The 144,179-nt window shown below is 40.2% G+C and overlaps 1 protein-coding gene across 2 annotated transcripts; it reads right to left on the bottom strand.

Moving 5' to 3' along the window:
• Positions 1-78,031: 78,031 nt before the first annotated feature.
• zbbx (zinc finger, B-box domain containing) lies at positions 78,032-143,592 on the bottom strand. 2 transcript variants are annotated; one of them, XM_044203757.1, is made up of 21 exons: positions 143,391-143,592; positions 141,942-142,075; positions 141,353-141,466; positions 132,970-133,072; positions 131,850-131,901; positions 131,013-131,128; positions 127,451-127,546; positions 122,470-122,658; positions 119,678-119,903; positions 116,820-116,979; positions 112,193-112,287; positions 109,691-109,812; positions 109,492-109,550; positions 97,306-97,514; positions 93,414-94,235; positions 91,467-91,666; positions 88,828-88,996; positions 85,924-86,088; positions 83,178-83,432; positions 82,717-82,795; positions 78,032-78,370 (listed from the first exon to the last, which is right to left on the bottom strand). In XM_044203757.1, the coding sequence occupies exons 2-21, from the start codon at positions 142,004-142,006 to the stop codon at positions 78,292-78,294; spliced, it is 3,375 nt and encodes a 1,124-aa protein (XP_044059692.1). In that variant the 5' UTR covers positions 142,007-142,075; positions 143,391-143,592; the 3' UTR covers positions 78,032-78,291. The 2 variants fall into 2 exon arrangements, with proteins under 2 accessions (XP_044059692.1, XP_044059693.1); XM_044203758.1 differs by lacking the exon at positions 127,451-127,546.
• Positions 143,593-144,179: the final 587 nt, after the last annotated feature.

Raw genomic sequence — 144,179 nt, 5'->3', positions numbered from 1 at the left:
GTTCCAGTTATTGAGCAAAGCAAAACATTGCTTGAAATGTCACTAGATGATCAGTAATATTTTTCATTTCCCAAACTGAATAAAGTAATTACATTGGGCTCCAATCAGGGGAAGTGGTGGAACACTGGAGAGCTGTCAGATTGCTATCTGTTTGACAGAGACAAGTCAACAACACCTCTCTCGTCACTCACATTTCCCCTGATACAACAACACTTTATCTCTTCATTACTAACTGATAGTAGATGGGGGCATGACAGTTAATTGCATCTCTGGAATGTGTGTGTATGCGTGTCTGTGTGTGTTTGTGTATGGGTCATTCTTCTTAATAGTTTTGGCATGTACCTGTGTGTACACCTAGTGTATATGTGTTTACACGCACATGTTTTAGGCTGGGATGTGCATGTGCTGCATGTGAAAGATTTCTGTTTTGCATTTTGGTTCTCGCCAATGCTACTCGCCAGAGCTACCTGTATCCGCCCCTCCCATTTTCCTTTATCTGTCCTCTCCCTCCCCTCGTTATATCTTTTCCACACCTTTCCCCTCCCCTACAGTCCCTTTCGTCACCACTGTCATCACCTGCGGGTGGGTGTCTGTGTCCCACGATGCATTGCAATCCGCCCGCTCCCCTGGCTGGTGGTGGAACTGCAGTGACATCTACTGAGAGAGAAGAGGTGAGGAGAGGAGAGGGTGAAGGAGAATTAAGGGAAAAAGAGGGAGAAGATGACTCACTACAGTTTCGGAAATGCAATAAGGGATTGGAGGGAAAAAGGGGAATGCAAAAAACAAGTCACACCTTGAATCTTTATTGTTACATATTCAGCTCAGTCCTTTAATATTAGCACAAATGAGCCAACCTTTTTTTTTAAACAAATGACAATATTTCCCCCTTTGCAGTAGAAGTTACCTTGCTTTCCTGTGTCTAGTATTGCGTGCAGATAATTGTTTCTCTTTAGTAGCAACAGCTCTAAAATGATTTTTATGCTAGTCAGCAGGCTTTGATACAGGCTGTCTGTGTGTTTGTAATTATTGTCTTAGCCACTGGCTGTCAAACCCTATTACGTGAGGTCAAGCCCAAATGACTCTCATGAGCTGATGACAATAATTTGACGACAGACACACATGCATTAGTCAATCATGCACTTACCCAAGCACGCACACAGACACATTTACGCACGGGAAAACACACTGACCAAGCTTACACTAAATCATACGCACACACACACACACACACACAAACAAACATACTCATGCATGCACATGAACACAAACGAACACACAGAAGGATTTAGCCTTTGACAGGCATCTATACCATGAATAATTCAGGAGCTAGCTTACATACACCATCCATTCAGTTATACATGAACAGTTGTATGTGCAGGAAGCAATCATCATGTTATGATATGTTATGGTAAAGCTGGGATGCTATGCATATTCAGATATTACTTTTCGGAATTCTAGTGTAATTCACATCCCTTTTCTGGCAATTACATCCCATTTCATAGGTATTTTGCAATTTAAGACACTTAAAAAAATGTCTTTTCTGTGTTACTCCTCTAACACAGAGATGTGTTGCGTTAGAGTTTTAACTGTTCTAACTCTTGTGTGACACTTGTAACTTAACAGCAGTAGCAGACACTGCAATGGTGAGTCATATTAAATTGAATGCAGGTCAACGGCATTTGTTGGCTAGAAAAAGGTCTGGCAATCAGCACCTTGATATGAGACTTTTCAAAGCAACATGAGACACCTCATATCCAAATCATCACAAACTGCAGGTGCAGTGGTCAAAAAAATGTGACAGTTGGGATAGTTTTGGTTTAATACAACTTTAGTCTCATTTTCCAACTCTGTCTCCTAGAAACTACATCTATATGTAGGGCTGTAACTAATGAAAATGTTCATTATCTATTAATCTGTCGACTGTTTTCTTGGGGCGACTGTGGCTTAGAGGTAAAGTGGGTCGTCCACTAATCAGAAGATTTTAAGTTACTCATTTTAAGTTATGTACATAAGTTACGTAACCTACGTAAGTTAAGTCACGTCATATCATATCATACGAACCGTTGTATGAGGATACACTGGATTGTTGGAACAGTGGAAAGACTAACAGAGACAGTTTTGATAAGTTTTATTTTGTTTCTGTCCAGATTGAATGAAGTGTGTTTTACAACAATCTGCCAGGTAAAATTACTGTTTTTCTCAATGGAGTCTGGTGGGTGTCTGCTTGTTTTGGTCTGAGATGCTGGTGCTCTTGTGCGACATTTAGTGGCAGTGAATGTTGCATACAGTACCTTTAGCCAAGTGCTTTGAATGCCTAAACATAACCATATAAAACATCAATCATTCTTTAATTACTACAAGTGGATGTTGTTTGCAAGAGCAGATAGTGTGCGAAAACAAATGAAATATGCTCTCAGTAAACGTTTGTTGATACGTTCTGAATAAACAATTTGGAACTTGGCAGATACATTCATTACAAATGTTTGCGCATTAAGTTGATAAAAACAAAAAAAACGTTTCAGGTGGCAATGTGTTTCTCTCAAATGATATTTACTGTTGCAAATTAGTAGTATATAAACATAATATCTAGGAGACAGGGTTGTATTTAATGGTGAGATCTGGGAAAACCGACAATATATCGACAATGCAGTCCAACATGGCATGAAACAAGCAGTCAGACAATCAGGCAGATTATAAACAAGCTAAAAGTTTAGCTAGATTATCTAAACCGCTGTGAAAGGAGCCAGTTGAGGTGGTTCGGGCATCTGATCAGGATGCCTCCTGGGCCTTCCTTTGGAGGTTTTCCGAGAATGTCCAACTGGTATGAGACCCCAGGGTGATAGTACTGTAGCTCCTTCCTTTTTCATGATGTGTTTGCTCAGTTTTAGGTTTACCATAATTTTAACAGAATATGTTTGGTATACATACCACCTCCATTCAGCTTCACATTCACCTGTAGATTTTTATTCACACACATCTTCTATGTAAGACTGTGGCTTTTTAAGTTTTTTCCTCCATATACAGCTTGAAGTCTTTTCAGAGTGCATCTTTCAGCACATACTGTACTGCATGTGTGCACATGTAGAGATTATGGCAGGCAATACCATCATCTATCTGATTTATATATTTTTATTATTTCCATCCTGAGGGGCCTGTTCATTTTACAAAGTGCCCATGGTGGGTGTAGCCCTGTCTATCAGAGGCCAATGACACAGGGACACATGTCATATAAAACTATATTACCTCTGATTGATTGACAGGGTTATGAGACGCTGAGCAGAGATGGACAGTCATGTCAGAGGTGGAATACAGAGAGGGAGGTAGAGAGAAACATGTTTGTGTTGCAAGGAGCAGAGAAATGAAAAGAGATGGCAAAAGAGGGGTAAACAGAAACAACGACAGTTGTAAAAGGAGAAAAAATGAATTAAAAATGAATGCTGACAGATAAAAGTGGAGGAAAAGGCTGAGGTGGAATGAGAGGGGAGAAATGATTAAATGGATGAGACAGATAAAAAAAACTTGGACAGGAGATAGTGTGAGAAAAACACAAAGGTGGTAGAAGAGGTCTGCCTCTTTCTCAGATGAACAGAGGATAGTTCAAACAGTGGGCAGTAGCTATCAGACCCTTAGTGTCCCCATATTATTCAAATAAACCACACACACACACTCACACTGGAATACCCTGAGACCTGACCAGCGTCGCTCTGCACACAACAGCTCGTGTCTCCAGCGAGAGTCTGAGAACAAGATCGAGAGACTTAGACAGGCACAGTAAGTTGTAACTGACTCTCATGCACACATAGAGAACACACTCCCTCACACATACACATGCATAAGCACAGGTTTGTAGGCTTTATACTAATCACTAATCAGTTTATTTATTTATTTCATTTTTATTTAAAATTTACTTAAGAGCATATGGCATTATCAAAAATAAGACTGTGGTCCAGCGGTATTTGCAGCAAAATGAGTGCCTGTCATAACCTGCCTGTAAGTCAGTGCTGTATAAATATCCATGATTGACAGCTTATCTAAATTGTCTTGATGTGACTGATGTAAACTCCAGAAATCTAGTGCTTCCAGCAGCCTAAAACAAAACTGGATTTCAGTACACACCAATTGCACCAGGATAGAAGTCTGCAAGTATGTTTTGGGATGGACAATAAGACAGACCATCATCATATAAACATGTAAGAATGTATCACTGGAACATTAGGCACATGCCTTATGCAAATTTCAACATACAAAATAAACCTTATTTTCACATTTTTTATTCGGGTGGCTTGGGAAAAAATGAGTCTCCATGGGGCTCAAAGAAAGAATGCATTGTAACCATTCGCTTTGTACTGTAAAAAGCTAATTGTAGCCTGCTGACAGACTCATTCATATAAAAAATCTCTTGGCTATTGTGACCCCATTTAGCCTACACATTGATTTTCTCCTTCCCAAGAGGAGATTATACCTGGATTTATTCACTGCACCTCAAATAACAGAAAAGAAAACTGTATTATGAATATCTTAAGAGGTCATATGCATAAAAACTAAGAATGTATTATCTCTATAGCATGTACATTTTATTAATTCACCAAGCCTTGCCCCTTGCAGTGATTGAGGTGTTTACTCCAGTGCATATGTTTTATAAGTCAGCAGAGGGAGAGCACCTGCTCAGTGTCCCATTTTTCCTTATTATGCTTGGCAGGGTGATGGAGCACATAACAATTTATCAATATTCACCCTCACACACCACCACGCACCCACACACAGAAATAAAATGCACATAAACATTAATAAACATGCACACGTAAACACACAAACATTTGCATGAGGGGTTGCGCCTGTTAGCCCATTTTCCAGGTTATGAGATGATTAGCATCCCATTAACAACGGTTTTCCTGCCCTGCACACCTCCTCTTTATGCCATAGGTGCTGTGGGATGATGAAGCATTGTTATCAGGGGCCATGAATCATCCTCTTCCTCAAATTAAACATGTTACGTCATAAACACATTATGCCAAACCTGCAGTTCAGGGTAGAAGTATGTACAGAAATATGTGTGAATGTGTGTGAGTGTGTTTGACTGAGTGCCTAGTGTCCCAGTTAAGTGTAATAAAGCACACGGCTAAAATAATGTGATGAGTTTAATGAGCAGACCATCCATGCATTCAACTCCCTCAATACCCCACCCTCCATCCTCCATCTCCCTCTGTCTCTGGCTCGCAGGTCCTCTCCCTCTCTCTCTCTCTCTATCCATCCCCTGTGTGTGTGTGTGTGTGTGTGTGTGTGTGTGTGTGTGTGTGTGTGTGTGTGTGTGTGTGTGTGTGTGTGTGTGTATGTGTGTGTGTATGGGGAGTTTGGAGTTGGGCTGGGAGGTAATGTGATTCGACTGGAACGATTAATCTTGTTCAGGTGAGAGTGCATTGGGAGAAACAGGGAGGGCAACAGGAAGAAGAGAGATGGGTAGGGAAGGGAGTTTAAATGTAAGTGGGGAAAGAAAAGAAAAGAATGGGAGAGAGAGAAGCGGATGACGTATGGCTGGTGATTTCTCTTCTCTCACTCCTGTCTCGATCTCTCTTCATAAGCTTACTCTTCTTTTTTCGCACTCTGATCCAATCATTTCATTTATTGCATCACCTTTTTTTCTCTCCCTCACACTCTCCCACCTTAACCATTCTTCTTTTTAATGATTTCCTCTTTCCTGCAGTCTCTATTCTATCCCTCCCTTCATCCTTTTATTCCCTAATACTTTCTCTCTTCTTTTGTTCAAAGGTCTGCAGTAATGTGTGGAACAACCAAATGCCAGAGCCAAAATCATTTCACCTGCAGGATCTGCATACTTTCCATATGGAGGCTTATGCAAATACTGTACATGCATGTATAACCACACTTTATTTGGGCATTAGAGTTCTACAAACAATCTATATCAAGGTCTGCAATGGGCTTAATAGTGAGAAAAATGAGAAACCCATGTAATCAGACTGTAACGCTTGAATCAAAGACAAGTATTTATTGCATGTCTGATTTTGTTTTTAAGGACCATTTTCAATTTTGTGTGCTTTAAACTCATTATTATAAGCATTAAATGTGTCTTGAGGACTTTCTTTGAAATTAAAGCAGTTACTCAGTGCAGGATTGTAAGGATTCAGCCACCCTGCATCGCTCCTGCATTAGTGATGCAGGATTTCCCAAACAATTGGCCTTTGAGGTGGAGCAGGAGAACATGAGCTAGGGAACAAAAAGCGAGACACACTGGCCCACTTAGTGTTTAACAAGATTCTGAAGGTACAAATGCATTTTACTATTTAATCAAAAGTATGCTTACAGTTGGCAAGGTAAAGGTAATCCATATGCATCAGCATCCAAACAGTATCACTAAGCTTAGCTGATGGAATCTATGGCGAAATCTAAACTAAGAACTAATAGTATTACTGGCTGGGGTACAGTGTTGGATCTGTGCTAATTTCTTAATTTGATTTCCCTCCTCAAATAGAGCGAGTAATTTGTTTAGGGGACCAGAATTTGCCCAATTTAGCTGGTAAGCTCCTTGGCAGCAGTAATGGGGATAAACAGCTAGCAGAAACTGCAGCCTAATCATACTGCGTCTGTCGAACTCTTACACACATACACACACAATGTCTTTTTCTTGTCCCTGCCCCGTCTCTACATTCCACCATAATTATCTAGTTTAAAATTTCAGCTTCATGAGGCTAAGTAGCTTGCCAACTAACCTGTTAGCCAAGTCAATTTGTACACACACCCTCACACCAAGGATTCATTAGCTTTCTAGCTTATGAATACCAATATAGTTATAGTTAATATCAGTTTAATTGTAATGAACTAATGTTGTATTGCTCCATCATGCAGACACATTTCAATAAATGGATAGGTGTTTTATTTCTTCCCAAAGAAGACTTTAGGTGAATACAGGTTGGCCAACAGCTTTTAGTTTAGTATGTCATGTATGTATCATGAATAAACTACTTTAACAGAGCCCATGTACATAGATCACAAACACAGTGCCAATATCTGAGCAAAAGACCCTGAGATTGAGAGATAAAATGTATAAAGGAATAAAATGAGAAAGGGCATACAAAAGAAAGAGATTAAGGCCCTGGCAAAATGAAATCGAGGGGATCTAAGACACACACAAACAAACATAAACATACTCATACGCAGTTTGTATATGACTTGTTTATACTCCTAAGAGGGTCCCAAATATATGTAGCTATGTGTACAGACAGATTTGTGCCAGTGTAAAAAGTTTGCTTCGTTCCAAATTTTCCACACAGTTTCACGGAGGGTCTCTAATTGGTCACTCTGGCCCTACAAAGTACACACACACACACACACACACACACACACACATAGAGACACACTACTGTACAACAGAGTGCTATTGAAAATGTTTCTCAGGACAGAGATTTCCTATTACAGAGATACAGCTCAAATCTACTTTTAAGAACATACGCATACACATACACACACTCCAACTTGCCCCACATGCACACATTTTTGAAAACTTCAACCACTCCCTGCATCCAGTGTGTGTTATAGATTTTCAGTATTGAGACTGTGTGTGACTGATAAATTTGTTCCCCATTATGAGATGGTATATCTGAATGTGTGTTAATAGTCTCTCTGCTGTGTGAGTGTTATGTGTGTTTGTTTCCCTATGGAAAGGCCAACCCTCTTTCTCTCTATTGTCTTCTGTATCTATTACTGAACTACTACACACAGAGAGATAACACAGCAGAGGATTTCTGTTTATCAACTAACTGATTCACCTTCACCTATACGAGACAATTTCACATACAGATGCAGCGCTCTGTGTTTCTCATCTCATAGAAAAGAAATGTGGGCAGAATGAATGGCATAGGTTTGATGGGCACATAGCATAAAGACAGAATAAGCCAAAGCATATTTTCATCCTACATAGACCACTCTCAATGTCCCGCTTTTAATCTCCACGCTCGCTCTTTCACTCACTACTTTCAACAAATAATGAACTATTTTCACCACTTGCAGGGTTTTTCTCTCAACCGTCTGTTATGCATAGCCTTTTGTTATCTGACTGGCTCTCATTTACTCTCATTCATGCTCTTGCTCTACAAGTACCTTTCCTCCCCTCTTTTTGCCTCATCCCCCTCTCCCTGCTTTCCCTCCTACGCCAGGTTCACGACCGTACTGTTCTTCTTGAACGTTCAATCTATTCATCATTGCAACAAATAATGGGTAAGCTGTGAGTTATACAGGCCTCAGTAGTACAATTCAAAGCACGCAGGGTTGAGTGACAGTGTGTTGCCACTATTTGTGACATTCAGTCATGCAAGCAGTTGATAACTAGTTGCCTACCCCTTTATTTAACTGGGCATGGCTGAATGGGAAGAGGGGTCTTATTTTCGCAGCAGTGATGCCAAGCAGAGTTGTGGAGGAGGGAAGGTACACACACACACACACACACACAAATGCATGCATGAACAGAAACTCCCTTTCTCAACAAACACACGCACACACACACACACACATCTGGGAAGTAATGCTGCCACAGTCTTCTACTGACTCTATTAGGGCACAGTAGCTCAAAGTAAAGAGGTGAGATTGCAGCGGAAAAGAACGTAACTAAATAGAGCTGGGATTTTAACAGCATCACTCTTGTCTGAACTCCCTGAAGAAACCGCTGGCTCTTTTTGACATGGATTTCGCTTGGAGCGAGAAGTCAGGCCTGTTTGAACTCTAGTTGAACTTTGTAATGGTGTTTCCCTTCACTACGGTAACCCCAAAGGTAGGGGAAATAGCTCTGTGTTGCTGAATTGTCATAAATATTCAATGAGAATTTTCTTTCATCTGCAGATCTCAGACTTTCATGTGACTTGTAGCATCTACCTTTGTGTATTGAATAATGTGGAGTATTCAAATCTAAGCCAGAAATCATGTGCATTAGTGTAGAGGCAGATCAGCACCATGGACAGCTCTACATCAGCAAACAACTACAAGTACTTAAAAATTCTTCAGCACCTATGACTCTTATCCGAAAGCTGAATATGGGGTTATTATTGTGGCAAACTTTAATTATTTATTCTTAACTTAGATTACTTATTCCATTTTGTTATTTTTTTTAAATATAGTTTTAGTGACACTTTAAGACTCTAAAATATGTTTGTGCTGATACACAATCCTCTGCGTATTTCTTTCACTTCCACCAATGCAAACACATCCATGTACCCACATGCCCACCCAACACACACAATATGATTTTAAAAAGTAATGTTACATCCAGTCATTGTTGATTTCAGTCCACAGCTTGTTGCCACCTGATTCACTGAGCAGCTGATGTGCCTGTGTGTGTGTGTGTGTGTGTGTGTGTGTGTGTGTGTGTGTGTGTGTGTGTGTGTGTGTGTGTGTGTGAATGACTAAGCACTTTCAATCTGATTTACGACAAAGGAGAAACCTGAGTCTTCCCTGATTTGTTTACCTATAAACGTGCTGGGCCTGCCAAAACACACACAACACACCCACGCCTACAGACAGACATGCATGCAAATGAACACTGCCACTGGTAGTCCTTTCAGAAATAAGATTGATGCTCAAGTAAACTCATACTGAGCCTCACACTAAATACTCTCACTAAACATTTCAGTCACTCTGGAAGGAAACACAATGTATGTCTCCTTTCTAAATACTACAAGCACACACACATGCACACACACACACACACACACCATCCATGTTCTCTATAATGGTGTGTCATATGTAATATAATGTGGCCTGTCACTCTATGACCCCTACTCCATCTTCCTTCATCTTTTGACCTTTAACCCTTCAACTTTTGATCTCGGCCACAGATCTGATTAGACTCAGGCCTTGTCACTTTTATGAATACACACATCTCAGCATGAGTCATGTCGAAGGTGGCAGGCCTGCAGCGAAAACATACTAAGACGGTGAGTAAAAAAGAGCACCAGAGAGGAAAAACATGCGATACACACACACACACACACACACAGCAAGATGTCATGTTTAAAGCCATCTGTTACAGCCAGCAGGATGCAGAAGGCTCTCCTGTGTTTGCTATCAAAGACATTCTATCTTTTCACAAGATGTGTATGTCATCACACCATACATGCACTGCATGTATTGTGGTTTCAGGCTATTTTTGAACCTGGCAATCACAGTTACTATTGACACCTGGCTTGTACCACAGGTTCCCTTCTAATTTGTCTCTACGATTCTGACTGTGCTCGTAGGCTCATATTACCACCTCGGAGTGGGGTAGAAGGCCTGGAGGATCTAAAAATAGGAAAAGAAGAAGACTTTTGCTGGAATCGAAGAAATATGAATGACGAAGAGAAGGAAGGACAGCAGTGTTGAAGGGTAGAGGGGGATTTCAGGTATTTATTTATGTGATTTTTAGAAAGTGAAAGAGAGAGCAGCTCAGATACTGGGAGGGCAGTCAATCCAAAACTTTGCAGAGTCACTCTTACACATCTACTAAAACAAAACCTGTACATTTACAATGGATATATTAAACACTAGAGCTGTCTTTAGATTATTGAGATGAGAAAACATTACACTTTGTCCTTCTTTCAAGGATGGAAAAGAGAGAAAAGCCACAATCCATAGGATTTAATGTTGTAATCCTTTGCACAATCATCCAAGGACAGCATTCATATACAGAATCCAAATTCAGATGTCCAACGAAGGATGTTCTAGCTGGTGTCTACAGATGACATCATGCAAAACAATAATAAATCCACAGGACCACCAGAAAGGCAGCACCATTCACCACAGACACCTTATCTGAATGTCACAGTATTGAGTGTGCGAGTCACAAACTCAAGCTCTTGCACGCCGGGTTTATCAAGTTGGCACCTCCCTTCACAGATGTTTCGTTGAATTAGACCCATGACACCTCCAGAAGGCTCAGCAGTGATTTCTAGCATCCCAGACCTACACTTAGACTTTAAAGGACAAAAGCTGGTCTGGGTATTTCAGGAAGATAAAATATTATTTCACTTCATTTCACTCAGAGTTTGTCAGTCTTAAAATTTTATGTGTCTAAATTCAGGTCCACTTGTAATGATTACAACATCATGGACTAATTTCATGTGATTGCTTAAAGATGGTAAAACTTGGGAATACGACCTACCTGATTGGGTTTTAAAGTAAGCCGCAGTAAAAGATCTGAAGATGATTATGGCAGTGGCAATATCTTAGAATAAATCCATCTGGGAAGGAGAACAGATTTACTGTGTTGCTCAGCCTCCTTCTGTCCTGTTCTGATCTGTGATCAGATTTATCTTACATGTGCAATGAGTCCAACAGCACCGCTTGTTACTAGACCTACAGCCAGTACCAGCGGCATGTTATTGATACTGAGGAGGAGTGTTCTGTAGGACCTGCAGTTTGGAGTTTTTTGTGAGATTTTCCTCAAAGGGCTTTACAATCTGTACAGCATACGGCACCCTCTATCCTTATACTTTGTTTCAGATGAGAAAAATCCCCAAAAAAACATTAAGAGGGAAAAAAGAGACACTCCTCCCAAGAACAACAATAGCATCAGTTGTTTTAGCAAGTGCCCCAAAATGATATATATTTACGTTCAAGTGACAAAGCCCTCTAGTGGCCATAGCAATTATGACAGGAGCAAAGGAAGAAGTAAGGTGACGTTGTTACAGACAGGCAGTCTGCATAGTGAGGAGGTCGGATTGGATGGATGATTCAACAAAACATTGAACTTTAACACAGGAGGCTGCTGTTAGTTTTCTGTTTCAAACCAGCAGTCAACGTTATTTTAAGCATGACCATGATCGTTACAAAAGAGTTATAAAAAGTTGCAAAAGAACTCTGCTCATATTCTCAAATGAAAGCTCATGTGATGCAAAATGCTTGTCACAGTCAGCAATATTTGAACACAATGAACACACCTGGCGTCATTCATTACACACAACGACTCAAAATTGAAGACACTTGTTGCTAATGCTGTGACCACATGTATAAAAGCAAGTTCAGAGTGCACAGTTTGCTGAAGATTCCAAACAAACACAATGGATGAAGGCAGAGTCAGGGGAAGAGGAATTCGAGTCAGAGGAGGGAGAAGAGCTGGCCAGGGAAGAAGAGGAGCAGGCCAATGAGGAAGAGGAGTTCAAATCAGAGGAGGAAGAGGAGCTTTCTTTGTCACAATACAATTTTACAAGCCTGTGAAAGTAGTCTATTGGTTTCAAATCAGTTGTTTTGTAAAACATGTCAATTGACAACACATGTTTCTTTCTTTAGAGTTGAAAGAATGCCACATAGAGGTAGGAGGGTTGCCATATTTACAGCGGCACAAGAAACCCTCATTGTGGATATGGTTCGTGAGAACAACCTCATCAGACTCCGGGAGATCAGAGACAAAGTCATTGCCGATAATGTCAACTTTGAGAGCATTGATGATGTCAGCTTGGCCACAATAGACTGAGTTCTCCGGCGCCAAAAGATGCTGATGAAACAGGTCTATAGGGTTCCCTTTGATCGCAACTCTGCGCGACACAAAGACCTACGTTACGAGTATGTGCAAGCAAGTATAGATCCATGTTCACAGTACAGTTAGTGGACATACTGTGTTGCTCAGTGGCCTACATTACTTCTGGACAATACTGTGCTACGTGATTGACTGTTGTTCTGAACCCAACGTCTCCTCACCTTCCTAGAGGAGCTAAAAGACATCCTCCAGGACCGCCAACAACACCATCCTGGGCCCGCACATCACATTTATGTGATCATTTGGGACAATGTACGCTTCCACAAAACAAACCAAATCAGAGAGTGGTTCACCACCAACAGGAACCACTTTTTAAATGTCTGTCTGCCACCCTACTCCCCTTTCCTGAACCCTATAGAGGAGTTCTTCTCATCGTGGAGATGGAAGGTTTATGACAGACAACCATACACTAGAGAGAACCTCCTAAGGGCAATGGAGCTGGCCTGTGTTGACATCCCAGTGGAGGCCTTCCAAGGATGGATTCGCCATTCCAGGGCGTTTTTCCCGCGGTGCCTGGCAAGAGACAATATAGCCTGCGATGTGATTGAGGTGATGTGGCCCGATGCAGCTCAGCGACATGATGCCGCACAGTGATTGTGGTGTGTGTGTGGTGTGAATAAAGTAAATAAAAAAACTTCACACCCTGATCATGTTTTCAAGAGTACTGTTGTGTGCAATAGATTCTGTTTTTGCATTGAGTTGTGTTACAGTAGTGTACATGCAGAATTTACTATAGATTTATACTCTTCATATGAAACTCACAAATCTAAATGCCTAATCCTCTGCAGAGATCTAAGAACATCCATTACTGTAAAGTTTCTAAAAATATGCATTGGCAGTTATGAAACAAAGAACCTTCTCACAAATTGAGCATTGTGTTTTCAATTGTTTTGCTGTAGTGTGTAATGATGTGTACAGTGTTTACATTTTTGAAAGCTTCGAGCTGCTCTTTTGGTGTGAAAGTTTGAGTTTTGAAGTGAGAAGGTGTGGTTGTGTTTATGTAGCTTTAGAAAAGGGTGTTGTGTTTAGACATTGGGGAACATGGAGGAAACGTTTATGAAATGTGTTTTAGCATTTGAGAAAAACTGTAATATCGTTACCATGACGAAGGTCCCCTAACCTTAGTAGTCATTTTAAGCCAAACCACAATGTTTTCCTATCCTTAACTTCAAGTATAGTAAACCATGATCTTTCCCTAAACCTAACCAAGTCGTTTCTGTGCCTAACCAAACGTTAACCACAGACAAATTATCAAATGTCATCCTGGCAATAGGGTCGTCTGATCAGAAAATGTTTCTATGTGTCGTTCTAGAGGGTAATGGACAAATGGAATATTTTGTTTAATTTGGAGGGGAAAAAAGGAAGAAACCTCAAGAAGTGCAACGGAGGGGGGATCCCTCTTCCATGACAGACAGATATGCAATAGATGCTGTGTGTACAGAAGTGAAATTACAATGAGGAGAAATACAATGACAATATCAGGTATATAGATTGCAAACATATAAATATGGATCAGGCAAGGGCCACATGACCTCCTCTCTACCACAAAGACCTGGAAAGAGGACAGACTACACATACACAAGAGAGGCAAAACTCAAGGATACCATTCGTACAGAGAAGAGACAAGAAACTCCTAGAGGACATAGATCCAGATCCGAGATGTCTGGAATGAGACATCTCACTGGATCTCTCTATGAGACAGATCCAATCACAGAGCCCAGGGACCTGAAAGTTAATGTTTTCTGGCATAAAAAGTCACACTGAAAATGCAAGTGCAATCCTGGCCTATGCCTTGGAGAGAGAAAAATGAAGCAGAGGGTAAAAATTGGGAAAGAAAATGAGAGAGCCTGGTAGGCAGGTGGGTTGCAAAAAATCTGAAAATCACAGTGAGGGAAAGAAAATAGAAAAAGACATATACCTGGAAGAGAAATAACAAAAAGGGAGGAGGAGAGAGTCAGAAAAGAGAGAGACAGAACTCACTGGATTACCACTAGAGGAACAGCACATTAGTTGGGCAGACAGTGTGGAGTGTGAATTTTAGCTTCACTTAAGAGACAGATTTAAATTGAAATCCTTTGACAATAATATATGTTTATTAATTTAGAGCCTTTACCTTAGTCAACTCTTGACTCTTGACTAAGGTAAAGCTTGTAATCATTGGGGGAATATGGATGGACATTTCTCCTCCAATTATTGTTTCGCTGGTATACAAGCTGGTAGACGGTTTTGACAATTACGGAGGCGGATGCGCCACAAAGCACTGGCCGTTTCCTTTCAGCGCCCATGTTAACCAATTGGGCTGTTCAGAGAGAGCGCAGGCTCGCACTCAGCAGTGATAATAAAATCTATTATAAACAATATAAATTGATATTATAAATGATCTGATTCTGATAAATAATATCCCATGCTTGCCAGCCCTTTTGATTTCTCTGCCCCTCTCCATCCTGTTCTCCTGGAGTGATCCCCCCCTCCCCCGATGAAATATCAAGATCTGCCCATCCACTATATATATTAGAAATAGTATCACTGCTGTTTGTGATTGTAATTTTTAAATTATGTACTTATTCCACATATTTGTCAGTTGTCTCTAAACAAAGAGTGAGAGAGATGAGCAGACACACACAGGCCTGTGTGTGTGTGTGTGTGTGTGTGTGTGTGTGTGTGTGTGTGGCGATCCTTTTAACTTGTTGCAGAAGAAGCGATGCCCCGCAGAAACACATACAACGCTTTAAGTTATAAATTCATGATGTTATTATAAAGATAAGCTCTTTATTGTGATTAGAAAAGAGCAGAGGAGCAGAAACAGCGCAGAGAAATGCGCTTCTGGTCTGAACAGCCAGGCTACTGCTCACAGGAGAAATTACCTAGCGTGGTGCTTCGCAGCCCTTCCGCCTCCTGTGTGCCGCCGGGGGTATACTGCATGCACATGAAGCAAGTCATTTCCAAGACATTAATGGTTTTCTATGACAGTGTGCCAGATGACGTGACCAAGATTAACCATGACGAACCCTCACAGTCAATTCTAAACCTTGCGTCTCTGTCTTATGTAAACCTACCATCGGCCAAATCCATTTGAAATCAATGTAAATCGGGATTTATGCATATTGCTATACACTGACACAGTTTAGTTCAACTTGATTTTGGCTTAGCAGAAACCTTTCCCCCACCATTTCCTAAAATAGGACTGTGACTGCTATCATCCCCAAGAGACCAGTGAAACCTATCAAAACACATCAGAGTTAAAATGCTTCAATTGTCCAAACTGTTTAATATCTAGGCAGGGCGTCAGTAGGCCATGCCAAAGGTGCCTCTCAGTCAGAGCCAGAATGGTGGAGATGAGAGATGGTGCACGGCTGCAGTTTCACTAAATGATTGAATTTTGAAGGCAGAGTGGTGACACTGTGGAGAGGGATGGCAAAGGCACAGCATCAGTCACAGTGCAGATGACAGAGTGGATGCTTGGTAAACAGCTAGACTAGGGAGAGGAGTGGGGGGCATATTGTAGGAGGTGCAAAGGAGAGAGGAAGGTGTGGAGTGAAGTAGAGATGGGTGATGGATAGTAGGTAGAAAGGAAGGACATAATAAGAAAATCAGGAAAGAAGGAAGTAAGGAAATATGGAACGATTGAAGAGATACAGGGAGAAACTAGTGAATGAGGAGAGTTTAATGAAAGAAACAATGAAAAAAGTCAACAAAAGAAATAAATTAAATGAAGACAATTGGTTCAGAGGATAGGAAAGAGAGTAAAGAGTAAGAACACATTTGGGCATAACATTTGTTACAATCTCAGTCGTCACAATCTCACTCCAGTATGAATGTAACTGTGGCTTGAGTGGAATGGGAGTAGAAACAAGCTGCACAGCTTGTCCTTAAAGTTGTAGCTGAGGCAAATGTAATATTGATGCACTCAGGCCATCTGGGCACAACTGACACAGCTAACTCTGGGAAAGAGGAAGTGGAAAGAGTAAGAAAAATTCAACTACTGTATAAGTACTGTTACTTGACAGTTAATTTTTTAAATGTTGGGGAGGATTTTTTAAGGTTGATATGTGATATAAGGATCATTTAACAATTTATTTTTTTCTAATTAAAGAACACTTTCCTGTACAAAATCAACTGCATTAACAAAGAACACAAATGATCACATTTAAAGTTGATGAGTGAGAGACATTCATCTATGATGCCTGTACAGTATGTCCTTTATTCAATTGAATTCAATTCAATTCAATTTTATTTATATAGCGCCAATTCATAACAGAAGTTATCTTTTCTTGCACTTTTCCTATAGAGCAGGTCTAGACCGTACTCTTTATAATAATAATTACAGAGACCCAACAAATCCCACCATGAGCAAGCATTTGGCGACAGTGGCAAGGAAAAACTTCCTTTAAGAGGGCAGAAACCTTGGACAGAACCAGACTCAATGGTGGGCAGCCATCCGCCACTGCCATGTTAGGTTTTGAGAGAGACAAAGAGAGAGGTGGGGGCTTGAGAGAGGCACAATGCAAAGACCACGTAGATTTTTTTTTTTTTATGATTGTAATTCCACTTATCTTCAAATAATTAAAGACTTCCCTTTCTTGTCAAATTAGTCTCCTTAAATTAAGTAATTCAGCTTAAAGCAAATGGCATTAGGGAGAAAAACGAAAAAAGTTTACCTTAAGTTATACATGATGGTATTGGATAAACAAGACAAGATAATTAATAGAAAACCCATTATGAATATGCAACTCTGTCTCCTAAAAAATACATATATATGTTACTAAATTGTTTTGCCAGTTATGTTTATTAAGAACTGTAATTACTGCCTTTATTATGTTCAGTGGCGACGTATTCTTCATGTGTCACGTTGTTGTTCTGCACAGAGAGAGGTGGCCGGGGTGGAAGGCAGGTGTGCAAAGAGCAATACTTTGACTGATCTTGTTTCCCACATATGGTTTGGTTTAGGCTTTTAAAATTCTTTTTATATACACAGGGCTGGAGAGAGAATTGAATATTATGTAAAAGTCCTGTTACTTTAAAGAAATTTTATTCAAGTTACAGTAAAAGTATTTTTGTAAAAATGTACTTAGATAAAAGTAAAAAGTAGGTCAGTTAAAATGTACTGCGTTAATTTTTTTTACATTTAACATTTGATACAATTACACATAATGCCCAACAATAAATAAAAAATGCTGCAGGTGCAACAAGTATTATTAAGCCACATAACTTAAATAGCCTGACACTTCAGAAATAACAGTAGTATAGAACATCACCAAAGCAGACAACACGGAGATGTATAAACAATATAAACTCTACATCAGCTGCAGCCCACAGACACACACATTAAAGCAAAGGAGAGACTGCACAGTTTTTACACACCACATAGCGCGCACACACACACCAGCACAGGAATTTCACCGGCGGCCACGACCGCCAAGGCCATCGTTGCCCCTCTGTCTGGCCTTGATGAGGCCTCCTGAAAATCATATACCCATCGGCCACTGTGGCCTTGGGGGCCTGCTCTCTACCCGTTTTGTTTTTTTCTTTCCCCGTCCTGCCTCTCTGCCCTCTCCTGTCAAGTCCGCCCAGCAACAGAATGTTAGTACATGTTCTTGATTATAACAGTAATATGTGTGGTGTGACTAATAAAGATGCAAGCATGAAAGAGCTCTCGTTTGAAGCTGTTGTTTCAGAATTTTATTGATTAAATCTTATTAATGTTATTAATTAACGTTACTGACTATTTCTCCATAGGGGACAATCCCATACATATATTTGATATATGACAAAATATGTAAACTACATACAGTGAATATGTCTGTCTCACACATACAGTGGTGTGCAAAAGTCCTGACCTGAATCCTATTGAGATGCTGTGGCATGACCCTAAAAAGGCAGTTCATGCTCGAAAACCCTCCAATGTGGCTGAATTACAACAATTTTGCAAAGATGAGTAGGCCAAAATTCCACAGCACTGTAAAAGACTCATTGCAAGTTATTGCAAACGCTTGATTGCAGTTGTTGCTGCTAAGGGTGGCCCAGACAGTTATTAGGTTTAGGGGGCAATCACTTTTTCACACAGGGCCATGTAGGTTTGGATTTTGTTTTTTAGCAACTGTGTTTTTATTTCTTTTTTGTGTTTAGGCATTAATGCTTTTAGAAATGTATTTGTCTATTTAAGTGAATCAAAATCACTTTTTTTAACTTATGGCCTTGATGCCCTGGCATATGGCCTTTGTGCAATCAAAAAAATTGCCCCGCTGCAAGCCAAGTGGCCTTGCACCTAAAATTACAAAATTCCAGGCCTGACACACACACAAACAAAACGCTATGTTGCTAGGCAACTGTGGTTGTTGACTTTGTTGACGTTGAGTTACATTTGTTCATGTGGGTGTTGTACTCACCTGTGTGAATGACATTCTCGGGGCTTTGTGCAGCTCGAGGTCCACCTCAGTGCTCTAGGTTCCACTTCTCTGCTCGTCAAAATATAATATATCAAAATATAACCAGTCCACTCAGCCTCTCTGTCACACTGCGCTCCTTAAATGGTTTTCAAAAACTCTGACTGAATGAGGCTCGGCAGTCACATCAGGGAAAAGATAAGGCCTTGCGCACCTCACTGAAGGTAAAAGTTCCTAAGCAATGTAGAAGTCACCGCTTGAGGATCCACCATGAGCATTGAGCATTTAGCATGTGAGCCAGACCCATACACACACCAGAACATCGTGTTTGATTTGTGTCACTTAGCGTGCTCGCCGTGTGGTGCATTAAGTCAGTGAATTAAAGTAGATGCAACCTTTTTCTTAACTTTGCCAAGGTACAATGATGCTAACTTTAACCTATAATGATGGCCTCCTTAATTTCATTGCATTGTTGTGCATTTTTCTGCTGTTCAGTACCTGCTAGTGAACCGCACCCCCCACAGTGAAGGTACACTTTGAACATGTATCTTTTACTGATTGTCAGCTGAGTGTTGACTGTGACCTCTCTAGACAAGGAGCTCTGTCTTCTTGAAATGTAGCGAAGTACAATACTTGTGATGAAAAGTACTTTTTAAAAAAAGTTAAATAAAAATGATAGATTTTTAAAAATACCCAAACAAGTACAAGTACACAAAAATGATTTTGTTATAGTAATGAGAGTAAATGTAATTCTTTACTGTAATTCGTTACTTCCAACGCAGTATATATATGCACAGTATATGTAAGTGGACCTTGCTGATTAGGTCAAGAATGGGATACTAGATGTGGGTGATTACACAAAATTTGGTTTTTGATAAGGGTATCAACTAATACCAGGTCCAGAATCACAGATATCAGTTAAAAGCAGCTAATGTACAATCATGCAACAGAAAGAAATTCATGAGTTATGAAATGAATGCAATCAGTGATAAGTTTCTTCAGGATATATTTGGATATATTTACTGAATATAATTACTGCCAAATAATTCACCAAGCATTAAGCATTTCTATTCACTTTTGTCTTTTGATGACTGCTATGTTTGAATTCTCCGAACTAACGCTGTATGATCACAGCCGCAGGAAAGCAGAGAGTGTATGCTCTAAGAAAAGTATTCATGTGCAAATAACGTGATGCAACATGAGATGATCAATTTCTTTGGTATTGATGCTATTGACACCAGGATCGAGACTCAACACAAGACTTGCAAGTATCTGTATTATAGATACTTTGGGTATCAGTCCACCCAACCATAGAATTAACTGTCATGATCAACTTTCAGACATGGAGGAGAGGACCAGGGTGCTCAGAAACATGTAAAGTTCTACATTTCCATGGCAACTGAGCAAACTCAATCTGCTGATGAGGACCTTGTGATATGGTTGAAAGCTCAAGAATGAGTGAATGGAACTTGAGTTTGAGAAAGTAGATGTTTCACCTGTTAAATCAGTTTACCAGTTAACTTAAAATTGATGTTTTGTTACTTTCCATCCTTTTTTCCATTTACTCTTCCTTCTTTCCTACATTTCCATCAGACAATGTTTCCTTTCTCTGTATCTGTTTTTTTAGTTGTTGCTGCTCTGATTATTTCTGATCATTCCTCCTCCTTCTCTTGTTTTCCTCTTTAGCCCCACTTCTCAGCATGTACCTATTGTCAAGTCCGCACTGTACAACAGCCTGACATCGCTTATACACAGTCATCCAAGCAGAGAAAATCCTATTGCCTCCTCAAGCGCTTGTCCCACAGCGCTCCGTACTGTAGATAGCGGCAAACACAGATAGCAGCAAACTGCTGAAAGCCCTGCGTTCCCCCTCCACCTCTCTAATCCACAATCTGTCAATAATACGTTGATGTCTGACAAGATGTGGTGGAGAGAAATAGGAAGCCCATTGAAATGTTACAAAGGTTTGATGTGCGATGTCAGCTACTCCCCTCCTTAAACATGACACTCTTCAAGCTCAGACTGCTGAACGGAGAAATTCAATCTCTTATCTTGTCAGTCTCATTGCTGGGGGGGGGGATATAAGTAAGGTGTACTGTGAGAGGAGAAAGATGGGAAGGTATGGCGAGAGCGGGAGAGATGGAGCAGAGAAGATGGAGGGTGGAGGAAGTGAAGAGGAGTTTTATAGCAAATGTCAGGAGCCGTAATCCCATTCTACACAGTTCTGAGTGAAAATCTAGTACTGGAACAGAGAGAGAAGGAAGGAGGGAAAGATGATACATAAAATAGAAGAAGGAGAGGATGTGCAGGTTTAAGAGAGGGAGGTGAAAGCATTGAACGAAGGGTGATATGAACTGAAATGGGGAGGAATGGCGGAGGAGAAAGCGAGAGCTCTATATACACAGATTTTTCCTCTCCGGCTATCTGGTAGCGAGAGCTTCTCATCACAGACGAGACCAAGCCTGCATCGTATAAAAAAAAAGAAAGATAACACAGCGAATTTAATCCCAAATTGTACTGCATCTCATAATTCATAAAGTGCCACACTTTCAGCCAGTATCAGAGCAGGCCTGGCTGCTGCCGCTGCTGCTCCAGGTCTAGATCCAAAATGGGAAACAGGCAAGAAAAGCAATGTTTTAATGAACCCAGGTACCACAGAGAGAGTATAAATTTATCTGAGTCTGAAAATATATACGAACCTGTGCTAGCAGCCCTCGCATGACACTTGTATTACATGGAGGCCTCAAAATTAACATGCTAAGCAAATACACACACACACACACACACACACATCCCATGTTATTTCCCGCACAGTATTTCCATGGTGGGAAGCTGAGCTAACTGCAGCGTGAACATAAAGCCCTTGGCAGGAAGCTCAGAATGATGTACGGCCTTGTAATGAATTTGATTTCATCCTGCCATTTCAGGCAATAAACATACAAGCTTAAGATGCATGGGGTTGTAAATTTTAACCGAGGAACTCTTTTCAGCTGGGTGTTTGAATATTGGTTAGTGAGTGGTGTGACACAGGAGAAAGGTATTGTGTACTGTGTTTTTGTGTGTTGGGTGGCTAAGTAATGCGGTTTTGCTGCAGCACGTCTTTCAAGGATACACACATTTTACTGTATATCAATACAAGGCAATACATATTTATTAATATAAACATTGCTAAGATTGGTAACTATACACCATATGTACATTTTCTAAAAAATATCAAAAACAAGTTTAACTGCATTGGGAACAGAATTTTCTATTAGACTTAAGCACTTAAGGTAGAAGGTTTATGCAGTGATGCTGAAATTAATTTCCTTATGAATAGAAGGTTGGTACGTAGCGATGTTAGTAAAGTGAAAAGGAGGATAAAAGACAATGAAGTGGAGGAGAAGAGGGGTAAAGTGCGAAGAAAATTGGATTAACGGTGTCACTCATTGGAACAGATTTTGAAGGTAGAGGAATGAGGTGTGTCTGTGTGTGTGTGTGTGGAGGTCCCCAACATATTGAGCAGTGCTACCAAGGCTGTCATAAATTATGAAATCAGCAGCTATCCTTTGTACTCAAACAGTTGACGGGAAGATTTTCCAATCAAATTCAAGCTGCTTTGTCAAATAAAAAAAGACTTTTTTATGCAGTATTTTAAATCGGTGGAAACTCCAGCATCCATAAATAATTCACATGGAGCAGTTGCACCAAGCCAGACTGTTATGACTCCAATTCAAATGAACTGCACATTAGTCTCACTGCACTGCACACATTTCTTTCTATTATGGTGAATAGCCGTAAAACAAAAGCCCAACCTCAATTGCTGCTGATCTCTGGTCTTGTTTCACTATCCAGAATTTGAAATCATTTAGCACATCTATTATAGCCAGTATTACATAAAAGCCCAGATGCTGTATTATATCTTTTACTGATTTAGATGAGAGTAAACATGAGCAAAATACTAACCAGAAATTAGTAGGATATATCAAAAACAAGCCAAAACATGATGCTGTGGTATGTGCACATATCTACCTACAAACTCCAAAATGATGTGTAGACATAAGTACTGTTAATACACACATTTAGGACAGTGTGTGCATGTGTATTTACTGAACAGAATACCTCATCTAAACTGCACTCACTTATTGTACTTGTACCAGTTGGTTGCCAGCCAACCAACACACACGAGTTGGTGTTTTGAAGTACTAAGATTAGGCTTTCTTTAGCTCTACCTCTAAGCATCACTGTAAGCTGGTCTAGCGCCTTTAACTGTCTGGAACACTGAGTTCAATGAAACAGAAGGTAATGTGTGTGTGTGTGTGTGTATTTTCCTCAGAAACAAATGTATGTGTCTTTATCTCCTTATAATTGTCAATAAGTAGAAATGTGCATGTGGATTTGTAAGGCTCTCTGTGCAGCTATAAAAGTGCGTGTTCTTGTGTGTGTTCTTCTAGTCCTTTGCTATGTTGCTACTCCACTCGATGTGTTTTAATTTGCAGCCTGAGGGTCCTTCCTGTCTGCTTTAAATGGTTGTCTTTTAATGCCTCGCTTTGTGTTCCTTTAAACAAATGCACTTACATACAATCACACACGCATACATACAAAGCTAGCTTTCACTGACTGCTTAATCAAATCTGTATGAAAGCACTAAAACATAAACAAATTGGCCATCACACATCAGCATGCAACCTCGTATATACGGATTCCCATGCACAAACGCACCAACACACACCTATACATTCAAAATAACAAATCACCCACGAGACAGAGCAAGCTAAACCCAAAAGGAACTTGACTATGTAATTTTAGCTGAATAGCAGCAAGCCTCTGTGTTATAATGGCCACAATCCGGCTGAAGGCTGTTTCATTTCAGTATCAAAGTGGCTGTAATGAAGGCTGAATGACACTGGGGAAGGGCACAATAGCTCAGATATTGCTTCTAATTAATGTAGCTGATGTTAAAAACATGAATTAGATCTTTCTGAGCTGAGCAATAGATGTAATTAAGTCCATTCACTCCTACATACTCTTTTTTTTAACTATTCTCTTTTGCATATTTTGGGTTTGTGTCGTCATGCATACACATATAACTATCTGTCTGTCTTGTTGTGAAGATTTTAATATTCCACTCGTTTTTCCTCTCTAGTTCAGTCTGTGCCTTTGTCTGACTGTCTGCATGCCTCTCTAATGATGAGCCTAACTATCTACCTGTCTCCCTGTCTGTGCACCTAGTGAGGATGTCAGTCTGTCTGTCTCTCCCTCTCACCCTTAGAAAATAAAAGCTGAGCCTGTTTGACACCAACAGGATTACCTGAGCAGACGTGATTCTCTCACCTTTGTTCTCCGCAGTGCCAACACTCTGCATTAACATTCCAAAGGAAGCCCACTGATTGGTGAACTGGGGTTTTCGTAAAACAACTGAATGGCCAACACAAATTAATCATGTCTGATCGGACTACGATTCAATACAGAGAACAACTGTGGTCAGGAGGCTTGTCCACATTACTGCCTATGAATGCAATATGTGTGTGTGTGTGTGTGTGTGTGTGTGTGTGTGTAACTGTCTAACTGTCATTTGTTATCGATATAGAAGCAAATGGTAATGGTAAATTACATAACCTGTCACTCACACACACAACGATGACGGCAGAGCTGCCATGAGAAGCGTTGACCTGCTCACTGGGAGTAATTCAAGGTTCAGTGTCTTGCTAAGGAAACTTCGACATGTGGATTGAACTACAGTAACAGCCCTACAATTTACAACCTGCTCAACCACCTGAGCTACAGCTGCCCTAAGAAAGTGATATGCTTTTTATGTACATTGTACAACAACAACCCTTATTTCAGCAGCAATGTATAATCACAAAACACCACCACCACATTAACTTTTACCTAAGGCATTGTTCTGAGAAAGTGATGTGCTTGTCTCTATAAAATGTTGTTCAACTGTCTTGCAGATGGCTCACTGGACAGTAGCAACAACAGCTAACTAGGGGTTAGGTTGGGAATACTTAGTTAAAGGAATAGTTTGACATCTTGAGACATCCGCTTTCTTGCTGAGAGGTAGATGGGAAAATCGATACCACTCTCATGTGTTATTGACGCTCATCTTTTTATATTACATATAGGCTGATCAAGGTAAAATAAAATTATTAATCAACTAAATAGTTCAAAGGCTAAAGATATATTTGGATTAGAAGATTATTTCATTAAAAACATAAGGTCATTGGCACATCTGGTAAATGAATCTATTAAAAAGGGTAAGTTTCGACAAAAACAGCTGACAAAACACCATTTTTTAGTCTGGAGCACCTGATGAGGCATGTAACTTTAGCCCCATTTCAATTATACAAACAATTATCTTGAAAAATTAGTTGCTGAACAATTATTGAATTATCTGGAAAGAAATCAGCTTTTAAACCAAAAACAATTTGTAGTTCACTCAAATTATTCAACAGAAATGGCTGTATGTTATTTTGCAGAAACCATTAAAAGTAGTTTAAATGAAGGTAGTATATTAGACTTTTAAAAAGACTTTGATACTGTGAACCATGAAGTACTTAAATACACTGACACAACTTAATGTTTCTCAACAAGCTGTAAGCTGGTTTACATCATATTTGCAATGTAGATAGCAATGTGTTAAAATCAATTGCGTGAAATCACCACTTCAAATTTGCAAATCGGATATACCACAAGGTTCAATATTAGGCCCTTTGCTCTTCTGCTTATATATAAATGATCTACCTGAAAGAGATCGGGTGCCACATGGATGTAGATGATATAATCATTTATGTAACAGCAGAAACTCCTCATCAGGCTGCAGAGTTGTTAATATTAGAATACTGTCCAAAACTATCAAAACAAATATAAACTGGTTTCGTTTGTCAAAGCAGCTCAAATGTATACGCATGCCATGATTTTATCACATAGCCATGATCACCTGGGGGCAAGCCTCTATGGAGATAGATTTGTCTCAATATTATTTGTGTGAACAGAGCGACAATCTGTGTGTAAATGTGTAATCTGTAAATAGAAAACACCTTTCACAGACACAAAAAAAAAGATTGGTAAACTGACAAAAATATTTTACAAATAAAAAACGGATCTGCAAATACACAAACTCCACAAATAAAAAAAATATCTGTAAATACATTAAATTCATTTACAATTAAATGAAAATCAGTTGTGAATATCTTCCTAACATTTACGACTTTCAAACAGGCATTTGTGAATCCAGTTTTTATTTGTGAATCAAAAAGGCATTTGTGGATCTCAATGTAGATTTGCATTTTACACACAGTTTTGAGACAAACTTTCTGTCAGTCCGAATGAAAATCCACTTGTATCACTCGGCCATTTTCGGATAGCACATGATCGCCCGATAGTAACGTGTATGAATGTATTGGTTGGGTAATGAGCATATCTATGACACGGTGCACTAAAGTAAACAATATAGGGTTTTTACACAGTAGGGCAAGAAAAGTCATTTGGTGCTGTTGAATCACATCATATCCTATCATAACTACATCATTAATACAGTTTATACCTTTAATTACTTGTTTACTGCCATGGATGTTAGTTTGTATGTACAGTATATTGCAGCAGGGCTAAGAAATAAAGTCATACACTCCTGTGAAAACCAATTCAATATTTTATTAAGCAATTGTGTGTGTCGCTTGTGTTTTATGCATGAGCAGAGCTTGTTCTGAAATCACATCCTGCTTAGTAAAAGAGCCGCTGGCTCCCAGGTGTCCTCCCACTTTTCCACCACCATAGAAAAAGTCAGGCTTGAGGTCATTTTGATAGATTGCATAAATAATTTCCTTGATTAAAACATAAGCTTTATATTCATTCACCTAGCAAGAGATGACATGCACAATCACAACAACAATGTTCTGACAACAGACAGCATAAACACCAGATTGTTCAAATCAGATCATAAAATATGACAGCCTTACTTTGCAACAGTGACTGTGAAAATATGGAGAATACATGCATTTCTATTAAAGTTGGGGTATGTGATTCTGGAGAAATCCAGAAATACCATGATATAGAGCAAACAATGACACAGCAAGTAATGTAACTAACGTTAGCTAGGTTGTGGGTTAGCAAACTGTCGCTACAGTTGCTGCTGCGAAGCTAACAGAGAGGACAAGACGGTTTCCCAGAGCCAGCTCAGGACAGTGATAATCACAACTCTCCTGCTGCTATAGCTAACATCACAACAACAGTGTATCTTGGCAAACTAGAAAGTAAGCTGAATGTCATTTAACGTTACCTGACACACAAATACACGCGCCGTTTGGCTCGGCCTGAGCCAATTTCTATATTTCCCATTTACAGAGCCAGGGCTGTGTATAAACACCTGATTTTTTTCAGTGCACACGCAGAACGGACAGTGAGGAGATATTCGCTGAATTTGACAAAAAGATGTGTATTGGATTAGAATCGCATACCCCACCTTTAAACCAGCAGATAAATGAAACACACCGCTGACCCACAGATTATGTCTATGAATCATCACAAGACTGTTAAAGCTAAATATCTCACATCAAATTGAATCTCACTGGCACCATTTACACAACACTGTAATACAGATTTTACAAATAAATCATAAACAGACAAGTTTGTAAAACAGTACAGCAATAAGACAACACACAAAAAAGAGATAAGACTTTGTAGACAACTGAGTAGAAATGACATTTCTATTATTTAGATAAAGAGGACAAAACTAATTGTGGGCACTACATAGAATATATGTACCAACTGATTAAAGGCAATACTCCTACAACTCACTCCAACTGGGTTCGAAACATGATGCAAAAATATGGAATTTCAACATCTCCCCTCATTTTCTTGTTCTTACAAAACTCTGCACTATTCATATACAGAAATATAGCCTGATGTCTTTACCGGCAGAAACAATGATTTGTTTCTATGTTTTCTTCAAAGCCTCCACCCACTTGCTGTTCTGTAGACCTGCCTGTTTCTGATTGAAGTATTTTAATCTGTAGGAAGCACATGCGCCCATTGCTACTTTACTGGTTAGGGGACAAACAAAAAAGGTACATGTACAAACCAAATCAAACTATGTATTATCATGGGGTGACCACCATACCAATTTGCAAGCTAAGAAATAACCATGAAAGTAGTGTGTGCAATTTTTACTTGATTAGGTCAGTGTTTGTCATCACATCATGGCTTGCCAAAAAACTTACTATGCAAGTTCAAATTGTCAATAAAAAGTCAAAACAACAGTAAAAAGTGTTACAGCAATATTTCAGTATATTGCGAAATGTGATATACACTTTAAAGGTGGGGTATGCGATTCTGGAGAAATCCAAAACCATGACAAATACCATGATATAGAGCGAACAACGACACAGCAAGTAATGTAACTAACGTTAGCTAAGTTGTGGGTTAGTAAACTGACGCTACAGTTGCTGCTGCAAAGCTAACAGAGAGGACGAGACGGTTTCCCAGAGCTAGCATACCAGCTCCAGACAGCAATACTCACAACTCTCCTGCTACTATAGCTAACATCACAACAGCAGTGCATCTTGGCAAACTAGAAAGTAAGCTGAATGTCCATGGGCAAGTAATTTAACGTTACCTGACACACAAATCATGGAATAGTGTTGTGTGGCCCAGCCCGAGCCACTTTGTTTATTTCCCATTTACAGAGCCAGGGTTGTGTACAAACACTGGAGTATTTTTTTAGCGCACACACAGAATGGACAGCTAGCGGACCGTGAAGAGATCTATAAGCTGAATTTGACAAAAAGACTTGTATTGGATTAGAACCTTTAATTCAAACACTAACTACAGTTGCAATGCAGGGATGATGAAACTGTGCAGTCAGACATCTGAAGGTGATATCAGACCTAATCCAACATTTGTAAAATGAAGGAGAAGGGGGTGCTATTAACTTGAGAAAACATGCTGATTGGATATGTGAGGGGAGGGAGAACTAGTCACCATGTTACAGTTAAGTAATTTACAAGTAACGTAATTTACTAGTAAGTTAATGACACAACAGATTATATTAAATATTATTTTTGATAGGCTTAGAGAAAGTTCCAGGTTGCTGGTCCCAAACTGGTTGGGTATTACATAAGCTACAGAGGAAGGCAAGCTGGCAAATTTAAATACATACAAAAACATACAGTGTAAATCCGCCAAGTGACTTAGCCAGTGCCTTAGACAGCATGCTCTTTGTGGACTACCAGGGCCAGATTTTCATTTACGGAGCCATAAACCACCTACACACATCTTTTACACGTGTGTTGAAATGCAGCATGTGGTTTTCTCCAAGCGTAGAAGCACTGGTGTATGGTGTCATGGGATGCGCTTCTTTCATACAGACAGATACAGATACAGTACAAGCATTCATGCAAATATAAATAAGTGAAAGTTCACACAGGTCCTTTACAGAAACACAACAACACAAGGTGACCTTAGAAAAGTGGATGTCACATCCAGACCTACAGCAGGGAATAGGCAATCATCAGGACCACAGCAAAGAATTATGGGATAGAAAATGCTAGCCCTAAGGGAGGTATGTTAGGCTGATGGATACAGAGGGAGAGGGAGACAGGCCGACTTGCGGCACCGTCGTCAGTAAAGTGTGAATGACACTGCAGACAGCTGTGAAGAGCCAGATAAGAAAGAAGCGAGGGAATGAGAACGGATGGAAACTGACGGAGAGAGAAAGAAAGTGACAGAGTTTGATAGAAAGTAGTGTATCATAAAGAAGTAGATAGAGTGAGATGAGAAAATACGAGAAAAGACGAGTGATGAGGAGAAAGACAATAGGGGCCGTAAAAGGGGTGTGTATGTGTGTGTTATAAGGACAAGATGTCTTCACAAGCATTAGAAAGATAAAGAAATTACCAAAGCAAGAACAGTTTGTCAACCCTGACTGCTTTAAGGGACTATGTTGGGTAGTTATACAATATATAGGTATATTACTGCACACAGGTGGGGTGTAAGAGTTTGTTTATTGTCTCTTTGTCTGATTATACAAGTGGAGTTTCAGTGTGTGTCCATGTATTTGTCTCTAAATGAATATTTTATACATATTTATATATATTTATACATTTCTCCACATATTTTCTTGCACACACAGCCTCATTTTCAGTTTTCATATAAAACAATATGATTTTTAAACCAACATCCTTAAAATCAGTAAACTACATGAACCTTTTCAATTTGATTTATACCTGTCCATTCTTCTAATTCAGCCATTATTGTGCTTAATTTATAATGTGAATTCATCTTCTATCAGCTTGATAAGACAGACATGATGATGAATCATTGAGGATTACTCAGATGTGAAATATAAGTCACTTTCGTGCTGGTAAATGGGGGGTAAAGAGGAACACTTTCCGTTTTTATTATGCAGGCAGGGGGCTAAGCCATCAGAAGTAAGAGAGAGGAGTGTTGAAAGAAAGAATGAAATGGACTGAGTGGAAAGATAACTGCAGAGAGATAGAGGTTACTCTTTTTAATCTTCTCTCCCCCCATTTCATGGTGTTGGCTTCCTCTTTCTCTGTCTGCCTTGGCTTTGCAATAAAATGGTTTCCAGTCTTGCTGGGGGGAGTGTCAGTCTTTCTCAACAGTGTAGTGAGTGACAATGAGATCTATTCATTAAAGGCATGTAGAAACAGATTTGAACTTTGTATACAAATAAATTAGGAACTTGGGATTCAAAAGTATTTTCTTATTTCCAAAATGTTTGCAGGTGAAAACAAAGTGGTCTGGAGCATCTGTAAACTCACACACAAAGCCGTTATTATTATTATTGGTCTAAGTTTCCACGGGTCAGTGGTTTGCACTGAAAATTGCTGACACATCAAAGACCCATCCTAATTCACCAAGATTTTTGATGTTTTTAAAAAATACATTTAAAAAAGAATACTTGTATATTTAGCTGGGCATATTTCTGAATTAGGCTGAATGAGAGAGAAAGAGGAAGAGACAGCATGATATGTCAAAGAGGGCAAAAGGTGTGTGTGTGTGTGTGAGAGAGAGAGAGAGAGTAGAAGTGAGTAATAACAAAACTGGTAGACAAGTCATCTTTCAGAGGCAGTATTTACTCTTTAATGTGAAGAGGCGTGTGATCTATGACTAATGCAATGATCACGGTTATACTTCCTTCCCACACATATAGTACAGACAAATATGGGAAATCCTGCAGAAAAATAAAATGAGATCTGTATGTGTGTGTGTGTGTGTGTGTGTGTGTGTGTGTGTGGTGCTTCTTGACAGCTTGAGCTGCGTCTGGCCTTTTGGCTGCCCACTGCAGCTGACCTCAGTGGCAGTTAATCAAAGTCATATGTAAGCTACCATTCATCATGGCTTACACACACACAAACACACACACATACAGTACATGCATTATTCCACGTGGATTACATCTGCCACACCACACGCATGCACACACAGAAACAGAGATATACATAATATATCCATACATAATACATAAAAACGGACGCACCCTGAGTCAGACACTAACAGCAAAGGCCAACCCACGTGTCAAGGAGATATGTGAGGCGGCATATCTATGTGTGAGTGTCCATGCTTTTGTTGTTGAGTCGTTGCAATGTAATTTACACACATGTATAGGGCAATATAGTAGTAATATTTTTACAGGAATAGGAGGACAGACAGAACATGACAGAGAGAGTGACATAAGGATAAATAGCTCGAAGGGACAGTTGAAGATTGATTTTGTTTTAGATTACAACTGTGTGTAATTGTAGTTGTCTACTTGCACAGACATCATTGTCTTCTAAAATATGTGCCAGCCCAGGATGGCTGTGTCCTTGTTTGTGGTTGGAGGGTGGAGCTGAGAGCATGTTAATGAAGCTGCACCTGAGTAGGCGGGGCTCAGGACACTACTTGCAAAATCCTCACACTTTCTTCCTGTCTGCCAATTGAAATGATTCTCTCTTTATTGCTCTTTTGTTTCACATCCACAACACTCACATACTTCATTCCACTCACACAGGCACGGCTGACATTAAAGATTTGCCTACAGTCACACCTCATTTGTAATTTTGTATTACATTTATTTAATAAAAACACTTGTGTTTATTTAGGTTTATGTGTGTAGGTTTACTCCTTTGTTACACTTTTGAGCCAGGTTGTACTCCAGCAATGTAATTTTGCACTTCCACAAAGTTGAGGGACTTTCAAGAGACAGATTTTCTTTTTTTAAATAGTCAAAATCGATGCAGCAGAGGCCAAGATTTCCTGACTTTAGCCAAGCTTCAAAAACACTGAATCCTACATTTCTCATAATGCAACTCTACACACCATCGCCACAGAAGAAATGAAAGTACTGAGTAGCTTCATAGTAACTATACTGACTTTACTTCATGTAAAATTGGTGGAGTACCCAACCCATGCACATGTAATTGCATAATTGAAGCCCACCCCAACTCCACCTGCTGTTACTGTATCCTTCTTATTAACAATACTGTACAATCATCATGCTTCAGCCTCTTTCCAGTTTGTGCAATGCTGTGCCAGGTTGAAGCTTAAGCCTCTGGTCATCAAAATTGCAAAAATTGGTTGGTCACACCCACTAAGCTTGCAATTCAGGTTTGTGCTTGCATCCAGTTTCATTACATACTTGCAGACACACTCTCACACACACACACACACATTTACTTGCTCTCTATAATCAGTGCTAAGATATATTAGCACAGTACCAGCTTTTCTTGCCTTAGGGCGCACTCTCTCTATTGACTGTCTCTAATTTAGACAGAAACCCCTAGTGTCTTTTAAACAACTTGTGGTAAAAGAGAGTGTGAAGCAGAGAGAATGAGACAAGTGAAACAGAAAGAGAGGGTGAAAAGCTGCAGATAAAAAGGGAGAGAGAGGGAATAAAGAGCTGGATGATAAAGAGGAAGAAGAAGAAGGAGTTAATGATGCTTTCATTTTGTTTAAATGTTATTAGGAGATTGAATTCACAACTAAATCTAGTAAAATGAAGTGGCAAGTTATGCCGCTGCTGAATTGTACTTGCAGAGATGGGAAGCATTTATATTAAAAAGGTCAAAAGAGATACAAAAAATTAAACAATGAATCATTTAACAGAACTGAAAACAATCCAGAGATTTTATCACATTTGTTGCTGATGTTATTTTTAACCCAAGTTTTGGTTTTAGCTGAAATGGTGTTTAGGGTCATTTTTGAGTCGAGCCGATGAACCCTCACAAAAACCAGTGCATCAAAAACAAAATGCACCGCATTCATTATGTCATTTCTGCTCCTCATATCATTTTCTCTTGTTATTTGTTTTTGGGGTAGAAGATAGAACTTGAGCTTGAAACATTGAACACACCAAAGCACAGAGAAAGCAGCTACACAATGCAGACATCACCTGAGGAACCAACATCGGTACCAGAGAATTTTTATGTTGGGATTTTTGAGACCAGACAAAGTGTTTCAATTCAGAGTTACGCAGCAGGAAGAGAAAGCACAATATGAAAATTGAACAGCATTCTACAGTGGTGGTTACTTCTGCAAAAAAAAAATTGACTCAACCCTCTTATAGTCAAGTCCCGGCTATGCTGGGCTGAAAGCCCAGTGTAGTTTCCCATAGACTGTAAAACATTTACTGTCTTGACAGTGGGGTTTTCCCATTTGTATGCTTCATATTTTCTCCTTTATTTCCCTCCTCTTTATTCTTTCACCAGCCTTTTTCTCACTTTTTATGCATGCCCTACATGCACCCTCTCCCCTTACTATCTTTTTCATTTTCCCTTTTTCTCCCTCTCTCTGTCTAAATGTTTTGGAGAGTTGTTGTCCGCTGATAAATGTATTAGATTTCGCCCATCCCCATTTCTTCCTCTCTCGCTGTCTCTGTTTCTCTCTCTCAGCAGGAGAAGAGGGGTACTCTTCTTAATCAAAGCGCCTGCCCCAGAGCTAACCCAGCGCACTACAAAGTCTCATCATCATCATCATCCATGGGAACCGATCAATAATTCAGCATGCTGCCCAATGCATCATCATGCATAGAGATATTTCTGCTCACTCTACAGTCGGAGAGCTCTCATACATGGGAAATGGAGCTATTCACTGAAGACCAATAACAAGGAGAAAATGGCAAATACAAGCCTATAATCCCCAGTTAGTGTGCAATAGTTCTCGCCCTAAGGCTTTAGGGCTTGCAGAAGTAGTGTACTTTGTAGAGCGGCATTTGAAATGCAGACATAGTAATCGAGGGGATTTAAAAGAGCAGTGGAGCAATCACAAAGGTTTTCCCCCATGGGGCACTAAGGACAATATGGGGGACAATATACTCAAAATACTGTGAAGTGTTTCCTTCCTCTTGTTTTTTTTTTTGCTTTTGTTCCTGTTTTTCTTTTCTGGTCAGTGAAAGCCTCATATCTCCAAAAGACAATTTATGTTCTACTTTTACGCAGGCTTTGCTCTCTAGCGGAGCTGTTAAGTCTTGAGCACTCAACGTTGAACCTCCAAACAATGAAATTTGCATTTACATACTCAGTCAATCAGGATGAGCCCATTTATCTCTATGGGCACAGGTCCTGTATGGGCTGTGCTAATCCTACACTTCATCCACTTTTCCTCAGCAAAGAAACACAACAGAAAACTGGAAGAGCTTTACCTTGAGACTTCGTCGGACTCTGCCTCTCTCGCAATGGCTTGATCATTACCAACAGTCAAGGTCCACTGCTTCTCACTTCTCTGATGATGATGATGAGGAAGACATGCTGCTGGGAAGGGACCAGAAGGCTTTGTAATGTATTTAGCTCTGTCATCTTCCTCTGTTTCTTCTCCTGTCCTCCTAGTTGTTGAGGCAGAACGTCCTGAGGTTATAAGGGAGTGAAATGCTCTGCTGCTAGACCTACAGTATACTTTGTCTTATGGGACACCTTGACGTCAGCAGTGGCTTCTTACAAAAGGAGCACCTTTTGACCCATGCCACTGTTGAGGGCTGCAGAAAAAACTTGGTGATGGGCCATGAGGAGTCTCTGCGCCTGAAAAAAGCAGTTGACATGTCCAGCGGGGGGCTGCCAGCAGACATGAAGTATCCAGTCAAAGTCAAATCTGGCCTCAATTCAAAAAAGTAGAAGTGGGTCTGTTCGCCTCAAGGCAGGACACCCACTGTTCACTCTATCAACCAACAGATCCACCGTGGAGAGTTGATGCAGTGATTTGCATCCACAGGCCATATCCCCAACTGTTGGGGAGTGCTGTCACAAGTTAAGAACACGACAAGAGCAAAGACCAGCCTGGAGCAGCCTCTTAAGGCTCAACTCTCATGAGGGGAAGTGAGCCAGTCTACTGTTGACCTCAGGCATCCTTTATTCCTAAGTATGTCAAGAGATTTCAAGGTCTGGTTTAGCTGATTACCTTTTGTGCTTCTTGCCTCAGGGATGCAAGGGAAGAGAAGTTGCCTTGTTTGTACCGTGTTCAATTGTAACATGTAGCTGAAAGTCAAAAATATAAGACAAAATGTTTTTTAAAGCTGATATGCTATCATAAAGTAGAGCTAAGTTATCCCTGCAGAGAGCCATCTCTGCACTGGAGAGGAGTCAAGATTTTTTTTGTCAAAGGCAGTTGCATATGCCACGGTAACTATAGTGCACCGCATAAATACTCAACTCAAAAGGCACAACCTGGCAGACATATCACTTATGTGTAGAGGAAGGACTTGATTCTTAAATCGACCAACTTTGAAGAGTCTCCTTGTTATAAGCATGTCTCCTGACACTTGGCACTAATGAAATGTGGTGGCAATGTCACCAACTTCTCATAGTAGATATTTTCAATGTAAGACAAGAGAGAGAGGATCAACAGTGAGTGCATGAAAGAGTGCATTCAGGAAAGAGGTGTTAATCCACTGAGCTACCCAAACCAGCTCAGTGCTTTCTGTCCTGCAACTTCAACTGGGAAAAAGACACTTTTAAAGTAGCGTGTCCCACATCTCAGTCCTATCTACAGGCTATAAAGATCATCTGAAGTCTCTCCCGTTTTGTGCCATACCTTATATGATGTTGGGTGTGGATGTTGTATTCAGCATTCACAAGAGAATGGCAATAACAAAAATCTATGACTATGTGCTTTTGTTTGAGCAAAATTTAGTTTTAAGGAGTTCATTAAGCTCTAACCAAAATATTTTTGTACTATCTAATTTGTATTTTTCTACAATCCTCAAGTGTCATCAGGATTATTGGGGTCACACTGCCCCCCACAGGCTGGGGATGAAGCTACATGTGACAGACTGGAGAAAAGGAAACTACTTTTTGAACCTTTTGGGTATGATACAGAGGAATTTTTTCAAGAGCATGGACTGTCCTTCAACTCTCTCTTTGCTATGTCTCCCACTGCCTGTGTCTCAAAGATACATACACACACACAGGCCAAATTACTGTGCAACACGCATAGCCATGCTCAAAAATACTCCACACACACAAAAGAAGACACAAACACACTTAAACTCTCAGTTCAGCAGGGACACATACCTCTGATATGATAAATGGAGTATGTGTTCCTCATCAACGTCACAAGCACAAGGATACTCACGCACACCCTCACAGCTGGACAGTATGGAAAATGTCAGGGGACCTAATTACGAACGGGAATGAGGGAGAGTACGAGGTGTAACAAGAGGGTGAGGGAAGGGACAGCAGAGAAGTTGATGAAGTCAAAGGATGAATACAAAGGAAGTGCTTCTCAGAAGAGATGTCATTTAAAATGTCTTAACTCACCAATTGTCCATTTTTAATGGGATGTCTACACACAACATCACCTATTAGGTAGGTTAAGCTGTGAGCCAGTGTCTGCTGTATAGATAGATACAGCAGTAAAATAGGGGAATTGCATGTGTGTGATGCCTACAGCCTGTCACTGCTCATGTATTGTCCGTTTTGGGCAAGTTACTTGTCAGCAAATTACTCATTACATATTACTCATTAAAAAATAAATTACGTTACTTTATTATTTCTCCATTCCGACACGTGACATATTCTGTATTGTATAGTAGTGTATACTGTAGAAATAAAATACGAGACATGATGGTTTAAAAAGCAGCCAGTCTGGGTTTTGAAAGTATTTACTTACCATAAACAGCTAGCTTAACGTTAGCCCCGGTGACACGCAGCACTACAGAAGTCTTGTCCTCACTGTGAAGCCACAGTCTTTACAACTTTGAAGTTACTGGGGGGTATTATTCTGCTCTTGCGGTAGAAGCTAACCGAGCCCCCACCCCCCTGCCCCACCTTCAGCTCTTGTGCTAAGCTAACACATAGCCTACTTGACCAGTCTGTCCACTGAACACAGAGACCAGATCATAGATATCAATCATCCATCAGTGTCTCAGTAAGACAGCAAACAAGCTATCCCCCAAACTGTGTGAGTAATGGAGCCTTACTGGGATTAATAACTGTAATGTAATTACTGAATTTCAAATTATAATCTCTTACAGTACTCGTTACTGAAAAAAGTAATGACATTACTGTTACTGCCCAACACCGATGCCTAAAATAGTATGTATCCAAATGCAACCTCAGCTCAGCTTTGGCGACAGATGGACATAACAATGTCTACAGTTAACAAAAAACAGTCATCATTTATAACATGATCACTGCAAAGTCTTGGGGCTCTGTGGGCTTCAAATTCAAACACAATAATGGTGTCTAGTTCTTTTGTATTTTTTTTCCCCCAACAACAGCCCTTGTAATTGCACAACATCCACAAATCAGAAGGAATATGATTAAATTTAACTCTCTGTTTAGTACCTTTTCACAGAGTATGTCGTGGCATAGTGGACAATTTCCAAAATAAGACTATCTCTCATGAAAAAGCTACCTCAGCAATCAGTGTGAAAGCTAAGTCTTAGCCCATCTCCTCATCTCATCCGCTTCATCTACAGATCACTTTTTACTGGATTTGGTAAGTGTTGTCCATAACATTTCATAACATTTCTCTCACCTGAATTCCCTGGCCAGTCTACTTCATGGAGAGCAGATGTTCCTACATGGCTATTTTTCTTGCACCCACTGTGTATTTATCAGTATCTGAGATGCTGTATGCAGACTTATTATTCCAAACAAACCAACTCAGGTGAGCTTGCCTCCCACACCACCACAGGCTCTAGCACTGCTGATGCACACACACACACACACACACACACAGACTCACTACCTCAAACAAATAGACCGTAATGCTGTTACCGCAGGCCCAAATATTGCCAGCTCACACAGCTGATGAAATATTCTGTTTACTCTCCTCCAAATGTCCTGCTAAATCCTGCGTGTGTGTAGAAAGTGGATCCTGAAATAACACAACGTAGCGAAGGCCACTACCCAGGGCAGAACAACATTTAGACTAACTCATACACAAACACAAACAAACACACACAGAGGGGAGACCATAACATGATTAATATGTTCTTCCATACTATTGGCTATTCCCTGTAAATACAAAACCAAGGACGCACAGCCTCGTTGAAACCCAGGCTTGACTGATATTTTATGTTATTCCAGAATAATGCATCAAGGATAGCATCTCCTTCAAGTTTAGTTCTTTTGCCAAGCACATCAGGTCCAATCCAAATCAGAAACCTTTTTGTAAAATTCTCTTTGAAAGATGTAAAGGTCTACCAATATGTCTTTTGAGAAACACAATGTTCGTGTTACATTATGGCAACTGCAATTCCTCTATATAACACTGGAAAAGAAAGCTATAGCAGCTGTTCTGTAAAAACTACCATTTTTAAAAATGAACTGTAGTATCAGTTTTCTGTGATTAATTTATCTTGTCTGGCACAATGGTACCAGTCAGATTATCCCCCAAAACCAAGCCAGCCAACCTTGCAGACAAGCTAAAACAGGCAATCAATGTGATTGAAGGGACATGAATACATCAGGGAGGCGGCCTTAGATGCAAATTTCAGAAACTGGGTCTCATGCTGAGACTGTGACTAGAGTCTCATTTTTAGCTTTTATTGCTGTTCTATACATAAGCTATCTCTATACTAGAGCTTGCTATATTAAAAAATCAAATAAGAACCTCTGATTTATGGTTATATATTAAGTAATATTATTTCTTGATGTCTGAGGACACATTACAGTTTATGAACTTGCTTCAATTAGAGGCCTAACCAAGAGAGGAAAGGCCAGAAACCACAGGAGTGATTTACTGAAATGATAATGACACTCTTGACAGATTAAGACAAACCTAAAAGAGATGGTGATTAAGTGCTGAGTTCAGCTTTTTGAACATTGTCTGAAGATGCAGCAGTCCTAAAGGAGGCAGAGTCCTGTCTTGAATGATATCAGGTAACTACTTGCTGAAAGGAGCTGTCAGTGTTGGCAAACAAAGTGTGTTGACATCCAGTGGTTGTGGTATACAGAACAAGACAGCAGTCTACAGCCGTGCAAATAGCTCTTCACTTTGAGCTAAATGCTAACATCAGCATGCTAACATGTTCACAACTACAATGCTAACATGCGGATATTTAGCAGGTATAATACTTACTATTGTTCTTAGTTTAGCATGTTAGCATACTAACATTTGCTAATTAGCACTAAACACAAAGTACAGCTGAGACTAATGGGAATGTCATTAGCTTTGCAGATATTTGTGCATAAAACAAAGTATTGGACAAAGTTTGACCTGATGGTGGCAGAGGATCACCAAGTCAGTAGGATACAGCGTCAGGGAACCATGAATGTCTGTACAAAATTCCATGGCAATCCATTTAATTGTTGGGATATTTCAGTCTGGACCAAAGTGGTAGATTGACCAGCTGGCGTCATTGCCATCCCACGCGCTAACGTGGCTAAGAATAGCAAAGAACCCATTTTTCCCATGCTTGTTAATGGCAAGTGACAATTATCAACCTACAACAATTATCAATGACTTACAGTGAAGAAACTGACTGTGTACATCATCAGTATTGCACCACATTACTATGAATGCGGGGCTATTAGAAATGTTGGATGCCTCAGAGGAAAAAGCTGACAATAAAGCTGACAATAATCGAAAGCACAACAGTCAACTGCTGATGCAAATGTAAGAAAAACTCAGTTTGTGAACATACATTTCTTTCCTTGGTTTCTAATTTCCTTTTCAATTTACCTGTTTTTATTGCACCTACTGTTTGCATTATCTGATCTTCCTGCTGAGTGATTTCGAAATGATTACTTGAAATGCTTCTAATACAAAGACTCATTACCAATTACCAAGTTGAATGGAATTCCTCAACCAAAGCAGGAAATGTGTCTGTAAACACGAAATTGGACTTTAATGATTTCAATTCCACTGTGTTTTCTGTTTATGAATTGCATCCCATACTGAATACATTTATTGTATAGTTTTCTGTGAAGTTTTCGGAGAATATAATAGTTTCACCTCTGCTTCATAGAATTCGGTACAAATCATTTTGAACTAACACAGGACAAAACTGAAGTTAAAAACAGTTGTTGAGCCAAACAGGGCCTACGTCTTAACAAAGAGTTAAATGCCTGGGATGATGTTGGGTGTTAAAACTTAGAGGCCATTGAATGGTTCATGGAGCGGGCAGGTTGCTGATAGCGATCCTGATGCGATATTCCAACTCGTTTGTTTCCAGAACCATCAGAGTCATCGGCAATGAAAAATAACGGGGGCAGAAAGGCATTAGGAATCGATTGGAGGACTCACTACAGTTGTGCTCTTTCTCATACACACTCTCTATTTCACACGCACGCGTCCGTACATACACACACTTTCAGGCGCACCCACTCTTCTGCACAAACTCTTGCTTTCTCTGTGGAAATCAGTCAGCAAAGCCCATTGCTTTGACAGCAGACATATGAGCAGCAGACGCAGAGTGTGCAGGCTTATCAACCATTTAGCAGCCGATGACCTGTGGAGGGAATGGCCCTATCATGATAAAGTGTGTGAACCTTGCACATTCAATTACAGGTCAGAGGGCAGCGCGTACATCAGCATGCAGCATCCATCACCACGGCTATTGATTTCCCTGCAATAAGTGTATATGTCGTGTGTGTGGGTGGGTCTGTGGGGGTAAGTATGTGTGTAAATATATGTGTGATGCGGCGTGCATGCTGTTGGAGGCGATGAGGGGTCGTGCCGCTTTGGTGGTCACCATAATTCAACTTAAAAGGCACAAATGTTTTCTGCCCAAACTTAAGCAAAAGAAAAAGAAAGAAGAAGCCTAAATATAAGCAAATTTGGCACAAATAAAAGCAGTGAAATGGCACAATTAGATTTGAGAGAGACGGCCAGTGGCAACCATTGTAGTGAGTGAGCTGCTGGGTTTTTAATTTATGTAATCAAATTCACTTGAGTATGCGGTTGTCATCTTGACTTTATGTGATTGGTTTTTCCAAGGTAGATTTTTTTTCTAACTGACCTGCACATATTTGTATGTGTGTCTTTCTGTGTAACATCGTTCAGTTTTATCAGTGCAAATAAGCATCTAAATTGAACAATATCCTCTCTGAAATACCTGAAGCGCATGCTTTGGTGGAAATGTGAATATAAGCTTAAAGGCAGCCACATTCAGCTTTTGGTATTATTCTTACTTTCAATGCTGACTAACCTTGCAAATAATTTCTGATATCCAATGGCATGTATGCCAATCATTTCCTGTGTCATATTTACAGTCACTAAACCTTTACATGTCGGTTTCAATAGTTTTTCACTAAATTCTCAGGTCTGAATAACACACAGGGCCATACAGCAGTTGCTAACGGCGATACCCTTTGCTCCATCCTCTGCACTGTTTAAATACTTTACATTAGATGTCTTGTGTAACACAAATGTTAAAAATCCCCTTAAGGCTGATACGCTGCTTCCACATCATTCCTGCTCGCTTCATTTCTGATAGCTGCACCCATGGCTCACATCTTCAATGTGGCATTTCTCTCCAGCTTCATCCCTGAGATACGAAAATCAGAGCCAAGTGTGGTGATAGAGATTGCCCTTCCTGCATGCCCACTAATCTCCTCTTACTGATCAGTCCACCGTTACACTGCCCTGCACATTATCATCTGTGATAGATTTCATATTGTTAGCCACATTAGTGTGGTAGTTTTGGTGTTGTACACATGTTGTTGTTCCTTGCCAAGCCCTGTGATTGTGTTATCTTGGATTCTTTGTTCTCCTGTCTTGTTTGGATTTTGGATTTTGAATTTTGGATTTTGTCTGCTCATTACCTGTCTGCTCACCTCTGCCTGTTCTTGCCTACATTCCACCCAACAATAAACACGGTAGTCATCCAGCTACTTCCGCTTCCTCGTCATCAGAATGATCCGACCAAACATGGACCCAGCAGGTAAAGACCCGGAGGTAGCACCCTACCACTTAACGCTAGCTAACAGAGAGATTCTGCTAGGGAAACATGAACAGTTACTCCAGACTCTGACAGACAGCAGAAAGGCCATGGTTTCCCAAATCACACAGCTAACCCAGCAGGTCTCCCGACTCACCACCCAGCTCTCAACAGCCGGCACCACCTCACCTACAGATTCCGGTCACTCTCCACCACTCCTTGTCTCTGCTGGATGGCAGGAGCCATTCCTCCCTGTCTCTGCTGGATGGCTCCAGCCATTCCTCCCTGTCTCTGCTGGATGGCTCCAGCCATTCCTCCCTGTCTCTGCTGGATGGCAGCAGCCATCACACCCTGTCCTCTCCTCCGCTGCTGGATCGCAGCCGCACCCTGTCCTCTCCTCCGCCGCTGGATCGCAGCCGCACCCTGTCCTCGCCTCCGCCGCTGGATCGCAGCCGCACCCTGTCCTCGCCTCCGCCGCTGGATCGCAGCCGCACCCTGTCCTCGCCTCCGCCGCTGGATATCAGCCGCACCCTGGACTCTCCGCCGGACCTCAGCAGCCCCCTGGACCCCCTGCTGAATCGCAGTCGACTTCTTTCCCGGCTGGATCGCAGCAGTTCCCTGAACTCTCTGCTGGATCGCAGCCAACTTGTTTCCCGGCTGGATCGCAGCAGTTCCTTGAACTCTCTGCTGGATCGCAGCCGACTCGTTTCCCGGCTGGATCGCAGCAGCTCCTTACTCCCAGGCCTGAGGTTCCGAAGACAGCACCATGTCCGGAGGTCCAGTTGCCAGTGCCATGTCCTGCTGCCACGCCGGTTCCAGTCCCTGCTGGGTCGCAGCAGCCCCTTGCTCCAGTCCCTGCTGGGTCGCAGCAGCCCCTTGCTCCAGTCCCTGCTGGATCGCAGCAGCTTCTTGGTCCAGAGCCGGCTCCATGTCCAGCCATCCAGCCGCCGGCTCCCTGTCCCGAGGCCCAGTCGCCGGCTCCAGATCCAGCCACGTCACCACCCTGTCTTGATGTCCCGCCGTCGCCGGCTCCCCGTCGTGACGTCTCATTGCCAGTCCCCGGCCCCGCTGTACCGCCATTGGTCCCTGAGTGGATGGTCAGGCCTCCAGAAAGGGTCAGTGTCAGCCGCCCGCCTCCAGAGACTCTCGGTCTTCGCCGCCGGCCTCCCGGAAGGGTCAACGTCAGCCGCCGACCTCCAGTGACTCTCCGTGTTCGTCGCCGGCCTCCAGTGACTCTCCGCGTTCGTCGCCGGCCTCCAGTGACTCTCCGCCTTCGTCGCCGGCCTCCAGTGACTCTCCGCCTTCGTCGCCGGCCTCCAGTGACTCTCCGCCTTCGTCGCCGGCCTCCAGAAGGGCTCCGCCTTCGTGGCCGGCCTCCAGAAGGGCTCCGTGTTCGTCGCCGGCCTCCGGAGATCAGCTCTGAGGTCCCCAGCTCCGCACCTGTCCAGCCCCCGGGCCGTCCGCCCGAGGTCCCCAGCTCCGCACCTGTCCAGCCCCCGGGCCGTCCGCCCGAGGTCCCCAGCTCCGCACCTGTCCAGCTCCCGGGCCATCCGCCCCAAGTCTCCCACCTGGCCCTTGAAGCTAACTGTTGGTGAGCTAACTGTTAACTCGCTAGCCAGCCAGGCCGTGCTAGTGCAAGTCAATCAAAATAGCTCCTGGAGCTTTTCTCTATTTTCTCTCTACTGTTCTGTTTACTTACCTCTGGCATGTTGTTCGCCGTTGCACACCATTTCATTCAAGAATAAACTATTGAAAAGGGAAAAGTATAGTCCATACTTGCACACAATCAAACACACACACACAAAGAGAGAGAGAGATGGTTGTGTGTTTTCAATCTTAGCACTGTTAAATTGCATTACCCCAGGTTCCTGGAATACATGCTGATATACTTTTATTTTGGCTTGAACGCATTGATTGGAAACATAAACACATACACACAGACACAGTATACATTTACACTTGCCTATGTGACATGTAGAAACAGAGCTTTGTTCTGGACATTGACATAAAAATGAATCAGGTCCAAGTGTCCAATTAGGCAGGCTGGCTTGTTGATAATGGATGACCTCTATGCCCCAATGGAAAATAAGCTAAGATGTGGAGCCAATAAGCTTTGAGAAAGTGAGCAAGACGAGATGTTCTATATTACAAACCATATGGTCTACAAAAATCATAACGTCTGTATAGATGGCTTAACAATTTTAGTTTTCATATGTATTATTTAAGAGAGTTTATTACATGTAGGTGTATCATTTCAGCAGGAAGGGAACCATAACTAACTAACAAAAAGGTCAACATATAAAACTAAAAGGTGAAAATGACTGGAAGGAAGAGGGTGTGAGAGAGAGTAAGAGAGAGAGAGGTTTTTGAAACTCACAGATGTATGGATTTGTCCATGTGGCAGTGAGCCTGTAAGCAGTTTTCCACATCGGCAAATTCCCTCTCCTGCTCCATAGCATGTGAATACGTCACTTCCAGCGACACGAAGGCTTGGACATTTCCTGCCTCATCAGGCCCTATCCTCTCTCGATCACTCTCTCTCTCTCTCTCATTAAAAAGCACTTGCACTCAGCACGTTAGCATAAATACATAAATTCATGGGTCGCTAGATGAGAGGCTCTCAACATATTGCTGCTCTTCTAAACACACAGACACACACCAAAACTCACATGCGCTTACACAAGTTAAAGGCCTTCCAACCAGGGAAAAACTCTCAGTAAGAGAGGTTGTTTTCTTCCAGTCCTTTCAGCTCACTCTCTTTCTAACAATCAGTTCCAAAACAATGGTTGAGGAATTGCACATGCAGACATACGTCTTTTGGTAGTGCAGAACCAATCAATATGCCAATGAATACCAAGATGCAGTGTCAATGGAGATGAGGAGAAGATAAAGAAGATATCTAGTGTGTTGCCAAATGTTTTGAAGTGCAGATGAAATGGAGGCAAAAAGCAGAAGAAAAGGAGGAGAGAGGAACAGTGTGTTTGAGAGATCAGTGTGTGCTCATGTTCGTGTGTTTGTATGTATGAGTGTTGCACAGCAGTAGCGCCTGAGCTCAGTAGCACTGGAGCATGTATTGTAATCAACAGCACTTCAGCCAGAGAGCAAATCAATGGAGGCTGCACTGTAATGGAATGCATGGTCAAGGGAGACGAGATAGGTGAGTGGAGTGATAGAGAGCAAACACAAAAAGATGTGAATGTAGGGCAAGAGAGATAAAAAAGAGAGGTGGGAAAATGTGAAAAAAGAATGAGGATAAAAAATACATTAACTGAATTAAAGAGGAAAATACACCACAGAAAATAGAGGAATATGAGTTTATGGTGGCAGGTAAAAGGAAGAGAGTAAATTTAGGTGTGATGTGGAAAAACATTTATCAGCGTAGGCAAATTTCTGCATAATTGTGCTGCCTTAGTGAGCTTGTTCAAACCCCCTGTGAGGTTTAAGAAAAGCAATACAGGGAAATTGGCTCCAATGAGAGCAAAATTAACGATAAAGACAGACAAAAACAGAAAGGATAAAGAAAGAAAATAGCATGGGAAGCAGGTACAGCCTTATGTGTGTCTGTGTTTATTTGCATAAAAATGAAAGAAAGAATTTAAAGAGTGAAAATGTGTGCGTGCGAATACATCCTCAGTTTCAAGTAGTTCCTATCTTTCTTCTTTGCTTACATAACCTGTGAATGCAGCTAACAGAAATATGGTGCAGACATGACTCCTGCCTTCTCAATTATTGGAGTTTATTTGGGGTCTGGTGAACTTCAATAGACACTGCCTTTATTTCCACTGGGGCTTTAATGGCAGTTTCACTATTACAAGAGCAGTGGAACAACAAGCTGCATTTTAAGTTAAACACCAGAGTGCTCTTAGAGCTTGCGTTTTTAAGTTTAATTACATGGAACAGGCTGTGGAGAAACCCATTGTGTGCACTTTACAAAAAACTGTTCAAATAAAATAAGGTACTGGTCACGAAAACCCATGTAGCAAAAGTGAGATGACAATCACTGACATGTTGGCAATGTTGAGGGAGTGTAGATTGTGTCGCATTGCTCTTTCTTGCTCTTTAAAGTATGGTTACAGAAAACCTTCCTGCCACTCAAAATCACTCTACACTTTACTGACTAAATGTGTCGGACATCTTAACCAGCTGGGCAAAAGCATGTCAAATCACAGAAAAAACACAAAAAGGCTGGCTCTTAGCTAACACATTAAAGTGATAATTTGTTGATGTTGTGTTTACAGCTTGTTGTGCTAGCCCCAGGTGGCCTAAAAAATTTTATTAATGCAGTTTTAAGAAAAAGTACAGAAGTATCATCAACAAAATGTAGATACATTAATACAAAAGTATCAAAAGTACTGATGTATTTACTGTACTTAAGCAGCTGACAGGGTGATACTAATTTTAACCACTTTATATGCTGTGTGGTAGTAAAAATTATGAAAAAAAAACGTAACTTTATAGAGTGATCGTGTATGTGTGTGCGTGCGTGTGCCTTTGCTCACATAACACCAACACAACTGGTAGAAGACAAAATTAAAACAACACAACAATAAGTCACCAAAGAGCTTTCCCTTTATGGAAATGAACTAAAGTGTCTCAGACTGCATTAAATACTTATTATTTGTTTGCTGATAGATGGCTCTGTGTGTGTGTGTGTGTGTGTGTGTGTGTGTGGAGAGAGTGGTGGTTTAATGGGGATTGATAATAATGCGTTTGTGAGTGTTTTTTGATGAGCTAGGAGATGAGAGGGTATCTCTCTCAGCTGCATACATATTAATAACAGTTGGGGTGTTTGGAGGGAATACTACTGCTCGACTAATACAGCTCGCATGCATGAAGGTGCACACACACGCGCGCACACACACTCACACAAGGCTAAACACAGAGACATAAGTATTTCTTTCTTTTCTATCTCTATGTCTCTCCCACACAAGAACCCACATAAGGATGCATAAACACAGCCAGGCCAAGTTCTTTCCCTTTCATACACACACACACACACACACACACACACACACACACACTTACTTGTATCTGCTCTCTCTGGGTCTGATAAACCTGCTTATGACAGCTAATAACTCCCCTATTCCCTCTGGTTTTAATTAGGGCCAGTTATTACAGCGTGTTTGATGCTCTCTCTCTCTCTTTCTGCCTCGCTCTTTTTCTCTCTCTCCTCTCTCTTTTTTTCCTCTCCCTCCTTCTCACACTGTTGCACAGCTTGATTCCTGTGTGTTGTTGAGAGTGAAATGTGGAGAGGAAGGAGGGAGGATGACTTCGAAAAACTCCTCTTTGCCTCTCTGTTGGGGGTCTGTGCAACCCATGTGCACCCCACACATGCATACGGATACAAACACACACATAATAATTATTCCCTGCTTCTTTCTATTTTGCATTTAGGTGTCTTGGCTCAACTTGACTCCATGCAATTTGTAGTTTCACCGCTTTTTTAGCTGTTCAAATTTGAGAGCGGTGTGATAGATGGGGGGTAGAAAGGAGGCATGAACTGGACTTGAACCCACAACATGACTGATGTCAAGTGTGCTTCTTTCATCTCCAAAAACCTCCATGTTTGAGCAAAAAAAAAAAAAGGTATTTTTCCTCATTGACATTCATAAATGTTTTCAAATTATACAGCCCACTTTCAAAGTGTTTCACAGGCCCAGGGTTATAAAACTTGTTTAACACACACAAAGGATGTGATTACCTTTAATTAAAAAAATTCAAATGGCTGAAGTTTGCAGAGATGTTGTGGTACGTGCCTCATCCTAATTAACCAAGGAATTCCAAAAATGGGTAAAATAATGCAAGTCATATAGTCAACTCATTTACCCCTTGGTAATGAAGTTTCTTAAGCAGGATGCCATAATAGAAGATAGGGAAATCAACTTGATTATTCTTTAAACTAACAGAGACCTTTTGGTTCCAATGTTTACAAAACAAATAAATGAATATACATATAGCTGATACATCAGTCATATGTCCGTTGTCAGAGATATTATCAGCTCATGAATATCACTTTTATAATGAAATCATGTATTTACTACAGTAAAGCAAAAAATGAACAAAGTCTGTGGTCAAGCACCATTTACACCACGAAGGATTGCCAACTGGACTTTACATTGAACACAGATTCATTCACATTTTGACTGCTTTATGCCAGTCATTCAAGAATCTACAGTACCTTCCATGGAATTCCTTTTGATGTCTTGTTCTAAAATGAGATATCCAGGACACTATAATTTATAATAAAATGACAGTATATCTCCAATGTTGTCCAAGGATAGTTAACGATTTACATCTTAGATTGAGAAAATCTAAATCTGATAAAGAGGGAAAACAATCTGGTAAAGAGGTTTTATATGAGGCCAACTGTTTCCTCTCCACTCCCAGAGAAGTCTCCAACTTATTTAAACCACTCAATATTTGATACAATGCCCCCAGTGTATGGTGCAGTAAAAAAAAAAGAAACAGAATACAGAAGAAAGAAAAGGGAGGAATATCTAGAGGCAGAAGGAAAACATACCAAAGACAAGGGTGTGAATCAGTGGTAGTCTGATTTGATGAGCGAGTGACCTCATGTATTATGCAGAAATTATCTCTGGTCCCAACATGATGTCATAATCTGAGAGAGGAGCATGTAGTGAGACTCTAAACATCAATATTCATTACACACACAAACACACCATCTTACAGCATGTTAAATGGCTGTTTTGATTGCAGTAGTCTTGAGTTGGACAGATGACTCAGATTCCTACATTCAACACACAACTGACTGAATATGATTTGGGAGAAGGTTCGCCATACAACAGCTATTTGTTGAAACAGCCTGTTACTTTATGTTTTCCTTTACCACGATATTGTGTTTGTTGTAAGCTATTGTAGTTAATTTTCTGTGAAGCGATAGCAAGGATGTCTGTCTTTTTATTGACATGTTCCTCTGTGGCTACAAACTGTTTTGCCATTAAGTTTGGTTTGGCAGTCACCGTCAGTTGACCAGATGGCACAGCTGAGCAATAAACAACTGAACATCAATGACTCTGAAATAGTTACTATTATAGTTCATTACTGTGCCTTTTGTCACTGGGGCAATAACCTTTTCAGGACATAACCGGTAGCCAATTTATGCAGAAAATCATGTAAAATCATGTAAAAAATCGAATGAAAGGATAATGTATCTTCTGAAAGAGCTGATACATCTCACAGTCTCTAATTGTATCACACATACGTACATACTATATTAGATATTAGATGCGCATGCACCGACGTGCATGCTGCCTGTTGCCATTGCTCCGTCTCGTCGCCTTACTTTTTCCAACTTTCAGCTTTTCCTTTTTCTTATAAAACTTGAGTAACTTTTGTGTAAGTGTAAACTACACTCTTTATGAAAATGAGAGTAGAGTGTGTTTTGGTATTTTTTTTGCTGCTACTCAGTCAGGGCACCGCTGCAGAACAGCTGTTTGGCCATATTGTTTACACCAGGGAACAGCTGATCATGCTGAAGCCGAGCAGCATGGCGCCCAAGACAACCGATGTCCCCAATGAGATCTGGAGGAGGACACACCGAGGATGCAGAGGTGGAACGAAGCGGCGAGGGAAGAGAGAGGGGTCCAGACAAAAGGGACTTAAGAACAAGAGATTGGGTCTGCCTTCTCTCGTCATGGAAGACATCCTCTTCCTGCTGAATCGCATCTACCCTCACTTGGACAAGCCGGCAAGCACGGCGAGGATCATGTTTTTTGACTTCTCCAGTGCTTTCAACACCAGCCCTGCTGGGTGAGAAGCTGGCAGCGATGCAGGTGGATGCAAGTAGCTGGGAGTACACATGGACAATAAACTGGACTGGACTAAGAACACTCAAGCAGTTTACAGGAAGGGCCAGAGCCGCCTCTATTTTCTGAGGAGGCTGAGGTCCTTCAACATCTGCCGGACAATGCTGAGGATGTTTTATGAGTCTGTGGTGGCCAGTGCTATCCTGTATGCTGTCGCATGCTGGGGCAGCAGGTTGAAGGTAGCGGACGCTAACAGACTCAACAAATTGATCCGTAAGGCCAGTGACATTGTGGGGGTGAAGCTGGACTCTCTGGCGGTGGTGTCAGAGAGGAGGATGCTGGCCAACTACATGCCATCTTGGACAGTGTCTCCCACCCACTCCAGGACGTGCTGGTCAAACCTTCAGCGGAAGACTCATCCCCCCAAAGTGCACCACAGCGCGCCACAGGAAGTCATTCCTGCCTGTGGCCATCAAACTCTTTAACTCCTCCCTCTAAGTGTCAGTCTATATGACCCTAAGTCACTAAATGGGACATTGGAACATTAACATCTCTGCCATACTTGAAATATGTGCAATATTCTCTGTTTAATACTCCTGTGCAATATACTCTGTTTTCATTTTAATATTCCCTGTTTATTGATATTTATTAATACTTATATTACTGCTGTGCAATATCCAACGTCTAATAAGCTGGTTAATCTGCTACACTTACTCATTATTGCACTATTACTTATTACTTTTATTATTTTAGCTTTTATAATTTATATCCACTTTTGTACTTAATTTACCTTAGCTGTATTATAGTGTATTATTTTTTGATTTGCACATCTCTTATTTCTTACTGGAAATAATTGTCTCGTTGCGGACTTATTTATTATTATTTATATTTCTATTCTATCAGTACTTCTATTCCTGTGTGCACTGACGTGATAGTGAGCAGCTGTAACGAAAGAGATTCCACTCGGGGATCAATAAAGTATTTCTGATTCTGATTACAGAAAGACAGCTGCCTCAACAACACTGTTGGGGGTGTTGGGGGTTGAAGTTTTTTTTTTCTTCCTCAAAATAAATTACCATGACCTTCTCTCAAATGTCTACTCCCAACCCTTTATTTTAAAGTTGGTTTGCTACTAGTCTGCCTACAGTTTAGTTGAAAAGTATTGCTAGAAGATGGATAAACCTTTGTTTTGTTTTGTTTTTTCGATCTAACTTATGGCTATTTCATGATGGATGAAGCATGCAGTCCCAGGCTTCATTTTTTAATAAGTCAGAATGGCTTCACAGTCCACCCAGCTAACTTCATCCAAGAGTGCAACCTGTCTGCCAACTCAGTGAACATAAAAACTTGGGTCTTGTTTATTTGAGCTGACAGGGAAGCTGAGCTTTCTAAAGCTTTTGCAGGGGGAAAAATCTATACAGTACTCAGGGCTGCAGTGTCTCTTATCCAGTTTGCCAATTCAGTGGTTTTAATTTCTGCATTAAAGTTAAATGTGTCAATTAGAGTGTCCAGGGATATCATTAGTGCTCTCTCAGTCTTTTCCATAGTTGCAGGGTAAATTGAATGGGTTGTAATTGTGTGTCATGGCAGTCGATGAGGTTATAAGCTGTGATCCAGACCGATCATGGCGCAGTAGGTTATAGCTCACATTAAGGTTGACAGGCAGGGCTCAGTTTGAGAAGGGGTATGAGAGGACAGCTGTTGAGAGAGACTACTGGGATGCAATATTTTTTCCTGCGCGGCAGTCCTTTGAGTTGCGTTCACATGGCACTGACTGCCCTATTCTTTGGAATTAAGACAACTTGAGAAATGGGTATATATTTTTGAATCCTTGCAAGTTTGAGGTTTGCACCTGGTCAACACACCTCAAAGAATAAGGGCTTGTATTATCTGACAATCCCCAGATTACTTTTTTGGGGGGGAACCCCAGAAATTATCCAGTTGGCCCTGGTGGGGTTCAAAACTAGAAATGTCTTGCTGTGAGGTGATAGTGTTAACAACTGAACCACCAGGTTAGATGTTTAAAAAACAAAAAACTCCATAGCCAGTATGAGCTGTTTAGCTTCATCCTCAATGTGTCTTTGCACAGTTTACAGAGTTCTAAAACTGACTTCTCAAGCAAAATTAATTAATTCCTATTCCATACCCAACTTTTCCTATAGCAATCAAACTCTATTCACTACAAAAAATTAATAATGTAGTTACATAAAATCATTGTGTACTGTACAAATGGTAAATACCAGACACTTTGTATACTATTGACTGTGCTTAGAGATTCTGTCCATGAAACAAACAGAATAGGTGACAAGGCACATCTGAATGCCCACTGAGAACGTGCTTGACCTGTCGAGAATGCAGACACAGCTCTGACTCCGGTGACACAAGATACATCCGCAGCACACCCCACAAGGTCAGGCCAAGGGACATGGACAAAAGCCTTCTTCAAGTCCACAAAACACATGTAGACAGGATGGACAAACTCCCATAACCCCTCCAGTCACCCTGTAAGGGTAAACACTGAACAGAATGTGAATTGCTCCTTCTGAATCCAAGGTTTGAAAATTGGCCTGTCTCCTTTCCAGCACCTTGGCATAACCTTTCCCAGAGAGGCCGAGCAATGTGAAAGCCCAATAGTTGGAGCACACTCTCCCGTCCTCTGTCTTAAAAATGGGACCACACCAGTCTGCCAGTCCACAGGCATAGTCATCCACCTCCACCACATTGATGACAAGCCCCACAATGTCCAGAGCCTTCACCATCTCAAGGCTAGACCTTGACCTTGGCTAGAAAAATGGACAAGCCCTCCAGCTCTGCCTCTTCTACAGCGGATGTTTCAGTTGGGTTCAGGAGTTCCTCAAAGTGTTCCTTCCACTGTCCAACAATATCACTCAGTTTTGCAGCATTCTGTGTTTTTTCAAAATGATTTTTTCTGTGTTTAAAAGCATTAGTTTTTTGGGTTTTTTTTACAAATAGTAATCATAACAATATAGTGATCTATTGGTGAGGCATGTGATAAGCTATCAATGTTTGGGTCTAATGTAAGACAGGTGATGCTTGTGTGTAATAAATGGACTGTGACCTTATGGTACCATACTGTATGTTAATCACCTTAAACATTTCATTCATAGTACTTACACTCAGCGCTGGAAAACTGTCTGTTACCATAACGTTCATTGACAGCAAACACACATAGACACACACACAAACTCACACTCATGAATCTCTCACAGACTTAGGCTTGGATGGCTCATTGACTTGCCATTAAAAGAAAGAGCTTTCATTAGTTAGGATGTCCCTCCTAAAAGGATACCAACTGTGCATATTTGTGTGTGTGTGTGTGTGTGTGTGTGTGTGTGTGTGTGTGTGTGTGTGTGTGTGTATCAGAAGGTTGTTGTCTGAGACATATGCATTCAACCGGTCTCCAGCACAACGCACACCCACGAAGGAGTATTCATTAGCAGGAGGGGTGCCATTCCCCGGCACTTGGAAACTCAGTGGAGCGTTCATAGCTGTGGCTGGATGTAGAAAATCAAAACATATTGGGAGAGATTCAGACGAACAGAATGGAAGAATGCATGCAGAACATTAAAGAGCATTCCAGAACAGAGTGTTAGCAAGAGACAATCAGCTCCGGTCAGGGACAAACAGGATCGGAAATTAATTCAGGCAGAAAGCTCAGACATTTTCCACGCTAGAAATTTTACAACAGGAAGGACGAATAATGGCAGAAGTTATGTTCAGTGGTTTGGACATAATATAATGGTAAGTAGGCTTCTATGTCAATGAGTTATTCTCTCTCACCAGTCATCAGTAATCAGTTTATTATGCATTGCCTTGTAGTGGCTGAAATATATGTATATATATGTATATATATATATATATATATATATATATATATATATATATATATATATATATATATATATATATATATATATATATATATATATATATATATATATATATATATATATATATATATATATATATATATATATATATATATTAGTCTCACCTACTTTCCATGAAAAAAACCCAAAATCAAATACTACTAATGCAACAGCAATAATAAAATAACAAAGTATCTAATAAAGATATTGTAAACAACATGACCATAAAAATTAGAGAAATAAAAAATATTTCTAATATATATAATATTATATATTAATATTTACAGTAATATTAGGTGTCACGTACTTTAATAACTCTATTTAACAAATCAAGTCACCATAATGCCATGTTCATGTCATATGGGAGTTACCGTGATACTGATTACTGATACTAGTTTTTGACTAAAACCATTTCACATCAACATCCAAATCATCATTTTGAGATATTTTTCAGAAAGCTCAGATATATCTGACTTGGCACTTTATAATATGTAAGTCCCTAAACAGTAGTCTGATAATAAGACTGGATTGCCAACTTCATTCATTCAGCCTGACATGGTGTTCATGTTGTTCGATTTCTTGTTGGGAGGGTGACTATTTGGTTTTACCCCAACCAATCATTTGGTGACGTAGCTGTCCCGCTGACATTATCTTCACTTGAAACAGAAGCTGTGGTTACTAGAAGCAGTTAGCGTTTTTCACACTGATCAAAGAAATATGTTCATTTAAGAGTTGATCTTTTCTGTAAGTAAACTTACAACATGCACAGCTGCCTCAATTTCATCCATGGTTACCGTGGTAACTGAAAGAGTGGTTTAATATTACAACATACACTCCTTGAGCAGCTAGTACAGTCAGAAATACAACAGAAGAGCAACTGGTGTATCTGTTTACAGAGCAAACCAACCCACATTGTTTTAATGAAGTCCGTCAGTAATAATTGCAAATGCCATCTGATTTGGTGCTTTGCACAGCGTGAGTAGTTGTCCACCCAACAGCAGGACACAATATATATAAAGAGCTGGTCATCTTACTGAGAAGTTGGCGGTGTGAAGCCAGTTTCCTGAAACTCTGCATGTTATTACATTACTTCCTGTATTATTTAAAACTGATATGCTGTCAAAAAACGCTGAAAATGACTGTTGTCTTGTGTGACTGACGCTTCACAATAAAAGCCACCCCATGTTTCGCCAGTTAAATGTTTTAATGTGATGCAGCAACGTTTGCATTAACAGTAAGTAACTTAATACTGCTCTGATACTGTGTTTTGAGTGAACAATGAGGCTTTTATCAGTTAGATAAAATGACATTGGTTTACCTGAATGCATTGTTTCTTGTCAATCCCTCATGCAGTGAATCCAGCGCAGGAATGGTGGACTCTGCCACCATCAATACTATATATAGTGGTAATTACTGAATGTAAAAATACTGAATGGCTATTGCGGAAAAATGCTGGCAATAAACAGAATCAACATTTTTTGGTTCAAGTAACTTTAAACCTGCATACTAATTTACTACGCTGATTGGTTTCTCCAGTCGGCAAAACCCACCATCAATGGCCACAACATCAGACCTACTTGAATCGCGGAACAAATCAGAGATGTGGGTGGTGTTTCAGAGGTCTGGAATGAGGCTACCTAAAAAGGCATACAAATATGGAAGTCTCACGTCAGCCAAAATCTGTTGTTCAAGGTAATTAAACCCAAATTAAATAAATAAAGTGCTGGGTTGTCAATACATAGTATTTTAACCCTCACATGACCAACAGCAATACTACAGCTGTCTTGTGATGTCCGATAATGTGAGTGTTGGAGAAGGGGTCTTAAGTAACTGGTTACACCTGGGCTTTTTATGGTTCACCTTCATAATACCTTGTAGAATGTTCTTTGGTCAAAATGTGTTGGATTTTATTTGAAATACCCAAATTGTGGACAGAACCTTGTTGAAAAGCTGCATATATAAACAGTGTTAAGAAAGAGATGCTTGATAGATAAAGAAAAGCACATGAACCACCATTAGTGCGTAAAGATTATCATCGCCATCGTTAGGACAATGTCCGCCCTCACACCCCTCATCGAATCCAAGCTCAGTATAATGGTACTGAAGCTCAGGATCAGTTAAGAGGACAATATTTTCAATGCGCCAGGGTGACTTTTATTCAGAAATCATGGCTGTTAAACAATAAGTGGATTGTGGCAGTGGCAGATGTTACAGCATGAGTCGTCCAGCAGCAGCATGTGCTATCGATGTGGATGATGATCAGGTTACATTAAATATGACAGATGCATATAGTGATGGTAATGCTGTTATACAGACACCTGTGCCGTGTTTATGCTTTACTTGAGTCAATGTTTGTCAAGATGTGCTTTTGGGTTAACATACTTTCACTTTCACTGATTTGATTTTTGTGACATAATCACACCAGCATTAAATTATCATTGGTTAGATGGAACAACATCATTGAGGTCCTCTCGGGTAGCCACCTCCACTGTATACTGATGTCATGTTGAAAGCAACTACACAGACAATTCCTCCTGACTGCTGTGCTGTTAGAATAGGTGGATGTAGTTAATTTAGCTCATAGTTAGAAGGGAGTTATAAGCTGGAAACAGTAACGACTAGGAATGACTGAGGTAAGAGCTTAGCCACTTTTATGACATCCATACATTGAGGCAATAATACAAAGTTTCTGGAAGAAAATAATATTTCCTAATAACACATTCACAACCATATTAACACATAACAAGATGCAGTCAAGTCTTCAGAGTATACTTGTCTTGAACATATTGCACAATTAGTTTTGAGATAATTAACACAGCAGTTTGAAACTTAGCCACTTGAACATGTAAGTAATTAAATGTAAACAGACAGTTACACACATCCTTGTATGTACACACAAACACAAACAAAAGCATTATAAATGCACACCCCCACCACTTCACACACAAGGAAAGGGGGATAGAGAAAAGTTTAACAAACTTTGGAAGTTATGAAAAATAAAAACGCCTTGAACATAAACGCTTGAACTTGAAACTACAAAACAAAAGACCAGTTCACACAAAGCACAACATAACTCTTAAATGTGAAAATGACATGATTACAATCCTGCTCACTCCTGCTTTGTTGGACAACAACCTTTTCACAAACCACTTGTCCACAGCTGATCCTGAAACAGCCACAACTTCCCTTATTAATTAGAAGACCATGGCTGTTTGATCATGACCTCATACACTGACAGTGGCAACTACTAACAGCAAGACCTCTTAGTATAGAACAGACTGACCAGATGAATCCAGGTGGATCCCTTTTTGCTTTAACCTTACATCCACTTTGATAATCAAAGGGAAATGTGGGTAAAGTAGAAGAGACAGGATAAATAAGGATTAAGGCTACAAAGACATGGATTGTACACAAGTCAGTATTAAAGAAAAGGCTTCTGAAAATTTTGAACATCGAGATTAAGTCCCCCCATCTAGGCATTTAGCCAGCATTACAGCTGCAGCAATCACTACAATTTAAAAGTGGTCAGGCCTGAGTGCCACCTGTGTCTCAGAAAGCAAGTTACCTATTGTTGTGGCCCCTTAAATGAAATGTGTATATATATATATATATATATATATATATATATATATATATATATATATATATATATATATATGTATATCTCCATCTAGCTACCTTGTGCAAGTGTACACACATTTTTTTACTAACATATTTCACCTTAAAGAATCAATCAGTATAACTGGACCATATAAGTTACAGGTATATTCGTATTTGCAACTTCCGAATTGCACTAATCAATATTTTTATATAAACAATGGATCAAATGACTATGTGTAATGTAAAATGGTTTGCTCATAGTGACAAACTTACAGAGAATTAGCACCCAACTCGGCAGTTCCCCTCAGCTCCACAGAGCTTTTTAGCATCTTTCAGCACATTGTTTTGGTCCTAGCCCGCAATATTAATGTTTTGGTTCTTAATTTCCAGCTAAAAGGAGAGTGAATATTAGTCTTACATTTGTCTGATCATTAGAAACATGACTCAAAATGAATGGTACTGTCTAGATAGGTAACTTTTTGCCAAACAGCTGAGAGAAGTCCCGTCGCCAGGCAACCACACGTTGCCTCGCCTCTTTCAACTTTCAACTTTTATTAAAGGTCTTAACTCGCTGGACGAGAAGCAGACTGTCTATGTTTTGCTAAACAAATTTTCTTTTATTTTTGGATCCTGAAGGAGATTGTTATACATTTAACAATCTCATATACCCGCAGAAGGAAGATACAGGTTTAACCGTTTTCTTCACGGGAAAGAAGACCTGTTCCTGTGTGATAAAGGGACAGTTATTGTGTCTTGCCGTGGCATTTAGGATCTTATGTACCTTGCTTTGTGTGCCTTTTCCTCTCTCTCTCTCTTCCTTTACTAACCTATATACACAGCTACACACCTTATGCGTATCCACACACATACACATCTCACACCCACAGATAGCATGGTAGTCTAACTCAGTTGTGCTCCAGGCCATCTTGGTGAGGATGAGTTGAGCGCATTCTCCATTTTGGTACTTGCCCCTTTGTTGTTTAAGTTTCGCGGGCCTGTCCACCATTTCGGATCATTGCATGACGAGCCACCCACATGGTCATGGAGAGACCCCATTCTCACACGCGCACGCACGCACATGCACGCACACACACACACACATGCACACACACACACACACACACACACACACACACACACACACACACACACACACACAACTGCATCACATGCTTGCTGATTATTGTATGCTTTTATTGTGCTTAGAGGTAATAGAGATAATAGTGGTTTATTGGCTGAAGTTAATTGATTATTGATCGATGCTAAAGTTAAATAAACTCCATTGTACCTTTAAAGAGCAGTTGCCTGTGGTTATTTGTGTGTGTTGTAATAACAGCTGGTTGTGATGGTCTGTGCTCAGATTCACCTTTCACAGTCCACTTTATTAATGTAAAATAGTATTTTGAAATTGGTATTTCTAAGTGGACAGCCCCTTTTTGAGATTGTTTTCACATTTTGGTTATTGGTCCCTGATCCCAGGGTGGAGCCCTGTAATTATTAAGCCATTAATAATTTTAGTGACATTAGTCATTTTATAATAAAATAAATATATATAATATTAAAAATCTTTGATATTTACTAATAACCAACCCTGCCTTACCAGTTTCCCAAAATAGGTTAATAAATATTCTCAGTTTCAATCAATTTTGACCAATTTGTTGTCCTGTGTATTCCTTTTAAGTAGAGATGGCGATCAATTTAATTGAGAAGTCACAGCTTCTGATATCAGACTGATTAATTGGATTCATTGAAATACTTTGGTTATTAATTTTCCTCTGTCCAGACTGTTACTCATGTAGAAAGTCTCTTTTAGGATGTTCAAATGGTTTCGGCAACACAATCTCTATTTGTAAAAATCAGTCTATTGATGTTGTTCTGTCAACTTTTATGGAATTAGACTGAAAGAGGTGGAAATAATGGAGAAGTAAGTAATCAGGCTTTTTTCTTCACTACACTTCTCTTCTGTTTGCCAGCTCAAATTAAGCAGATTCAATTATTATCAAGAGTTCATCAACTACTTGATTTTCTTTCCCCTTCATTTGATGGTTAATTTCTCTCTTGTTGCTAAATTACATCCTTCCTCTAACATTTTTAGTATTAAACGTGGATGACTGAAAAACTGACAGGGCTAAAGTTATAGAAGTGTGTTTGTGATGATCTGGACTAAAGTGTTTCAACGCAACCCTACCTCAGTAAGGAGTGGTGCAAAGGAAAATTTAAGCTCTACTCGCACGGGACTCTTATTAACTAGTGACGTTTTCCGCTCCATGTCTGTGATTCATGCAGTTCACTCATAAAAGAAGTCTGTGTTTCTCCATATAAGATTGAAATATAGCGTAATATAATATAGTAGGATCCCCAGGAAATCTGGTTCTTCAAAGAATAAATGTTCCTTACCACATGCTGCCATGCATGACATCCATCTCATTATTGCTTGCATTTTCTCTGGATTTGAGTTTGCTCTTTCTCCAAATGAGTCTCCATGCAGAGCAGGTGTATGAGCCTCGTGAATTTGCTCTTAAAATGCTATCAGAGCTCTCCTTAATTATTTCCACTGCAGCCTCCATAATGTTCAACCCAGTGGAGGGGGAGAAAAGTATAGAAAAAACAAGGAGCACAACCCCAGGGACAAATGTTGTCTGATGACCTGTGTGTTTGTTGAAATCCGTCATTTGTGGTGCAATGTTTTTGAATATTTATTTCACAGATTACAAACATGACAGATTTGCATGGATTTAAAGGAATAGTTTAAAATTTTAGGAAATACACTTATTTGCTCCCCTGCAGAGAGTTATGAGAAGATCAATATCACTCTCACATCTGTGCATTACCTATGGATCTTGAGCTGGGAGCTGATTAGCTTAGCTTAGCATAAAGACTGGAAGCAGGGGGAAACAGCTTCTTATCTGTTTAATCTATGCACAAACAAAATGTAAAAAGAACAATTTGGCATTTTATGTGGAGTTATGCGCTGTTAATGTTTAGACAAAAGAGTGCGTATTTCCCAAATTGTCAGAATATTTCTTTAAGAATGCAGATGACCTATGAAGTGATAGCAAATCACATGATCGATCCCTGTGTCTCTCATCATCTGATGTAAAAAAAGGCTGATCGTACCTCCTTTGCCTTGATAGAGCACTTTGACCTGTGAAATGTTCATCCAATTTGAGAGAGGTTGGGATTCACTGTCATTCAAAACATGTCAATAACTGCATGGATACACATTAATGTAATAGAAGAGGTGCTGCATGGTGATCTTCCAGGATATTGGGGGTTTTGACAATAAAGTGTTAAAAAGGTGTCTAATTCTCAAATTGTGGAATGTTGCCATTAGCCTGCTAGCGTGGCTAACAACATTATTTCCTGTTCCATCTGCTTGTCGCCACAGCATGCAGGTAAATTTTACCCTGCCGACGTTCCCGGCCAGTGACTCTGAAGCCTGCAGAGCATGTCGTTTTGAACACATACAGTATTCAACAATGCATTAATCCTCATTGATGGGTTTCCGTATGTGCATTCAGTACATATGGACAGTTTGACCTTTGTAACTGTGGTGAGGGATAGATGCAAGAGCGGATGGACAATAGAGAGCAAATCGAAGATGTGCTACCAATCCTGTGTTCAGAAATGATCTATTTCCTGACTTCTCACACATAGGACCACTCATCCAATGTTCAGATGAAGAGAAAGTGATTGCCTTCTATTTCGCTGCAACGTTATCTTGCTTTCTTTCTTTGCCTGTCCTCCTTGCCCACAACTCATTCCCAGTATCAGTTTAAATCACTCTAATATATCACTTTGTTTAGTATTATTTTATCATACCCTACAAGGTGGATGTACCACTATGTCTCTTCCTGCTCGAATCCTCTAAATGTCCGCAAGCAAGGTAGGTACTATAGGCACCTACAGTAAAAATGCATGAGTGTACTTCAAATATACACACCATTGCGTGAATTTGTCTCCTGCTGTCTATGCTGGGTGGCTCAAAACATGTCTGTGGAAAAAACAATTAATCTACAACATGCACTCTGAATGAACCTGTCCCTCTCTGATCTCCTTCTTCAACATCTTCCGTTCAAAAACACTAAACAGCAAATGAGACAACTGAACAAGAACAGCCAAGAACTGTCAGGACAAAAAAGTGGCACATGAGAGAACATGATCACATTTGAACACACAATAAATCTTTCATCTCATTTTTAGATAAAAATTACAGTAATGCCGGACCCCTAAATAGATGACATCATATCGCATCGCCTTGGTTACCCAATCGCCCCGTTTCCATGGAGTCTCAGGGGGAACCGGTTTCAAAAGCAGATTTGATTGGTCGCTGGGGCTGCTTGCCTCTGTGCTGCTAATTAGCAGTTTCATGGCTTCCCTCAGGTTTGTAGTGAAGTTGGTGGGACAACAGGCTTTCATACTGAAATATACACACACACGGAAACAAAACATGCACGCAAAAACACATACACACAAAAATGTTCTCACACACAGAAACACACATTCTTCTCCAGTGTGGTGGTGGTGTGTGTGATGTAGTCAACGGGACAACTGCACTTGTGTGCTTTTATCATGCGAGTTCAACTTGAACACAACTGTCTCCCTCTACCTCTCTGTAGTTTATTTGTGGTGTCCCACCGCGTTAGGGATGTTAATCAGGGAAACAACAAAAAACAGAGAAAAAAAGCAGGAAGACAGCCAACTCCCATTGCCAATAAATGGAAACTGAATGTCGCAAAATAATAAAATCCTGGAAAATGAAAGTCACTCTGCCTACCACAGCTTTACCGTGTTGTTTCACTCTATGATAGCTGCATCCTGCTTCTCTTCATCTGTAACTCACTTTCTCTCTACAACTCCCTGTTCACCTTCCTCTCTCCATGGCTCTCCTCTTCGCTGTCTCTCCTGTACTCTGCTTCTCTCCTCCTCTTGGTATCCACCCGAGGACTGAAAATAGGTAAATAGCATTAACCCTGGAGTTTCTTTTTTTCACCTCTCGTGCTACTGTGGGCTAAATAAAACATGGCCAGTGTTTCCAGGGACATATTTACAGTACTCTGGTGGCAGAAAACCCTGCATTGTGTGTAGGTAACATTAATAAGCACTGCGAAATATCTGTCTGATGTAATCATGTGTGAATGTTGTACTGTGGCAAAGGTTCATAATTAATACACACAGTTGCTCTAATATTTGGGATTGCAAGGAACGGAACAAATATGTAGAAAAATGAAAAAATTGGAATGGAAGAAATTTCCAATTTCTTTAAAGTAGCAGTTTAGCATTATTCACTTTTATGTCAAGAGTTAGATGAAAAGATCAGTACCGGTAATATACGGTAAATACGAAGCAAAGACAACATCTTATTAGCTTAGCTTAACATAAAGACAGGAAACGGGAAAGCAGCTTGCCTGGCTCTGTTCGAAGGAAAGAAAAAGCTTCATATTTACCAGACATGAGAGTGGTATTGATCATTTAACTCTTAGCAAGACAGCGAATAAGCGTATTTCCCAAAACTATTCCTTTAACATGTGTACACCTTATATATATATATATCGTACCTCCTTTGCCCAGGGTCCAAAATTAACTTTTTGGTCTATTTGCCATTGGCTGGTAAACTGAAAACATTTATCCGCAATATAATTATTGATGGTCATACATTGCATGCCGCCACCAGTGTGCAGAGTCGATGCAAAACAAAACGTGGTCAATCAAATTATAAATTGTAGTGATGAGAGTTTGTATTGAAGTAGGCCTATTTCATTTAGATTTTTACTCACATTGGGTGAGTGGCAGGTGCTAATTTTGGACCCTATCTATACCTACAACAATACCTAACATTTGATTAAATAAGCCTGTGAATGCTAACGACAACATTATCCAACTGTCTGTTAAGTGTTCAGTATTTACAGTCGGTCACATCCTAAAATATATAAGACCTTCCTCTGATAACTAATAACTTCATTAGCATCTATTAGTGTCAGTTTGATGCAGTGGTAGATCTCATTTCAGAATGAAACCCTTCTCCGACATTAAAGGCAGAGCTCAATCTAACAAACAAGATCTCAGATCTTCCTCTGATGCACTCCCTTGCATCATGCCTTCTTTCAAACCAGTGTTTATAAGGATCATATAAAAATAAACTGCCACTCTCTGGGGGCATACATGATGAAACAGATGATTGTCAGGTATAACGGGATTCATATTCCGAATCAATAAGAGCTGATACATCAGGGCTCAACAGCTTCTAACACTTGAATCTCTGTATGCTGCGGGTGGTGCGTTCAAGGCTTTTTTTTCTTTAAAAGGGAGAGAAGGGGGCAGGTTAGATTAGGTGAGGGGAAAGCAGTGTGAGTGAGAGGTGAAATTTAGAATGCAATGGAGTAGGAGAAAAAATTGGGGAAGGGAGATAGAAAACAAGAGGGTGGAGAATGAACAAGAGATGTTCACAGGTCGTACAAACATGTGGATGGGGGCTAGACAAAGGGGTGAGAGAAAGCAAGACCCAGAGAGGCGGACAGACAGATGGCAAGAGATATACAGCAGGTTAGAGAGATAATAAAGACATGAAGAAACGTGAGACAGCAAAAAGAATGGAGACAAAGAGAGGGATGTTTATCCTCCCCATGATCATGTAGCTGTCTGTCTCCCATTTAGCCCAAGGTTCTGATTAAGTCATTTGTCTTTAAAGAGGAGGAAGCCCCTAATTCCCCTCCTTTCATCTAATTTAATTATGTGCTGACATTCTCCCTTTCTTCCTTAGAAGGATAAAAGCAGCTTAAGCTTTTATGTGGAGCTTTAATGACAGCGGCGAGGAAACTTTACTCGCTGATTGCTTAGCCTGAAGTCTGTTAGGCCTTAACACGGTGCTGCACCAAACACAGTTGTATACATGCTCTCGCAGACACACATACTGTATTCCACAGTGACTCATATACACACTTTCACACACAGAGTGAAACACAGAAAGTCTTTTTATGTTTAACTAGAATTCAGTCAGGGAGCTAGAAACACACTGCCTTTAGGTGCAATCTCACTGTTGTGGTTTGAAGTTGCTGGCATGTTGGATCAGTGGTTAGCATGGCTGCTTTACAGCAAATAGGCTGGGGCTTTTCTGTGTGGAGTTTGCATGTTTTTCATGTGTGTGTTTTTTGTTTGTTTATTTATTTTTTGTTGTAGATTTCTTCCCGCAGTCTAAAAAAACGGAGGTTAATGTAAATTATCCAGAGATGTGTGTGTGTGTGTGTGTTTGTAGGCTATGAGAGGGCTAGGCCTCACAACCCATACAAAAAACATGAATATTTGATAATCCTGCAAAACCCCAGAATATGTTCAATGACAATTTATTTTATTTTATTTTATTTTTACATCCAATGCCAACGTTTAAAATTCTTACTTTCTCCAATATTTGTGCTCGGCAAGTATGTTACGGAACGTGTGTGTATGGCAAAAAACCTATTGTTAAAGAGTAACTTAACACCTCCTAAACGTTTTGTTTTGGAATGTGGAAATGTACAATATGCTGAATATAGCATGACAACATGAAGGCAGTGTTAGGTTTGCATTACCAGCCAACAGCAGCACAAACAAGCTTTCTAAGCTTTTCATAATGCTGCACAGCAAAAAATTTAAAAACAGAATAAATGCTGTGCAGCGTTTTTAAGGAGCATTGAGAATGAGGCAAATATACTACATCAACAATATATATTTGCATTATATCGCAGATATATCTGAGATCTTCCCATATATACATGTGGGTGAATTAATACTTGTTCTGGTGGATGGCACATTGGTCATAACTGTCATAATATCTGTTGAGCTTCCTGAAAGTTCCCCCGGTCCAGGTAAAGTAGAAAAGAAAAACATCTAACTACCAAAAAGTAAATCAATCTGTAAGCATTTCTGGGAAAGATAATAAGGACAACTAACAGAATTTATATACAAACACACACGTGACCTAGCAAACGCTTGCATTTTTACACACACATATACAGACACATTCACAAGGAGCTTCGTTAATGCTCTGGGCATGTCCACACCTCACAAAAATAATCATCCCGTCCCCATCAAAAAGTAAGTTTAGAGACATTCATCAAACTACTGTAGAGCATCGGCTTAACAGCCCTCAGCAAGAACTGTATTGTAAGAATCAGCTGTATAAACAGCGCTACACGGGTGGGGCCCAGCCAAATCAGCAGAAATATCTTTAATTAGGATGAGGGGTATGGGTATAGTCACACAGACAAACAAACAAGCCATTAATCACCTCATTGGCAGTCTCGTACACACATATATTTAAGAGGCAGACTAGGTGTGTCTGTGTGTGTGAGCACAGAAAGTGAGAGCAACAGTCAGAAAGCCAAACAGAGCAATGTGAAATAAAACTTGATAAAGATGGTGAAATGATAGAAAGAGAACACATTTAAAACACAAACAAGAGATGGATAATGAGACGGACAGTAAAAGGCAGAGAATGACAAAGAAGGGAAGAGAGGCAGTGAGAGGGAGTGTGGGTAAAATAATGAACAAAAGTGTGTGTGTGTGTGGGGGGGTATAAATATAATGGAAAGCGGCAAAATGGAAGACATGAAAAAAGAGAAGTGAATCCACTTTGGTATCATGCTGCTGCATTTGTTCACATGTTATATAGGCCAACATTCATAATCGTCATGATGGAAGTTAACGAACACCATTGGTTTAGGAGCAGGATCCCTGTGCAAAGGGAACATTATAGCACTCACTCCCACTGACCTCTGTTTCTGTCTATTTCACACACTCATAATGAAATATACACAGTGTTGGGCATGTAACTTGAAATAAGCAGTCAATTTCTCAATACAAATTACTCATTGAAATTAGTAATTACATTACTTATTACTCGTTTCATTACTTTCGTTACTCATCTACTTGCTTCCACACTCATCTAATATTCTGTATTTTACATGTGTAGAAATAGAATACAAGACTTTATGGTTTAACAAGCAGCCATCCAACATTTTGAAAGTATTTACTTACCATTAACAGCTAGCTTAATGTTAGCTTCAGTGGCCGCACACAGCACTACAAACGTTCCGTCCTCACAGTGAGGCTGCGGGGTTCACACAACCTGCGACTCGAACAAAACCAGGTGATTCCTGAAAGTAGGATTACCAGTGGCTAACATTAGCAAGCCAGCTAAGAGGACACAACATGTGAATAAAGCCCCTTTCAGATGGGATTAACATTAAAGCGGAGGTGGGGATTGAAATGGTTTTTAACAGACATGGACTTTCTGCAGGACAAAGCCAAAAGCCTCTCCAGGGGGACGAGGAAGAGTTGAAGAGAGGAGTGGAGGGAGAGACTAGAGGCAAAGATGCTGTGTGAGGGGAATTTGAGTTAAAAATCACACTTCTTCTCAGAGTCATAATTCAGTCAAATCTAAACACAAAGACATGCAACACGTTAATTTCATTCAGTTGGATCACTTCCCGAGGATCAACCACTCCTCTCCTTCTCTAGGAGTAGTCAGGGTACAGTAGCCGAGATGTGTCGATCCTGGGAGCAAATGTGATAAAACTGCTGCTTTTCTGGAGAATTAATGTGCGTCAAGACGCCGCTGGTGTGTAGGCGTTTACATAGAAAACAACAGGCGACAGTGGGTGTTTTGGCGAGCGACATACAATGTCGGTTACACTGCCTTGAAAAGCAAACCGCTCGCATCCCATAGAACATACTTTCTTAACCACTAGGCCGGGGCCCATGAGTGGGCCGTGAAATGTTTTCAAGTTGAAGCTAGTAGGCCTCTCATGCCATCAATTTGAAATGCTTAATTTGTCGACAGATAAGCTAACCAGTAGGCTGTGGTGTGGCAAATGTTAGTGCCCGATCCGCACCGGTTGCCCAATCTGTCCTAGGTCCTGGCAGTCAAAGACGGTTTGCGCAAATGTGCCTGTTCAAAATTACTCGTGATGTGAATGACTGATCATTAAACAATCCTACTCACACTCAAGATAACAAAATGGTTTTTAATCATTGGAAATGTAATAGTTTGGTCCATGTATCATCAGATTATCCGTACTTCATTTGTTTTATTTTAATTCTGTGTTTATTCAATACAATTCATTCAATATATGAAAAATACATGTTCCAGATAGCATGTCATTATGAACATTGTTGTAAAAGATTTAGTTTTAGTATTTTGGATTTTGAACAGGCACATTTGTGGCAATCTCCTTTGACTGCCAGGACCTATATATTATGTATTAGATTATTAGAATAGATTAGCCAAAATCATTTGTTTGTTTGTTTGTATATATATATATATATATATATATATATATCGCCCATTTTGAGATAGCGAGATAGGGGGCGAGATATGATATGTCATGATATGACTCAATGCCGCACACATGGATCACTGAATGCTTAGAGATATACAACATCAACAGGACTCTAAGAGAATTCATTGCAAACTCGATGAGGCTGTGGAAAGCCACCCTTGAGGCCAATGGCAAGCCACTTGCACAAGTAGCCATCAAATGTGGCATATACCAAGGAGATGCTCTGTCCCCACTGCTGTTCTGCATAGGTCTGAACCCCCTCAGCCAAATAATCAACAGGACTGGCTATGGATACCTACTCTGGAACGGGGCCACCATCAGTCACCTCCTCTACATGGATGACATCAAGCTATACGCTAAGAGCGAGCGGGACATCGACTCACTGATCCACACCACCAGGATTTACAGCACTGACATTGGGATGTCACTCGGGCTTGAGAAGTGCAGTCGAATGGTGACAAAGAGAGGGAAGGTAGTCCACACAGAAGGGGTCTCACTCCCAGAAGGAACAATAGCAGACATTGAGGATGGGTACAAGTACCTTGGAATACCACAGGCAAATGGCAACCTCGAAGAGGCAACAAGGAAGACAGCAACGGCCAAATATCTTCAACGAGTAAGGCAAGTCCTAAGAAGTCAGCTCAATGGCAAGAACAAGGCCCAGGCAATAAACAGCTACGCCCTGCCAGTGATCAGATACCCTGCAGGAATAATAAGGTGGCCAAAGGAAGAGATACAGACCACAGACGCGAAAGCTCCTCACCATGCATGGAGGGTTCCATCCCAAATCCAGCACCCTGAGACTGTACGCTAGCCGTAAGGAAGGCGGCCGTGGACTAGTGAGTGTGAGAGCCACTATCCAGGATGAAACATCCAAGATCCACAAGTACATCCAAGATAAGGCCCCAACAGATGACGTGCTCAGGGAATGTCTCAGGCAATGGGGAACAGAAGAAGACTGGAGGAAGGACCATCATGGGAGGACAAACCCCTACACGGGATGTACCACCGAAACATAACTGAAGTGGCTGATATCAAGAAGTCCTACCAATGGCTAGAGCGGGCTGGACTGAAGGACAGCACAGAGGCACTCATCATGGCTGCACAGGAGCAGGCCCTGAGCACCAGAGCAATAGAGGCCCAGATCTACCACACCAGACAAGACCCAAGGTGTAGGCTGTGCAAAGAGGCCCCTGAGACAATCCAGCACATAACTGCAGGGTGTAAGATGCTGGCAGGAAAAGCATACATGGAGCACCATAACCAAGTGGTTGGCATAGTGTACAGGAACATCTGCATTGAGTATGGACTGGAAACCCTGAGGTCAAAGTGGGAAACACCTCCAAAGGTGGTAGAGAATGACCGAGCCAAGATCCTGTGGGACTTCCAGATTCAGACTGACAGAATGGTAATGGCGAACCAGCCTGACATCGTGGTGGTGGACAAACAGCAGAGGAAAGCCGTTGTGGTTGACGTGGCAATACCAAGCGATGGCAACATCAGGAAAAAGGAACACGAGAAACTAGAGAAGTACCAAGGGCTCAGAGAGGAGCTGGAGAAGACCTGGAAGGTGAAGGCAACAGTGGTGCCCGTGGTCATCGGCGCACTCGGGGCAGTGACCCCCAAACTGGAGGAGTGGCTACAGCAGATCCCTGGAAGAACACCAGACATCTCGGTCCAGAAGAGTGCAGTACTGGGAACAGCAAAGATACTGCGCAGAACCCTCAAGCTCCCTGGTAGAGGACCCGAGCTCGAAGGATGAGACCACCCGCGGAGGTTTTTACATATATATATATATATATATATATATATATATGTGTTAATCTTCTCACGCACCGCTTTTAATTGTTCATCACTCTGGCTGGGGCAAAGAAAGCTATGTCATATATTTCATTAAAAACTGCAAATTTGGCTGAAAGGTGACAAGTTCCATGTATCCATGATTATCTCTCGATTGTCATGACTCAGGAAATGCAGGATTGGCAACAAACGCAGACACTGCAGACAGAGTTCAATGATTTATGGTCAAAGCAAGGATATATATAGGCTTAAAGGCAGGTGCTGGTAGACAGGCAGACAGGTACAGGTAAAAGGGCAGAGCCGGGTTCAGGTTTAGGTCCTCGAAAGCCAAAGTACAAAGCACATGGCAACTTTGACAATCTGGCAGAGTACTAGTAGAAATAAACCGGTATATGTTAGGGGTGTCACTTTTTCCAAAAAGTTCAAACGAATTTGACACACAATTTTTTGGAATGAATTTGAATGCGCACCTGTCTAACATCACATTCTTCCAGCAATTGAATATGAACTTTTTTTAAAACAGCTGTATTAACGCATCAGAATAATAATAGTAATACATTTAATGTGTGTCGCACTTTGTCATTCATGGCTTGCTGAAGCTGAGTCTGCCAAACTGTAGGCAGACGAGGTTGTACACTTGACTTTGCTCCGCTCGTCTGTGGTGCCTCCACTGCCTCACTTGGGTGGCAAGCTAGCAAGATTTGCAGATTTGTTGTAGCGTAAGACAGCTGTTTTGTACAAAGTTTACAAACAAACTTATCTTGTTTGTTACTTTGCCATCTACAGTGTAGAACTCAAAATACTTCCACACACTGCTCCTCAGATACTTTGGTGACGTGATTATCTGCTCTTTGCTCTCTAGTGTCCTCCATTTTCGTAGCTTTACTGATGCCAATAGGGCATGCAATAGGTCAAGCTGATAGGGAATTTTTAGAGCGCTCTCTGCTGGATTACAAGGCAAACTACTTCAAACGGTCTGTAGCGCTTATTGACTGTAAATTTTCAGTTCGAACAGGTCATTACAGTTCGAATATTAACTTTTTCCCCACATTCGAACGAATGTTCGAATTTCAAATAAAAAGTCACAGCCCTAGTATATGTACTACTGGGCTGATTCGGGGGAATGGGGAGCGGGTGAGTGGGCGGGGAAGGTCAGGTGACTGGGACTGGAGGAAGAGGAGTTATTGCAGGGCAGGAGGGAGTATCTGGATGTGGGAGTGAGGTGACTGGGACAGGAGAAAAAGTCAGCGGGTATCTGGTGGACAGGATGAGAATGTCAATGAATGAGTTTGAGGAAGTGGGAATGTGGCTGGAGGGAGGGACAGAGAGGCAGAATGTGATGCTGATGTCCACTGCAAATAAACGTCCATAAATCCACTTAGAAACCATGCTCTTCAGAACTTGCCTTAAAATCATAATTTTTAAGTTTTCTTCAGTATCAAAGTAATCCAGTGATAGTTGTCTGTACATCCATGGGTACACTGCAAACAGGAACTGCTAATAGCTAATTTGGCATACTTTTAATGGTGCCAATTTGCCAAAATGTAAACGAATATAGGCCAAAAAACACTAGGCTCAAAAGAGAATACCAGTACCTTCCTGTAGCTAACATTAAAACAGTCAATTTGATGAGCTCTTACTCTCATGATGGCTTTAATTTTTTCTGTCTTCACATTGGTTCCCAAATAGGTCTATACTATTGTACTCCATTTTCACACAAAAAGACAAATGTCACACTGAGAGGAAAACATAAATAAAGTAGAAAGACAAGGAGCTCCTACTGTGAAAATAAACTCTTTTCCACTTTCAAATATAAGGACGTTGCCCCGGATGGGATTTAAATTACAGGAGGACCAGCAAGTTTGCAGAACAGTAGGTAATTGCTGCTGTAATTATTACTGGGTTGGGGGTGAAAAATTACCCACATACACAATCCAGATTGGATTAGCCATGGGTAAATAAACAATATATGCACATAAAATTTCCTGAACTGCAAAATCAAGCTGTAGTATACCCATGCTTCTCTAGCATTAACAAAACATGTTTGTTTTTTCTTTCTCCATCCACTAAATTTTTAACTCCAACAATCTGACAAACCAAAACCTCACCTTCTGTATTCTGAAGATTGCAACATGCCGTCCTCAAAAGTGCATATTTTTTATAATTGAACCAAAGATAACCCACTATACAAAGGAAAAGGACTAAAAGTCTAATGGGACCTGAACAAGGGATGCCTAACGAGGAGCTCTAACAGGTGTTTCTCATTAAAGCCGGAAGAAACAAATCTAGTGCAGAGAGAGAGGGAGAGCAGAGTGTGAAGAGTGAAGGGGAGAGGAGAGACGCAAACGATGAGCTGATATATTCCCGTGTTATTCATTAGTGTCTTACAGGCTGCTAATATTAATGATTCACTGTCCATAAGATTCCCCATCCCCCACTACGTACACACATACACACACAAACGCACTATATCACCCTTTATCTCTCCCTCTTCTCTCGCCCACTCTCTGGCCTGCTGCGCTCTTTTAGCTGCAAAACAGATTTGTCTTTTAATCTTTAACTGCCTCTGCTTTTTGTTTTCCTAATTTTGCCTCATCTGTGTGTGAGCGTGTGTGCCTCTGGTGTGGGTCAAAGACAGAACAGACTGTAATGATGAAACTACGGCCAACAGGTTGCCACAATCATGTCGTTGAAGAGAAGCTGTGAGCAACTAAAAGCACATATGTGTGTATGCCTACACACACACACACACACACACACACACTTATTTGCTATCTGGCACATGGTTCTTTTCTCCCAAGGACAGACATTTTACATTTAGCCTTTACCTGTCCTAATTAACCAGCTGGACTAATCCATCACCATGGGAACTGCTCTGATTAACCCTCAACAACCCAAACTTGCCTTCTTTCCCCCAAACCCCTTCACCTGCCGCACCCCTAGCCCCCTTCCTTCACCCACCACTGGTAGCACTTTGCTGCACATGGTTGCCTCAGCCCCATTAACCATTAAACTGGCTTGCGCCAAAGCCCACATGAAGAAGGGGGGGGGGGCTGTCTCTCATTAAACACTTTGAGTAGCGACAGAATCAATTACAGTGATGTATCGATTTGTCAGCGGGTCCCGGTGGCTCAGCCAGGGCAGAGAGGTGGGAAGAAGGTGGGCAGCAATGGAGATGGATGTAAGGAAAGGAGAAATTGTAGCTGGAAAGGAGAGATGGAATAAGTAAGGGAGTGATGGTGAGGAGAAGAAGGGCGTGAAGGAGAAAGCAGGGAGGACTAAAATGGTTGAAGGAGGACTGATGGAACAAGTGTAAGAAGAAAAGGGCGAGGTGGAGAAAAGAGACAGGTGGAGGGATGGAGAGAAACGTAGACCTGCGAAGGGAGGGAGCAAAAATACATTTCCTTATCAAACTAGATAGCGTTCTCCCTCCTAGTGCCGCCCCATTTCTTTCATGTCCTCTGTTCACCTTTCTTTAATTTCTATCCTCCACCTCCTCAACTTCAGTGTTCTTTGTATTTTCTCACTTCATCTCCCTCTCTCCTCCTTTCCATTTTAACATTCTCCGCCTGAACTTTCTGTCCAGGACACACTGTACCTCCATCTCCAGGGTCATTTAAGTATAGATGGGGCTATAACCTTGAAAGTAATACCCAGCCACAACTAAGTTAAAGCTGGGTGGGCTGCAACACGTGAGGACGCCGCAGGGACGTTGGTCAGGGAGATAATAATACTGTATGTCCACAAAACAGGGATTTGTGTTTATCAAAGTAAGAAAAATATGGAATCCGTTGGGTTCTAGTGTAATAAAACAGTATAGCTGGCTTGAGACAATTGCATCTATCTTTCCATCTATACTGTAAGATAACAAAGCTCATGCTTGTTTTTATCAACATGTATGTGGTGTTCATACAGAAGCCAACAAGATATCCCATTATTATCTTTCGCTGTTTGCCAAAGTCATCCCACACCTGTGTTACACTTTGCTGCTACATCTATTCGGAGCCTGGGAATAATAGGGTAGACACATACGGCAGCCCACACAAACTAAGTGGCTATGAGGCTTTTTATGTTTCACAGATGACAGACAACACGTATTCTCCTTCTCCTATAATGAGGCAGCAGGGCTCCAAAAGGCAACATGGGAGATGATCAGATGGCACATCCATGGCCAATATGCAACATCAACCGCAGTAGGAAAGAAGCCAGTCATTCATTCAGTAGTAAATAGCGTACTTGAAGAGGCGTACAGGTAAAACTAAAAAAAGACTGATGGTGTGTTGTCAGGGTCAAGGGTAATCATGTTGTAGTTGAGCAGCAAAGACAAGCATGCCAAGCTGAGCAGAAGTGCATTCCCTGCACCTACACAGGAAAATACACAGACATATTACAGCTGGTTGATACAGTAACTCTGTGATGAGCAACTCAATATTAATATCTGCCAATTTGATTATAACATCATGTTTTCCTTATCTTAAATGCTCAAATACAGATCTGGGCATTTCATAACCACAATATTAATATGTGGTTTGCCAACTGAATTAAATTGCTGTTTTTGTTTGCTACAGAATAGCCTACATATCTGCTCTGTAAATCACAGATGAAGGCGCCCCCTATTTCTGCATTAATTAGTCGGATTACTGTTGGTTCTCTGTCTAGTAGATGGAGATCTTTTTTCCATATCATATCTTGCATAAAGCAGTAACGTCAGCTGCAGCACATTAAACAGCATTAAACATACCTGTAAATATCACTTAAGTCTGGTTAGATTTTGGTGTGGTCCATACTCTTCGATACCACTAGTGATGGGAATCATGGCTCTTTGAAGGGAGCTGGATCTTATGGCTCTATTCCTTTCCGAGTGTCGGCTCTTTTGGCTCCCAAGTACCACTTCTGCTGGTCACTGCCTCAGTAACATATTACATAATTACTTATTTGTTGCAAGAAATAAACATGCAAGATTCTTCATCTGCAATACATTGAAATATTCGGTCATATTCTAGCTGTATAACAAAAATAACACCCTACTATAATAGTAGGCTATGGCTAATAAATAATTGCACAACTCAGACACATACTGTGTACATTTCAGTTTAATTTGTATAATATAATATGAAACAAAAAATATTTCTGCTCTGTTCAAAAGTGTAATTTGTTTGCAATTTGTTTGTAGTCATGCAGTGTTGCCAGATCGGGCAGAAGATTGGGTGGTTTTGGGTTGCATTGTGCTGGGGAAATGGGCTTGGACAGGATTTGGGCTGGTTTTTAAATAAATTAAAATTTTCAGAATATTAAAATATATATTCATAAATTGTTTTCCTTAGATGTGTGAACACATCCACTCAGCGCAACTTTGATATGAAATAATTTTTATTCATTCTGCTGAGAGGAGATATGAGTTACCATCAATACCACCCACCCGCGGCTTACCCTATAAACACACACGAGCTGTAGTGTTTTTGCTAATCTGTATTTTCACTGTAACAGAAACTTCTATGCTTGTAACATCATTATTTGTTTGGCTTTTGATAGGATTGCTTGTTCTCTCTCTTCTTCTCTCTTTCTCCTGATCTCTCTCTCTGTCTCTCTCCCCCTCTCAGACAGAAGCCGGCTCATCGAGCCGACTCGTTCGCAACCGACACATCACTAAATACCACTAACTAGACCCTGTCTGCACATGACATGTAGGCAACAGTGCAAGTTTACTCTGTCTCTAGTCAGACACGCCCCTCCAGCCGACTGAGAAGTAATGGAGTATTTCTGATATTTCCCCAAAGACCTTTTTTCTTCCTTTTTAGCTGTGACCAGCAGCTCTATAGATCACTATAGATGGCAGTCGGTCAGTCCACAAAAATTTCCCCACCCTTTGGCAGCCACAGTTTTCGCCCTTCGTAGGATGACATTTGGCATAGAGGTCCAGTGTGTGTGTCTGTGAGAAGGTGTTTGTATGTGTTCATGCCAAGTGTCTAAAAGGGGGCGTGGCAGTGGCCTATAACAAAAAAGCACATAACTTAAACGGATTCACATAACATGACCAAACTTTGTAGAAAGACACACAGACACACACCATTTTGCCATATCCCCTTTCATAACACATTAACCAGTTGTCGTACACTTTTGTGAGGTTGTGTGTGTGTGAATGCATGAACGTGTGGATGCATTTGCGTACATGGTCGCAGCTATTGCTGCTAATAATAAAGAACTATTAACAATACACTTAAAAACACACTGCCATTATTTTTGCCACCTCCTTATGACTTCGGCGCAGTACAAGATCTTAACACTTCCTGGACTGGAAACATGTTATTAGTGAGCATAATCCAGACAGCAATTACATTTCTTCCAAAACATATTTGGCAAAACCATTTAGCAGTTAATACATTTTTTTAGTGACAGGGTTTCAACAGAATACACATACAGTAATATATAAAGGACTGAAGACTACAAATTTGCACAGTAAAACATTAAGAAAGGATTCCCATAAGATTTCATAAAAAGGCTAAGAAGTGAAAAACAAGTAGGGAAAACAACCCCTTTCTACATTAGGGGTGCCCTTTCTTCCATTTTACCCATTTCACAGTTTACTTGTGGACTCAAATTGTGACACATGAATGCAGCTGCTGTCCTTTGCAGCTCACTGTAGGTGACTTGTGAGACTGTGGGAACAAGGAAGTCCTTTCAGGGCCTTCTGGGTGCGGTAAATTGAAAGGGTTTTCATCAGAAAAAACGTGGACATGCAGCCGGAGGCAGAACAAAACGTTTCCATCGTGCAACTTGCTGTCAAAGAAAATGCCAAAACCCACGAAAACCAAAATAACTAATATGGTAAACAATCACAGCGACTCTTGAGGAGACAGAGAGGGGAAAAAAGGAACCATATTCTTCTATTAGATTTGCCACCAATGTCCACTGTGTGGAAAAATGACAAAGGTACAAAATTTCCATCAAAATTCACTGTAAAAAAAGTTTATTAAATTCGCTCCTGACAACAACAAAAAGTTAGTTTCATAACGCAGCATATTAGTCTGTCTGCTTTTTAGCAACACATCCAGTCTGAACTCCAGTTCCGGAGAAGGGTCAGTTATTATAGTGGAGTTAAATGTCAACTCCTCCAGTTTCACTGTCTTTCTGACAGCATCAACAACATCACAGACAACTCCAAATCTAACAAAGGTCAGCTCTCTTTTTTCCGTTCTCTTTCCCTGTTTGTATGCATGAGTGTGTGAATGTGAGAGAGAGAGAGAGCTGGAGAGAGCGCAGATCTCAGAGTTGTTTAAACCCAGCCTAGCGGTTCGATATCCATCAGATTTATGTCTCTGTTATTTTCCTCTCCTAAACAGTAAGTGATAAACTCAGTGAAGGACACAATAACAAAGATCTACCTTTTCACCTCTCTCTCCCCTTGCCTATCTCTTGGTCTCTCTGTCTTTCTCTCTCTGTCCCTGTGCTATCAATCAGTCTTGTGGTGATTGCTGTTGGATTACAGGGCTTTTGCTGTCCGCTTCTAGCGATTAACGTCGGGACAAATAAAATACCCTTATATCCCTCCACAGTGACTGAAGTAAAGAGCAGGGCCACATGCATTCGCTCTCATTTTCACACACATAACCACATGCAGTGCACAAATTAACCATAATCTTAAATTCAATCGCAAGGTTGGCATCTTTGACATCCATTCTACCTCGGAGTTTCTGTGTGTGTGTTTGATTGTGTAATGCAGGCGTTATTTTCTCCTGTTTGTCCTTGTTTGATCCTCACATGCACATCGGATAGAGATAAAATAGTGGATGGTGGGTTATGAACTCGCCGAGGACAGTGGCAGCCATGATAGATTAGGTCTCGCTGTGGGGAGTAATGCAAAACAGTAGAACTGAGAGAAAAAAACCTCACACACCAACCGTACATGTAGACATTCGCCACAGAGACGACAAACCTGTTCCAGTGCCTGGTGTTTATCTTCCCCCACTCCTGCACACACATACACACAGATGGGAGCAGCAGCCATTGGCACAGTTCCTTATTCCCTCCCTTACAAACCTAATTTATCACCTGCAGCAGCTTCTTCAGTGTGTGTGTGTGTGTGTGTGTGTGTTTACAGTCTGACCTGATCCAGTGCCACCCTAACCTTATTAAGAAACAAATTGATCACAACAGAGAAAAATGTTGTGTGTTCAACCCCTGTAGGCAAAATTGGCACCGCAGCTAACTGTCCCTTAACACACACACTGACAAACACATAATCAAAGGGATCCAAGCAGACTCCTGCTGAAAATAACACCTAACTCATAGTTTATCTTCCCGTCACCTCTCCTCCTGTCTTCATCCATTGCCTGTCTCATCGTTTGTTTTATACCTTCAGCTAATCCATCCACAAACATGTGTCTCACAGCATACACATCAACATGAACACTGTTCACAGAAAACATGGACACATACAAAAAGAGAGACAAATCAAAACAGCATTAAATCAATATCCAGCAATGTTTTAATAAAGCATTTATATTTTATTATTTTTTATTTTCATCTATTTGCACAAGAGGTAATGCAGATTTAGCCTTGGGGCATCTGCACCACGTGAACACAATTTAAATTACAGCCATTGTGTGGTTTTGCTTGTGCTATTCTCTCATAAAATAATCTAATGTATCTATGTGTGCATGACTTCTTATTTTGCCTTATTTAACAAGCAGGTGTGTGTGTTTAGGTGTGTAAATATCTCAGGGTAGTAAGATGACACTCTGCCGGTCTCTCTGTGCAGCCGCCTCCTCATCCTTTTGTTCCTCGCTGACTCTGCCCCTGCAAGACCAAATCCACCAATCAAAGGCAGAACATCCTACATACACAGCACTCAAATACCAGCCTATGATTAAAGGACAGATGTACTTAGCCTTTTGTAACTAGTTTCAGATGCAGGCATCGTGGATTTTGCTCCAGAAGTATTTGTGATATATTCAGAAGGACACACCAGCTGAAAGTGCAGTTTGTGTATCATCTGCATTGGTCATCACCAGGGTTGTGGTTTGACAACACTTTATCAAATCTGAATCCAGTATTGAATTCAACTACAAATCCAAGTTGTTTGGCACTGATTTTTGTGGAAAATTTCTTTGCCTCTAAAGAACCGGAATAAGAAAATTGAAGCGTCGTAAGAAGGCTCTGACCATTTTACAACACTCGCAAAGAGGAGGTACAATTAACTGCACCAATGGGGTCTGCATATTTTTTTACTGAGCCATTTAAGAGAAGCCTCTCCCCGTTTGCATTCGACTATGACAAGGCCAAATGAACTTTGGATTCTATAAAGACAGCAGGCATATTAATGCCATCCACACAGCCCACCTGATCTGACATTGGTGTCAGATGAGTTGCTCTGTTGATGTCAACTCAGCCTGCAGTGATCCTCCAACAAATGCAGTGGCCTGGGTTTTATTATAAAACAGTTTCTTTTGTACAATTTTTATGTCATCATGCATCCACTTATTTTCCTCATATTTGATTAATGACATATTTGATGAATGAGATGTTAGATAAAACATAAAATGTTTCATTGTTAAAAGTCTTGGTATCTCATTACTTCAATAATCAGAGTGTTTTGACAGCTGCATCTTATAAAATTCACAAAGGCCTTTTAAGGTCTACTTTACTTGCAAAATGCCATAAGTAAGCATCCCCACTCACTGTTTGTATCATAACATTTTTGTAAATAATCAAATTCATGCCAGTTGTGTACCAGTTAACACACCCCCATCAGGCTGCAAATTGTGCTGCAAGTTTTATGTACGCCCTGAGCATAACCACTAGCAAGATATTCAGATTTTATATGAAGTCAGTCAAAATAGTCATGAAGGACCAATTACAGTGCAAGTTTTTCATATTTTAAAATGTATTTTAAATAAAAGCACAGTTCAGCCGAGGTCTGAGTCCAATGCTAAATGTCAATATATACATGCATTTACATTACATTCAGAATATTACACTATCACACAAGCAAACACAGACTAAGGTGTAAATATACCTCAGTCTCTCAGCTAGTGAGGTTAGCTTAATGTAAATCCTGTGCTGTATAAACTGTACATCAGAATGTTCTGAATATGTCCATTTTCCAAATATTAATGTGATACTGCTGTGCAAGTACGCACTGACTGAAGGTTAGATCAAAGGCAGCCAGTAGACTGAGGCAACACTAAAGCACAGCCAGGGAGCTGGAAGCAGTTGAGTCAGAGCAAAGATAGATGAACAGTTGTCTGGATATGAGGTAAACATAGGCTAGGTCATAGTAGACACGCGCATCAATGGATGCACACATACTGCATGTAACATGTATGTAACTGTGGCACAGCATTCACTTTTGTATTGTGTGGGTGTACTTTAAAGTGTACATGTCCTATTACTGGAACAGTCACTAAAATAAATGTGTTTTATAGGTTTTATACAATACTAAATTATAAACCCACTCAAGTTTTCCTGATTACTGATTCTATGTGATGGTGAGCATTATCTACAGTAGAACTCCATTATCATGCATCTACTCTGCGATGCAACTGCAGCCACCACTCAACATAGTCTAAAAGAACAGGGATTTTGCAAATACCTGGTGGCTGAGAGGAGGGTTAAATTGAAGGGTCATTTGGGAGGGTACAGTAAATCTATATTAAAAGGTGCAGCTTTTAGATAAACTTGTGCAATCTTGAATATTCTATTAACTGAATATTGTCACATTGACCAAAAACTGCATGATGGGAGGAAATGCCATAGTAATGATGAAGGTAACAAAACATGATACCTGTACAGCTATGCCAAACTAGTCAGATTAAGTACCTCTGTGAATGCATGTGTGCATGTCTGTGTGTGTGCATGTTTGAAGGATGTAAGGAGCTGTTTTGGGAGCCCGCTCTGTGTTGTATGTGTTAATCCGGTTATTACACATCTCAATGTGATATTCACAGTGCTCTGCTCAGCACAAGGCCTCTAGCGCAGATTATGCCCACTACACACACACACACATACAAAACATCAACAACGCACAGACACACACACCCACACACTTCCAGAAATACAAGAAAAATACATTGACACTCTCTCTTTCTCTGTCTCACACACATCCACACATTAAGCAGCACATTAAGGCCCGATACACAACATGCTGTCAAAGCTAAAGTCGTTCTGCTGACTAACGATCCATTACACACTCCACATATCCGACAGAGAGAGGGATTGATGGAGCACAAAAAAAAGAAGGATTACCCCCCATCGTGACCATTGGAATGGTGGAGGAGTGTAGGGAAGTGTAGGGGGCGAGAAAGCAATGGATTACATGCCGATCATGGTGAAAAGACACAGACAAGAGTATGCAAACAAGAAGTTGCAAGGCTACACTCTGCAAATGTGCTGAATTAGTGGAATGTGATATATTAACTTTTTCAGGTTCACTATCAACATATTGGGTTCTATTTTTGTGAACCCGACAGCGCGCCACAGATCGCAGGCGTGTGCGCCATGCCCAGTGTGTTGGGTGCGTGGCAAACGCACTTTTAGAAATTTCGAGGGCAGGCTCCCCTGGTGCTTGGGTACAGGAACACTAATAGTGCGTGCTCTAATAGAGGTTTGGGAAACACTATTCTAGGTTAGTCTGCTGTGTGGGGTGAGGGCGAGAGAATTAGCTTGAGATATTAACAGTAAAAAATCACAGAGGGGATGTAGTGGTAAAATAAAAGGTAGGTAAAGTATGTCCGCTAGCTTAACTGTCAAATGTTAGGTAATGGTAAACTCATAAAAAGGTGAGTAAACCCTATGTTGATTTTGAAAAAGGTGGGTAAACTGTGTTTATGTGCATTTACCCTCCACTACATCCCAAATATTAAAAATCAACAGGGCTAATAAAATATATTAATAGCCACATTAAACGTAAAATAGCTCTTTGATTTGGCTCTTTCGCGAACGTCCCATCTCCACAGCTGAATCCAATCACAAATCGGTTTGGCATTTTGGCGATATTACAATCCTACTTTTAGCTAATTTAAAGTTTGGCTTGAGTCAGTGGGCCAAGCAGGTTCATTCAACATACGCTAGCCTATCTTTTCCTATGTTCTATTTTCAGTCCATGTTTCAGTCAAACACCTATGGGGGGGGTGTGTTAGAGGTTGTGACAATCATGTTCCCTACTTTCATCCTCTTTAAACACAGAGCTCTACCCGTCATGACGCAATGACAGTTTGAGAATCCTGTGGAGACTTTTCCTCACAGGAAACTTATTGTTGTTGGAGAACCGATGGTCATCAGGTTTTCCAGACGTAATAGTACACGATTTTATTTGTCATCGTAACGATCCATACAATCATGTATCTATATCTGCAGTTAAAGACCACCATAGCATCATAAATAAAATCACAGCAGAATTTAAAATGCGATCTAGTCTTTTCATGTTGTATTTCTTTATTTTAGTTAAATTTTCGTCTCCAACGTGCCTGTTGATTTACACTGCAGTAGAAACTGTAGTTTAATTATAGCGACAAGTTTGATATGTTCCAATGCACGGAGGTTTCTGTGGTTATTTTGCACAGTCTGGTGCTTTTTGCAAAAAATTTAAACGGTGGATCAGCCGTGCATACATTTTGACTTGACAGTGTGCAATATCACTCAGATTAGGGACTGTGTATGAAACAGACACCTGCTGCCTTCAGATGGCTGTAAACAGAGACACAGTGCAAAAGGATAGGCATTCCGTATATGCTACTAACTATCATTGGTTACAGAGCTGGTAAATATTACTCATTAATCTTTATTCTGCCTGAGCAGGCGGGCGGCGGACCATATGAGACGCAATCAGTATTGGCACCAACATTGCAGTGCGCCGCTGGATTGGCATTGCCACACCCTCTACCGCACCTCTCCTCCAGCTGGGGCGCACGGTGAGTCACCAAGATACAAATGTGTAGTAAAAAGTGTAGTCGAGAAAATTACATAAGTACACCCCAGGAAAATACCAATTGGCCAGTGCGACAGTGCCTTCTGCGCGTACACAAAAATAAAGCCCAAGGACTACATTCTACCCTTGAGGATGAGGTTATGTGCATTGTGCGTGCCTTGAGCAACCACAATTATTATGCGGGAATGGGTTTAGTTTGTGTGTGCATGTTACCCACCGTGTGAAACAATGATATCCGTGTTGATCTTGACTTCCACTGTTTCCTGTACCAAATACTGTAGCCTGCTTCCCTGTTTCTGAGGTAGATATTAAGGGAGGTTAATGCTTATGGCCTTACTTTAAAACCATCATCACCATTGTAACTCGTAATTCATCAAACATTATTATGATTAATATCAATACACCCTTGTTTGGTTATTATTATTATCATTATCTTAACATCAAATACAGATTAAGGATATGTTGTTGTGTTTGCATTAGGGGTGTAAGTGGTATGTGTCCCGAACTGTTCGGTACAGGACGTTCAGTTCGGTGTGTGACTTCCTCGGATCAGTACGCCCTGTGACCCAAACTATAAAATAGTCTATTGATGACTACTACTCACACCTTTGGAACAGAAATTCACACCCCTAGTTTGCATACATGACTCGTGAATGTACTGTATGTGTGTGTTTGTACCATTGGCCATGAGTCTGAGTTCCTGCTCCAGACCGTGGAGTGTGTGTGCAGTTGTGTCAGTGTCAAGGTCAGGGTCCTCACAGCCTTTCTGGTCCACACTACAGATTTCCATGATCTCCTGGGCTGCCCGGGACAACGGACGAAACGCTGATTCTGAGCCCAACGTGGGATGGGACAGGCTGCAGGCAACAGGCACCCTCCTTAGAAGGTGAGACAGAGTTGGTGTGGACTTGTCAGACGGGTTAGACCCTGACCCTGAATAAGACAGAAAGAGAGATATGTTTAGAGATGGTAGGATAAATGTATCAATGCACAGAAGGATAGATGGATGGATGTAGCAATGGATACGAGGATATACGCTAACCATGCATTCAGACCACCACCGGCGAGAGCTTCAAAATTCGCTCTGGCTGCCTGCCAACAACGCTGCAGAAAGATTCTTGGATGCTCTGACGTAGATTAAATAGGTAGCAAAGTTCGTTTGAATACTTGGTAACAGAATACAAGCGCAGGACTTCTAAATTCCGATTTTTAGCCGCCGAACCACGTTATAGCTCAATACCATAAAGTTGCCCAGACTTCAACTTCCTTTGACGCCCACACCGCTGCTTGCCGCCGACTCACATAGAAAATGAATGACTTCCGGTCACTTTGACGCTCTCGCCGGCAGCAGTCTGAACACACATTTAGGGTATCTTACAAAAACAGCTACAGAAAGTGTGAGTGCAAGAAAGAGATAAGAGGAGATGTAGAGGACGACAGGAGAAAGTAAGAGGACGAAGGGGAGGGGTACTCAGCTCGGAATTCAGGGAAAGAGAGTGAGAGACAGAGAAACGATCACAACAGTCAGTGGAATGAGTGGTGTCTCATCCCACTCCACTGCGAGCCACATCAAATTGAATCAGATTGAACATCCATCCCCACCTGCTCACTGTAAATTACATTGAGGCACCCATTGAGAAGCTATGATGGTGTGTGTGTGTGTGTGTGTGTGCGTGTATGTGCGCGGCACACTGATTCCTCATGCTGCGTGCCGTCTAACCAGCTCCAGTGTTAAGTCTTTCATTCTTTCAATCTTCCATTGTCTCCTTACCTCTCCCTCCCTCCATCCCTCCCTCAGTGCCTGGCTCTGTCTTTCAACTGGCACAGAACTTAGTACTGGCACTTAGTACATCACAACCACCTGCACTGTCAAACTAAGCAGCATGGGAGGAATGATGCATGTAGTACAGAGCTGCTAACACATGTGCACTCAATTTACTTCAGTTTCAAAGCAGATAGGACATATATCTAGATTTTGGTTACTGATAAAGCTCTGTACCATATAAATGAAACATTATACATTTATTCAGTGTAAAATGAGAGTGAGATTAAAATCTAATCTGATCTCTATAAATTACCTACTTCAAGAGTTCCTTAGGAAGATCAGATTTCAATATTTCTGCACTGTATGTACTATACAATATATACATACTGTATATAGCTTTACTGTAAGTTATATTAAGATGTATTCAATAACCTATGTATCTTTTTCACATGACGCATTATAATGTGAGGTATAATTGGGGTCTATACAGCTTACTGTACATATAGCTAAAATGAAGCCTGAAAAAAAAACCAAGATGGTAAACCAAATGCTGTGAACTTGAAAAGGAGTTCCCCATTTACAAAGAAGCTCAGGAGCACAAAGCTATTTTTAAGACATTCATTAATGGTACAAGGGAGCCAAAACACAGATGTTTCAGCAAGAAGCCCTCCTCAGAAGGCTGTCAGACAGCACACTGGAGCAGCACACTGACAGGACGGCACAACGAGGCACATTGAGTGAGGGAACTTGCCGAAACGTCTGTGCTTACGTTCCTCTGTGGAGTTAAAAATATTGAAAACATGTTGAGCACTCAAGAGTCCTGCTGATGCTATAATTAAATATGTTGAAAAGGTTTTGAGCGCATGAGTGGTCTTACAAGTGTGGATCTCCTTTCAAAGTATTCTACTTGACTACTACACCTTAAGTCAAGTGAACACAATGTGGGCCTCGGTGCTTAAACAATTTTGCTTTAGGAGGTAAAATTCCGAAAGAATAGAGTAAGAATTAAAAGTTTAAAGGCATGGCAGAAAAGAATGGGCAAGTTTCATGACGAAAACTAAAGGCAGCACGGCTAAACGACTTTACAGTGTAGAAAGAACAGATTGCAGGAATGAAATTATCATATTTAAACACAGTTGGTTACAGTAAAATAAGTGAGGAGGGAAAGAGGAAGGGAATCGTGTGAATGTATTAGCAGTGGGGGATATTAGATATATCACTGAGAAACAGATTATCTTCTTGTCTCTCAGGTGTCTGTGTTTGTGTGTGTTTGTGTGTGTGCGCGTGCATGTGCGTATCAGCATGAACAAATTACTACAGTGTTTCTGGGATCCGAGCGAGGGATGTGATGATGGGACATATTCCTGGACCAACTCCCAATCCTGCATGTGTATGCGTACAGTATGTGCGTGTATGACGTGTGTGCCTGTTTGTGTTTGAGAGTGATACATTATAATCTCTTCAAGAAACCTGCATACTCAGAGCCAAGAAAGTGTGGCTATATGCGGAAATGAGGTGTATTAATTGTGTACAAAATGGAGTTCTGTGTGTATGAGAGTAAATAAGTAGGAGGTAGAGCGCAGCGAGCTTTATAGTGTTCACACAGACAAAATACACACAAGCGTGCATGTAAGCACACACACATATGTGTACACTTACCAGATGTTCCTAGTTCATTTGCTGATATTTCTCCTCTCCCGATGGGTGTGGTTGAGTGAATCTGAATTCCAGTTGGCTGTGTGTGGTTGTCCTTCATCATTCTGAAAATCAGGTTTTCCTCAGTGTAGGCAACGAGGCTACTGCTTGGCCCATAATCCTCTGACCCTAAAAGAGTGATGGAAAAAGTAATACTCACAGAGAACAGTCATACATAAATGCCTAAGAACATAAAATGTATTTAAAAGATATTGTGTACAGTAGAATGTCAATATTTGCACTTGAGTACTGTTTTATATCCCAGAAACGTCTCTGTTGACCCTGTTAAAAACATCCCATCACTCCACTATGCACTTTCACATGATTTTATTGCACTTGCTACATGCTCTAAAAACATTTGGAATATCTGGATACAAGATAAATGAAATCCGAAGACGCAGACCACACAACGTTACGCTGCTATCAGTTGGACATATGGCTAGCAAATGGAAAAAGAAATGCATTTGCTTTGCTATCTAACTCCAGCAGTGTGTGATTTTGTATAGATCCAATGAATGGAATAACTTTTTTGCTATGACAGTGCATCAATGCTACACCGAATACAAACTTTCTAAAGAATCTATTAGCATAATAATACTAATAAATATATGAATGAATTCAAGTGAATCCAGTAAATTGCATTTGATGACAATAATTCATTTGCCCATTCAGCAGCAGCATCTACACCAAACCAATTTTGCTTAACAAGCCTGTTCAGCCAATCCTGACAGCTGCAATGCAATTACTGCTGTTTTCTTCTTTCTCTCCAGTGGTTAGCCAATCAATTAATACTATTGACTGAATGGAGAATCTAGTAACTAGTCTAAATCTGCTGCAAATGAAAAGAGGAAAGGAGGAGAGGAGTGAGACAGTCAGCTTCCAAACTCACAAAAAGAAAATGGAGAGGGTTGAAGCTCTTTTGAAAGGAAAAAAAAAAGAAAATACAAAAATGACTTCAATGCATGCAAAGATACCACTGGAATTCTGTCGGTCTGTCTTTCTGCCTGTCTCTTAATCCATTTGTCTGCTGGTCTTTGATTTCCTTGATGCTTGTCTGTCTAACTGTCTGCTTTTCAGCACATCTTACTGCTAGTGTCCCTATACAGATGCCTGTATCTCTCTCTCTCTCTCTCTCTCTCTCTCTCTCTATGGAGGTTTGGCCATTGTCCTGCCTGTCTGTCTGTGTGTCTGTCTCTCTCGTTCTTTCTGTTTCACTGTATGCATGAGAAACTGCACAGTAACAACCTCATTGACTGACCGGGTGACAGGGAGTAAGAGCAGAAAGGAGAGAGAGGTGGAAAGGTAGAGCAGGAGACATATAAAACCTGTTGGATCTCAGCCCTGCCTGTGAAAAAAAAGAGAGGAGACAGATGGAGGGATAGAGGGACATAAATGAGTGAGGAGTGTGTTGTCAAGGTGATATTCCTCCTCTCTAACCTTTCTCTCTCATTAACTTTGGAGCTTTAACGATGGTGGCAGAGACAGTGCGGGGTTTGACGAGCGGCTGGCTGCATGGTGTGAACAGGGTAGTGGTGCCCTTGTGGGTGTCTCTCACTGTCACCCTCATTCATTTGACGCAGGCTTGACAATGAAACAGTGAAAAGCTGGGCTTTAAGACTGGATTATTTTGGGCCATAGCAGTTACTTAATCAAACAAAGTATGAATTAGAAATCCTTGCTCAAAGCAGTAAACAGCCTTGGACAAGAAGATAATGTGTAATGAGCACCATGATAAATTACTGCGTCTGATTCGATCCAAATATTATTACTTTATCTCTGATGCAATTTGGAGGTGCAGGCTAGACTTCCACCAGCCTTGTTGGACAGTCTGAGCACCTCATACACGTGGCCAGTTTACAAACCATTAGTGTTAAAAAATAATTTTCAACACTCAGACACAGTTAATGTCAGATGTTTTTAAAACCATCTTGTTACAGCAGTATTTGTCCGGGGTAGTTCAAGGTGAAACAAGCAATGAAAGAAAACAGGAGGAGAGAAAAATCCAAAACCATGGAATTAAATGTATATGCATTCTCTCGCAGGCAAAGGGTTGTGATATGTAATAATAATATATATATATATATATAAAGTCAAATAAAACTAAAGCAACATAAATAACTACAATACACCCCCCCACACACACACACACACAGTTTATGACTGATTGAAAAATATGGTTTAAGGGGTGTTGTTTAAGAAAGATGACATTGCACTGACAACATCTGCTTTTCAACATTCCTCTCAAAGGTAAAGTCAAAGTAAACTTTGTGTGCCATGTGAAGGACACAAGCATTATTATCTATACTTTTCAGCAGGGAAAGAAACAAGAAGAAAAGCCTGTGCTTGTGTGTAGGTCTGTGTCTGTGTGTTCACCTACAGTTTAAGAAAATTGAGGCACTAAATATAAGTAAAAAAGGACACAGGCTTAGACACATGTGCAGGCAAAGACATGCACACATACACACACAAAATAAAAAGCCATCTCAGGAAAGCTCCCCTTGGACCCACCAGTAGTAAATTATCGGTGTTGTCCCCCATCTCTCGTTTGCCACCAAGCAGCCATCGCTCCTCTGGGTTTAAAACTCATTTTCATGTCTCTTGTAAGCTCTACGTTTTTACATATTTGTTCTAAATCCTATTATGAGGCCTTTGTGATATGAATAACGCTTTGCAAATTGGAAAGTATCTCCAGGCAAAAGTTGGACACAGAGGTAATCTTTACAATCTAGTCTCTTGAAGCACAAAAACAGAAACAGCACTTTTTCATGTAGTTTATAGGAAAACATGAGCCAGTTTAAAGAAAATAAAATAGGAGCATAAAAATTCAGGCGCACACACACCTAAAAAGACTAACCTTCTTTAACTTACCTGTTGGCTCTGAATCATATGGTGAAGTTTGCCTTGTGTGCAGTGAGTCACAGTGTGTGTGTTCTGGTGTGTCGGAGAGACCAGAATTCATGTCAAAACCCAGAGGGGGAAACGCATCCAGATCACAGAACTGCTCTGATCCAGACCCAGCGCTCTGCTTGTGCATCACCTAAGGGCATATGGAAACAGACGGAGGGACGCAGGAGAAGGAGGGATGGAAGGAAGAAGGGTGAAAGGAGAACAAGTGGTAAAAAAAGGGAAGGAGTGAGGCGGAAAAACAGATCACGTGAAGATGAAATAGAGAAGTCATACACAAAGGGAGATAGGGAGGAAGGGAGAAATCGAAAGAAGAAATAGATTATGGAGGGAGTTGAGGAGGGGATAGGAAGGAGGAGTGTATTAGAGGGTAAAGAGAGGGACATGGAAATAGAGTGAAGAGAGTACAGGGGAATAAGGAATTAATAGTTTGGTCTCACAGCTTGAGTTTCTATCCAAACAAAATCAGTTCAAAGGACAAACTGAAATTCAATATCAATTTAACTTTTATTAAGATTGGTAAGTGTGTTAAAATTTGTATTTTTCCATTTTCTACTGTGCAAATGCATATTAATAAGCCAGTGTCTTTCACTGGAGATTATTCCCCTCTCTCCCTGTTTCCTTTGTTTCCACTTGATGAATTGATTTTTAATTAACCCCTGGAGCTGGTGAGAGTATCTCACAACTGTGTGGTGGGTTAGCTGTTCTTCCCGCACAAGTGTCCTCCTGTGAGACTGGGGTAAAATGAGGAAGCTCTGTTTAGTTAAGATTAGATCTGATGCATTAGCATGCTAGCCATAGCATTGCAAGACACTGCAGATGGGCCAGGGAGAAAATAGGAATGAAGGCATGTGGGAATAGTGTTGCTATGAGCGAAGAAGGAGCAAAGATGGAGAATGACAAGAGGAAGACAGGTCTTAAGAAAGAAGAGAGGCAAAACAATGAAATGGCAAGAGACCAAACACAATGATACTGTGTAGCAGGAAAAACTAGAGTTGTCTTTGTTTAGACAAATGTCTCCTCATATTACTATAGGGTAAAGGTACAACAAAAAATGACAGAAGAAAAGGGGACAGAGAATAAATGGAGACAAAAAGATGGACCAAAGGAAAGAGAGGGAGACAAAGTATAATAAATACATGGAGGATAAGAGAAGAGATCGGGTCCAAACAGAGAGAGAGAGCTGGAAAAAATTACTATCTAATCATTTTAGGAGCAGTTTGATTCAGGTCCAGAGGCCACAGATAACCACCATCTTCACAATCATGAACCTCATTTTGCTCCAGCTTTTTAATAAAGCACTACCCCCCCCACCCCTTATTTTTTTTCATTCCTCTGTCACAGTATAAAGGATTCATACCATTAAATAGCTGATAGGTCATTTGGGACCATTCAAGCGGTGTCTTTTTAATCCACTCTGTTTCTCTTTTCTTCCCTCAATGGTGTGCACCTTTAACACCACTGCCTTAGGTGTCTCTGAGCTATAGATGAATAATGTAAAGTAATTAGCGTGATACAAATGTTATCTAATAGATCAGGTCAGCTACAATAAGAAACTAACTGTATGTCGCCAAAGTCTTCTCATTCTATGGAGTGATTATGTCCAGTGTAATGATGTGGTTCTCTAAAACTTTTAAAACTTTTTCATTTTATTACAAGGTTTGAGACATTTCAAAGACAAACTTGAACGTATTGGTATATAACATGGTTGAATGCACTTATTGTAAGTCGCTTTTGAAGCATCAGCTAAATAAATATAATGTAACCATTTTAATGCAATCAAAAATTGTGTGTGCCTATAAAGTTTTTTGTGTTAGTGATGTGCACCTCTGCATTAAAAACAAGGGATATGCTGGCTTCAGAGTGAGAAATGTCTTATCAAACGTAATTAGTTGGTGCTATTTTCTTTTGAAAGTGATTACCAATGGTTACAAATTGACAAAATTATGGATTAAATGTATTGGGCTTAGTTTACTTTGTTACACTGGTTTAAAGTAAAATCGATAACACTTTATCATAAGACTGACATGACACCGTCATAACCATGACATGACACCTGTCATGAACATGAAGGAGTCAAATGGTTCCACTTTACTTGAGGTCAAGGGAATTATTCATGACACAATTATAATGGTCTCATGACAGTCATTATCAAAACCAAGCACATATAAATAGTTTCTTTAAGTTTGATAATTAGGCCTGCTATGGCATGGTTATGACATGTTATGGTTTCTTGGTTAATGTCAAGTTGTCATGACAAAGACATTTTTGTCTTGATTAATCTCAATGTCAACTGCATTAAAAGTGACATAATTGACCAAATGACACTTAATGACAACAGTCATAAACCTTCATAAAGACTCCTTCATGTTCATGACAGGTGTCTTATGAACCCACCTTCAAATAAGTGTTACCGTAAAATCTCTATTGTATTGATGTCTGATTGTCAGCTTGGCAGCCACTTATAATGATTACTTAGAGTTGAGCCCTGTGAATGCATAATATTCATTTTGTTTCCCAGAAAATAGTGCTATTACAGCTCTCTAGCCCAAAGTTCTTCCTCCAAGAAGCAAAAAACATGTGGGAATATGGAAACATGTTACCATGGTCGGTTCTGACAGCTGTTCTTGCTCATCAGTCTGCACATCTTTTTCTCTTTCTGCATCTACAGGAACAAAGGAATCTTCTTGATGAGATTTGGTAGGACTCGTTAAACATCCGTGCACCTGTGCTTCTTGGTCTGAAGACTCTTCCTCATGTGGAACCAGATCCAGGCTATCACTGGACATTTCATCTCCACTGTCTTCGTGAAAAATACAGACACATATTTTTAGAGGGTAAAAGTTTTACTTTGAATTATAATATACAACATTTTTTTTCAACATATTGGACTATAATCTAAAAAAAATACCATTATATCTATATGGCTGTGACTTTCAAGGTGAATAGTAAGAAGACATTGACTGTCCTTGATTTATCATGCTTTCATCTCTAACATCCAAAGAAAAATTTTAAACATGATGTAAGTGTCCTTGTCATTGCCACACACGCATCAAGCTCTAATAAGCTGATAAAGCAGGCATTCAGTGTCAGACTGGTCAAAGAGCTGTAGGAAGTGAAGGGTGAGAAGGATGCAAAGGATGTAAGTAAGAAACTACTATTGTATGAATACATGTTTGAGTGTATGTGTGTGTACACCTGTATGTATGAGAAAGAAGGGTGTATCTGCATCAGTGAATCCTAATGTGTGTGTGTGTGTGTGTGTGTGTATTTTATACTAAGGGAATTCAGGGCCATTCTTTACAGTGTAATTGCCTTCTTGTCTGTTGTAGCATTATGTCAGGTATTTACTTAAAACCCTAATCGATATAAAAAAAATAAAGAACACTTTTTATGGTCTGATCTAAATTGGCTTTGACAGCCCAGTGGAATAAAAGGAAGCCATTACTGCTGATATCCACAAGCATTTTATTCATATAAACTGCCTGGCCATTGAGAATTGTGTTCAGGAAAATATAGCACGACAAAGTGTTTCCTAAAAGGAATCACTTTACTGCAAAGACCTGTGCTTCCCCATCCATAAATGTGAATATGTTTCTTTCTTTTCTTGGTCCCCAGAAATTATTGTTTGGTCTCCGGAAATCTCACCAAATAATACTGTGTTGAAATGCAAAATGTATCAAATCAATGTATGAGATGTTACCACAAATAGAGGTGGAATTATACCAAAACCCCACTTATTAATTATAATAAGATAATTTCAAGATCTATGCCATGAGAATTTTTTATCAAAGGCTGAGTAGAAGTAAAAATGTTCTTTCCAAATCACATGATCTTAGTTAGAGTTGTTAATTATATGAGGTGTAAATTGGCAAATGCTTTTTGAATAATGAGGAATCTTTCATGGAGAACTGAATCTCAAGAGGGACCAAATGAGCAAAGAACTGTATCATTGGCATACATATGAATGTAGGAGGACTGATTTCTGATTGCATGTGTTGTTATTTATGTAAATGGCAAGGAGCTTTGTCTATACTCTGGGTGACAGGGAGTAGGCGTGGCACCCAATGTTCCAGTTGTACTCACTGCCCCCAATTAGATACACACTTGTAGTTGAAGTCCAAACCATCCACCATCACAGAGTAGTGGTGTATCATACAGTTAAGAAGTTTGGTAATACAACCATAACAGAACAAAAACCAGACTGCATGCAAGATAGGTTAAGCTTAGGATACACCTGAAGACCAGCTGAAACCTACAAAGACTGGTCAAACCACACATGTTGACTTATTGTACACAAGATTGAAAGAGTTGGAGGTGAGTGAACTTAAAAGTAAAACAAAGTTAACTTCAGGTTAGGTAAAGCTGTTTATTTACCGGTATGTCTCCCTCGGGCAACACACAAGTGACGTCAGTCGCAAATATCAAAGAAAAATTCTTTATGAGAACGCCTGGCAGCGACTGGATCTAAAGACTTGAGATTAGAATCTTGAAATATCACACATAGCACACATACAGACAAAGAGAGTTCATTATTACAATTCACGTACCTATTGATAGCTCCTCTTCCATTTTCACAGCTAAAGGAGGATTATGGATGACATTTAAGAAATGTGATGGGATACACTGCGTATCTTGATGTAAACGAGTTGATTCATGGTCACCAGAGATGGGGGTAGTGGACATAAAAAGTGGAGCATCCTCATGTGTTGGAGTTGACCTATGTATAGAATATGCATCTGAAGGGGACTCGTTAAATAGAGATGAACTGGACAGGGTTTTTACAGGTGAACTTGGCTCCAGATTTTTCAGTGGTGGGTTTGGACTGGAAGACACAGGTGACAGAGGCAGCTGGAGTTCATTATCTGATAGGAGAGACTCTGGGTCACAGAGGGAATGTTGAGATTGCCTTGGGGACTCCAGATTGCTTGGGGCTGACTGGGAAAGCTTCAGTGATGAGGAAGATTGGCGTTGTTCTTGTAACAGAGATGATGTTGAGGCTTTTTGTAATGGGGTTGATTGGTAAACTTTGGGCAATAAGGCTGACTCAGTGGAGCTTGATGGTGAGACTGTGAATGTAGACCTAAGAGAGAAGGATATGGATGGAGAAGGGGAGAGATGCTCTTCTGGGATTGGGGGTCTAGTGCTAGCCAAAGGAGAGGCGTGTGAGGATTTAGAGATCTCAGTTTGGGAATGTGGTAATGAGGGACAGGACAAAAGTTGTGATGATCCATGGTCAGGTATTGATTTATGTACAGTTGGGGAGCAATCAGGCTTTTGTGACGTTGAGGTTGGTGTCTTGATTGATGTCTTTGAAGACCTTGGAGTCTCAGCAGTGGGGCATGCTGATGGCTTGATTTTAGAGGACAAAGCTGTGCAGAAGATAACACAAATAACAATAAGAATATTAGTTGCTTTTGCAGGTACAGTGGTGTGAAAAAGGGTTTTCCCCCTTCCTGATTTCTTATTTTTTTGCATGTCAGCAAACAAATTTAAATATTGGTCAAAGATAACACAAGTAAACAAAAAATGCAGTTTTTAAATAGGTTGTTATTATTAAGGAAAAACAAAATCCAAACCTACATGGCCCTGTGTGAAATAGTGATTGCCCCCTAAACCTAATAACTGGTTGGGCCACCCTTAGCAGCAACAACTGGAATCAAGCATTTATGATAACTTGCAATGAGTCTTTTACAGCGCTGTGGAGGAATTTTGGCCCACTCATCTTTGCAGAATTGTTGTATTTCAGCCACATTGGAGGGTTTTTAACCATGAACTGACTTTTTAAGGTCATGCCACAGCATCTCAATAGGATTCAGGTCAGGACTTTGACTAGGCCACTCCAAAGTCTTCATTTTGTTCTTCTTCAGCCATTCAGAGGTGGACTTGCTGGGGTGTTTTGGATCATTGTCCTGCTGCAGAACCCAAGTTCGCTTCAGCTTGAGGTCACGAACAGATGGCCGGACATTCTCCTTCAGGAGTTTTTGGTAGACAGCAGAATTCATGGTTCCATTTATCATAGCAAGTCTTCCAGGTCCTGAAGCAGCAAAACAGCCCCAGACCATCACACTACCACCACCATATTTTACTGTTGGTATGATGTTCTTTTTTTGAAATGCGGTGTTACTTTTACGCCAGATGTAATGGGACACACAAAAGACACAAAAGTTCAACTTTTGTCTCGTCAGTCCACAGAGTATTTTCCCAAAAGTCTTAGGGATCATCAAGATGTTTTCTGGCAAAAATGAGACGAGCCTTAGTGTTCTTTTTGCTCAGCAGTGGTTTTTGTCTTGGAACTCTGCCATGCAGGCCATTTTTGCCCAGTCTCTTTCTTATGAGGGAGTCATGAACACTGACCTTAACTGAGGCAAGTGAGGCCTGCAGTTCTTTGGATGTTGTTGTGGGGTCTTTTGAGACCTCTTAGATGAGTCATCGCTGCACTCTTGGGGTAATTTCGGTCGGCCGGCCACTCCTAGGAAGGTTCACCACTGTTCCATGTTTTCGCCATTTGTGGATAATGGCTCTCACTGTGATTCGCTGGAGTCCCAAAGCTTTAGAAATGGCTTTATAACCTTTTCCAGACTGATAGATCTCAATTACTTTCTTTCTCATTTGTTCCAGAATTTCTCTGGATCTCGACATGCTGTCTATCTTTTGACGATCTTTTGGTCTACTTCACTTTGTCAGGCAGGTCCTATTTAAGTGATTTCTTGATTGAGAACAGGTGTGGCAGTAATCAGGCCTGGGTGTGGCTAGGGAAATTGAACTCAGGTGTGATAAACCAGTTAAGTTATGTTTTAACAGGTGGGGCAATCTCTATTTCACACAAGGCCATGTAGGTTTGGATTTTGTTTTCCCTTAATAATAACCTTCATTTAAAAACTGCATTTTGTGTTTACTTGTGTTATCTTTGACTAATATATAATTTAATGATCTGAAACATTTAAGTGTGACAAACATGCAAAAACATTAGAAATCAGGAAGGGGGCAAACACTTTTTCACACCACTGTATGTGGTCACAATTGTTTCATTTAAAAAACACGTACACTCAAGGGAGTTTTTCACTGGTATAGGGATTAATAGGTTTGTCCTTCATTAAGGCTACAATACAAGCCTTAAGTGCTCAATACTGATTTACCACTAACATTGAAATTTTTATCTCCGCCAGGTATAAGCCTGGAGGGGGTCATGCGTTTGGTCATATGTGTGTGTGTGTGTGTGTGTGTGTGTGTGTGTGTGTGTGTGAGTGTCTGCAGCTAATCTTGCATACTACTGAACCCATCAGCTTAACATTTTTTGTGCACTTTATGACTGTTTGCTCAAAGACCTCTCATGGTTGTGGTGATTCACAATTTTTGAAAAACCTATTTTATTGACTGAGCCTATCGTAAAGCTTAGACTTTCATCTTTTCAGCAGTATTCGCCATTTTACGATATGCATTATGACCATATAGCAAAAGGCATTTCTGGCAATCGGCTAGGCTAAAAACAAGGCTTACCTAGTTTCATTATATTTTGGCCAATATTCAATACATGTGCTCAAATCACCTTTCACAACTGAACTTCATGTGTAAAAGACAACAATGTTCTAACGCCTGGGATGTTCATGGCAAAACTGAGGCCACATTGACCAAAGTCTGCTGGTTGATAGAGTATATTTCATACGTCTAACTTACTGTAAAATGGACACTTTACAGCCACAGTCAATTAATTTATTTGAGTTTTCAGCTTCACCACAGTTATTTTTTAGGCTCTGAATTTTCTATTGACATTGCAGCCAGCCACATACCTCTTTCAGCCATCTATTTTTTTACATTCCCAAATATTAGATTGAGGAATACATAATACAATAATTCTTATTTTGATCTGAACTCCTAAAAAGCAAAACAGGAGTTAAAATTCCCAATAAAAATACCTTTGTAAAACGTTAGGTCATGGTGTCGTAGAAAAGGTTTCAGTCGTAGTCATCTGGACACTGTTTTCAGAATCAAGACATTTCGGCTCCCATCCGGAAGTCATTCTCAATTGTGACCTACACCCATGACCTACACACCATGTAGGTCATGGTGTGTTTCCCACTTTCAACCCTACATAATTTCCATCATTTCTATAATTTCAGTATGATAAAACTATTAAATAACCGTTCAATACACTGGGAATCCCTATGTTTTCAAATTCACTGACTTAAAACCATTATTTAACCGAGTGAGCCTCAAACATGTATTTGTGCAAGAATAGGATTCATTTCAGGATATGTTTGCATTTTTGCATGTAACAAATCAGCTTTATGTTTAAACAGTGCACCTTTACACCGTTTAGTGGTATTCCTTAAACCTGATCCAAAAATGGGCTCAAGACTGCACCAATCTGACATTACATCTGCTTTTTATAGAGAAAACTGTAGAGAAAGCATTTCCCTTTTACTCAAACAAACAGCTTACATCTCATTGAGTGCTCTGCTTGTGAAGTCTGAGGCTTAGATAGATGGAGCTTTTGAGCTGCTTTCGGTTGTGCTGGTGCTCTAGACTGCCTGGATGGTTGTGTTGGACTCGAAGAAGAGCGGCTGACTCTTGAGGACCCACCACTGGTTAAGGCTGTTAGGGGCACCAGTGTTCTTCCCTTACTGGGGACCTGCTGAACAGAGGGAACCCTGTGTGGGGAATAGAAGACTTTGTGAGATAGTCTATTGCTACCTGTTAATGGCTACACGTAAATTTCCTGGCACTTGACATTGTTATACTTAAAAGTACTATCAACCTTGTGAAATATTCAACAGATTTTCCTTTAATAACAGAATTACTTATTGAATACTGACTGAATGTTAATCCATGCTAGTAATGTTGTGATGTTTACCCTCCAAACCTCGACTATTGACACCAACAACACTGCTCTTTCTTTTGTGTCAAAATGTTCATACCAAGATATATCATATAAATCTTAATTTCCTTTATCTCGAAAGAAAAATAATCGAATTGTTTACCAGAAATGACTCCTCAACCATGACACAAATTTTAGTTTGTCAACTCATGACTCATCTATTTATTTATTTCAGCTACAAATTTCCCTCCCAATAGACATCTACTGTAAAATCATGTTGGATGTTGGATCTTATGGTGCATCATAGGAAATCCCCTCCCATTAGAAAGTATCAATTAAGAAAGTTTGTTTTTTTATGTATCTATAACACACACCAATTCATACTGTGTAACACAGACATATAATTATGTCACATGTACTGAGTGAGAAATGCATTAAAGTGCCTCCTCAGGTCACGTAATGCAGCGAAACTAGGCAGAACCCAGGCTCAGAGCTCCCACATATGTTTTTACTAATTTCATCCAAAAAGGAATTATTTTCATCCTAACTGTGAACTAAACTGGAATTTAAAACCTCTATCACTTTTCTGGGTTTGCGAATAAGCGAGGCTGAAAACCAAATCAGGGCGTGCCCACCATTCATTCACCCTGGCCCTCCTCCTGAGTCCAACCCGCGACCCCTACTCGTTTGATTTTTGAGGTACCAGGACAGGGTGATGGTGCTGTCAACATGTCAAAGGAAAAGGAAGCAATACTACACAATGGAGCAACACTGAAGTTTTTCCCGGACACAAGTGCTGGAGTGACCAAATGCAGAAAGGAGTTTGACCAGGTGAAGAAAGGACTGGTCTCCAAGAACATCATCTTTGCACTGTTTCACCCAGCTACCACGAGAATCTTCCATTACAGGAAAAGAAGATTTTTCAAAACACAGAAGTGGCTTCAATCCTCGATACACTAAAGCCGGTCGACGGGACAGAGACAGGCTACCTGGAGGCAATTTTGGCTAAAAGAATCCATACAGCTAACCCGGCCGATGTGGCCTTGAATCCGTCAGTTGACTAACTTACTGACTGCCTTTCATTTTCTTCATTTTGTCAAGCATTGGTAAATACTTGTGAGGTAAGAACACCACTTATTTTAATTTAAACAATGTACTGGCAGTGCTCTCGTAACCTTTTAATTAAGAGCGGGATTTAGGAACTTTTAATTCAGTTCTATTCCAATGCACACTATTTTCGTTACATTAATGAATAATGAAGGATGTTACATATCCTATTTGTCACAGAGTTGGATATTGAAGCCATTTTTAGTTTTTATTGAGCTCTTGCACCTGGGACCGTTTCAATGAGACAATTTATGTTTAGCAACACTGAGAATGTATCTCCACTGATGTCAGGGACTTGCTATGTAGGTTCCATAGCACTATGGGGAGAGGCTGTTTGTTTGTTAGTAATTGTTCTATTGTTTTATTTTCTGAGAGACCACTTTTATATTGTCATTCCACATTCAAAGGTATACTTAAGAGTTTTGATGCAGACTGTACATGGCTAATGTAGTAAAATTTATGTCCTTCAACGTAAATGGGCTTAGCAGTCCTGTTAAACGCAAACGAGTGCTTCAATATCTGAAAAAACTGAAAGCTGATATTGCTTTCATACAAAAGAAACATCAAACGGTGGAAGAGCACAAAAAGCTAAAGAGGGAATGGGTTGGGCAGATGTGTGCCTCGTCCTTCAACTCTAAAGCAAGAGGTACAGTGATAGGTATTCATGATCATAATACAAGGCAATATATATTCTGAATCATGGACCTTGCTTAAAATGTATGCACCCAACTATGATGACCATGCATTTATTCAAGACGTTTTTCTTAAGGTGGCAGAAAGCCAAGGAATGTTATTAATAGGGGGTTACTTTAACATTTGTTTAGATCCTGTTCTGAACAGGTCTTCAACCTCTGTAACAGCTTGCACTAAAGCAGCCAAACACACTATATAATTTATGAAAGACCTGAATTCATGTGGTATTTGGAGACAACCCCATCCTCAAGACAGGGACTATTCCTTTTACTCATGACCCATAACACTCATATACAAACTGATTATTTCCTTTTGTTTGCATAATTAACATATAGGGCTTTGGAGGCTGACTTATCTCTGACCACTCTCTCTCAATACGTATCCCAGATAGAGTCAGGGGGTATATAGATGGTGCTTAAACCAAACTCTCCTGAAACAGACTGAGTTCTGTCAATTTATAAGTGATCAAATCAAAAAATTTTGAGGAACTAATTGCCAAACTTCAGGGGGTGCCCGTTTCTGGGGCCAAATCATCTTCATACACAACTGGCCTCAAAAAGAAATACACAGCAGAATTTTCCCAACTGGAGAAGGAAATATCATCATTGGAACGAGAACACAAAAAGTCTAGCTGTAGAGAAATATACCATTCACTAGGGATGTGCGTGATTAGTTGACTAGTCGATTGCAACCATTGTTTAGTCAGCACCAGAAATACTAGTTGGTTAAACAAATTATTAATGTTTTATTAATGTACAACGCCAGTTAACTGTTGCGTCTAAGATATTACCCAGCCACTAAGTGGCAGACCCCTCCCCCCCGAGTCGAGTTAGTAACATACATTAATGGGATAAGAATGCATGCAGATCGGGAGGCAGAGGAGCAGAGAGATCATGTGAAGTCTCCGGGCAATCCTGATTCCACTGGAGAGGAGCTTGATAACTGAAGGCTCTGGCTCCCATTCTACTTTTGGAGACTCAAGTAACCCTGCATTCTGGGAGCACAGGTCGGGTAATCTTTAAGATACAATGGTGCCTGACCATTAAGAGCTTTGTAGTTAAGGAGAAGGATTTTAAATTCTATTCTGGATTTTACGGGGAGCCAGTAAAGAGAAGCTAATATTGAAGAAATATGATCGCGTTTCCTAGTTCTTGTCAGTACACATGTTGCAGCATTCTGGATCAACTGGAGAGTCTTAATAGACTTAGTCGGGCAGACTGATGATAAGGAATTGCATTAATCCAGCCTAGAAATAACAAATGCATAGAATAGTTTTTCTGCATCATTTTGAGACAGGATGTGTCTGATTTTTGCAATGTTACGTAGGTGAAAAAAGGCAGTTCTTGTTTGTTTCATGTGGGAGTTAAAGGACAAATCCCGATCAAAGATAACTGCGAGGTTCTTTACGGTGGTGCTGGAGGCCAGGGCAATGTCATCTAGAGTAACTATATCTTTAGATAATCTGGTCTCTAATGCTCAGAGCTTGCCAGAATCATTCTCTGCAGCTTTAGAAATGGCTTTATAACCTTTTCCAGACTGATAGATCTCAATTACTTTCTTTCTCATTTGTTCCAGAATTTCTCTGGATCTCGACATGCTGTCTATCTTTTGACGATCTTTTGGTCTACTTCACTTTGTCAGGCAGGTCCTATTTAAGTGATTTCTTGATTGAGAACAGGTGTGGCAGTAATCAGGCCTGGGTGTGGCTAGGGAAATTGAACACAGGTGTGATAAACCAGTAAAGTTATGTTTTAACAGGTGGGGCAATCTCTATTTCACACAAGGCCATGTAGGTTTGGATTTTGTTTTCCCTTAATAATAACCTTCATTTAAAAACTGCATTTTGTGTTTACTTGTGTTATCTTTGACTAATATATAATTTAATGATCTGAAACATTTAAGTGTGACAAACATGCAAAAACATTAGAAATCAGGAAGGGGGCAAACACTTTTTCACACCACTGTATGTGGTCACAATTGTTTCATTTAAAAAACACGTACACTCAAGGGAGTTTTTCACTGGTATAGGGATTAATAGGTTTGTCCTTCATTAAGGCTACAATACAAGCCTTAAGTGCTCAATACTGATTTACCACTAACATTGAAATTTTTATCTCCGCCAGGTATAAGCCTGGAGGGGGTCATGCGTTTGGTCATATGTGTGTGTGTGTGTGTGTGTGTGTGTATGTGAGTGTCTGCAGCTAATCTTGCATACTACTGAACCCATCAGCTTAACATTTTTTGTGCACTTTATGACTGTTTGCTCAAAGACCTCTCATGGTTGTGGTGATTCACAATTTTTGAAAAACCTATTTTATTGACTGAGCCTATCGTAAAGCTTAGACTTTCATCTTTTCAGCAGTATTCGCCATTTTACGATATGCATTATGACCATATAGCAAAAGGCATTTCCGGCAATCGGCTAGGCTAAAAACAAGGCTTACCTAGTTTCATTATATTTTGGCCAATATTCAATACATGTGCTCAAATCACCTTTCACAACTGAACTTCATGTGTAAAAGACAACAATGTTCTAACACCTGGGATGTTCATGGCAAAACTGAGGCCACATTGACCAAAGTCTGCTGGTTGATAGAGTATATTTCATACGTCTAACTTACTGTAAAATGGACACTTTACAGCCACAGTCAATCATTACCACACAAAAAACAAAGGGCCTCTTAAATGCTCATCATATTGGCTAATCCCCCTCCTTAATTCGGATTATACATTTATTTCCAAAGCATGGGCCATTAGACTGGGGCAATATCTACCTACCCTAATAAATACAGACCAAACTGGTTTTGTACTAAATTGATCCTCTACTAACAACCTGCATAGATTATTTAACGTAATACATATGACAAACACAAGTGGCAATCATAGCATTGCGGTGTCATTGGTTGGCCTTTAATAGGCTGGAATGGCCATATCTTTTTCAAGTCCTCTCCAGATTTTATTTCAGCACTTCATTGATTGGGTTAAGACACTATACTTTAAGCCGAAAGCCAAGATCAGTTGCAATGATATTACACCGCCCATGTTTCCTCTCTTTTGAGGCAGCAGGCAAGGTTACTCTCTGAGTCCTCTTCTCTTCGTTCTAGCCATAGAGCCTTTAGTGGAGGCTATTAGAACAGACCCTAAAATCAGGGTCCTTCAAGTGGGTCAGGTAACACATAAGATATGTTTATTTGCAGATGATATCTATTTGTTCCTTACCGACCCAGCTGGCTCTCTCAGCAGACTCACATTGTTGGATCGGTATAGCTCATTTTCAGGATATAAGATTAATATGGACAAGAGCAAAATACTCCCTTTGAACAATCTCAAATACAATAGATTTGAACAGACTGCTCCCTTCAGGTGGTCGCCACGGGTTCAAGTATTTAGGAGTAACACTGGACAATGACATAAATAATCTCTATAAATTGAATTATTTTATCTTAATTCAAACCTGATCAGGTGGATAGACCTACCCTTATCATTACTGGGAAGAATCTGTTGTATCAAAATGAATGTCTCACCATGGTTATTGTATTTATTTCAGTCTTTGCCTATACCTCTACCGGGGTCCTTTTTAAAACACTGGATAAGATGGTAAGGAAATTTATTTGGAACCACAAGACTCCAAGAGTAGAACGCGACAAATTGACATGGGATTACAACCTTGGAGACCTTTGTATCCCCAACTTCAAAATGTAGTACAGGACATCACAAATTTGATTTGTTTCATCTTTGTTTGAACATGATTCAGCCCCCTCCTGGATCCAAATAGAATTATTTGAACTGGGTAAAACCATTGCATGCAATAATATACACAAATGGAATTCCAAAAATATCACAGTTAAAACAAAGAATCCCCTTACAATACATTTAGTGAAAAACTGGTGTGAAATTCGTAAATTCTTTAGTCAACAAACAGACTTGTCACCTATGGCAAAACACGCTCCTTCCAGAGGTTTTTGATAGCAAGATATTCAAACCCTGGCATGAAAAAGGAATAACTCATTTAGAGAAATGCTATACAGGGAGGACTATCATTTGAGCAGTTAACCTACAAACTTTCTAATAAGCACATTTTTTATCTCCAACTGTGGGAGAAAAACTTGGGGTGACATAAAGGTTATGGGTGTAATAGAATTTATGAGGGGTGCAATAGAATTCATGGTAAGTTGGTCTAATAATAGTTTGTTGTAAAGGTGGCTTCAGGCCCTCCTCGAGCCCTGTGAATATGTTGTTTTGGGTTATGGGGCACTAGATGTTCCTAACTTATGATAGGAGTGTCCCAGAAGTCTCTGTTGTTTTCGTACTGATAACTTGGGGTGTCTCTTTCTGTGTCTTATCTTTAGATGATGTAACCTGTAAGTACTCTACCTTTTGGATGAAGTTAAGTTCTGTGTAGGCTGTGCCCGGTGTACACTGCCACAGTGCTTCTCTGTCAAAAGATTTGTTTGTAATAAATATATATTCATGTAAGGCCAAATTGAACATACCAGTTTTGTGGATAGCTTGTAATTATTTAGCTGACTATTTAGGCACCAATTTGAGTTCATGGGGAATATCCTTACACACTTCTCGTGCAGAAGCACAGAACCCAATCTAACAGAGAAAGTGGGGGAAATATGAAGGTGTACTAAGATGAACAGGTGAGGAACCCATAGTACAGCCATAATACAAGATCCCAAATTCAGAATTTACAACTCACGGAGCCTCGAGTTACATTGAATATATGAGCCGTGTTATGTTGTGATTGTCAATGTGTTGCTGCCTTTAATCTAACCATTTTCAGGAACATAGGAGAGTGCCTCAATTGCATTTGTTTTATGTTTTCATCCTTCACCTCTGATTTGTAAGTAAAAGAAGGCTTCTATAGATTGGAGTCCAACAGTTTCAAGACTCAAAAGCCTTGAGATTTTAAAAGTCCAAATGCTCCTGAAACAAATAGAGATAAAGGGAATACTTCGGGAGAGACAGAAAGTTAAAAAATCCACTAATTCAATCAGGTATTCTACTCCTGCTGATACTGTATTATTGCAAAACAAATAGAAGAGTATTTTGTAAATTAAACAACCACAGCCTAGTGGTGTGTTCTTTTTCCTTCATATGTGTTTGTTTTACTTATTGTTGGTTATTTTTTGTGTAATTAGCTGAGTTAGTTTTGTACTGTTTTTCTGTTTAATTGTAAAAAGGTTTATTGAGAAAGGTGTTTGTATTGATAATAATCAGTTGTATGCACTGGCTGCAAATGTTCGTCTATAGAAAAGAAGTTTATTGTTATTACTGAGACTCAAGGTTGATTCATTGGGGTATATGTTAAAATGTTGATGGACTTTATTTCAAAGACGAAACGTATTCTTTAATATTATCATACAACACTATAATCATCAATAGGCGCTTCCCTTTTAAAAATTGTAACACAGTAACGTTTACTCAAAGTACATTTAATTGACCTTCCCTGTCCATTCTTCTTCTGAGTACAATTTTACATTGGTAATATTTTATCTAGGAGTAAAATATTCCAGTACCTTATCCAGAATGGACACAGGTAAAAGTCAAAAACATGATGAAGGTTTGTGTTCAGAAATTAAGAAATAAACACGTTAAGTGCCCAAACGAAAAAGCCCTGTTGATTAAACATTCCAAAATAGAGCTGATAAGATTTACTACCCTGGCCAGAACATCAAGCCTTTGTGATGTAAAATTCTGAGGTGGTTCACAGCCTCATCCAAACTTATAAGCTGCAGTAGTATTTATTGAATGTGTGTGTTTGATGTTTTAATGTGCATGCTGTAAATATGGGTAATAGTCACAGCACAACAGAGGCTAAAATTAATCTGTAGTTAATTGACCAAAAGAAAAGATTAATAGTAAAAATTCACCACAGGGTGATAAGAATAAAGACGTAAAGCAAAATCATCCGCTGCTATCAGGCACTCAGGACTACAAAGTCAGAATGTCCCTGATCTCATATCGCAATACAACTCAGGTTATCGCCGTTGTGGTGTGGATGAACATAACAAACGCTGTGTGTGGGTGTCTGATCAGTTAAGGGATGTCATAGAAAAAAGCGCTAAACATGTAATTGCATGTCCCATGATGCAGGCTGAATTGCAAACCAGAGCAGCAGTGATGATGAAAATAAGACGTTGTGCTACTGATAACAGACAGACAGCTGATTTTAGTGTTGTCACTGAGTGTTTCCAAAGATCAGAAGAATCACTTTATGATTATTTATGAGCACACTTTATCAAAAGATTCCAGGAAGTGTGGAAATGCAGGCATAAAAATGGAGCAATGTGAACCACTACCAGTACAAACCCTAATGAATTGCTTATTGCCCAGTATAGCCACTTTCCTTGAAATCAACGATTTCGCTTTACAGACAAAAACATTTTCAGAGGCCAAAGCATAGACTTGAAGTCTTGGAGACCAGCAGTGTGTTTCGGACGACAGTTAGAACCCCTCGGAGAGGTGCTCAACAGAAAACACACACACCCAGGGACAGGAGAAGAGATAAGTGTCATAGATGTGGAAGAACTGGACATTGGAGAAGAGACTGTAGGGTCAGGAATGATTTTACACATAGAGGTAAATATGTAAAGCAATTGGTCTAAAATGTTGCAGAAAACTGCACCAAATAGACAATTTCTGTCACACCAGGCCTGACCCGTACAGAAATCATAACAATACGTATTGATGTCAAGCAGAAATCAGTATTACTTCTGTGTTGCTAGCAAAGTAATATTGCCTAATCCACCTGAGCTACAATGCTGGCTGGCAGTATAGTTACTCTTTATGCAGTTGGTAAATGTGTAAATTTGCATACTTGTTGTTGGAGTTCCATTGATAGAGCGTGTATGAAAGACTGTATCAAGCAGATAGCAAAATCTATTCCATTGAGCTATAATGAGCCTTTAGTAGAGATGCTTTGTGTAATTTGACTGACTGTGAGCTTTCATGACACTTCCAATCTGGCTTTGAAAATGATGCTCGACTATGCAAACACCAGAAATATGACTGTTGGGTGTGTCAACAACTACCAACTTCAACTCACTTGCCAATGTTAACTGCAGTTCCTTTCACTGCACTGGACTGGAAAATGTATGACTGGTATGATTTGGCTGGAGAGTTCAATGAAACTAACGAAGATTATTATTTTCCAGGACATCACTCATCTCCCCTCCCAGACTCATAGAGAGAATTAGTTGATTTTGTCATATCCAGGTTAATCAGTATTGTTGACCTCCAGGTGTCAATATCTCCAGTGTACAGGAGTTTCCACACACAATACAGAGCTGTTAATCTATGACAGAACCAAATAATTGTGAAATAACAAGTGTGGCTCATATGCTAAAAAGTCATTTGAATTAAGCCCGTCCAGGAGCAGAGATCTTAGTCTATAACTTCTATAAAAGTAACTCTGCTCAACTGTACTATCTTTGTAGGAATCTTAAATGACCTTAGAGATTTTTCAATATCCTATTCAATGCTAGAATGTTCATAAATTATAGTTAGAATACTTTTGCATTAATTCTGATCTAACCCCTACATGGCTCATGCACAGTCCAATATTGATAAATTTAGGAACTAATAATTGTTTCAAAGTCACCAAAATGAATGTAACTTCTTTAATCGTCCATCTATAAATGTGTTTAAAAGGATACACTGTAGCTGATTTAGTCCAGGAAGTGGTACAAGGTTCAGCTTAATTGCATTAAGTACATAGATTGTATCCAACAGGTGACCTAATGGAATTATTGGGGCCTCGGGGATCCTTTATTGCACTTTTTTTTTTGTGACAGTAATAATAGTAGAAATGATGATGTGCCCGAGTATCTGCTATTATTAAATAAATTGTTAAAAAGACTACTAACATTATGGCTAAGCCAATCCTAAACCCAGAAAATACTGACAGTTCTCCTGATCAGAATAAAACCCTACCTACCTCTCATCTCGTAAGGCACAATTCAGATGCTGATTCAGATTCTGCCAATAAAGGTTATCACCTAGTTGAGTTGTTCAACATCAGACAGTAGTTTGACAATAGAAGGTTTGATCTATGGAAAACCCTTAGCTATTGGTAAATTAATGGGGAACCGAGGAGGATGCAGTTGCATGATCTAATTAGTAATCACATTAAGTGTGGTACCTATACTTAATTTATCACATTTAATAATGAATTTGATTAATTGTTCAGCTGGATCATACAGTTGAGTGAATAGTATGTTTTTGTATGGACATAGGAGGACCCTTATCTTCTTTATTATTATTATTTTTCATTCTATTTTACAATGATTGTATTTCTTTTATGTTGTGTGAAAATAACTGTAATCAAGTCAGAATGTCACCTTTAAAATTTGAATTGAACTATCTTGTGTTTGTAATTCTAGTTAATCAATTGAGTGCTTTTAGGATTTTTCCTCTAATTGCCACATTTTTCCTTCCAGCACTGTATAGCTGGTGTAGCTAGTCTAGCATGAGTCTTTTACCCTTTTCCTGGCATGTCCAGTTGAAATAGGTTACGGGATGGGGGGTTTTGGCTCAGGTGAGCATGCGGTTTGTGGTCTCTGTCAGGTGTGTTGACACTTGGTAACTCTTCCTTTGGAACTTGAGATGGAGACAGTCTCTATGTGTGTCTCATCTTTAGATGATGTAACCTGTAAACCACCACCCACTGCTCTGGTATAAGAAGTGTACCTTTTAGATGCAAAGTTAAGTTCTGTGTAGGCTGTGCCCTGTGTACACGCTGTCACATTGCTTCTCTGTCAACAGATTTGTTTGTAATAAACATATATTCATGTAATCGAGTTATTCCTTTAATCAATTGAGGACATCTCTTCAGTACCAGTTTTTTTTCAACACCAGCTAAGGAATTTCCTTAGGAATACCCTTGGTGATCAAATGTCTTTGCCAGATGTATTCAGTGTTGAACAATTGCTCTGTGTCAAGACAGTGTTTGTGCAACCAGGTTCAGAATTATTCACTACAATTTTCTTCACCAGTTCTATCTCACTTCACAGCAGCTACATAAATACAACAGTGTAATATCTGACGTGTTTTAGATGTGGAACAACAGAAGGTACTTTTTTTACATGCTACTTGACTATGTGTGAAACTACGGCACTTTTGGAATGACATGTGTGATCCCATTTCCTCTATTACAGGGGTCTCCTTTCCGTTAGAATTATGTTTACTTGGTAACTTCACTTATCTTAATCTCAATAGCAATACTGTCGTTAAATTCAGAGATTGCACTTGTTGCAAGAAAATGTGTAGCTTTAACATGGAAATCAGAGTGCCCTCTGTCCTTGTCAAAATTTGTCAAAAATTTCTCAGAAATGAATACATGCATACCTTCGGAGAAAATAACATATGTTCTGAGAAACAGATATAACCAGTTCATCGAGATATGGCAACCCTATATTGACTACATGGACACTCAATTTGCAATTGATTGACCCAGACTTGATGTAGAGTCATTACTTTAGCTGTAATAGTATGTCCTGTGGGTACTCAGCTATGTAAAGTATCTCATGTTTTGTTATGTATTATATTTTGTTTTTATTTACTTGACCCTTGTTGATGATGTGAATTTGTAACAGGGATGGGACTGGTGGAGTGGGTCATCAAATTCTGTATTGTCATTCTGTTGTTTAAATTTGATTTAAAATTGATATTCTTTTGGTATGGGGTAAGCAGGCCTTGAACTCACACCTATTTCTCAGAGGTAAAGATTTTTACTGTGGTATAAAATTTTGACTGTTTTGCTGAAAAAGTGATGAACAAGATTTGGTCGATAATAAATGGGAGATACCGTCAACCTTGTTTAGTAAATCAACAGTTTTCAGATTTTTCTGTAGAATTCTCTTGTCTGTAGATGAAAAGACTTGTTATCTCTTACAGTCTACATATTAAGACAGATATAGCCAGTTTTCATACAGGCCAGTGTGAATGTGGTAGACACCTGTGAGGTCACAGTAGATACTTTATATTTTTTAATTGAGGCTCACTTTCTGTTGTTGTCTGTCCTTTGTTCAGAAACAAAAACTCCATTGATGTCTCTGTCTCTCTGTAGAAAACAAAAGAGAACAGTGTTGTCACACATGAATGAGACAAAGAGCGAGCAATGGAAAGAAAGAATGTACTGGTGTCTATGAAGCCGTGTGTGCAGGTTGACTTGTTAAAATAAAATGCTTCAGTCACTCTCACCTCATCCAGGACTTCTATGATGAGGCACGATTCAGGTGTAGGAATCTGAGGGTCAGTCCTGTCCCTGCTGACAGGGACTGCAAACAATGATGCACAGTAGCGACGAAAATCCTCCTCCTGAGCTTTAAACGCGCACACACACACACACACACACACACACACAACACACACAAATCAAGACAGGGCAAGAAGAAAGAGAGTCATGTAATGTGTTGTAATGTAAGAGACTCAGGGCATTTATTTATTTTTTGTTTGTTTGTTTCTGTGGCTGCTGCCAATTTTTTCCAGTTATCTATTTAAGGTTTTTTTCTGAGCTACTGTAAGGAGAACACAGAAAGGGGAGTCACAGAAATTAAATTATTTTATCACGTATAGATGATAGATTTGTTTTTTAATGACGAAATGATAATTGATTCAAGAAGTCATTCAACATTTGCATTGACAGCACTGAATGGTGACCCAGTGCAAATTTGAATGACAAATGATGGTCTTTGGAATCTCCTTTTCTTTTCCTTGATTTGTAGTTTTTTCAGTCTGTCTTTCTAGCGTTGTTTTACCACTGCAAGTTACCTGTCTGTGCCACCTCCCTATTTCTTTCTCTCATACTAACAATCCTTCTATCACATCACCACATGGGTCTGACAGCTCAGGAAAATGAGAATTTAAAACAAGGGAGAGCTCCCCACATGATGCCAGAAAACAGCTTTTATTATTCATGGGCACACACCTAGCCCACCCTTTCATATTCAAAGACAGGAGAGGAGGAGAAACTCTGCAACCTGTTGTAATTGGCATGCGTTTGAAAAGTTTGAAGCAGGTGGAAGGAATAGTTTATCAGCTGCTGAACAGCTCTACATTTCCCAAAGACACTGCTGTCTTCCTCACATCTGCATATCACTGAAACAATGGAATATCAATTATTAAACTGTGAGGAGAGAGAAATGAAAGTCATGATGTGAATAACTGTGCTTTTAGTATACAAGGATGGGTATATTTAAGAGCTAAAGTAAAATAACCACTAACTATGAATGGTTTGAGAAAGCTACAGAGATGTGAGGGAACAATGACTTGTGTGACTCTCTAACTCTAACTTGCTTCAATCACATGATAAGAGGGAATGTGAGTGAATGTGCAAGTTGCTTAGGTCTACTTTTTTCAGATATGTGAAGATCTTCCTATTTGTCTTTGTAGGAAACAGTCAAAACTAAATATAGTTTGAATTTTTACAGTCCTGTTCATTAAATTGTATGTGTAGATTAGATTACATTTACTTTATTAATCCCCATGGGGAAATTTTTTTTTCACTCAATTTTTTGCACACATAGGCCCAAAATACAACTAAACACAGGTCATGTTCTAGGTCATACTGGTAGAATGCGGGGAGAACCAGAATGCGGGAAGAGAGAGAGTGATTTGTATGTTTGGAATGGGATTTATAAAAGTTCAACCCATGGTTGAATGGCAGTCATTATTAAATATGCTAGGGCAGGGAGAGCAAGAAGTGGGAAAAGTACAAAGCTGCCTTTTTATAAAAGTTGTAATACTTAGGAGACAGGCACCGTTTCAAGCTGTATAGTGTTACTTTAGACTGTTGTTAAGGCAGATTTATTAGATCACGCACAGTGGAGAGCTGCAAGAGATATTGTTTATTTATAATGTGCACCTTAGTCCTTTAAGGACACTCCAGTTACTAAGAAATATTAGTCAAAACTCCAATTTACTGTGTCAAATTTGTGTGGTTGCCTTGCCGCATATTAAACGTGTCTTTGGGGAGCACAGGGAACCATTTTGACCTTGAAGATTTTGAAAAAAACAACTATTTTAGATAGACAGCTATGGGGAAGGAGGCAAGCAAGGACTTGCAGATCCTAACAAGGTAGAGATTGGAGTGAATTTTGATTGATGTGATGAGAGTCAGTTGACAGCCCCAGGGACCAGAGGTTTGGAAGGGGAGAGATAACCGTGGTCTACCCATCTCCTGACAGCCTCGACTGGGGGCCAGACAGCCAGGACACTCCCCTGACTGATGAGCTCCAGGCCCTGAGCTTCAGACTACAGGCCAACCCCCACCCCCCTCTATCGCCCCCATTCCTTACCCAGGCAGAGTGCAACCTGTCAGGCATGAGCCGCCTCTAACGGCCCTCTGCCCACACTATCACAGGCAGTGATTACCCGTCACACTGCCACGGATGGATGGGCAGGCATTGATACGTCTGACCCGCTGAGAGGGAGAGGTTTTTTACTTTTACTATTGTGTGTTTGTATATGTGTGTCTGATGTGCGTGTGTATATGTGTGTGTACGCAGGTCATCTGTCAAACTACTCTGTCCTTAGCTGTTTCTTTGTTTGAGCCTGTTTGGGTATGTACATCAGAAAGGTGGTGTGTACAGCAAGAGCACACAACTGTCAAGGCTGTATGTCAACATTCTATTTGTGTCAAAAGGTGCTCATGGACATACAGACGTGTGTGTGTACGTGTGGGTGTGCATGTGTGTGTATTACCTGTTAGGCTGCTTGTAGTCTCCTCCTCAGTGTTTGTGTTAGGTAGTGATTTTGAATCTGTACCAAAGGCCAACAAGTATGTTTCGATTGGTGTTCTGGAAACAAAAAAAATCATCTATAAATCAATAAATAAATACTAAATGAATAAAAATAATACATAGATCCATGGACTCTAGGCTAGACCACAGAAAAAAAACATAATATGGACTGAGTAACAAATGTCTTATTTTCATCTTTTCAGTCCCATGCTCCCTTTCCTTTACTCCCTTTTACTAAAACCTGAATGGCAGAATGGATAGATGGACGTATTGATGGATACATGCATACTTTCTGGTTTTGTTCTCTTGTCAGATAATTCTACTGTAGCCCCACCTAAAAAGCACACCCCTGTGTCCTTCACGTTATGCCTCTTTATTTCCTCCCTTACCTCTATTCCCGCCTTCCTAGTCTAATCTGGCCAATGTGCAAGGCCAGTGAGAGAGACTTTATGAGAAGCTCCAGGCTGCCCATAAAGGTGTGACTGGGGAAGTTACTTGTAGTTTATATCTTTTCTTCTTACTAAGTCCATATCCTTAAACCTGGCAATGTTTATCTTTTCTGTTTATTTAATGTACTCAGAGCATTATATTTAATCCTGTCCCTCACATCCCTTTTCTTATCACTTTGCTCCATTCATTCATTTCTTTTTTTCCTTACATACAGTACTTTACATGCCATAGGCCTCACTAGCCTGAGGCTGTTTGCATTTAGGCTTTTGCCAGAGTGCAGAAAAAAAAAGCATGTTGCTCTTCTGATCTACTCTGGTCTAGCAACGTTACCTCCTTTTGGATATACATGTTTGAATCCATCCTAACAGAGAATATATGTTATAAATAATATTGAATTATTTAAATTTATGAAAAAGGCACAAGATGGAACACAGGATAAAGAGACCTTCAACCAATTGAGCCTGGTTTAAACATCCACAGTGCAAAAACCAACCCTGGTGAAGTGTTCTTGAGGAAGGACTTTGAATCCCTATGAGCTGGAGGCAAGTTTCCCTACAGAAATTAATACAGTGGCAAATTATTTAAGTATGTTATTACAGTCTGACTACCAAGATGCCAGACAAATTATGGAACCGTAGTATTGAGTGAATGGGAGGTGATGCACTGCTGTGATGTATAAGACATGCTGTCTCAGCTTGTAAATGTTATTTATGGTACTTCATCAGAAACAATCCTTTATTTAGGTTTAAGCATTATTTAAACATCTCTTAGACTAATGGAAATACCCTTGTTTGATGCCCTCTGCAATAAAGCAAAGTAAAAGCAAGAGGGATTTGACAGAGCTGAGCCCTTGAATAGGACCATTATTGCTGCTATATTTGCCTTGTGGACAGCAGGTTAGCTCAATCAAATTTGACATTTGTGCCAAAAGTGCTTTATGGACGTCACCACATCTATCAGAGGTGATATTTCGACTGTTACTCCAACAATTCAAGCCTCTATTTCTGTAGTCGAAGCTAAAACGTTGGCTCTAAGTAAAGGTAAGGTCAAATTAGCTGCTTCAGACCAGTCAGACCTGTCTTTACTTCACAACACATTGACAGTTTATAGTTAGAAAAAATGCACAGCTCAGAAAGAAGTGTGAGGATCTACAGTCTCGCTGGAGAAAAAATTTAAAAGTATTTGGCATGACAGACATACAAGATGGAAACAATCCACTGGACATAACATTTTTGTTGATAGAGTTGTTTAGAAGCATCCTGGCATCTATGTATGCTCAAGTATGACATTTCCTCTAAAGGTTTTTCTCCTTTTCAACCTAATGGCTCTGCCCTTATTCTTCTCTTACACAGACATGGAGCGACATAATCACCCCATTGGAGTCATGTTCAATAAGCCAATTTTTTTTTTTGCAGGCAGTCCACCGTGTCTCATTGTGTATAGGCCTAATATGGCTCCCAGAGTAGTTATTTTTTACTTTGAGAAAGCCTTTCTATGTGTCTAATGTAAGCATATATGCTTGTAGATTACCTCTACTTTGAAGTGCTTAAAAAAAGTAACCATATGTCTTTTTTCTTGGATAAGAAATAACTAAAACATAATGTCACATTGGGCCAGATCTGGGTTTTTAAATTTGGCAGTACAAGTCGGGCGCAGCCAGGTCAGGTTTTACAGACGCAGGTAGGGGCCAGTTCAGATCGCAGTTCTATGCCTGCTCAGACTTATTTCAGAGTTTAGTACCTTGATCACAGATACTTAGACTCTGGCAGTTGATGGAAGGGCGACCATTCACTTACCCACACTGCCCAGCCAGCTCAGGAAATCAGACTGATGCCCCCCGGTCGCAAGCTTGCTTTCTGTAACCTGCAGGCCCCCCACAAATCTAACAAGGCGATAAGAGTTTATGACTCTAATACAGCTGAGCACTTTTTGCAAATTCTTTAAAACTCCTTCCCTCGTTCCTTCACTCTCTTTCGCATTATTATAGAAGCTTGTTAAAATTCAGCCTCCCACTCTTTCTTTCTGCCAGCCAGCCAGTCTCTCTGTCTCTCCATTAAGCTCTGCCACCATCACCGCTGCAGGCTTATTGCACTCTAGATTGGCTCTCTAGTCTATTCCACAGTTAAAGGCTGCTACAGCTGGGGACTTAGAGCATTCCAACTCAGGCAGTCAGCGGGCCTAAAACTGCACTCTGCTCTCCTCTACTCTCCTCTGGCCTGCTCTCCAGTGGGATACTCAGCCCAAAAGGAGCCGCTTAAATAAAGGGCTGTAATAATGGGACCTGCTGAAGCCAGGCCCTCAGGCAGTCTACAGCACAATAAGTGCTGAGAAACTGCTTTGTACACTGGTGGCTTATGTAGGCTGACTACAGAGAGACAGGAGAGGCATGTGCGGTGGCAAAAGAAGGTGTGTGTGTGTGTGTGTGTGTGTGTGTGATGTGAAAACTGTGTGCACACATGTTGGTGTATTTGTGTCCCCAGTAATGGAAGTGGCAAGAAAGACAAGGTGTTCCCAGTTGTATAAGTAGTGGCCTCAACAAGTTGTCACTAAGTGACCACTGTATGTGTTGGAATGTATACTATAATTGTCTGATGTTCATGGGCACATGTAGACATGATTGTAAAAAAGTGAAAATGTCAGTAATGCAATGTTTAAAAAATGTAGAAAATAAAAAAATGAAAATAAAAAAGTAAAACAACTAAAAATCTCATAACCCTTAATGCAGTTAAAAATTGACCAATATGACAGAGCAGTTGACATGAAATCACAATGGTTTTGTCTGTTTTTTTCTAAAAGAAGTACAGAGGCTAAGATAGTGTGTATATTATAAGCTTTACGTTGCTGCACTTAATACATTAAACTACAATTAAAAAATCAATGTATGGCATGGGAACATCTGTATTGTGTATGGCAACAGAGATAGAAAGAGAGGTTTTATCTAGACAATTTCACAATGAAAGAAACAAACTGTCTTTCATTATGTTAAGTCCATCCAAAGCTTCACGGCAACATATGTGTGGCTGTGTAGTACAAATACAGTCTTACTCACAATTCACAATTCATTTGGGAAAATTAAACTGTTGCTAAGTTCCACAACATGCCAACAATGAAACAATTTTTGGCACTAAAATTAACTAATTTACCAGGCTCATTCAGAACTCAGGTTTTTCACTAAGTCCTGGCTCATTTGTGTGCCGCATATAAATATCCAGTCATATGGACAGACTTCGTGTCTAATATCCTTCGCACTACTCATCACTACATCACAGTCAGAACTCGCCATTCTCTATAGTACCCAATCAACTTGAGTCTGACTAATACATGAATACAGTAAGTTTATTACCTCTAAGCACTCTAAGAAAAAGTAGTCCATACTAGAATACTTGGAAATCATCCAATTTTGTTAAGAAGCAATTGCAACTGCTTAGAAACATCAGTTGGCACCAGGAAGAGAACAGGAAGAAATCAAGGTAATGGAACAGCAGGGAGGCACTGAGGACTTGTTCATGACATTTCTTGAAGTTGATAGAAAGGCCACTAGCACAACTAACTTTTGAGTTTCACTTTTTCCTAAAAATATCTATTTTGCTATTTATTTATCAGTAGAACCTGCCTGAATGGATCCAGTGTAGACACTTTTAGACAAGTTGTCAGTGCATACTGCATACTAAGTACTAATAGTATGTAGTATTTGGTACATACGTAAAATATAGAAAATGTACTAACAATTCTTACACAGCAATGACAGATGTCAAACCTACACCATCAAAGTAAAAGTGAAAAAATCGCAGTGTTAATTAGACATTATTAAAGGAATAGTCGCAGTTCTTAGTTTTGATTGGTTGTGTCACATTAAAAGCTGTTGGAAAATACATGATAAAACGCATACATACAAAGTACATAACAGTCGCTAAACATAATTGTCATGCCTCGCTTTTGCTGTAAAGGCACAAAATTATGTCACTATACAATTGTGAGTTACCTCTGTTTTCTAAAGGAAAGAATGATTTTGAACAAAAAAGATAAGATATCAGGCATAATGAAGAGGCCTACTACCTGAACCCCATGAAAGAAGCCCCTACATGCTTTAGAATATGTATGTGTGGTGCATGCACATTGTTGTCTGTCTGTCTGTGTACCTGCGGTGCTTCTTGAGAAGCAATCTGTCCACGTAGGTAAGGCTGTTTTCTGTGAACTCCACCCTGACAGGTACCCTCCCTTCTCCTCCTTCTCTTCCTCGTCCTTCAGCTCCTCTGTCTGGAGTGAGGTCAGTCTGGGTCGCCATAGCTGACACTGATACTGGAGAAATATGGGGAGGGGGAGATCACATAAAAATAAAGGTATGGTAAGAGAGAGGAGGAGAAGGAAAACATAGCAAAAAGGAAAGAAAGAGTCAGACAAAGGTAGAAAAAGGAGCAGGAAAACATCATTCACCAGCTACTCAACACCTTCTTCAAAACACCTCCCCTCAAGAAGTGAGAAAACACCTTGTCACCATGCCAAGAGTGCCAAAACACAAACAGACAGAAGAGAGCCCCCTGGGAATAAGAAAAAAATGTACACAATACAAAAGGAACATAGTAGGCACATGAGGGAAGATAGAGGTAAGAAAGAGAAATGTTATGATTGTACTCCAGACACTTTGGCAGTCCACAGTGGCGGCTTTAAATTGGGACTGGGTGCCACTGGCCTGACAGAAATAATTAGGGCTGGAGGGGCTAGCAGCAATTTGCAGAGCAGAGCGAAGGGAGAGAGGAGCAGAGTCTGTCCAAGCAGTAAAGCAGAGAAAATAGCAGGCCTAATAAAAAGCACAAACACCTAGACACATACACACAGATCCTGGAATAATAGCGCTAATAACACACACCCACATGAACCTGGACACACAAACACTGTTGCATATGCGCACATGTACAAACACAGTATGTGTGAAAAGGCATCAAATTTGCCTGACACAGTGGAGCTTGTACACATACGCATACACACAGCTGAGGCGATTAGTGCTGTGGTGTCGAGTAGGGCCACCCCTAACACTCCTCTCATTATCTCAATATGCAATAGCCATGGATTAGCCTCCTACTGCAGTGGTAAGCACTTTCTATAAGGCCTTAACAGATCACAGCACAGACAGGGAGAGGGGAAGCAAGAAAACTGAGGAGTAGGTGAAAATGGGAGGGAAGGAAGAGAGCGGGAGAGAAGGGTGTAGTGGGCAAAGGTGGAAAACATTTACTCACGTACTACTGTATATATACATAGAATTTTGAGGTACGTGCACTTAAGTTGAGTGTTACATTTTGTGAGAGAGACACTGTAGTCTAATTTTTATTCCTATATACTCATCTGATAGCCATTGTTACTTTGTAGAATTTGCTTTTACAAGCAAAACAAAGGAAAAACTCATGGAGTATTAGACTAGGCACCATTCGGACCATCTACAACATACCTTACCAGGTGTGTCAAGCATCTTAACGGGACCACTTTTCAGAATAAGTACTGTAATTTTCTTATACTTTTACTTTTAGTAAAGTCATTTTTTTAACGCAGGACATTGGCTTTTAATGAAGTAGAGTTTGCTACTTTTACTTAAAGTTCCACTAATCAATATTTTGATTCTACTAATTAATTAAAAGGTGGTTTGCTCTCTTCGCGTGGGTGGGGAGTCCTTGCCCCAAGTGGAGGAGTTTAAGTATCTCGGGGTCTTGTTCACGAGTGAGGGACGGATGGAGCGTGAGATTGACAGGCGGATCGGTGCAGCGTCTGCAGTGATGCGGGCGCTGTATCGGACCGTTGTGGTAAAGAAGGAGCTGAGTCGAAAGACAAAGCTCTCGATTTACCGGTCAATCTACGCTCCTGCCCTCACCTATGGTCATGAGCTTTGGGTAGTGACCGAAAGGACAAGATCGCGGATACAAGCGGCCGAAATGGGCTTCCTCCGCCGAGTGGCTGGGCGCTCCCTTAGAGATAGGGTGAGGAGCTCAGTCACACGGGGAGCTCGAGTAGAGCCGCTGCTCCTCCACGTCGAGAGGAGCCAGCTGAGGTGGCTAGGGCATCTGATCCGGATGCCTCCTGGACGCCTCCCTCGGGAGGTGTTCTGGGCATGTCCCACCGGGAGGCGGCCCCGGGGAAGACCCAGGACACGCTGGAGGGACTATGTCTCTCGGCTGGCCTGGGAACGCCTCGGGATCCCCCCGGAGGAGCTGGAGGAAGTGTCTGGGGCGAAGGAAGTCTGGGAGTCCCTGCTTAGACTGCTGCCCCCGCGACCCGGCCCCGGATAAGCGGAAGAAGATGGATGGATGGATGGATGGATAATTAATTAAATTACTACATGTAATGTGAAAGGGTTCAACCACAGTGGCTAACCAGCACAAAGTTATCACCAAACTTTGCATCTCCACAGAGCTTTCCAGCATGGTGAGAGGTTGAGAAGATGGGAGAGCGAGCATACAGTACTAGAGAAGAAGGAGAAGATAGGACAAGACACAGGGCATGGATAAATCATGAACACTTGTGCAGTCTAATGCAATCCAACATCAGAGCCCAGCAACATATCACCCACCCTCAGCATACACCATAAACTACAGCTTAAAAGATTTATAGTTGAAACTCCACCATACAATTTCAACACTATAAGGTTAATAAGGGAATTATTTGTTGCAAGGCAATCTTGCATTGCACTAGATTGCACAGGTATTCGCCATACTCTATCTACCCTACAAAAAGACAAAGACAGGGATGAAGTGAGAGGCCAGGAGGGTGGAAAGAGAGGATAATGAGAAAAAGTAATATGAAAATAAAAGATGGGGCTTATAACCTCATCATTCGCATCTAAAATACTGGTTACATTTAAATTTAGTGGGACTGTGGATGACAAAAGGATTAAACCTGGTTCCCCCAACTGAATATAGGTCCAACAGGTCATCCTGCTATTTTTTACCTGGTTGTGCCAATATGTGTATGCGTATTATGTCTGTGTGCCTGCAAACATTTCTATGATCACCTGGTCGGAAAGGTGTCCACATCGCATCCTCACTCATGGGTTTTCCTGCTCCATCACTCTTCTCTCCTCTCCACTGTCTGAGAGCCTCCTGGAAAGATCTCACAGACTCCTCCTCATTGTATTCTCCTCTAAAAAGAGAGGTGGGAAATCCCCTCTCATCCTCCTTTTTTGGCCCCTCTTCACACATTTCCACCTTTTTCTCCTCTCCATGATTCACAGCCAACACCTGTGACAAAAGGAATGTCTCCTGATTTTAGTTATAGTAATGATGGCCAAGATGTGATAAGAAGAAGAAGAAGAAGAAGCTAAGACGCTAAGCTTCCCTACTGTATATATATATATATATATATATATATATATATATCCTTACTAAAGGTTAGCACAACCATAAATCAAATACTGGTCACAAAAATCTTGTTTTCTGATACACTACTCAAGTCAACGTTATTTATATCGCACTTTACACACATGATCAAAAGTGCCTTACAACACACACAGAGGAAAACAAACAAAAAAAGAGAAGGAAACAAACACAATGGAAGTAAAATCAGATGATAGTAATAACAATAATAATAATAATAATAGTAAAGGCACATGGTCACACAGAGCCCATAATGACAACACAGACCTATAGAGACTTCAGGGGAAATACCTGAGCTGGTTAGCTTAGGCACAGTTAAAGGCTAGTGAGTAAAAGTGCGTTTTAAGATGACGCTTGAAAATCTCAATAGTGGGGGGAAATCAGATGGTAGGAGGAAGAGAATTTCATAGTTTTGGGGCAGGCCCTGTCCCCATAACACTTAGTCCTGGATCTCTGGACAGACAGAAATCTTGATGATCTCAGTTCTCTTACAGAACACTAACACAGAAAAATCTAATTTGTATGCCTGTGTACCTTTGCATTACTAAATATTAATTTGTTGATGAGTGCTAAATAATGGAAGGGACAGTTAATGAGATTTTCAATGCTGCAGGCACACTATTGCCTGCTGATTCTGCAGGCAATGACAAGGAAAAATATGTCTTTGCACACATACAAGCTTGGCTGTGACCTTGGCTATACCTTTGTTGATACACCATTAAGTGATGGGGAAATTGCCTAAACTTCCTATTAGACCTGTGAAAAGTAGCTTGGTTTGGATAAATGTGAAAAATAAAAACATTTAAAATGTTCTCATTGAAGTTTGTACTCACATTGTAAAGAAAAGGAACTCAAGGCCTTGTAGTTCTTAATGATCTACATACATTTTTCAGAGTAATGTTCATCAGAAATAAAATATTTTAGAATAATTTATTACATCACACTGAACAAGTAAAAAATCCATACTTCTCGGCAGTAGGAGTAGTAGTAATTTTCTCATCTCAAGCTTCTGGAAATCACGGTGAAAACATTAACACTCTAAACACTGCTCTAAACACAACTATATAACTTAACTCTTAAGGCTTAGAGCCACAATGATGGGACACAGTTTCTCCTCCTGGGCCCTCCTTTATAATATATTAGAAGTATTATTGGAACTTTTGAATATGAAATACATCATAGGAAAATTGGGTGCACAGCCATTTATGTATAAAAAAAGAAGATCTCAAGAATCTGGAGCAGGTTACAAAAGTTTGGTGGCATTTTGATAGGTCTTGGCTCTATCTTAAGTCTGAGCATATATACAGTATACCGATCTTCTCAGTACCTTCTGACCCCAACTGTTCAAAATGACTGCTGTATGAATAAGGTCAACTGAGCTCTGTGGTGTAAAGAATCTGAAATGTCAATCGAACTGTTTTTGTCAGAATTAAACTGTTGGGGGGCATTTTGTAGTCCAAAGGTACATGCAGTTCACAAGCCTGCCTGTAGATACAGCCTGTGGATATAGCGTCAATTAGGGTTTGTTTGAAGTCTTTTCAATTGACTCACAGGGTGCAGAGGTAAAACACACACGGTGCAGAGGCTTGTTTGACATGTTTCTGCTGTATTGTCACAGCAAGTGAACTATAAATGGTGAGAAATTTAATTCATGGGTCAATAACCATTTGAAATAAAAAATAACAAGTTTTAGGTGTAGTATAAAATGCAAAATATGGCTATACAGTAACATTTGTTAATGTCAATTTGTTAAAGATTCTGCACCGTTCCCTAATATGAAATTACCAATCAACAGAAGCACAAACAGCAGATTTGGAAGATAGAAGTTTTGGTTTGAACCTGAAGAACCTGAAGTTAAAAAAAGTGCCTTATTTATATGAGGCTTTCACCTGATGTTCTTGTCCAGAGCAAACACTTAGACCTCACGTGTGTTGTCATAAGCTAACAACACTAAGAAGCACAAAAAGGCCATATACCCAGATTAATAAAAGTGTTAATAAAAGTCTTATTGTCACTTGCAGAACATTTAAACTTTTAGTAAGAGTCATGACTATCATTAGCATTTCTTTCATTCATTTATTTTCATGAGTCACTTTCTTTTTTTGTTTCACCAGAAACTTAATGCACCTTTTCTTGTTCAGTTACAGGGAAGCAAAATCAGTGAATGGATTGCCATAATGGTTCCTATGTTGTTGTGTAATGTGGTATGTTAGGAGGAGCGTATGGATGTGCTTTATACTTGTATATTTTGTATGTATTTAGCTCGTAAGTCGATGAACTGTGTGTATAAGTACTGTATATGCTAAATTAAATGAGTCAGTGTATCTCCACACAATTGTATTTTTCATGCTAAACTCAGCCCTTGATAACATATACAGTACCTATAGTAGTGTGTGTGACTAAATAAATAACAGTAAAGATTACCATCTACCTGGCTGGGATCAGGGTGCAATTGCATAGATTTAGCCACAGCCGCTGTTCCTGTTTCTGGGCACTGATCTCCTTTGGAATTGGGACTAGGAATAGGATTTGTAATGGCACTGGGATGGGAGCCAGGGTTATTATGTCTCTGGAAGTAGCTGCCAACATCTCGAGCGCTCACGTGGGTCTGTAAGTCTGTCTGTAAAAGAAAGACATAGTATATGAGATTAGATCAACATTTTTGTTACTGAAGAAAATGGCAGCAGCTGGCCTTTTGTGAGAGAGATGTGATACATTTTATATAACATATACAAAATAAAATAGCAGGGAAATTGACTGAATCAGGAGCAAATGAGAAAAAAACAAAATAATACTGCATAAAATCAGTCAGTTATTAATCGTAAATGCAAAGGCTAGAAATTACGCCACCTAGAATCAGTTATCTTATAGTTTTGAAGTGGCAATGCTGTGCTTTCTGTTGGTAGATTCTTCATCAGCAGTCCTCACTGCCTACAACTGCCATCAACAACAACAACAAAGTGTCTTTTCCCCAAATTTTCATAAAATTAAGTATATTATCAAGCAAGTTCTACTTCATGTACACTAATGACAGGAGAGCCCCAATGAGATGGGGCCACTACAGCTGCCATGAACCACATTTAGAGAGTACAGGGTACAACCTAATCATTTTAAGTGCTCATACCTACATCACTAGCAAAACCTTGAAAGTCCCAATGATGAACTCAATTTTTTAGAGTTAATGTATGCACCTTTGTTTTATGTAAATTAAACCACAAAGTGCCTGCACAGAAAGACACTAGTAATACACTTCACATGACCAAGCTGGTACCACACTTAATGTATATTGCCTTTACATTACATCCCAATTTAACCACCACAAATACGGATCTTTTGACAAACTCTATCCAATAACACATCACTCACACACCAATAAAAAAATTAATTTACATAGAGTGTGATCAGATATCTCCATACTTATGGACAAGAGAAAATGGGAAGCACACTGCACACTGATTGCTTTTTTCTATAGCACAGGCTGAATTCATTATTCTGTTCCATTAATCACCAGAGACCAGTAGGGCTGCTGAGGTTAACCCATCTGTAGACTGTTATCCTGTCCTTGAAGGTGTCCAACAGAAACACACAAACAAAAGTGGAGTCATGGAAATATGGAGGGATTGAGACACAGAGAGCTTGAGAAAGACAGATGCAGAATTCGGGCTAGGCTAGGAAGCTACAGTATAATTTTGGCCATTTTATGATACACTTTATTGCTTGTTTTCAATTCTTGACACCTTGAAATTGGCCCCGTTGCGCCTGAGATTCACATTGTCTGACAAGATGTAGCCCAGTTCTGCAGTATGCAAGCAACCTATTGAGCACAGGTTTAAGTTGTAGGATCACTTTAATCCTAGAAATACAACAGAATTAGTCTTGAAGAGTCCCTTCAGCCCAGGGACTTTTGTGGTGACCTTTGTAGTTTCACCCATGAAACTTTTAACATGTGGGTGTGGTACCTGTCTAACAAATATGCACTAACTATGCCACATTTAATGGAGGCCTCTTGTGGCATAAGATCACTTCTTTTGGCAACACCAGACATTTCCCCATGCAGAACAGAAGCACAATCACATGTTTGACGTCTCCTGGTGAGGAGCTCTTTGTTTACGTCTGTGAAGGATTCTGCATCTGGTCTTGAACAGTTGCATGCGGAAATAATGTCATTATGGATGGATGAATCTGTATATCCCCAGTCTGGCAAAGACAGAGGCTTGTTCTGGGTCTGAAATTATATCTGGTCTCATCGGTGATGAAAGCAGAGTGCAGTTCATTCAGTGACACTTTATCCATATGTTGAATTAGTTCATTCAGTATCTCGTGGGAGGGAATTTGCCCATGGCCATGAAATCTTTAAGAATCAAATCTTTGTCTGCAAATAATCCCACAAGCCTGGGGACATTACTTTCCTCAACTTAACACACACTGATGGCAAATCTTTGCATCGCAATAAGTTTCAAACAGTGCAACCGCTGAAGCCATCCTTCTTGCTCTGTTTATCTTTCTCTTTTTGGTCACCAGCCAACAAGTGCACAACAGTTTAGGCAACTTCAGGCCTTGGTAAGCATCAAACTAAGAGCTTGTCAGATCATCTAACAACTTTATATTACCTCTGAATTGTGCACAGAAAGATTGTTTTCAGTCAGAAAATCTCAGGTTCAAGCCTCCACATTGCCACATATTAGTATCGACCACATCTAAGTGGGGCAGCCCCCACTAAACCAGCTCCAGGATGCAGTTCAGCAGTGGAACCAGCAGGTTTGACTTGCTTTTTTTTTAGGGGGCATGGGAAAATAAAATTTCCCTTTGGGACTCCACAGAATGCAACTGATGTAGGGCAGGCTTTGTGCTTCTCATGTGATCAGAGAGAGAGAGAGAAAGAGATGGGTCAGATTTGAAACAAGAGACAATGCAATAAAACAATTTCATAACATTTAAATTAGCTCAATTAAGTATGCAGTAGCATTTTAAGTATTGCTGTATGACAAAAAAATACCTGACATCAGAATTGTTTTGATACAGCATACCGCACCCATCTGGTACTCCACACAGGTTAGACTAAATCAAATACCAAGTATGTATCACAAACTGATGAGGTACTGCCAAAAGTCTCAACACAGAGTACTGATGAAATTAATATTCTTTTTGTCTCTCTTACTCCCGTTCGCTATCTCTCCCTCCCTCATTCTTTCCAAGGCAAATGAAACAGGATTAGTAGAGGAGAGAGAAAGATGCCTGCGTCAGCTGCATGTGTATAATCCACAGTCTTTATGTCCTGCCAAAATACACAGTTTTGCATTTGTGATTGTATAAGAGTATGCATGTGTATGTGTTTGAAACTGTGAGTGAGCTTCCACCCGTGCATCACCCAGTGACTGAAGAGAGGAGAGAAACAGAGATGAACACTGAAGAGATACACAGAGAGAGAGAGAAAGAGTTGTCCTGTGTAGTTTCACAGAGCTTCAATGTGTGTACTTTTGTCTCTTTCTTTGTGTATGGCTTGCTCCACCATGGTGGCTACCCAGTAACATACTATTGTATTGACCCAACCAGCATTCAGGTAGCAAATGAACAATGACCAAAGAGCTGTCTACGTACAGTAAGCTGATCTACATTGCATAAGGGCTGGTTAGTAGTAGGCTGTTCTATGCATAAACACACAAAAAAGTTTCTGTGGCTACACAACAAATGTATAGACACAGTTAGTGGACTCACTTCTCCTTTCCCAAATCATTGATCATTTTCAAATTAGTGCTTTTATGTTGACTAGGCAACAGTATTTTTAATAGCTATGTCCTATCTTTAGTGACAGACACAAATACTGCTGTGAAAACTGAGCAATAAAAAAGAGCAATATCTGCTTTACAGCCCATATTGTTTTAATTTAATTTATCAATAAGATCATTTAAATAATCCATATACTTAAAGGGTGTTTTAACAACACAGCATCTTATTATGAGTATTTGGTATAGTTTTGGAAAAAATGAAGTTCCCCTACTAAAAATGCTTTCCATACAAATTTGGTTTAATAGGTAATTGTTAACAACCCATTGTTTGAGTGAGTGTGGGAGGGGGTGTGTGTGTTTTTGCATGTGTGTGTGTCTGTGTGTGAGAGAGAGAGCGCTTGTGTGTGCACGTGTGTTTATAGCTGCTTGTGTTCTTTATAATATTTGTAGTTTAGTGTGCATTTTCAGCATATAGATCTGTGTGTTCATGTATACATGTTATCTACATATATAAGTACACACTCAAGGGGTTTGAGAATTGCAGGTTTTGTGTAGATTTGTGTCTGCAGATATGTCACAAATGTCTAACATATTTTCAATGGCAATGTACACAAAAATGACTAATACGTTAAATTATCATAGTATCTTTCTATCAATTCAGCTTTATTTATATAGCGCCAATTCATAACAGAATTTATCTCATTGCACTTTTCATACATGTATACAGCAGGTCTAGACTGTACTCTTCATAATATTATTTACAGAGACCCAACAATTTTTTCCTTGCCGCTGTTGCAAGCACCATGAGCAAGTGCTTGCTCATGGTGCTTGCAACAGCGGCAAGGAAAAAATTCCCTTTAACAGGCAGATACCTTGAACAAAACCTAGGCTCAAAGTGGGCGGCCATCTGCCTCGACCGGTTGGGTTGAATCGTAATATCCAGTAACGATATATAGTTCCAAAAAGTTCAAACATCATACTAATTCCAGCAGATGAATTAAGTGCATGCTTCTATTTATTTCTTTAACCAGATTAAGCTAGTAAATGGATGTGCAAACTATAATCTACTATTAGTCTATTAGTCAAATTACTAGATATACTCTAGATAGATGTACTGCAGAATCGTTTTCCATTTTGTGGATCCAACACAAGTGTGTTGGCTTAATTAAACTCTCTGCCATTGACCTGCTGTCTTGTCTCTCTGTTTTATCTTTGACTGAAGACTGTTATTGCTGGTCTTGAGTTGACTGCTGCCTGAGGCCTGTTCTCTGTTCTCTCTCAGTGTGTGATTGGGTGTGTGTAAGTGTGTGCATGTAAGTGACCAGATTAAGCTTTTGTGATCAAGGCATTTGCTAATGAAGGATATCCATTTTGTTATAGGGGAGCAGCAAACCTGCAACAGTGCAACACATATACAGACACACACATACACGTACAGTGCGGCCTGTCCTTCCAGTTAGAGTTGTGTGGGTGTGTGTATGTGTGTGCTCACACACATGTAAAAGGGGGATGGGGTGCAGAAACAGAGAAAGGGAAAAGAAGACAAGAGGTTGAGATAAGTTGATACTGTAGTCAGGGATGCAAGAAATGCAAAAGAAAGAATGAAAGTATCTGTGAATAAGAAAGAGAGACAGAGAGAAACAGACAAAGAGAAGAGAGACTAGATGCATGTGGGACTATGCTCACCTGAATGGGGATCATTCTGTGGAGCTTTAGTGCCCCCTTCTGGTGGAATTTGGTAAAGCAGCCAATGCAGTAGTCCTCTGTGCATTCAGCACACATCTACAACACAGAGATACACAGTGAAGTCAGTGTGTGTGTGTGTGTGTGTGTGTGTGTGTGTGTGTGTGTGTGTGTGTGTGTGTGTGTGTGTGTGTGTGTGTAAGTATGTGAAAGAGATGGATGTGAAGATGTGTTTGTTCATGTGTCTTAGGGAAGCAGGAAATTAAAAAATAGTATGTATGTACATGTACAGTATGTTCACGTGGACATGCGTGTAACTATCTGCATGAACAAGCTGAAGCTTTGGTAATTTTAGTAAAGATTTGAACCTAAAGCTGGATATCTTTTCCTCTCGTCTAACCTCAACCTTGCCAAACAAACTTTGACAGGAGGGATGAATATTGAAATAGATTCTCTGGCAGGATGCTGCAAGGTCTGTGTGTGTGTGTGTGTGTGTGTGTGTGTGTGTGTGTGTGTTTGAGTGTGTGTGTGTGAGAGAGAGAGAGAGAGAGAGAGAGAGAGAGAGAGAGAGAGAGAGAGAGAGAGAGAGAGAGAGAAAGCATGGGAGGGAGTGCCTGTGTGTATATATTTGTGCTAGTTCTGTGTGTGTGTATGTGTGTTGTGTATGTGAGTGTATGTGAGTGTGTGTGAGTGAATGCATCTTAAGGGAGGTCATTATCATATCTATCTGTGAGAATCCGGTCTTATTAGTGGGGAAAAGTCCTTGCATCAGCAGGTTGGGGAGATAGGCCTAGAACGGGTGGACAGAGCACACAGGCGAGGACAGGAGGAGTGGAGAAAGCCAATGAGAAGGTAGGTATATGCAGAAGGGAGGGTGAGAGGGAGAAAAGGACCTAGGTTTCTTAAAATTCAAGAAACAACAAACAGTAAACAAACAGCGACCATTTGTTTGGTTCCCTTCATTTGACATGCAGGTTTATTTTATGTTATGGTCCATGTTTTCATCATCAATACCATCTCAAATTCATATAGTTAAGTGCGCTCTCTGAAGGAAAAGTACAAATTCTACTTATCTGCAGTGGGACTTAAACTGTTTTTTGTGACAGTGTGATATATTTCTTATCTCATGACTTAGAACCTTCTGTCTTAGTCCCTTTCATGCTCACTTGCATTTATGCAACTTCTTCACCTGTTTATTCATTGCTTATTGTCATAGATAATTGAGCTAAACAAGGCAATGCTATTTTTTTTACTCTTTCATCTCATCTTCTCCATATTTTAGTTCTTTATTAATTAATGCATTTATTTGTAACATTGTTCATTTATTTTCACCCCTTAATTATTTCTCACACATATTGTTATGTGAGTTTGTGTGTGTGTGTGTGTGTGTGTGTGTGTGTGTGTGTGTGTGTGTGTGTGTGTGTGTGTGTGTGTGTGTGTGTGCGCGCATGCAAGCCTACAGCTGCGACATTGCCCTTTAATGGTCCCATAAAGCAGGGCCTCATTTCCCTTCTCAGACCTGAGGATAAATTACAGCCTCTCCCCAGGGACTAGGCATCCCTATCAGGCTGCAAGCGGCACATCACTGCACTCTCGTGTGCTACGCAGAAGGAAATGAGGTCCTTTTTTTGCCTGGATGATTCTGGAATACAGCACAAGGCTAGGCGTGCAGTTTATGCATGTGTGCACATGTGATTTTGGTCGTCTGTGCCAGTATGTGTGTTTCATAGTTTGAAACAAGCCCAGATGTGTATATGATTGTGTGTTTGTGTGTGCATGTATGTGTGTGCATTTGTGTGCTTAAGTGCAGTTCCAGACAGAATGGCAGAGACAGAGTAGTAACGCTTTCCATTATTGCCATCATTATAGGGCACAAGGGCTATCCAAAATGTGTGTGTGTGTGTGTGTGTGTGTGTGTGCGTGAGTGGATTGTGTGTATTTGTGTGTGTGTTTAGCCTATGTGCTTGCCCAGACTACTATAAGCACTGCCATTAAGCCCATCACTATGGGGCATTGGGGGCATTGGGCCCTTCATTGAACAATTCAGCGCCATCATCATCAAATGCACCATCAAATCAGGCAAATTACCACATTACATTTTAACGCAATGTGTCTGCTGCACTTAAAATAACTTATTCCACAACAAAAGGGACAGAAAAATGGTGTCTGTCAGCTCAATCAGTTCAACACCTCCCTCTCCTTCATTCCCACTATCAATCTCTCTCTGTCCCTCATTGCTCTCGTTCTCTCTCTCACTGTCTCTCAGAAGCATCAGTTATTCACTTCACAGTCAGACATAGGATAGGAATTGTACATGAGTAGCTGAGGATCTAGAAGGCGGGGATGCGAGAGCTGGTCATCGAGCATGTATTACTCAGCTCAGTTTGCCAGAGTCCATTATACACATATATACAGACACAAACACACACACAGTATGGCTTTTCATTTCTCTCTCTCTCCTTCTTGTTCACACATACAGTTGCAGGCCACAGTCCCTCCTCCTGAGCAGTAATGGATGAAGAGCAAGAAAGAATAAACAATGGTGCCCTCAGAGGTCTCGAGTATCGATGAACGGATCCAGCTAAACTGTTATCAGTGCAAACACAAACACACAGATAGACTAACAGATAGGACAGCAGAGGCACAGCAAGAGAGAGGCAGGTAGAAGAGAGAAAACGATGGATAAACATGATGTACGGAGTGGAAAGAAAAGAAAGAAAGAAAGAAAGAAAGAAAGAAAGAAAGAAAGAAAGAAAGAAAGAAAGAAAGAAAGAAAGAAAGAAAGAAAGAAAGAAAGAAAGAAAGAAAGAAAGAAAGAAAGAAAGAAAGAAAGACGGGTAACCACATAATGCAAGGAGAAAGAGAGAAGAGGGGAGGGAGATAGAAGGCATCTTGATGACAGAGGGAGATAACAGCTGATGCAGCTGGAAGAGAAAGAACAGAAATATAGAAAGAGACCGAGGGCAGAGGGGACAGTGAAGCACCAGAAACAAATGAATAGACAGATGGAGAGTGATGGACAGGTAGAAAAAAAGAATGGAGAGAGAGACAGAAAATGAGAGATTCAGCATTTTAACTATAAGTGTAGATCAAATTATTTGACTCCTGGGGCCAGATGCATAAAACTCGATTCACAACTAAAACTTTGTGTACACACAAAGACAGAAATGTCCATACTGTTCTGTTTCATAAATCCCAATCATTGTGGAACTGGGCGCACATGCACAAGCCTCATTTCCACTCCACAGTTCGCCATAAATTGATGCAGAAAAGTACAATTTACAAATAAACTTACAAATAAACATATCATCTGAGCTCAGCTCACTAACAGAGAGCAAAATTACTTGTCAATTACTTACATTTGATCTCTAAAAAGGCAGATTTGTTTTGTCTCATCAGAGATCTCAAAAAAGCATTCCTCCAGAGGAGTGGTGTTTTTTTGTCAGGTGAATGTTTGATGAGTGTTACTGAGCTTCCTATGCAGACAGGAAATACTGCCCAACAAAAATTTTCAGCCATACAGTGTCTCTTGTGTGTGTCTATATCTGTCTGTTTGTGTGCATACCAGTCCAGCAGTCTTGACTTCACATTGTCCACAGTTTGGTCCCCTCAACCTGTTTTTTCTTGTCGTCCGAAGACCGGTGGTAGGGGGTGGAGGTGGAGGCAGTGGCTGAGGTGGGGCTAAACAGTGCAAGTATACTGATGTTAACACTTGGCAAGGGGATTTCATTTAATATTATTGACATTCAAATTATATTTATGTAACTGAAAATACAGTACAGTTTTACAGCAAAATGTTACAAAAATCTGAAGTGCTTGCGGTTTTTGTGCAAAAAACATTAACAATTAACATGCTTATACAACTAGTTGGAAACTCTAGCCACTGCTGTGAAATGTAATACATGGTAAATAACAACAAAACACAAAGAATATATCACCTATTACTATTATGACTAATTGTATACACCAAAGGCAATCCTTATAAAGCTGCATTTACTGCTGCTGTATATATTTATCACGTATCAGCACATTTTGAAACATTCTGATTCAAGGTGTGATTTTGTGCCCCAGGCATGTTCAAAACATTAATAATTCTGCCAAGGTTGGCTACTGGTTACAGAGATCAATCTCTTAACAAGAGAACTCCACAGTCTGGCCCCTGCGATGGCAAGTATCCACTTTACTGAAGTAACCGTGAGCCAGACACTGAACCTTTACCAGTTCCCAAGGTGCTGCTCTGTAGCTGCTCTTGAATGCTAACCTCCATGTGGAGAGTAGAAAGAATTTCAGTACAGGGTAGTGTATCAAAGGGCCAATGATTTTTGAGTACACATCTGTGTCAAGTCTACCTGGTGCAGGTAACCCACAGTTGAAGTCAAGGTTGTGGCTGTAAACTACTCACCTGTCAGTGGTTCATCCTTCAGCACTCGGATCTTCAACTTGCCTGCTGTCAGCTGTTGAGGAGACAAGGAGTGACAAATCAGTGGCGACAGTTTGTGTAAGCTCTCAGCTTCCTAACACTCCTGCACAGGCTTTTTTTATGTCTGTATATGTAGGCATGTATGAACTACTCTGTGTTCATATTATATTGTTTGCACTTTTACATTGCTGCATTTTTTAACAAATGAATAAATAAACAGAAACTTTAGCTACATATGGGGTTCTTCAATATATTTTGTATCTGTGTCATAAAATGAGTTAATTTATTCTTGATTATATCTCTTTAGTACTCTCAAACTGTTGACAACTGACTTGAAGACGACAACTTGAAGTCTCATTGAATGTACTGCATTGTGGCATTTAGAACTTGGCTTGTTGATGTTAGTATTTAGATTTTTTTTTATTATGACAGCCTCTCAATGAGAATCAGCATTTTGTTTTGTTTTTTGATAACCATTGTACCACAATCTTTTACAAGGGGGCATTTAACTGCAGGGGCTGGTATCTGCTGAAACTGAAATGCTGAGAATTCAATCATTCTTGTTCTTTTTTACTCAGGCAGTCATTACCTTTAAAGGGAGTAACTTTCTTTCTAGTGTAAACTCAAAGACATTAGGGATTCCCCCCTGAGATCTAGGGCACAAACATCTCAAATCAAGGAGCTGGGTGCAAAGTGCAATCTCAGGTCTGCTATGCTCAGTTCACTAAAGGAGTGACAGTACACTTTAGGTATTTTCATGGATGCAGGCACATGGTGCATCCATAGCATACAGTACATGGAAACAGGAATTAGGAGATGTCTATTACAGTGCAGGTAACCCTTAAGGTCATAACCCACAAGAAAAAGCTTCTCAGAGTTTAAAGAATCAGGCTTGAGAACAAGTACTATATGTTAGTTTCTACTAGTAATTAGCATATCAACAAATGTGTAAGAAAACTTACTAAATATCATAATCATCTTCAATTTCTGAATGCAAAGGTTAGAATGACTGCAGTTCAACAGGATGACACAAACACAAATGTGAGATCATATACACAGACAAATTAACAATTGATACACACATCCACAGATGTATAGATACCTTTTGTAGTCTGTTCGCCTTGTTTTTTGTGGTGCTGTTTGTTAGAACACTGCTGTTTAAAGAACCGCATTGTCCAGACTTCCAAATAAATCCTCCAGATTGCCTAAATAGACAGAGAGACAAAGAGAGAGAGTTTTTCTTTGGCAATTGTAAATCAACAGTCTTGAAATACAACCCCTTTGAATTTGACATGTATAGCTCATCTACAGTATCATAGCTACAATTTCTAAAAAATTAAAAGAGAAACAGTGATTACATCTGTGTCAGACCTTTATTAGATTTGTTTATGCTTCTTTTTTATGACGACATATTTTGCATTTCCACAAAATGCAACAGTCACTCTGATAGTTATTCTACATGAGAAGATCTGGGTATGGGAGGTGAAAACATTGAGATCCTTCATTAACAACAAAATGCAACTCAGGCACAGACACACACATCGAAACACACAGAGAAGATGTTTTTCTTATCATTTTTGTGAGACGAATTCCCCTTTTATTTGAGGTCTTTGGTATAATTGTTCACATAGCATACAGTATATACCAATTCCTGTGAAAGTGAAGGCAGGATTGATGTATCAAAACTCAGAATGAATGCATTTTAATCCATTGAAGTACCCAAGGAGACTGAAGCATTTTAATAACAGTGCCAGGCTTTAACTAGAGGTGAAGGAACTGATGTCAAGAAAAAGAAAATAATATCAGCATGAAAAAGGCATAACAGCACCACGTAAGTAAATCCTAAGTCCCCCAGACTAAATCCCCCAATAAATGAAATTTAGAAAATCAGTTTGTTCCATTAGACAGAAAAGAGTGTTAAATTTATCACAATACAGTCCTCGTGTTGTTAAGAGGACTTAGAACAGCAAGGAAAAGCACTTTGCCACACGCTTCTAGATACAGGCAAGTATTTGGCTTTGCCAACATAAATTCTGCATATGTACAATGTCATAGGGGTCTAAATTGCCACATTGCGTGATTCAGTCTAAGACCAAAAGGATGTTTTCCACTTTGTTGAAGACAATAGAGGTCTATTGAACCTCTCACATAAAAACAGAACATGAAAGGTTACAGGAATTATACCTACTCAAACATAAACACACACAGGCGTAGATGCAGATGCAAATGCAAGAACATGAATGCAAGTGTGCACACACACACGCGCACCTGTCTGTTGCAGAAAGTGATGAAATGGAGAGGTATCCTTATTTAGATGTGAGTTATTCACGCTCATTCATGCTCTGAATTATTTATGCTATTTATGCTATTGTTATGTCTGGCTGTCTTTGAAAGAAGTTTATTTTGGATTGAGCTGGCAGCCTGTCAAGGCACAGGAAGTCAGAGTCTATTTGTGTGTGTGTGTGTGTGTGTGTGTGTGTGTGTGTGTGTGTGTGAGAGAGAGAGAGTGTGTGATTGCAAGAGTTGCCAACAACCCCTGCATTTGCTGTGCTGTGCTGACACTGAGGGTGGGCATCAGGTAATCACCCTAGCGACATCACCTTGGCAACTGGACTGTCGCTAGGGGAGACAGTTGAAGCACACCCCTGTCGGTGCAGGATGACAGGGTGTCCCCTCAGGACAGCAACCTGGAGAGATAAAGTGTGTGTGTCTGTTTGCGTATCTCTGTGGACTTTGCATTAGCAACGATCTCATTATTTAATCCACACAGGCACACACTCAATTACACCCACACATACATGTATGAGTAAACCCGCTCTTCAAAATAATAGTGGCTTAAAGTTGTTTTTTTAGAAAGATACAGATACAGATACATTCCCACAGGCAATATTTCTTACAAACACAAATATACACACACACACACACACTTCCAACTTAACCTATTGCATGTATTGTGAGTATTGCTGGCAGACCACTCCAAAGTGTAAAGTTTAATCAGCACAAACAAAGTTCTTTTCAACACTTTTACCAATAAGCATGTGTGTGTGTGTGTGTGTGTGTGTGTGTGTGTGTGTGTGTGTGTGTGTGTGCGCGCGTGTGAATGTGTGTATATGAAAGAGAGAGAGAGATATTGTTGACTTCAGTCTATGCAAAGCCAGCAATGCAGTGAGAATGACATGCAGTGACCTGACTAGACCTGATACACAGAGAAAGTATAACATACACAGACACACGCACATTCACACACTACTATCACACATTGCTGATGACAACCTCTGAGTCACAACTTGCATATTGGAAACAAACATGAAATGTGACACCAAATGCCACCTCGTCAAAAAACATTTCTTCATCAATGTCAAAGCAGAAGAAACACAGTGAGTAGTACAGTTTCACATTAGCTTGGGGCAAGCTCATATTTCGAAATGATAAACTGATGATATATTGCAATGAAAGGAGAAGAAACACCAAATGATTCCATGTTAACCAAAGGCAAACACCACCTGTCGTACTTGGACACACCCATGTCTAACGCAGGGACATACGGACAAAAATACACACAGCTATCACCTTTAACTGACCCATCTCACCCAAAGGGAGAACTGACAACATCTGCGTCCCGCACGCACACACACATATAAATGCACACACACTTTGAAGTCTAATGCCAAAGTAATCTTGTCCTTTCTCAATTCCCTCTCTCCCAGCGTGAGACAAGAGGACAGGGCAAAAACAGAGAGGGTTGAGGCAGGACAGAAACTTACCAGGGGCAAGAAAGATTCAGACATTGAATCCTATAAACACAAACGTGAACACATTTAATCCAGCATGAGCAGTGTCAGGTCACAGGGTACACATGTATGTATGTAACTATACAGTCTATGGTGTGCACACACACAGACTGAAACAGGTGGTAGGAGGAGACAAACAAAACAAATCAAAAGCTACACATATTGACGAAAAAAAGAATAAACAAAGGCTGGAAAAAACAGTAGAAAAAGGAGAAAAAGAGCCAATAGAAGGAAAAGCACAGCAAAGAGACAGAAAAGGAAGCAGGAAAAATAAGGAACCTCAACTGTACTTTTAGATAAGGCAAGAGCTAGTGTCTGTAAGCCGTGTAGGCCTAAAGACAAAGCTACATTAAATCTGTGATTCGGGCAGGCCAAAACAGAGAATGATGTACTGCGTTCGCCCCAAGCCGCCGGTCTGGCTTTATTATCGCCTGTGTACTCTTCAGAAACTGATTATACCGCACCTCCTCTCAGCAAACTGAATTTGTTCGCCTATTCTTTGGGTGCGTATGTGAGTGTGAGTGTGTGCGCGCGCGTGTGTGAGTGTGTGTGTGTCTGTGTGTGTGGCCCGACTCTAAGACAAAGATGAACAATTCATCTACTCTAGGAGTTCTGCGATCTAAGAGAAAAGCAGAGAGAGAAAAACAGAGTGGTGCATAACACAGACACACAGTACACTGCACAGCCTGAACATTAATCACAGCTTGAAGATCTACAGTAAAGACTTGTCAAAGATACACTTGCATGTTCTGAGAGGCCTATAAGAGAGGAAGTTAAGAGAAAATCCAGGTAACCTTCACTTCATACATCAGAACACCTGATTAACCGCCAAACCCCCATCCTTGTCTGCTTTCTCCCATGTCAATTAGAGAGGAACTGATGAGAAACTGTGTCCTCTTTTTCATTAGAGGTGTACCAATTAATTGATTCAAACTGTTAAGCTGGGTTTCACATCTAAGAGACTACTGCATCGCCACACACAGCTTTCAGATTAAAGGTAGGAGGGAACTGCAGCTACATTAATGTGGAGTTAACTTGTAAAAGCCTGACAGGATATGTGTATCTGTTTTATTTTAATGCCTAATAATATAATTTCCTCCATGACTGCTCCTCTTGAATCTGTGTTCATGTGTTTTCACAGCTTCATCACATCTCCTACAAACTTTTCGTCTACCTTCCACCCTCTTCTGCTCACTGTATTATCAAGAATGTCGACCAACAGACAACAAATATACAACACAAACTGAGTTTGGAAGTATGGCAGCATGTTAAACTTGAAAGGCAGTAGTTAAATATAAAGGTATCTACTCTTTTGACAAATCTCAACTGACACAAAGGACTTGCTGTGAGTCCCTGCTTCCTCTCGTCATCTGTACCCAGCAGTAGCACTAGAAATGAAAAAGGTGTTAAAATGTTCTACTATGCTCCTCTTGATAATGGCTCTGCACAGTCAAGACTGATTAGTGACACCATTGCACATGAAAACAAATCAGCAAAGCATTATTAAATCAACAGTGACCTGTCTGAAAAGAAAAGTTGATTAATTTTCTATTATAAACATGAAAGTCAAAATTAGACAAAAGAATTATTCTAAATATAATGTTAGCGTTTTTCCACTTACCTCGCAGCCACATCATATCCAGACTACACTATTTCATCTACTTACACTTTGTAGTTGAGCCAGCTAAGTCTTTCTCCTACCATCACACACTGCCTCTTACACATACAAAAATTCTCGCTATATCTTTATACCTCTTTCAAGCTGGCTCACACACAAATGTATAATCGTTGTAAAGCTAGTAACATTTCAAAGACATAGGGCTTAAGCAGGATTCCTGTCCTGTAGCGGAGTTGAGTGTGTCTTTACTGATTAAGGAACACAAGACAGACAGAACCAAAAAAGTGTAGAGCTCTCTGTAACCCGCAAAGTGTTAAAAAAACACACACACACACAAACACAAGTGCCATTATTTATGGAGGACTAGTATCAAAATGATACACACAGGCAGCCACGCACACACCTTGTTGTATCTTGGGGCCGGTGGAGCGGTAAATGTTGCAGTATTTCAGTGTGACAGGAAACACTGTGTTTATGTGCTTATCGTTGGTGCAGGCTGGACAAAATGGCCCTCTCCCCATACTGATGTACAGCTTCTTAATTAGAGCTAGGCCTCCACTGAGAAAGAAGTAGTACTCATATACCAGGACACACACACACACACACACAATTCATCTCCTAAGACAATAAATACATTAACCTACTAATTATAATCTAAAGTATGCATTTCCTTGTTTGTTTGTGATTTATGAATTTGAACCACTAGAAATACATCATGTGGAAAGAGTGCCTCTCATCATACCTTAGCTCTAAATCACTGATATTGTAATTAGCTGTGCTGCCAGTAAATGTGTGTTTGTGTGTGCATGTGTGTGTGTGTGTGTGTGTGTATGTGAGTGAGTAACCTTTTTCTGGCTGTTACTATTTGAAGGAATCTGTATGTAATATACGTAGTTATGTGCGCATATATTGTGATATACACCCCTATTAAGCTGTTCTCCATAACTTCACATTGGGTAACACATCTCAGAGTTTTCAATGAAATGAGATGAAATGAGGTGAACTGGGAACAGAGAATAAAACAATCACATAATAACCAGCGTTTGTTTTCATTCTGCAAATTAATTTCCTGCTCACACAGGCTGGGATGCCCCTCAATCTGAATTTGTTGGATAATAGTCTTAGTAATGGGCCAGGTACATAGTCTGTAATGAAATGGGGAGAAAATAAATAAATGCTATTTTGTGTGTGTGAGTGAGCTATCCAGTCCATTTCAAATTAATGTGAAGATGCGCATGTAAGACATTTTAGTAGTCTTATTCACACAGACACTCACACACAAAATAGTAATGGGCCAATATAATTTTGTGGTAGCATGTGTTTGTGCATCTCTGTGTGCATGTGCCTGTTCACTATGTGTATGCTGTTCCATTATATTTAAGAATGGCGTAGAGCCCAATGTCCAATCCTAATCAAAATCCAACAAATTGTTTTTGTTGCAAAACAGACAAAATCACAATAGATGTGTGTGTGTGTGTGTGTGTGTGGTCTGACTTAGGCTACCTTCGGGGACACATTTCAGACTAAAGACCAGTTAATTGGGGACAGCTTGTCCAATTGGGGACAAAAGCTGATTTTTAAGGTTAGGGTAAGTCTCCAGGAATGTATTAATTAAGTCTATGTAATGTCCCCAGAAGTGACATAAGTAAACATGTGTGTGTTGTGGGTGTGTGTGTGTGTGTGTGTCAGAATGTGATGATGCCATCTCTCAGGGTGACAGCCTTTCTATATAATTCATTCACACTTGATGCCCATGAATCAGTTACAGTAGATGTGGCCCTATGACAGCCAATATACTGACATAAATCTACAACCTCTTGATAGACAGTGTTTATCACTACAAACATGCCTGCTTTTGTATTCTACCCATTGTTGATCACCAAAACAGAATAACAGACAAAACATCTCCTTTGTCATGATGACACCTATCATTTGTCATATGACAAGTGAGAACTTGGAAACAGAATGAAATGTTGGAGACTAGCAGAAAAGTTTGTTTCCATTGCTTATGATCAGTTTGCACAATGCCTCAGACAATTTCATTACGTGCAGGCCTGGCCTTTATAGGAGGAAAATAAATCTACATCAAAGACAACATGATCACAATATGTTCCTAGGCAAGTTCAGCCTAGACTTGCGTGAATATGAACAGGTCTCTCTAATAAATATGGAAACAAATCTCAGAAGTTATGAAATGAGAGATAAACAAATACAAGTTAAGAGGCCTTTCTCAATCTGCGTTCTTGTCTGTACTTGTGTTTTCATGGACTTATGAAACGTCATCAGCCCAAGTACTGTTCCAATTCAAAGTCTACATCTAGCCAAGTTTGGCTACCAGTCCTGTATTGAGAAAAGTCTAAATGTTTATCCACATAGGTGCAAAACCTCAAAGAAATTGTATTGAATTTTAATCTATAAAGTTAATATTTTATTCTTTTGGGGTTTTTTTGTTTTTTTCAGATGACTAACAACTTAACTTATATCTGAAGTGCAGCTATGTGTGATCTGAATGCTCTCACTGAACAGTATCATGGGAATAACATATGGTTCATCTGTTTGGAAGTGTGGTTTTTAAGCCTCTGGAACAGCACACTGGAACTTTCAAAGATACTGAAAGTTACTTCTCCCCTTTATCATTGCCTTACCCTCCCAAAATGAAATCAATATATGAGAAGTATTTATAGAAATAAATACAAGCATTTGCTGGGGAACACAGCACATGTTGCACCAGAAAATCTGTGAGCCTCTGTAGATCCCCTGCAATTACTCTAAAAAGGTGTGACAGTTAATGTATGCCATGTTGCAAACAAATTTAAGTCTTATTGAAAATATAGTGGCAATTACAGGGGCCAAACAAAAGCATGGGAAGCAGAATACATTGCAGACTAGTACAATGAGGACTGGCAGTTTTGATTATGATTGGGGAGAGTAAGGAAAGAAAAACAAAAGGAAATGTGGTACTTGGGTTGATACTTGTCATGTGGTAGTAATTTTATTACTTTTATTTTAAGGCCCAGTTTAACATTAAATGCTTCCCCTATGTATTTCTTTTATCTTAACATGCCTTCCCATTAATGTCTTTACATGTGGGGAACATTGTTGGCCATTGATTCCAATGAAGGGAAAATATGAATATAGTTGTATACAAGTTGTTAGGACCAAGTGTCTGTAGGGCTCCACTGACCTTTAGAATAGTCCACTATATGGGCATGAGCCTACTTTATCTATGAATGGCTTTTTCAATTCTCTGACTGCTCCTTTTTTCTTCCATGGCAACCTTTTCTTGACCTTTATAGGTAGAGAAGTCATCGACATCCACCTTTCTCTCATTTAGTCTCCTCCTCCATCTATCTCTATTACTCAGTGTCTCTACTCTGTTTGTTGCTTTCTCTTTTACAGCTGTTGCAGTCTTTTTCCCACCTTTCTACCTCCCTCACTGACCTCTGTGTCTCCATTAGTCACCTGCTCTGTTCCCTGTGTGTTTAGCTGTGACAGTCTGGACCAAGGTCTCCTTCTGTCAAAATTAAATACTGAAAAAATTAAAAATGTTCTCAATATTATCTGCTATCACAGCTATAACTATTACAGGTGGTCACAACGCTGCTGTCAGGTTCAAGTGGCTAGGCCTGCCATGAATTTTCAGTCTTAGATAAGTACGTATTTTCTTATGGCTTACAGTGGAGAAAGAAGTGGTTTGATGGCAAAGACAGAAATAAAAACAACAACAAACTAATAACACAGATATTCCACATGATTTGCGCATGTGTTGCACATTCAACACAAGAAGCAGTAAAATTATCACGAGTACGTTGAAACTTGATTCAGGAATATGAATCTCCCCCTTCTGTGTTTTCTGTTACAGCTGCTGCAGACCTACCTACATATACTTATTCACTATCCTCTCTTTCTCTCTCCTCTCTCAATCCTATTTCACTCACCCAATCTCCTTCCTCTGCCTGCTGCTTTCGACTGACTAACTTTCTTCCTACTTAAGTCAGCCCCTCTCTCCTCCTCGCCACCTCTCCCTCTCCGTTCTCCTCGGTTGCTAGTACACTTACTGTAACACTGATACTCACTTTCTCTCCTCCTTCTCTTTACGCATGCTCTCTTTCAGCTGTTGCAGTTTCTCCTCCATCTCTTTGCTCTCCTTCGCCAGAGTCACTGTCTCCATCTGCAGATCTTGCAGGTTCCTATGGCAACATACACACACACACTCACATATATGCAATCAATCAACAGCAATCAATCATACAAATGACCTACTCCGTCAGATTGGACAGCCAGGCTTTTATCAATATGTTCAATTCAGCTGCTGCACTAGCAGATCCCTGTTGCCATGACTGATCAATATTTTAATCAATTAGTCACTGGATCAGGGTACCACCAAGGCAGACATCAGTTAAGTCAATTACCTGTTGGCAAATGAGAAACTACATAGGAGACTGGACTCAGTTTTGCATTGGGCAATATGACTAAAACAAATATGCTGCACTGAAAACTATCAGAATCCAGGACACATGGTTTGACTTGCCTGAAACTCCATTTTGTGAAATACTCATTCTCTGGCCAGAATTTGAATGGGAACAGATGGAAATAGTATGGCAGCCAAGTACTGCCATACTACCAAATGCCTTAAATCACATCATTGATCTTATCTCATCTTACCTGGCATTGAGCTTGATGGATTTGGCCTTGTTGTAAGGAAGCACCACAAAGTCATTTAAATTCATGCCTCTTCTGTCTGAGGGCTCAGGTATTCCTCCTGCGTCTTTTGCTGTGCTTTTTACATAGAGTCTCTTCTGCAATAAAAACCAACAGTAATGGCATAAAGCTGGCTATCACGCTGGGCCCAAGCTAAATCACACACAGCCATAAATGAACACTGCTGCAATGAAATGAGCAAAGTAACAGGGACAGATTTGTGCAAATGTATAACAGGCAGTTAAAACAAGCAATCCTGTGTATTTAAATTGTATCTGGCATACTTATATGCTTGACATATGGCAGGCAACTCTTTCAGGCAGTAAAAGTAAAATAAGGAAATTAGCCAGTAAGGCAGATATAATATATTGTTTATAATAGCAAGACAGCCACACCTGCTAGCAACTCAGCTGATAGCAAAGTGACATTAGATGGAGGTGATACAGTAAGTTTCGCTCAAGATGGGTAACCTCTTCACAAAGACCCTGACATTTCACCTGCTAGAACCCTATATATATGACACTTTTGTCCACCATACTGCAAAACAGTACAGTATAGCTGACTAAAATCAGAACCTTAATGAAAAGCCAGCTTGCATGACAGCTACCTAACAGATTTTTTTCAGAGAGTTTTTACTTGTCATAGCAGGAAACCACAGGTGTAGCTGAGCTATATGCTATATCTGTAAGCCATTATCAGGATGCAGACTTGATTAATGTTATTTATCACACCTGTGCTTTTCCTGCCATGATGTGAAATTGTCTGCCATGAAAAGGGTCTTTTGTAGACATTCAAGTGGCAGACACGCTGTGGCATACTGGAGCTTTTAGCCTAACGTTAGTTCTTCTTGACAACAGCAGCTTTCAAAGCTACACCTTCAACACAGTGACTCCAGGTGAGGGAACAAACCCCTCCTTGCACCCACAGTGGACACCCATGTTTTTTTCGCAAAAATGGCTGAGAATACGTTACATCATGTTCTTAGTTCACTCCCGTAGCTCAGGATTAAACTAAGGATATATTTACTAAAGCAGAAAATAATACAGTTTTAAATTTCTTGCCCATTATAACTACTGTTGTTATTTGACCATGACTAGAATACATGTGTCTAATGGGAAAATGTGGACTAGCATGGGTAAATTTAGCTGCCTCTCGTGAAAAATAGCAGTAGAGCTAACGTTTATGCAAAACACGTCCGTTTTCTATACAGTATTTAACAGGAAGGAGTCAATGTAAAGAGACATTTGACTAAAGCTGAAGTTACTGGTGACTCACTTACAAGTTGTAAGCAACTGTATGGCAAAGGTGACAGACACAATAATTTAACTGAAAGCTAGTACGCGTGAAGCTAACTCGTTACAGTGTCGGTAACCTAACGTGAACTTTATACACTGCCGAGAACAGTTAACTTACCTTGTGCACTCCGTGACTCTCCTTGGTTCACCAGCTTGTGATAGCACAATCAGTCTTTCACTTTTCGATTCAGCATGCTTTATTGTCAATAAAATGAAAAAGAATATTTCAATAATTCACGATTTGTATTTCAATATTTCAGGTTTTCGCTGGCTGCATGCTCTAGTCTCTGTGCTCAGGGCGTTTGTGTTGGGATGCTTTTACCATGGCAACCAACGTCTCTCTCGCGATAACCTACTATTACTGTAGCTGGTGGATTTAATACACCCACGGTTTACCGGAGGTCGTTTAGTTTCACCATGTGTTTGTTGTTATGAACTTTTCCCTGCCTGAATTTGTTGACTAATCTTCAACTTTTTAAAATAATTATTATAGTATGTCTTTGTTTGTTCAGGGAATAAACATTGGATTCAAAGACATCAAGTCCCCTATTGCCTCAGTAATCATGGGCAGCGGGAATTCCCTTCTAATTAAAATCCTCACAGCATCGAGATAAATGTTATAGCTCTGATTAGAGCTTTGAACCCTTGTTATTTTTTTCAGCAGACTTTAGAGTTGTCTTTAGTCATCCAAGATGACGTTGTTTAGATCTTTCATGTTGACGATCAGAGATCAGACGCAAAATAATTTCCCACTCGCCCCATAAGATAAATGTGCTAGAATGAATTTGATAAGACCAAAGTGAGAATGCAGTGTGTATGTGTGTCCACAATGGCGCTTATGTTTGTTTGTCTACAGTAAAAATGAGCCACCATGTAACTGTTTATTAGATAAAAGTCTACAGTGTAT

The sequence above is a fragment of the Siniperca chuatsi genome, linkage group LG7 (genome assembly GCF_020085105.1).
Source record: "Siniperca chuatsi isolate FFG_IHB_CAS linkage group LG7, ASM2008510v1, whole genome shotgun sequence".
NCBI classification, from domain to species: domain Eukaryota; kingdom Metazoa; phylum Chordata; class Actinopteri; order Centrarchiformes; family Sinipercidae; genus Siniperca; species Siniperca chuatsi.
Note: the sequence above shows the minus strand (reverse complement) of the source record. Positions and strands in the feature narration are given on the sequence as shown.

Excerpts from the sequence above, each read along its gene's own strand:
- zbbx (XM_044203757.1), bottom strand. The coding sequence starts at position 142,006 with ATGAATTTAAATGACTTTGTGGTGCTTCCTTACAACAAGGCCAAATCC. Across the intron at positions 122,659-127,450 it reads ACAGAATGATCCCCATTCAG|ACAGACTTACAGACCCACGT; the intron begins GTGAGCATAGTC and ends TTTCTTTTACAG. Across the intron at positions 109,551-109,690 it reads TCATAGAAGTCCTGGATGAG|AGAGACAGAGACATCAATGG; the intron begins GTGAGAGTGACT and ends TGTTTTCTACAG.